At 44.0% G+C, this 108711-nt stretch overlaps 2 protein-coding genes across 2 annotated transcripts; both read right to left on the bottom strand.

The window, feature by feature from the left end:
- Positions 1 to 17660: 17660 nt before the first annotated feature.
- Positions 17661 to 45821, bottom strand: LOC130479569 (EF-hand calcium-binding domain-containing protein 4B-like). The gene is made up of 7 exons (XM_056851966.1): positions 45630 to 45821; positions 41911 to 42046; positions 39892 to 39973; positions 36248 to 36362; positions 33713 to 33820; positions 31787 to 31863; positions 17661 to 17868 (listed from the first exon to the last, which is right to left on the bottom strand). Exons 1-7 carry the CDS (start codon positions 45819 to 45821, stop codon positions 17661 to 17663), a joined length of 918 nt encoding a protein of 305 aa, XP_056707944.1.
- Positions 45822 to 49717: 3896 nt separating this feature from the next.
- Positions 49718 to 71982, bottom strand: CRACR2B (calcium release activated channel regulator 2B). Its single transcript, XM_056851580.1, has 9 exons — positions 71782 to 71982; positions 69338 to 69449; positions 64094 to 64253; positions 61834 to 61980; positions 60380 to 60470; positions 60108 to 60200; positions 53825 to 54012; positions 50861 to 50932; positions 49718 to 49889 (listed from the first exon to the last, which is right to left on the bottom strand). The coding sequence occupies exons 1-9, from the start codon at positions 71980 to 71982 to the stop codon at positions 49733 to 49735; spliced, it is 1221 nt and encodes a 406-aa protein (XP_056707558.1). The 3' UTR covers positions 49718 to 49732.
- Between the last annotated feature and the right edge of the window lie 36729 nt (positions 71983 to 108711).

Consider the following 108711-nt stretch of genomic DNA (forward strand, 5'->3'; position numbering starts at 1 on the left):
GCAAACCCCCTCTGTCAGTCTGTTGCCATGAAAACCCCAAAAAGGGGTCGCCATAAGTCGGCTGCGACTTGACGGCACTTTACACACACACCCCTAAAGAATAAGAAGGCACCTGAGAATCTAAAATTATCCTGCAAGGGAAGAAAAAGAGCAATTTGCACTTCAAATGCTTTGGGAAGTGATAAGCAAATATCAGAGGAGGACAGGGGATTCCAATCCTAAAAGTGAAGTACATAAGGAAAATGTGCATGTAGAGATAAAGGCAGAAATATTATACACATATGCAGGCACAGGAGGCCATGGAGGTAACAAAGAAATGAAGGTAGGAACAAATGAGATGGAGATATTTAAAGGCAAGCAGGAGACATTTTGCTTGACCATAACTCTGATGCCCTTTCTTGTTGGAATAGAAAACTTTTGACAGGGATTGAGGAGTATCTGCCAGACTTTTTGAAGATATAAAATAGATTAAGTCTTGCCCAAAGACATGAAGCAGAGCAGTCTTGCTTTGTCTATAACATAAACTACCGAAAATGAATTACCTGGACCTACCAAGCCAACTCCCATAGTCGGAGTTCCATCATTAAGCTAACTACAAAGAGTGGAGAAGAAAATTAGACTATAAGCATCAAATCCAATGTATATCCACACAAGCTGCTACTCCTTCACATATCCAGGTGGTCAGGGTCAGAAACACAGACTAGTGATTGTATTCAGCACTGTGCCGGTTTTTTCAGTCAAACTCTGACCCTGCTCTGTTGCTACAACAGTAGCCACCATCACCAAGTAAACCCAATCCTAAAATAAATCTTTCAGAGAACCAAATCTAACAGCTCTTACGGGAGTGGGGTGTGTTTTATGTTTAGCAACCTGTCCAGCATAATGTAGCTTTGAAAGGGCCCACCGAAATAATTTGCACTGATGTTTCCAAGAGCTGTTTCTAAATATAAGAGGGAGATATCAAAAGGCAGCCTAGCAAAAGCAAGGCTTTGGAAGTCAGAACCAGCATGAAGTGGAGGGAAGCACACCTGAACCCCACAACACATATATGCAGCCAAGTGAGAAAAGCACATTGGTCGGAAACACCACACACCTGCCACAAGCCCAGTTCACACAGCAAATCTCTTACAGTAAGCCAACGGGATGCGGACATGTGAAGGGAACAACACAGGTTTATTGAACTACTCAGAGAGGCTACCAAAGTTGTTGAAGTTAGACAAAGCTATTGCCGCTTGACATCTCTTATTTCCCCAGTATTAGGATTCTAAGAAAGTTTAGAAAATGTATGTACTACCTCTCCAGAAACCTGACTTTTATGGTTCACAAGTTCCTTGCTCCCCAGCATACATTGGTGGACTCCACAAAGAGCTTGGTTGTCTGGCTGGAAACTTCACTTACGTTGGACAAACAAGTGTCCTCGATTGTGAAACTGGCATTTTTCTTTCTCTGCCAGGCTCGTCAGCTGTCCGCCTATTTGTCCCAGTTGGACCTGGCCACTGTGATCCATGTGATGGTCACCTCCAGACTGGACTATTGCAGTGCGTTCTCCTCAGGGCTGCCCCTGAAGATGCTTCAGGGACATATTCATGGAGGAGAGGGGTATTCATGGCTATTAGTTAGAATGGATACTAGTTATGCTGCATACCTATTCTCTCTAGTATCAGAGGAGCATGCCTATTATTTTGGGTGCGGTGGAACACAGGCAGGGTGGTGCTGCTGCAGTTGTCTTGTTTGGGGGCTTCCTAGAGGCACCTGGTTGGCCACCGTGTGAACAGACTGCTGGACTTGATGGGCCTTGGTCTGATCCAGCAAGGCCTTTATGTTCTTATGTTCGGAAACTTCAGGTTGACCAGAATGCGGCTGCCAGGCTGTTGACTGATACATCATAGTTTGCGCATATTCAGCCTATTTTGAAGCAGCTGCACTTGCTTCCAATTGGTTTCCAGGTCAAATTCAAGGTGCTAGTTCTGACCTTTAAGGCTCTAAATGGTTTGGGACTGTCATACCTTAAGGATATCCTGTCTAGGTCCCACAGGGCCTGTAAAATGGAATTATTCATCCAGGAATTCCATTGAGGCAATCTTACTTGGCCTACTATCAGCTTTCCTTCCACTAAGGGGTGCCACAAAGTCACGGGGGGCCAAAGACTAGCATCAGAGCAAGGCACTGCTCCCCACAAAATGGATGCCTCTCAGAGGGTTTTGGGATCCATCTTGTGTGCCAAGCCTGGGCAGGAAGACCATTGGCCGCTGAATTTTTCTCCTGGCCCTAAGATATATGGGGTCAGCCCTGGTTAGTATTTGGATGGGAGACCACCAAGGAATACCAGGGTTGCTGTGCAGAGGAAGGCACTGGCAAACCACCTCTGTTAGTCTCTTGCCATGAAAACGGCAAAAAGGGTCGCCATAAGTAGGCTGCGACTTGACGGCACTTTACACACACACAAGGTGTATGGGGCTAGCTAATCCCCATTGTGTCACCCTAAGGTAATTTAATCAGTGCTCTGAGCAGACCATTACTTACCCTATCTGCACCCATCCCAGCAATCAATCAGTATTCAAAAGGCCCAGGCATTCTCTTGGGTCCTGATGACTCATCAAGCTTTTCCTACTATTTTGTAGGAACCTCAATAAAGCAACCAATTCTTTGTCTCTGGCTTTCCTGCCAGCTTACCTCATAACGACTCAGGACCCATTTTGGGGTATAAATATTGGTCCTTTGGCCATTCAGGGTGTGTGTGTGTTCTGGATCTATGCACGCACCCCCACTTGTGTGGGCTCTTCCTTTTGCTCCTGGAAACGCTGGTAGTTTTCCTCTTCAGCGCTGCTTTCCCTGGACGTCCCTTCAAGACTGGTAACTATAACCCATCCCTGAAACTCTACCAACTTCTTCTCATCTTCTCTTAGCCAGCTCTTATATGCTTTGCTCATTGCTTAAATATACATTCCTTGTTTTCATTATTTTATTATTAACAAAACTCCGTTGTTAACTGTACAACGGCCTATTCATTTGAGAGTTTTCACCCAGGACTATCTTGGTATACATAGGTTATTGATCCCGGTTACCCGCCCCCCAGTCTCCAGCTAATTCCCCCAAATTAAGTGGAAACCACCTGTTTAGGGTAATACTGTCCCCAGGCCAGAAGCAAACCATTTTAAAAAGCTTTTAAAATCTGGGTAAAGAAATGTTTGGCTTGATGCCTAAAGGGCAATAAAGCAGGTGCCAAGCAAACTTATAGGGGGAGAGCAATCCAAAGCAGAGGAGTCACCACTGGAAAAGTCCTGTCTCTAGATATAATCTGTTTCATCTCCGCAGGTAGGGGCACAGAGAATAGGGCTTGGGAAGAAGATCTTCTGGTAAACAGGACAGTACTGTTGCACTCAGAGGCAGACCCGTGTCAAGGTACACACTCATGCAACTGTCCCCAAACATTGAAGTCGCACACCTTGCCTGCAAGGACCATTAAGTCTTTATGTGGCTTAGGTTTTATTTCACCCAACAAAAAGGGAAAAAGAGAGAAGCTTAACCAGTTTTACCTTTACTGACCTAACCAAAATACAGAATAGAAACAGGGAAAGGATAGTCAGTTCTAGACAGATAGCCTCGGAGCAATTCTAAATATGCAAGCAGTTCTCAAGAGGACAAATTCATGCGATTCAGCAGTAGTAATTTGCTCAAGGTTGTTCCAATAAGCAATCGCTAACCCCTAGAGTCCAGATTACTACAGAATTTATCTTAAGAAGTGGTCCACCCAGTCTAGGAAACCCCTCCAGGGAAGACGGAAATGGCTTGTATGCAAATACAGCTCTATACAGGCACCAAGCAAGGTACAACATAGGGCCTCTGATTATGAGAGGCCTCTAAATTAATAAAAAATCCCTAAAAGTTACTGAAGTACCACTTATTTGGTAATGCTATGGGGACTCTTAAATTTGACATAATTTAGGCCTCAGAGTATCTTAATCCGGTCCAGTGCTTGAGTGTCTAGGGAGGCCAGGCTCCCCACTTTGGAAGGAGACCTCCCATCCCTGCTGGCTCTCCTTGCTGCTGCTCAGCTGAGTGGGGAAAAATCTATGAGAAATGGGGGGGCAACTGGCATCAGCATGATGTCACTTCTGGTGCAACCTGGAAGTGACATCATTGCATCAGGGAGCGCCATCTCTGGGTTGAGAAATCCCTGGAGAATTCAGGGTGAAGCCTGGGGAGAGTAGGGACTAATAACAGGTATAATGCCATAGTCCACCCTCCAAAGCTGCCATTTTTTCCCAGAGGAACAGGCCACAGAATCATTGAGTTGGAAGGGACCACCAGGGTCATCTAGTCCAACTCGCTGCACAATGCAGGAAATTTACAACTGCCCTCCCCCCCACACCCCCAGCGACCCCCACTACAAGCCCAGAAGATGACCAAGATGCGTTCCCTCTCATCATCTGCTTACGGTTATAGAATCAGCATTGCAAGCTCAAGACCTTAGGTCAAAGGAGCTAGTAAATAAATGGAAAAAAAAATAAATGGATAGAATCAGCATAGCTGTGTAGTCGGTGTAGTCTAGAGATCAGATGTAATTCCAGGAGATCGCCAAGCCCATTGGGAGACTGGGAACAAGCAAAATGTTAGAGGCAGCAGCAAAAAGAATGTCAACAGTAAGGTTTTTTTTTAAAAAAAGCAACTGGAGGTCTTTCTTTAGTCTTTTGAGAGGCCGAGCTAAAAGATCTCTTGAAATCCAAGGCAGGACAAAAGGAGGTGCAGCCTCCCCCTCTACTGTCTGGTGAAAAACACAAATGAGGGGCTTGACCTGGAAGGACCATTGCCAACTGGGACAGACAGACCCTATGCCTCCATACAGCAGGCTATTTCTGCTCCAGGGAAAGTGAAATCAGACATGGGAGTCTCCACAGTGAAAACAGAGGAGTCTCTATATGCAAGTTAGTGTATGTGCTGACACACACACACACACACCCTGAAAAAAGAAAGCTTTCACCTGCAGGAAAACAGAAGCAGTTGCTAATTCCCTCTTTGTGCCACTTCTGCTTTCCCTGGGGGTGGTTATATTCGGTGGCGAGACAAATTGCTAGGAAAATCATTACGGGGAATGGTTCCTCCACTGTTCCTCCACAAGGTAGATCAATGGACACCCCCCTCCATACCTTCAGGTTACACATACCACACAATTCCGCAAGAGCCTGTTGTAAAATTTCCCTACAAAAGTCTCCGATAGCAGTGGGAGGACCCGTCTTTTTAGTTTTAGTTTGTTATTTTGGGAGAAAGGTCTCCCGGGAGGGCGGCACATCAGTTGCTCTCCCAGACTTAGTGAAAAACAGAAATGGGGGGGGGGAGAAGAAAGCAAGCAAACTAAAAGAGCAACTGAATGTATGGAAAGAAAAACTTCCTGGAGGAGAAGAGGGGGGGAAACTCCTGAAAAAAGAGTTCATATGTATGTGCACTTGGGTTGTCTTTTCAAGTTATGAGGAAGGGGCTGCGTGCCTCTAGGTTACACACAAAGCCAATTTCTCCCATGGTTGTACCTTTCTATTTTTAAAAAAAAAATTATTTCAAAAAAAGGGATACAAAAAGGGGAAAAAGGAAGGAATAGGGAGCCATCTACATTTCAGCATATAAAAAAAAGATTACAACATAATTACCACATCTATTTATTGAGTTATTTATATAACGTATCTTATTCTAATAGAAAATAGCTTCATTTTACTATAACCAATTATTGTACCTTTATTCTTGTTCTACTAGAAAAGAGCTTCACTATACTTTAGGCAGTGTTTATACCATTTAAACTGGCATTATTATAGAGTTTTAACTATTTGTTTCTATATATCTACAAAACAAACTCCATTTTTCATTAAATAGTTCAAGAGTTTCCTCATCAGTTGCGTTCATCATGTGGGTCATTTTAGCCATATTTTAGCATATTCCATCATTTTATCTTTCCAGTCGTCTATATCTGGCCAATTTGATTGTCTCCCCCTTTTTGCAAGGACTACTCTTGCCGCTGTTGTGGCATATTTGAATAAATCTTTTAGTTGCAAAGACAGTTCGACGGCATTATGCCAAGGTACCTTTCTATTTTGGCCCCCTTGTTATTGCATTGAGAGTAAAGGTGACATCCAGATCCCACATATACACCTAGCAGAATAATGGAGTGAATTTCCAATATTGCCTTCACAGATGGTTAGGACAAACAATCATACGCTGCAACTACCAAGGGCATAGGAGGCATTCAGGAATTTTCACAGGAGCTGGCATTCAATTTTACTGGGTCTTAGGGGATGTTTAAGCATCCGTCTGACTTTTTAGGGCTATGTCTCCTTGCATTGCTTCTCGCACAGTACTAATTACAATGTTTTAAATTTTTGTCTTGGTCTGTCTATAGATCAGGGGCATGTACACATTTCATGGTAGGGCCTGTACACTGGCAGTGATCAGCAGATCATTTGGCTTCCCCAATATTTGCCACTGGGGGGAAATATTGCTAATGCTATGCTGAGTGCCAGTCAATCTGTTCTTTTTAAGATATAGTGGCCAGAACTACAATATTTCAAATGAGGCAGCACCTTAGATCTACACAGGACCTTTCAATCCCTTCCCTAATATAGAATTTATCTGTTTCACTGCTGCGGCACATTGGGTTGACACTGTCATAGTGCTATCCGCTACGAATGCAAGGTCTCTTTCAGTCTCAGCAAGTTCAGACCCCATCCGCATACACTTGAAGTTGGGATTTTTTGTTCCAATTTGCATCACTTGACACTTTCCTACATGGAATTTCATTTGCCACATTGTTGCCCACTCACCCAATTTGTGGCGATCCTGCTGGAGCTCTTTACGGTTGTCCTTGTTTTTCACCATCCTGAATCATTTTGCGTCATCTGCAAACATGGCCACTACACTGCTTACCCCCGGTCCAAATCATTTACGAACAAATTAAATAGCACTGGCCCCAATACCAATCCTTGTGGGACCCCCACTGCTTACCTTCTTCTATTGCGAGAGCTATCCATTTATTCTTACACCGTGCTTCTTTTTGTTTAGCCAATTTTAAATCCAGAAAAAGGACCAGCCCGCTTATCCCGTGACTGCAAAGCTTACTCAAGAGTCATCGGTGAGGTACCTTGTCAAAAGCCTTTCGAAAACCCAAGTACATAATGTCTGGCTGGTCACTGTTAGCAACATGTTGGTTCACTTTCTCAAACTCCAAAAGGTTGGTGAGGCAGAAGCCCTTTGCAGAAGCCATGCTGATTTTCTCTCAGCGGGCTTTTTGCCTAATAATTCAGACTCTGATAACAGTTTCTACTAATTTCCCTGGGACAGACGTTTAAGCTAACTAGCCTGTAATTTCCTAGTTCCATCCATCATAGTAGGTGTCACCTTTTTAGAACCTAAAAGCATTCCCTTTTGTGTTTCTCTCATTTTTTGGTAGCCCTTAAGAGTACACTTGAGAGTAAGATTCATTGGGTTCAGTGGGACTTCTGGACCCCTTTTTTAAAAATCAGTGTAACATTTTTGCTATTCTCCAGTCCTCTGGTACAGTGGCTGATTTTAGTGACGCATTACATATACTGGTTAGTAGATCAATAATTTCATGTCGGAGTTCCCCAAGAACTCAAGCATCGTCAGGACCCAGAGACTTTGCTGTTGAACGTGGAAGCGACAGGACTGATCAGATGCTTACCATCAAGAGAATAGAGGTTTCAAAGTAGACGCTACGCATTTAGCCAACATCAGGCCCCAAGTCTTTTCCCACGGTTGCTTTTCCCACACAAACATACCTTTATTTTTTACCACTATCATAATGGAAGGAGACACTTTCCTTCAACACAGTGCTTCTATATGTCTGTGCGGGGATGGGGAGCATTTCTATTGCATTTATTATTATTCCATTGTAAGCATTTTATACTTGGGAGAAATGCAGCTCTTCTGCCACAAAGCACATTGTTAATATGTGGAATGCTATCTGTTGTTAAACTGGGACGGGACGGACAGGAGACTATTATGCACAAACTAAAATGTGACGGAGTCATGAATTTTCACTGACCAGCTGTCTCAACAGCCATAAACAAACTCCGGTTCCGGTTGACCATTGATCACTAGCACATCATATTCCCCAAAGTACTTTAAATACATAGTTAGCTTACAACCTGAGCCTGGTGTAGTTAGGGAAGGGGTATAAATTGAATAAAATAAATTTATAGACCACCTTTCCACTAAAAAGTCTCCAAAGCAAGTTACAATAAAAACCAGTATAACACAACAATAAAAGTCAGCTTTCTGGCAGCGCCACTATCCTGCTGCCACTCCTTTTCATATAAATATAATTCAAAGGACCCTTTAGGGGCAAGTCTCAACCCATCAGGAAGGCCCTCCACAAAGTTAGACAATCTGGGATGGGAACCTTTGTTCTCCAAAGTAGATGAAGTCCAGTCAAATGGAACCGGTTGAGGTGCCTAGTTGCATGCCATCAGCTGTCTCTCCAATGCTGTCTTTACATGGAAAGAACAGCCAGAGAGTCCGATACGCCAAATAAAACTGCAGTCCAACAGCAACTTCTGCCTCTTTTTAGTAAATGCTGTATTTCAATACAGAATCTAAAGATTCGGTCCCTTCAGGTTCAAAGTCATCACATTCATTTATTTTATTTTTCCTTTGAACTGAAAATGTTTTTAACTATTATTGCAAGCCTCCTTGAACCATCAAAAAAGGTGGGATATAAATGTTCTAAAGATAAAGGCCCCCTGTGGAAGCACCGGGTCATTCCTGATCCATAGAGTGACATCACATCCCGATGTTTACTAGGCAGATTGTGTTTACGGGGTGGTTTGCCAGTGCCTTCTGTATACACAGATTTGCAATGGAGCAATGGGATTAAGATCTTTTTCACAACTCTATGTTTATTTTATAACATGTATGCCATGAAGAAGAGGCATGTTATCTCTGGAGACACAAATTCACTGTTTGAGAACTGCAAAACCAAGCATCTGTGAGAATATCTTCTAGACAGAAAAGTTGCCCAAAATAATTTTACAGAAACCTCTGGAAGAGCATGACATTGTGATGGCCCAGAGATATTGGAAGCAAATTCACAAAGGGATCATGGCAATACTCCAGCTGGAATTCGACTTAAGCCCAAAATCTATGCTTCTAGGGATGACTCCAATTCAACTGCAAGCCATGCAGAAGGAATTCTTTCAGTATGTGGTCACAGCAGCGAGGTGTGCAGTATCTATATGCAAGATACTGGAAAAATAAAGAGACACCAGGACTAACGGAATGGATTACAAAAATGACGGAATTTGCCGCCATGGCAAAGCTCACTAATCAATTGCAGGGAAAACAGAACGAAGAACATCAGCAGAAATGGCAACTGTTTTATAACAAGTACGGATGACAATGTTTGTATTCTAGATTGGTTTATGAAATCATCATGAATAGCACTTTTATTTTATTTTTAAAAATCCAATTTAAATTTTAAAAATCCAATTTTATTAATATTTTTAATCACTGGTTTTTATCCACCCTACTTTCTTGACTGCGTTCCAGCTCACAACAAGGAGGATGCCCTCCCTATGGTCCCTGTGGCCATAACAACTGTAAGGGATGGTGCTACTCAGCAAACTGAGGTTAGCAGATTCAGATGTCACGCTAAACCACAATTAGCATAAACTGTGCTTAACAAACCAGCTACAACTGCTAGATGAAATCTCAATTTGTGGTTTGTCAGGATATCTGAATTCTGGTGTCTGCCAACCAGGGTTTGCTCAAATCACCTTTTATACCTGATTTATTATGCAATCAGGATACAGGTTTATGGTGTGAAGTCTGGTACACAGCAGAAACAAGTAGTGAAGAAACATTTGCTGTGTGCATGAAAGGAATGGACTGTGGATTCGGGATGTTAGGGCAGAATGTAGGTTTGGCATGCATGTAGCACCACAAACTGTGTGGGTTTTGTGTTTACATTGCACTGATTTTTAGGAGACCTATAAAACATATCCCTCCACATAACTAGCATCATGGTTCATTCCACCCACAGGAGCGGCTGCTCTCAAATGGCATTTAATACTTGTTGTTGCTCACAGTGTAGGAGGCCCAGTTGAGGTATGCTATTTTAAGGCAACTCCCAGTGCTGCCTTTGGGGGTTGTATTCAACAGTACTAAGGCAGCACGTTTCCTTTAGGAACACATGGAAACAAGGCCTAGACATTTTGCAGCTTGTAGATGGAAGCAATTCCTCCCATGCATACTTCACTGAGTAAGGCTAGCCTTAAAGGTGATGGGAAACAGACTGCAATGGTTAGCAGATTTTAGAGGGAATACTGTTACCTGGTTCCAGCGTAAATGTCTTCATTCCGTTAAAAAAAAATCTGTTCTTACCTAGAAGGGAGATTTCAGACATTTTCTTGTCTAAATTTTTTTTAAAAATTATACAGCTGGTACTGGGACAAAGTTGAAATATCAACCCGCTTCTGACTCCAAGGCTCCTAGCATCTCAACTATGAAGCTTGACAAATAATATGTTTAAAATGCTGCCATGAAGTACATGCTAGCTCCATTAAAAAGCCCAATTCTATACAGCCTCCAGATTTTTTTTTTAAAGTAATTTTCTGCTGCATTTCTTTTAAGCATGCAACTTCTTTGCCGAAAAGAAACAAACGATTCATAGATGAGGGCAACTGCAATTTTAAAACACCAGGAAGCCCTTTCTTATTAACAAACTCTTACGAATTTGTTCTAGGTGACATTTCAAAAAGAACAAACGCGCTCCCTAATTATTAATTCCTGCCCCATTGTTTTTTTCAATTCAGCGAGAACATCAACCATCACAAGCTATGAGCTACGGTACGAAAGACACATCAAATGAGCTCAGAATCACATGATGATCAGTACTTTTGTCCCATCCGCTGCAGCCTCAGCACTTCGCTGCCTCTCCCCCCAAAGAGCTGGTCAAGGGATCCCATTTGTAGTGTATGTTGGACTTGTACATTGTATATTGGCAACTATGAACTTTGCACTTTTTTGCTATCAATGATACATAGGAATTTACAACTTCTGCTATTTGCACATGTGTAACAATTTTTGGAATGCTTTGTTGTTACTTGGAATATATTCACTTGGCATATGTGTGCTAGTGTGAGTGTTTTTCTTGCCAGCAGTGCTTTGGTAATTGTATAACTTTTCTACAGCAAGCAAGAATCACTTGTAGGTACCCATATGTGGAACTATGGGAAGAGGGCTGACTCTTTCTTTCAGCCCATATGGGTAAAAGAGGTAATAAGAAATATTTGTGGCTCAGTAACTTTTGTTGTCTTATCTGCAAGATACTAGTACCAATACTGGCTTTCTGTCCTGTCTCTTGCTACAAAAGAAACTGAAAGCAGAGTGGATTGGGCCACAGGTGGCATACTTCAAACGGCTCCAAACTTCATCCCAGAGTTTCTACTTGAGGAAGGGGCTTCTGGCAAGCCTTGATTCAGCACCAGATACTCCTTGCCTAGGAAAATGCACTTAAATAAGGGTTTTAACCCACAGTTTACTGAAGTGGCATCAAGACAAAGGTTCAGTCAATCCTATTCAAAAGTAAGTACATTTAAACCATTGAAAAGAACGGGCTTAGAAGCCTCTAACTCTGCAGAGGGTCAGGCTGCACATAAAGCCCATTCCCACCCACCCCCCGACTCAGAGGAGGCTTCTGCCGTTCAAGACAGGTGAATGTACAGTTCCTTGTGTCGGTCTACCCTTTAAAAATATGAACCAGATTACACTGAGCAACCCATTTTATTATGATATTTATATCTACTCCTGAAATTATATTTGCACCTCATTGTTAACGTGGAGGCCACCCTCCGGGGCAGATATTTTCTTCAGGGGGGCTGATCTCTAAAGTCTGGAGATCAACTGTGGTTGCAGGAGATCTCCAGGCCCCACCTGGGGGCTGGAAACTCTACTCCTGCTTAACTTTGATTCCCAAAAAGCATAACAAAAGCTTTTTCTTCCAAGTCAGATTGGCCAAGAATCCTGGAGATTTTTTGCCATCTTCTGGGCATGCAGCAGGGGTTACTGGAGGTGTATTATAGGGGGAAGTAGTTGTGAATTTCTGTATTGTGCAGGGGGTTGGACTAGATGATCCTGGAGGTTCCTTCCAACTCTATGATTCTATGTTTTCCAATTATTTCCCACTCACCAGAACTTTGATATAATTGGATACTAGAATCTGATACAGTATTCCAAGCGACAGAGGTAAATGTTATTTCTTGTGCAGGGTTAAACATGGACTTTGTTCCTTTAACGTTCAGTTCCAGCCCTAGAGATAGATGGAAGTAAATGCCAGCAAATTCCACTACACCCTGTTTTTGGCTTTGCTAGTTCCTAAGATACTGTTTCCCAGAACTGCCTACAGGTCTGGCTGCCCTTTTTGTTCTGTACTTTCTTCCAAAAAAATTTCTTCTCACGCACTCCTAGCCCTTCCCTTCACTGGGATACCACACTTTCTTCTTCTCAATTCTGACATGCACATTCACACCCACAATACTTTTGTCAGCTCAACTACTGTAGGCAGGAACAATTATACATCAGCAAGAATCATACACCCCTTTGATATACCAATGTGATCTTTTACAATGCACTAGATAAAAGGACTATGGCCAAGAAATGTCATTTATTAGTGAGCCTGCCACTGTGGATGTAAATGGGCTACTGGAAATCAGGATAGGCTTGACAACCATAATGTGAAAGGAAGATTCCTTTTAGGCTTCACAACCCTAATGTAGAAGAAAAAGTCCTTTTATGTTAATGTACGTGTAAAGTGCCGTCAAGTCGCTTCCGACTCATGGCGACCCTATGAATGAAAGTCCTCCAAAATGTCCTGTCTTTGACAGCCTTGCTCAGATCTTGCAAATCGAAGGCCGTGGCTTCCTTTATTGAGTCCATCCATCTCTTGTTGGGTCTCTCTCTTTTCCTGCTGCCCTCCACTTTCCCTAGCATGACTGTCTTTTCCAGTGACTCGTCGTCTCATGACGTGACCAAAATACGATAGCCGCAGTTTAGTCATTTTAGTTTTTAGGGTCAGTTCAGGCTTGATTTGATCTATAACCCACTGATTTGTTTTTGGGGCAGTCCACGGAATCCGTCACACTCCCCTCCAACACCACATTTCAAAGGAATCTATTTTCTTCCTATCAGCTTTCTTCACTGTCCAGCTTTCACACCCATGCATAGTAATAGGGAATACGATGGCATGAATTAATCTAGTCTTGGTGGCCAGCGACACATCGACGCTATGTCGACGCTATGCCATTACTGAGGCTGTGTTCACAAAAGCAAAGCAAAACTGGCGAAGTACTTCTGTAAGTCAAAGACCAGAGGGAGCCATTTAAACCGCTCCCTGTGATTGGCTCCGGTTTTCTTCGTGTCACACTGCACAGAAGCTCCAACCCGCCCCCCCCCCAAAGAAACAACGCTAACCTTCCTGTTCATCCCTTTGTGACCCTGATCCAGCAGTGGAACCTTTTCGGGGGGAGGGGGGCTTCCCCCTTACACTGAAGCAGAAAGCAGGCTGGCGTGCAAAGATAAGCCGGGGGAAGAAGGGCCCGCGACACCTCTTGCATGCACGCGCGTTCAAAACAAATGCAAAACACGTCCTGTCGGCCTTGTGCCGCTAGGGTTGCAGCAATGGGGGGCCATTGACGCCAGGGAGGTTTTGGCTTGGATTTGCCACTCTCTAGATCACTGGTTCCCAACCAGGGGTCCGTGGACCCCCAGGGGTCCGCGAGAACTAAATTAAGGTCCGCGAAACAAAGTTATAAACCCATAATAAATTAATATTTTCAATTAAAAGTTCTCTATTATAAAAATATATATTCAAATATTATTCTAAGCTTAATGTTTAACTAACAGTTATGATTAAAGTTTATTTTCAAATTCTTGGAATTTTTATTTTGAACCTTGGGGTTCCTGCACTGAACAAAAAAGTCCTAGTGGTCCCTGGTCAAAAAAAGGTTGGGAACCACTGCTCTAGATCAGTGGTTCTCAACCTTTTTTGCTCCATCCCCCCACTTTTACCATTGTTCAGAATATAATTTTCCCCTTCCCAAGATAGTCTAACTCAGTGGTTCCCAACGTGGGGCACACGCCCCACAGGGGGGGTGGCAATTTGATTTTTAAGGGGGGGGGCAATTCGAGAATGAGTTAGTGATTTTTTTGCATTTCTTATGGGTCTAGGGGCCTCCTATACCAGTGATGGCGAACCTTTTAGAGACCGAGTGCCCAAACTGCAACCAAAAACCCACTTATTTATCGCCGAGTGCCAATGCGGCAATTTAACCTGAATACCACCCCCAGAGGGGGCCCAGAGGGAGAGGCTAGGGTTGCCAAGTTCCTCTTCGCCATGAGTGGGAGGTTTTTGGGGTGGCGCCTGAGGAGGGGCGGGGTTTGGGGAAGGACTTCAGTGCCATAGAGTCCAATTGCCAAAGTGGCAATTTTTTCCAGGGGAACTGATCTCTATTGGTTGGAGATCACCTGTAATAGCAGATCTCCAGCTAGTACCTGGAGATTGGCAACTAGTTCCTTAGTGTTTTCTCTCTACATATCAAGATAAATGGAAAGGTGTTTGGAGGATGGCTTGTGGGCACTTCAAAGGTGGAATAGGACTGCACGCCCCTCCGCCCGCACAGACCCAGAGGGTGCCGGAGAAGCCGCTGGAGGGAAAGAAGGAAGGAAGGAAGGAAAGAAGGGAAGGGAGGGGGAAAGGGAAGGAAGGGAGGGAGAGAAAGAAAGAAAAAGAGACAGAAAGGGAGAAAGAAATGGAGCAAGGGAGAGAAAGAAAAGGACAGAGGGAGACAGAAAAAGAAAGAGGCCATTTATGCATGGGAGGTTTTGCCTTGGATTTGCCACTCGGTGGGGCGCGGCGGCAGGCTTGTGAGAGGCAAGCAGGGTGGGGCAGAGGGCGCCTCCTTCGCACCCACCGACCAGCCATGCCCCTCCGCCCGCACAGGCCCAGAGGGTGCCGGAGAAGCCACCGGCCATGCCGAGTGTGAGCGCTCGGCTTCTGTTCCCCGCTCTCCCACCCGCCTGGCTGGCCGCGCACGCTCCAGCGGCGGCAATGGCGGCAGCTTCTGTGGGAGAGTCCGGGGGCCACCGCCAATCATGTCGGAGGTTCCCCACCCCTGGGCTACAGCCTCCCCCATCCGGGGTGGGGCAGAGCTGGAAAAGCCAGCGGCTTGGAGGAACCGTGCGTGCCGGCAGAAAGGGCTACGCGTGCCGGAAGTGGCACCCGTGCCATAGGTTCGCCAACACGGTCCTATACAGTACCTAAATACATATTGTGACATACACATTTTACAAATTAAAATCAGAATGTCCATGGTGGTCAGCTGGGGACAATGTCACGGGGGGGGGGGCATCAGGATTTTTGGGCATGGCCCAAAAAAAGGTTGAGAACCACTGCTTTAGATGCACACTTTCCAAACTCCCAAAACTCAACAAGAAGCCCCCCCCCGTGCAGATGCACACACACACACACAAACCCAGCCACAAAGCGCCCCTTTCCTTTGTTGCCCGCCCAGGTGGGCGCCTTCCCTTCCCCCCGGGCTCCAGCACATGATGGGCCGTTTACGCACGGGAAGTTTGGCCTTGGATCTGGCGCTCCCCAGATGCGCGTTTCCCCACCCGGATCCTCCAAACGCCCCCGTGCAGAGTTTGGAGAATTCGGAGGGGGGGAACGCGCATCTGTACAGCGGCAAACCCGATGCAAACCCTCCCACGAATAAATGGCCCAAAGGCCATTTTTTGCATCGGGTTTGCCACTTTATAGATGCACATTTCCGAGTTCTCAAAACTCTGCACGGGGGGGGGCTTATTGTTGAGTTCTGAGGATATCGATGGGGGGGGGAGTGCATCTAAAGCGTGGCAACCCCAAGGCAAAACCTCCCAGGCATCCATGGCAGACAAGAAGCCCCCCACCCCCACCCCGTGCAGAGCGTTGAGAATCCGGATGGGGGAAACGTGCATCGACAAAGCGGCAACCCCGATGCAAAACCTTCCACGAATAAATGCCCCAAAGGCCATTTTTTGCATCGGGTTTGCCGCTTTGTAGATGCACGCTTCCCCCATTCTCAAAACTCTGCACGGGGGGGGGGGGCTTATTGTTGAGTACTGAGGACATCGAGGGGGGGGGAGTGCATCTAAAGCGTGGCAAACCCAAGGCAAAACCTCCCAGGCATCCATGGCAAACAAGAAGCCCCCCCGTGCAGAGCGTTGAGAATCCGGATGGGGGAAATGCGAACCCAAGGCGAAACCTGCCGTGCGTAAGGGGCCCTTGCGCTCCGGCCACGCGCAACCCGGCCCCGAGAAACTCGCCCTTCCCTACCTTCTGCACGCGGCCGGGCTTCTCCGCGAGGCTGGCGGGGACGGGAGGCGAGGGGGGGGTCCCGGTGACCCAAACGGCGGAGGCGACTGGAGAGACCCCGCCCGCTTCCCCGGCTGCGCAGCTGCTGCGCTCTTTTTAACTCTTTGCAGAAGCTCCCCCGGCCTGGCTCTCGGGGACGCCTAGCGGCAGAGCGGCGTCGTGACGCCTCGGTGCGAGCAGAGGAAAGAGGGTTTCCTGCCCGGGGTGGAGGTGGCTGGGCGGGCTGCGGCCACGCCTCGCTCCCTCCCGCAGGAACAAAGGCTAGGGAAAGTTGCAAAGGAGTAAACGCTAGGAAAAGAGGAAGACCCAACAAGAGGTGGTTGGACTCCATAAAGGAAGCCGCGGCCCTCAATTTGCAAGATCTGCGCAAGGCTGTCAAAGATAGGACATTTTGGGGGGGCTTTCATTCATAGGGTCGCTGTTGCAAGATCTGAGCAAGGCTGTCAAAGACAGGGCATTTTGGGGGACTTTCATTCATAGGGTCGCTGTTGCAAGATCTGAGCAAGGCTGTCAAAGACAGGGCATTTTGGGGGACTTTCATTCATAGGGTCGCTGTTGCAAGATCTGAGCAAGGCTGTCAAAGACAGGGCATTTTGGGGGGGCTTTCATTCATAGGGTCGCTGTTGCAAGATCTGAGCAAGGCTGTCAAAGACAGGGCATTTTGGGGTACTTTCATTCATAGGGTCGCTGTTGCAAGATCTGAGCAAGGTTGTCAAAGACAGGACATTTTGGGGGACTTTCATTCATAGGGTCGCTGTTGCAAGATCTGAGCAAGGCTGTCAAAGACAGGGCATTTTGGGGTACTTTCATTCATAGGGTCGCTGTTGCAAGATTTGAGCAAGGCTGTCAAAGACAGGACATTTGGGGGGACTTTCATTCATAGGGTCGCTGTTGCAAGATCTGAGCAAGGCTGTCAAAGACAGGGCATTTTGGGGGACTTTCATTCATAGGGTCGCTGTTGCAAGATCTGAGCAAGGTGTCAAAGATAGGACATTTTGGGGGACTTTCATTCATAGGGTCGCTGTTGCAAGATCTGAGCAAGGCTGTCAAAGATAGGACATTTTGGGGGGACTTTCATTCATAGGGTCGCTGTTGCAAGATTTGAGCAAGGCTGTCAAAGACAGGGCATTTTGGGGGGCTTTCATTCATAGGGTCGCTGTTAAGCCCGCGTGGGAAGGAGTCACGAAATCAGAGGCGGAGTTCAGCAACACAGCTTTATTGGATTTCAGCCCAGAACTCACTGGGACGCCTAGCGGCAGAGCGGCGTCGTGACGCCTCGACTGCAAGCAGAGAAAGGCGACGGACTTCCTGCCTGGGATGGGGATTGCTGGGCAGGCTGCTGTCGGGCCATGCTCCCTCCTGCAGGAGCAAAGGCTCTTCGCATGAGTTCGTCCAGCCTTTGGCTACATGTCAGGCCCTGGTTCTCATGCCTGTAAGCGTCTGTGGACAGTTTCGCTCTGAAAAGTTCAAAGAGAAAGGGCCAAAGCAGGACTACAGCTGAACATCAAGAAAATAAGAGTAATGACTACAGGAGACTTACAGATTAGTTTCCTAGAAAATAAATGCAACTGACAATTTTTATATTTTATTTTAAGACAGCAGGCTTCTCATAGGGTTTTCAAGGTAAAGGTTAGTTAGTATTCCCTATTACTATGGATGGGTGTGAAAGCTGGACAATGAAGAAAGTAGGTTCCTTTGAAACGTGGTGTTGGAGGAGAGCGTTACGGATACCGTAGACAGGCCAAAAAAACAAATCAGTGGGTTATAGATCAAATCAAGCCTGAACTGACCCTAGAAGCGAAAATGACTCAACTGAGGCTATCGTATTTTGGTCACATTATGAGAAGGCAAGAGTCACCGGAGAAGACAGTCATGCTAGGAAAGGTTGAGGGCGGCAGGAAAAGAGGAAGACCCCACAAGAGATGGATGGGCTCAATGAAGGAAGCCACTGCCCTCAATTTGCAAGACCTGAGCAAGGCTGTCAAAGATAGGACACTTTGGAGGACTTTGATTCATAGGGTCGCCATGAATCGGAAGCAACTTGACTGCACATAAGACACACACACACCACAGCAGTGTTATGGAAAATAATTCATTATAACGTCTTCTAAAAAGATTTGTAGGAATGCATCAGGCTTTTATTTTTTCTACAACACATCTGTTTTTGAAAATTGGTTAGCAATGGGAGGGGCACAAGTAGTTAGCCTTGCCTAGGGCGCAAAAAAGACTGGCACCAGCTCTGCGGCCACAGCCAGTCAAGACTTCCTAAAGTAAACATGCAAGTGCTAATGGTATGCTGCGTGAGTCTTTCCCCAGCGGCTGAACTGCATTATTTTGTCACTTTGGGAAAATGTTACATTGACACACATACACATCCATCTTTTTCTTTAATATAATTTTATTCATTTATTCATTTTTTATAAAGGGTACTGAGAGCCCTGTGGTGCAGAGTGGTAAGCTGCAGTACTGCAGTCCAATCCCAATGGAAGTTGGTTTCCTTCCTTTTATCCCTTAGAAGCTCCTTGATCAATTGATCTTGAGCAGCATATATGTAGTGTTGGAGGGATATAAGGACTGAAACAAATCTTGCCACTGACAATGTAGCCTTGGGGTCCCTATCGCTTAGTAAAAAAGGCATTATGTCAGTCACAGAGGCATTGGATTTGTATGTTAAAAGGGGGGAAATATAGTGCAATCGAAGTTCCTCGTAAAAGTGGCATTCCAAAAGGGCGTGAGCTAATGAGTCAATAGAGCCAGAAGAGCAAGGGCAGATCCTGTCTGAGTATGGTATATTCAGAATTCTGCCCTGCATTACCATAGAAGGGTTAGCATTCAATCTAGCCAAGCAAAAAGCTCTACAAAGATGAGGAGGGAAGCTGGTTTCAGGTAGTCGGCTCAAGTTAGACTGAGCCTTCCATCCTTCTGAGGTCGGTAAAATGAGGACCCAGCTTGCTGGGGTAAAGGGAAGATGACTGGGGAAGGCACTGGCAAACCACCCCGTAAACAAAGTCTGCCTAGTAAATGTCAAGGTGTGATGTCACCCCCATGGGTCAGGAATGACCCGGTGCTTGCACTCGGGAGTCGGGACTACCTTTACAGAGTCACTGGAAAAGACAGTAATGCTAGGAAAGTTGAGGGCAGCAGGAAAAGAGGAAGACCCAACAAGAGATGGAGTGACACTATAAAGGAAGCCACGGCCCTCAATTTGCAAGACCTGAGCAAGGCTGTCAAAGATAGGACATTTTGAGGGCTTTGATTCATAGGGTCGCCATGAGTTGGAAGCAACACACACACATACACACACAGGAAAAAAAAGGGAAAGAGACAGGTAGGGGAAATTTTACAAATTGTACTTTGCCCGTGCCCAAGCTAGCTCATCTATCTTAACCCCCTAATAACTTCTCCGATGTTAATTCCAAATTTAACTATTATTCCAAGAACTATTGAAAATTATTAGCTAATCTGCTTGTGTTGGTCTTGACTGATAAGTTATTATAAGCATAAACCCTAAATAATAGCTGTATCGATGCTTCCGTTATAGAGTTATATCAATTATAAACAAACTATAATAAGCTCTATCATAAATTCTTCGAGGCTTAGTTGCATCTACTATCCCGTTTTGTAATTAGAATACCAATGACCCTTCTTGTAAACGTTAAATATCCATCTTTTTCTACGGCGATTCTGACCCTCTTTTTTATGTGCCAAGGGTGCTCATTGGATAGATACTCTCTGTATGCATAAGTTTCAGGGAGCTGCCTTGAGAAAAATCCAAAATCAAAGCCTTTAATTAAGACAAACCAAGTTGTTTGTTAGGCTGCAGTTATGAGAGTTAATCCTATAAATGAACCAAAACAAAACTTACTTAGGCCTTCAGAAGAAAGGCCTTTGGGCATGGATTTCTACCATTGCTGAGTTTCTGGCTCTTGAGATTTCATCACAAATTGTACTGTTTTCAATGATAGACAAGTGCTTTGAAAGTGAACATAAAATCTAAAAAGTTAATGCATGGGTACTTTCACTCATGTTCACCCCAGTCTGTCTTGGTTGTTCCTTGGAGTTATGCATGAGTTTTCCATCCATTAGAAATGACCTCGCTGCCAGCCCTCACAATATCCGGGTTCTCCCATTCCTCTGTTAACCCGACTCTTCCATCTTTCCCAAGAAAGTCAGGGTGAAACCCCCATGCATAAGGCAAAGTGCAGGGCATGCAAGCTTGGTTTCGCTCTCAGCCAAATGCAAAACAGCTTGTCCAGGGGTGGGGATTCAAATACTTTCTTCTTCCTCAGAGCTCTTTCTGAGCACAAGAAAGGTTTTTTAAAACCGAGTCTTGGATTTCCCCCTCCCCTTTCAGATTGCTCCAGGGAGGGGGGTTTGTTGTGGTTCTTAAAATGCTTTTTTATGCAGCAATTGGAGGGGGGATTTTCTCTCACAGTAAGCACTACAAGAAGGCCAGTTACAAAGCAGCATTTAAAGGGGTGGGACTTCATTTGAGTTTGGAGACTGCTGGTGCATAGATTCCCAACAAGAAAGTGTGGATCCAGCAAGCAAAGAACCTCAGGTGAAACTCCCATGCATAAATGACCTTACACAGCCAGTGTGGTATAGCGGTTAAGAGCAGTGGACTCTAATCTGGAGGACCGGGTTCGATTCCCCACTCCCCCACATGAAGCCTGCTGGGTGACCTTGGGCCAGTCACAGTTCTCTCAGAACTCTCTCAGCCCAAACAGAAGCAGGCAATGGCAAACAACCTCCGAATATGTCTTGCCTTGAAAACCCTGCGAGGTCACCACCATAAGTCAGTTGTGATTTGATGGCACACTCACAATTTACTACATAGTTAACGCACATAGGATTGGGCCCAGGGGTGAAAGTAAGTATGGGCTTCCACAGAACACTAGTAAGTGGCACCTCTCATCTTACACCTTGAGCTCTCCCTGTCCCCCAACTCAGATAAGAAATCTGAGTTAATTTCACACACACACAGGACTGTCTTAATCACCCACCAATAAGTACTATCTTAGCTGAAGTATGGCTTTCACCAAACTAGCTCATCTGCCTTTCAAATAGTAGTTAGCCAATTAATTGTGACCTAATTTATTCCACCTTACAGTGACATTTCCACTTGGAGCATCTATGCTGTGCTCATTTGCATGGAAAAATTATGCTTATTCTTGTTAAGGAGAGTTCTCTGGTGCATCTAAATCAAATTACCAGTCACAGGTTTCCTCATTACCTCATCTCCCATAAACTTTAACCTACATATCCACACTAGCACAATTCTAGAAACCGCCCTTCAGAAGAAAGGCCCTTGGGCATGGATTTCTACCATTGCCGGGTGTCTGACTCTTGAGATTTCATCACAAGTTGTACTGTTCTCAATGATAGACAAGTGCTTTCAAGGTGAACATAAAATCTAAAAAGTTTTAAATAGTGGTCTTTTAGCCTTCCAAACTGCTGCTGGGGGAAAAAACCATTCCCCTGCACTACTTCCCTGGCAGAAATCCACCACAGTTACTATTATCTGGTGGGGGAAAGTGCCATCAGGTTGCAGCTGAATTATGGTGAACCCCATAAGGTTTCAAGGCAAGAGACCTTTAGAGGTGGTTTGCCATTGCCTGCCTCTGTGTAGCAACCCTGGACTTCCTTGGTGGTCTCCCATCCAAATATTAACCAAGGCCAACCTTGCTTAGCTTCTGAGATCTAATGAACTCATGCCAGCATGCTTTTAAGGCAATGCCCACTGGTTGGCAGTGACTGGCCCTTTAACAGGCCACTCCTGAACAATCAGCTGAGAGGCAGCCTTGAGCCAGAGATGGGGAAACCAGGGGAAGGAATGAGTCACAGTTGAGAAGCGGGGGGGGGGGGGGTCCTCTTGGAAAAATGACTCAGGGGGAGGGTTAAAGCCCTTCTGGCCCAGCATCAAAACCCCAGTCCAAATTTCCACCATGGCTGCTTTTAAAGAAAATCAGAGTATCCATGAATGGATCTCAAACATCACATCTAGTTGCATCCTAAACCCCGAATCATCTTAATTTCAAAATAGCCTGGAATACCTTGCCACTAACATTGTGATGACACAAAAGCACCCATTACAGAGAATACTCTTGAGTTTTACTTTCTCTGATTCCTGCCTGAGACCTGAATGATATTGGAAATGCCAAGTGAGGGGGGATGTCTCATTCCTAAAAGTAACTTAAAAAAAAAAAGATCGCTTTTGGTTGCTTTTATAAACTGAACCTTGTACACAGGGCTTAACTATCAGTAATCTAACCAATAAACTGCTTCAAATACCTCAGTCTTGTGTAATTATTGTTCTTGGCATCTGCATTGATCAAGAGATTATCCAGCCAAGCACCACCACCACCCCCCGCCAATGTTTTTATCTGTGTTAGTGAATTATGATTCTGCTGGGGCTGTGAAAACCAGCAAAGTGACTAGTTGGCTAGAGAGCTCATGGAGGATATAGAGTTGGCATTCAGCATTGATGGATTAGTCCTTCAATGGATAAGTTTTATAACAGCCCTCCACCCTACAACTGAAGGATACAAGGCAGAAGATTTACCTAGTGAAAAGCTAAGTAGCAGGGGAAAGTCAGCCAATCCCACAGCATGCTTTTCAAATGAGAAAAGATTGCAAAAACCAAGAGCAACCTTGGTTTTAGCCCTTTCCTGTATTCAAAGGGGCAGCTGAGTTCAGTCTTGGACTGGTCCCTTGCTCCAACGAAGTTCAGCCCCTGAAAAGAAACTGCAGAGATTCACATAGAGACTTGGGGAAATGTTTATAGTTAGAGGACTGGTTAAGCTTTTGAATGTTGAGTTTGGTGGATTCTACATGATAATTAATTTGATCTCTAATCCAATGTCCTCATTTAGAATCCCAATTCAGTTTAGTCCCTATATTTTCCTTTTAATGGAGCCATGTGGCTACTGGGTTTTTCCAGTATTCTGCAGGCTCTGTGCGTCTACTCAGAACAGCTAAACTCAAGACAAAGCAAAGGTTAACTTTTTCTTTGGAGAGCTCCTGCAGCTCGCTCTCTGGGGTTTTGAAGCAGGGACATGTTCAGTCAGCAAGGTTAGAAGTGCCGACTATCCAATATTTAACTTATGAGGCCTTAGAAGGATCTATTTCTGGGAAGCACCCTAGCGATAGGTCAGTACCTTCCCCTAAGGGGCAGCTCAAAACTCATGGCTGGTAACCCGCAGTGCCCAGCTCTGATTTTCTTGTGCCACCATATTGGCAGTGTGGACCCAAGTAAGCTAAAGTCTTCACTGCTGGGCTTAGAAATCATGAATCATTCTTGCTCCTTGAAAGTAGAGCTACTTGAATGTGTTCCTAACCTTTCAGTAGTGTATGGCACAGTTTGTGTGACCTTTCCCCCCACCCCTTTAGCCAAGGTACATTCAGATACATCTAGTTCCTGGGCAACCTGACGTCAAACTACAGCAACAAAGGAACATTTTTTTTTTTAAGTAAAGGCTGGTGTGGCATTTAATTAACTGTAACCCACTGTGCATAGCAAATCTATAGCGGCGTGGTCTCACTTTTTCCCCACCCATTCCCGTCTCCAAGCAAGAAACAGAACAAATTGATTCTGTACTTGAAAGGTCAAGACACGCCTGGAATCCTGAAAGAATAACACCAGGATTGCTTTGCTTTATTCATCCTTGAACATATTACATTGCATAGGATCTGAGATGCAATTCTAGAACTAAATGCCAACTGGCTGCCCAGCCGTGATCACCAGAGATCTTCAAAATGAGCACCTGATGGTTTATAGGTAGCAAGTTCTTTCCAGAGATTATCTTGATAGAGGTAGTGACCTTTAGTCCTTCCATCGCAGCAAGAAACAAAGTCCAATAGGGAAATAGAAGTGATATGGAAAATACAGAATGAAGAGAGGAGAATAGGACCGTTGGAAAGAATGAAGAGAGCAGAAACAGCTGGTTCTACTTTGTAGAGAAAGAGCTGAAACGCAGCCACATCTGTGCTATCATGGGTGACTTCCTTTTCTTAGCTGACCCACCTTTACTTAAAAAGTCCAAGTTCATGGACTCAGGAAATAATATACCTTTCTAAAGCTATTATAGGAGCCCCATGGCGCAGAGTGCTAAGCTGCAGTACTGCAGTCCAAGCTCTGCTCACGACCTGAGTTTGATCCCGACGGAAGTTGGTTTCAGGTAGCCGGCTCAAGGTTGACTCAGCCTTCCATCCTCCCAAGGTTGGTAAAATGGGTACCCAGCTTGCTGGGGGTAAAGGGAAGATGACTGGGGAAAGCACTGGCAAACCACCCCGTAAACAAAGTCTGCCTAGGAATCGTCGGGATGTGACGTCACCCCATGGGTCAGGAATGACCTGGTGCTATTATAATGCATGCAACAGTCTATTTATGAAGTTTTAGACATATAGAATCGTTACTTACAATCTGATCAACGACTACAAACAATTACTTGCCTGAAAGGCAGGGTACAAATTCTACAAAAATATAAACAATTACTCTGTGCTCGAGATGGAACTGCAGGCTACATCTCCATCTAAGGTGCCTAACCATTATCTTTCTACCAGCTGGCAAACGGAGGGGGGGCGAAGGTGATCGAAACCACTGATATTATCGTACCCTGTAAAAGTAAATCAGCTGGCCCCCATGCTGATGATGATTGCAGTGCAAAGAAGCGAGCCAGAAAGAAGAAATAGGTTTCTCTCCAGGTCGGCAGAAAAATGTGAGCTTCCTCACTCACTCCAAAAGAGGTGGTACAACAGGAGTGCGAGACAATTAGCTGCATAGCTATAGCATTCCTAGTCTGAAAACAGTGGCTGTGGAGGTTAAAGAGCTGCGCTGTTGCAATATGGTTTCTTAAAGGCAATGGTATCAGTGAGGAGCCAACCTGCCCTCCAACCCTGGCACCTCAAGGTTAATCCTCGATGGAGCTGACTTTCAAAGCTGGGTGTAAAGAACCCCCCTCAGAATGCCTTTGGGGCACTTTAAACCCAGAAGCTCTGAAATACAGTCCTATAGAGAAATTGCCCTATGGAGATGGATCACGATGGGTAGCCATGTTAGTCTGTCTGTAGCAGTAGAAAAGAGCAAAAGTCCAGTAGCACCTTAAAGACTAAGGCCATTTTTGCATGGTAATTAGCAGTGCATTCCAGGCTGAATTGCACCGCATATTTTTTTTAATTTTGCATGCTAAACCGGGGCATACCTGCTTCGCATTACTAAAGAGCCCACTTAACACGACCTTAGGAGTTTGCCGCGAATCCCCCTCAAGGAACAATGCAAAACAACAGAGGTGCGTTAGCTATGCATATGCTAATGGCTATGCAAACAGGAACAAAGGAGCAGGCGAGTGGGGGGAGCGGAACTTCTCCTTTTGCGTCGGGACCATGAAAAGATATTTTTAAAGTCGCATTTTTAAAAAGAGCTTTGGACGAGCATCAAAATTGACCATACAAAAATAGCCTAACAACATTTCCGGCAGGTTATGAGCTTTCGTGAGTCACAGCTTTGTTATCTGAAGAAGCAAGCTGTGACTCACAAAAGCTCATACCCAGCCAGAAATTTTGTTAGTCTTTAAGGCGCTACTGGACTCTTGCTCTTTTCTACCGCCCTATGGAGTTGAGGCTGGATGCGTTCCTTACCTGCCCCCAGCTCCGCAGTTTTTCTGTGGGGCCCAGTTCGGTGTCTTGTGCAACAATACTATCCAACATACCACATATTGGGAGATAACAGTCATGGTCAATTTCATTTCCTGTGTCTTTGTAGACAGGAAAGTGACTCACCATTTTCCAAATTTGCTGTCTAGAGGGAATTTATTTTCACTGAGAAAAAATAGAAACTGACTATGAGAGAAATGCATGTATATAAAAATAACAGGAGCCTTGTAGCATCTTTAAAACTAACAAGTTTATATGCTAGCATGAGTTTTCATAAACTGGATCCCATGTGCATGTGACAAAGCAGACTCTCATAATCTAAAGCTTACGCTAGAATAGTATGATTCGTCTTTATTAGGTTCCACAAGACCCCTATTTTCTGCTGCCCTTTTTGGCTAGCACTTTTTGGGGGGAAATTTTACATTACAAGTCAGCTTCTGCTTTAGTTTCATAACCGTGAAGGGGGGTTATTTTACATTTCTAAATAGGTCAAACATTTATAATTGCATTTACAAATGGATATAGTGGGTGGATAACCTAATTTAAACAGGGAAAAAACATTATGTAGCCCTGTTTATCCATGGAAAAAAATTAAAAAGTATATGTTATATACATTTTAATACGTTATATGTTTTATTATGTTATATGTTTTATTAGGACCAACCAAAATTTCATAAAACCGCAAGGTGGCAGCCGTCACCATAAGCGGCCAGGTGCACGCAGGTGCATCTTCAAGTGAAGGGCCCAAGCCCAGAATGAGACAGGCACCCATAGTGTGGGTGCGAGCAGCCGCTGCTGTGTGCCAGCTGCCCCAGCCCCATAGGAGCCAGTTGTTCCTCCTTTTCCCCCTCTTCTGAAGGTGGCAGGGCCCCGTCCTAGGACATTTTTGCTTCCTAGTCTCCCCCCACTAGGTGTGGGGGTAGAGAAGCTTCAGGGCAGGGCCCAGCCACAATCATCTGTAGGACTGCAAGTTGAGGGTACTGCTGTATGTGACTGTGAAGAAAGAGTAGGGTTGCCAGGTCCCTCTTCGCCAGCGGCGGGAGGTTTTTGGGGCGGAGCCTGAGGAGGGCGGGGTTTGGGGAGGGGAGGGATTTCGATGCCGTAGAGGCCAGTTGCCAAAACAGCCTTTTTCTCCAGGTGAACTGATCGCTAACAGCTGGAGATCAGTTGTAATAGCAGGAGATCTCCAGCTAGTACCTGGAGGTTGGCAACCCTAGGGAAGAGCCCCTCCCTAAGGTGGAAGGGGAACAAATGCAGCTCCTATGACCAAATAGTTAAATTTGACTGAAAGGAGTACATGCCTAAATGATGAGGATACATGCCAGTAAAATGAATGGATGCCCTTTTAAGGCATTAAGCAGCCATACTTCTACATGTTCATCCTTATTTACATTTCAAAGATGAACTAAGGCTAGTACAGACTAGTTCCCCCCCTTTAAAGAGCTTTTGTATGGTGACTGTTGTGCATAAAACAGCACCATCTTGTGGCTACCTGCATTCACTAAGAAATTCAAGCAAAAAGGGCAGTGTCCTTGTATGCCTAGATGCACAGGGCCAGGGGAAACACTAACTGGGAGGCAAGGAAGAAGAGAAATCTTATACTACATACCCAGGCTGATGCAAAGCAGTGGGGGATGGAAGAGTAGGGCTGCCAGATCCAGGTTGGGAAACTCCTAGAGATTTGTAAAAGGAGCCTGGGGAGGACAGGGACCTCATAGAATCATAGAGTTGGAAGGAACCACCAGGGTCATCTAGTCCAACCCCCTGCATAATGCAGGAAATTCACAACTACCTTCCCCCGACTCCCCCAGCGACCCCTACTCCATGCCCAGAAGATGGCCAAGATGCCCTCCCTCTCATGAACTGCCTAAGGTCATAGAATCAGCATTGCTGACAGATGGCCATCTAACCTCTTCTTAAAAACCTCCAGGCAAGGAGAGCTTACCACCTCCCGAGGAAGCCTGTTCCACTGAGGAACCGCTCCAACTGTTAGAAAAGTCTTCCTAATGTCTAGATGGAAACTCTTTTGATTTAATTTTAACCCGTTGGTTCTGGTCCGACCTTCTGGGGCAACAGAAAACAACTCGGCACCATTGTCTATATGACAGCCCTTCAAGTACTTGTGGGGTACAATGCAATAGAGTCCATCCTCCAAAACATTCATTTTCTCCAGGGGAACCGATCTCTGTAGCCTGGAGATGAGATATAATTCCAGGGGATCCCCAGGTCCCACCTGGAGACAGGCATCCCTATGTTATACCCAGATATGTTTGCAACTTATGACTTGTTTATATGTTCATTGTGACACAAACGGAAAAACTGTGTCTGAAGTTTCTAATGTTGCTAAATCATTGGGTCCCATTTTTCTGAAAACATTGTTGGCATAACTGAAGACTCTTTTCAATTATGCTTTGAGTACTTAGTAAACCAAAATGATCTTACCAACAAATGACATTGCCACACGTCTTATGTATCCATTTCTCCCTTGCTGTTTTTCATTCCTCTGGATGAGTTGGCATGAGTCTGCATTACAGACTTAGCCTCCCCTTTATTCCAAAAGGGTGAGCAACTCAAAATAAATGCCACATCAGGGTAGTCAATCTGTCTGCAGATCCGTACTCAAGGTGTGGCCTTGCTACTTCTGGAGTATTCTTGATGAAGGCTCATAGGCTAGTGGTAAAGCATATTCTGCACATGCTCAAAGTCCCAGGTCCAATCTCTAGCGTCTCATTAAAAGGTAGCAAGGCTGTGAAAGGCTTCTGTCCAAGACACACAGGAACACACGTGAAGCTGCCTTATACCAAATCAGACCCTTGGTCCATCAAAGGCAGTATTGTCTACTCAGACTGGCAGCGGCTGTCCAGGGTCTCAGGCAGAGGTCTTTCACATCACCTACTTGCCTGGTCCCTTTAACTGGAGATGCTGGGGATTGAACCTGGGACCTTCTGCATGCCAAGCAGATGCTCTACCACTGAGCTATGGCCCTTCCTTGAGGAATGCTACAACTCAAAGTAACCAATGCTAAGCTTGGTAGACCAGTAGTATAATATAAGGCAACAATATATAAACAAACTGGTGCTTTTTGGTTCAAGTAACCTCTTTATTGTTAATCCAGCGCAGTTATTTATGTATTGTGTCTTGTTGCTTCAGAGTGTCATTTTTAGACCCTCTAAAATGGAAAGGGTTTTACAGCTTCTTAGAGAAAGTGACACTGCTACATCCCTGAGCTATTTACCTGAAGCAATGTAGAGAAAGTTTGGGTGATTTACAACTACAAATGACAATATGACATTTTAATGCAATGTTCTCTTCTGCTGCAGAGGAGGATCATCAGTCTCCTCCTTCCACTTCCAACGCAGCCAATGCCAGTTGTTCTTAACTTGCGTGGAACCCACTCTGACTGTCTTTTAGGCTCCCTTCCAATACGTTCATGAAGCTTGGCCGACATTCTGTTACCAACAGCATCCCTTTCTCATGTTGTACTCCTCCAGGTGCCAAGTCTGCTCTCTCTGCCTGTCTTTATGCACTGTCAGCAGCCTGGAACAAGCAGCACATCAGAGGACTAAGATTTTTTTTTGAACACACACAAACATAGGGGCAAATTGTGGTAAGTCAGTTAAGTGGGAAGGAAGTTATCCAGGTCGCACACAACAAAAGAGCAGCATTGTGCCAAGAAGTTGTTTACAGCCATGTCAGTCCAAAAGTAAAAAGCCCCCCCAAAAGAGCACAATCCACAATCCTTGTATTAGGATCAACAAATGGCACAACAGTGTGTGAGCTTTCTAGTGCTCCAGAGCTCGTCTTCAGATTGGTTGTTACCCAAAAAAAAGTTTAATAAAAGGGTCTGGGGGCAGAAAGAGACTTCAGGGCATGGTGTTAAGTCCTGCTAAAGTCTATATTGTGGACAGCTCGCACACTGCTCTGTGCCATCAGGTTGGTTCTAATAAAAGGTATTACATGGATCGTGTTCTTGGTGTTGTGCAGCACTAGTAATTCAGAAAACCAAACTGCTCTTCACTACAAAGTCTTCCAATATACAACAAGGCAAATTCAGGAGCAGACTAATCCAGAAGACTGAATTGCATTGAAGTTCTAGAGGCCATAGGTGCAACGTTTCCCCATTCTGGCTTCCATATAATCTTAAATCCAAGCGCTCTCAATAAATTTGGCTTATGAGTTATGTACATAGACCATGTTTCTTCCTCTCCCTAAATATTAAATGGAGTTGTCATAATTCTCTTATTTTATTGGGGGATATGTGGTAGAGGGGGGCAATGCTGTAGCGTCTGAGCTTTTCAAAGTCTTTAATATAACAGTACCAATTTACCAACTCCAAGAGCCAGAGTGCTGTAGTAGTTGGACTTGGATTGGGGAGATCTGGGTTCAAGTCTTTGCTTGGGCCAAAAACAGGGCTGCCAGCCTCCACATATTGAATGTAAGGAAGCAAACACAGGAGTGAAAATATATCACAAAGTGCAAAATGTTATATTATACAAACTACACAACATGGAAAACAAAATCAATGACAGTACAACTATATATTTATCCTAATAGCTATAAATAGCCAGGTAAGTAACATGAGATTACTAACACCATGTGTTATAAAAGTCCAATCCTAGTACAAAAGCCTGTAAGAATTCATATTGATGCATGTCTTCTTATTTTCAGATGTCCTTCAGCCAGGTACAAGAGAAAATGCACTTTGTGATACATTTTTGCTCCTGTGTTTGCTTCCTTACATTCTGTACTTACACAGTGGTGTCTTTTTTGAATAACCTCCAGGTACTAGCTGGAGATCTCCTGCTATTACAACTGATCTCCAGCCGATAGAGATCAGTTCACCTGGAGAAAATGGCCGCTTTGACAATTGGACTCTATGGCATTGAAGTTCCTCCCCTCCCAAATCCCGCCCTCCTCAGGCTCCGACCCAAAACCTCCCACCGGTTGCCAAGAGGGACCTGGCAACCCTATGGATTTTGCCATTTCATACAGTAAAATCTAGCTGCGAAGCGCACTGAAAGTGGATCGAAAGCGCATTTTTTACAAATGGCCAAATTAACTAATAGTATACAAGGAAATGATGTAACCTCCAGGTACTAGCTGGAGATCTCCTGCTATTACAACTGATCTCCAGCCGATAGAGATCAGTTCACCTGGAGAAAATGGCCGCTTTGACAATTGGACTCTATGGCATCGAAGTCCCTCCCCTCTCCAATCCTGGCCTCCTCAGGCTGTGCCCCAAAAACCTCCTGCCAGTGGCAAAGAGGGACCTGGAAACCCTAGCCAAAAACCCTACTAGGTGACTTTAGGCCAGCCATTTTCCCCCTCTGCCTAATCTACCTCATAGGGCTATTGTGAGGAAAAAAATGTTATCACTCCATCCATTTATATATTGCTGAGCTCCCTGGAGGAAAAGTGGGATATAAATGTGAGGAATTAGTGACATAATCTTACAGATGCTCTGTCAAATTCTCCTCTCTATAGGAAACACAGATTTGTTTCTCTTTACAGTGTGGCAGTTCTGAAAATGCAGCAGGTTATTGCCAAACACAAAGAAGATTATTCTCATTTTTTTAAAGCAATGGGGACCACCAAAATGCTTTCATTTCTCTTCGTCTGGCATCCAAATGTCAATTATCTAGCCTAGATCCATGCAGTTATAAGAGCAATAAAGAAAAGGTTCCTGTTCCCTTCCCATCCTTTGGAGGAGTCTGCACCAACCTGGCCATATGTAGCATCGGTTCCAGAATGTTATAGCCAGTCATTGCACTACACTCATAGAAGACAGCCTGGTATTCCTGCCAAAAAAAGAAGAGCAAAAGGTAACTTATATCAATATTGAAAGATCAGCTAACCTTACAGGGGAATGACACATCACCTACAAATGTAAAGCATGCAAGGGATTCTTGTCCCAATTATCCTTCGTAAATGCTGAAGATGCTTTTGCTTTACCAAATGCTGCTTACAGTATAATTCCTTGTAAGGTGCCAGTGACATCATCCGACAGTGCAGGAAAGATGACAAAGGAAACCTTACTATTAGGGCCACTTCACACGTTATTTTAGGTGCATGCCTAAGGAGTTTTGAGTATGCATTTCGCTTCTTTTAAAGGTATAAACGCAATAAATACTTAATACATGCATCATACAGGTTATACCTATCAGGGAGGTATACTTAGATGCAGCCCCATGTTGAGCATACATTCAGTGACGATGTGGATTTGGCACCCTGATATTAATGAAATATCTAAAGGCTGGGAGCCTAAACAGAAATGTTTGCCATACAGAGGAGAAACTGAGCGTGTTTCTCCTTTGTATGGCAAACAGCTCTATCTAGGCTTACAGCCTTTAGATATTTCATTAATTCTGGGTGGCAATTTCACATTGTCACTGACCATATGCTCAACATGGGGCAGCAGCTAACACTGACTCCCTGACAGGTACAACTGGTATTTGTGTGAGTTGAAAGTATGCGCGCGCACACAATACAAAAGACCTTGGTCATTTATGCAGGGGAAATTTGCATTTGGTTTGCAGCACAGTTTTCTCCTCCAAATTCTCAAACATCATATGCATGAGGGATTCCCCACCACCACCAATTCCAGGAGTACCTTGTGGCTAATTAGGCATCCCCAGTGAATCAAGGAGCTTCTGAGACCCTCCCCCTGAAAACACAGCCTTGTTGCACTTTACTTGGAGAGGGTGGGTCAACTCTTAAAGGGACTGCGTGTGCTTTTGCTGGGTATTCCTCCTCACCTTTCTTCAACAGCTCCCTGCTGGGAGCTACCTTCCAATCTTTGCAGCCTTCTTCAGTGTCTTCCTGCACATTTCATAAAGGTTTAATTCCCTCTTTTGTGCTTTGCTGTGAGGAAACAGACCCATGTGGGATGGAGAAGCCAAAATGGGCGTGGGGAGAGAAACCCGAAGTTAAGAAATATGCATGGAAATAGGGGGGATTTGCGTTGCTCTTGCCTCGAAGTAGTATTTAAATTCGTCCTAAAACAGGATCTTAGAACTGCGGGGGAACAACGAGGCCAGAGCAAAGTCATGCCTGAAGGTCGGTATAATCATGAATAATGCAAAAGAAGCCTCAAAGCAGTCCAGCAGGGACTGCAAAATAAATACCCTTGCATAAATGGCCACTGTGTGACTCCTCAACTTTGTGACCAATGTCGTCCATTGGATTTTGGCACAGCTCTGCAACCGAATATAGGGAGAAAACCTATTTGCAACTGTTACTGGAAGGAACACTGAGCTAATCCACACACCACCAAGCGCTCAGGGGAGCTGCGCTCTCACAGCTGATTTTCATGCTGTTCCTGTAAGCCATAGGAAGCAATCATACCAGTTTACGTTTATTTCCCACACACCACCAGCCAAGTCCTCCTACACGTTTACTCTGAAGTTCCCTTGATTGCAGCAGCACTGGCTTCTAAGGTACTCTTAGGATTGGGGCATTAGGATTGAACTTTCCAAGACAGATGTCGCATTACCAATTTCAATACACTCCAGTGGTTGCTGAAGCACTTGGAAGAACTTCCATACATAGAAAAGCTCTCTTGCTGTTTCCAAACACTGGTGCTAGCATGGGTGAGGCTACAAACTTCATTGGGGGAGGGGGTTTGTACCAGAAAATTAGGAGTCACACCTTCGCTAGCCTTTCCCCCTCAGTCCTGGACACATTTGGTGGCTTCTTGTCTGATGCATCCATTTTGTTTCCTAGCAGAAATACCACGGCACCATCTTCAATCCTATCCTGCAGAACAAAAGCAGTCATAACAATGTTTTTTTCAAAATGACATCCTCAGGCTTGAAGGGATAATTTCCTAGCCCTGCCACCAACTGTATGATACAGCACCAGTTCCCAGGAGCACATCTGGCAATGAAGGCCTCCACTGGAAAAAAAAGGACACTTCTCCAGCAGTCTATTTCTTCCCTTCTTCCCTGGCTCTCTCTTCAATCATGACAGGAGTCATCAAGGATTCCTCCTGTGTGTCACTCCAACAAGGCTACTATTAGTTGCACAGCCCAACATGTCCCATCCCCTCATTCCAAAAGCTTATGACAGGGGTCCCCAAATGTGGTACCCGAAACCTTTACTGCTGCCACCACAGCACAAGGATCTGCACCGTGTTATTGAAGTTAAGCTGTGGCAATCATTTTGTGGCTGGCGCCACCTCCTGTGGCAGCCATTTCGTTGCTGCGCCCACCATGCCATGTCAGAATTTGAAATGTGCCCGCAAGTTCAAGAAGGTTGGGGACCCCTGCCATGAAATATCCCACTCTCACCAGCATAGATAGATAGATTGTTTATTTGCGGCCCTTGGCCAGATAAAACAAGATACATGGACTAAAATGGTCTTGCCGACAAAGGTTTACAGACCAAGCCTTAAATCACTTAAATAAAATAAAAATAATAAAATAAATAACAGCCAAGTTACACCTGCCATTTGGACTAAGAGACTACTCTGTGGTCTCACCAGCATAGGTTTGCTGTCCTATTGCTAGGGAGAAAAGAAAATTAACTCTGCTTGTGCAATGGCATAACGACAGTGAGGACTGCCCTTCCTTCCCCTGGTTTGCCAAGGGGTAATTTGCCCTCCCCAAACAGACAGTATTTGGAAGCTCCACAATATAAAAGGACAAGTTGGGGGCCCACAAGTACTTGTGGGGAGGCATCCTTCTCCCCCACTATTTCCCCTTTCCCTGCCATGAAAGCCCCCATTACCTCTCCCCCTTTCCTCCTTCCTTATCTCCTTCCCACCCACCAGCCAACGTACCTTTATATTTGCACTTGTCTTCAGCTTTCTCCCCTTCCTTCCCCCTGGAAGCCTCTCCTTGGGAAAACTGTGGCTCAGTTTTGTGCTGCTGACAGGGTTGCCAGCTCTAGGTAGGGAAATACCTAAAGATTTTGGGGGTGGAACCTGAGGAAGGCGGGGTTTGGGGAGGGACCTCAGCAGGGTATAATGCCATAGAGTCCATCCTCCCAAGCAGCCATTTTCTCCAGGGGAACTGATCTTGGTCATCTGGAGATCAATTGTAATACTGGGAGATCTCCAGGTACCACCTGGAGGTTGGCAACCCTAGGTGCCGACCACCAGGCCAGGCCCAGTTTCATGGTAGGGAACCCATAAAGCAACTTACCTTTATCCGCCCCCATCTTCAGTAGGGTTGCCAACTTCTAAGTACTAGCTGGAGATCTCCTGCTATTACAACTGATTTCCAGCCAATGGAAATCAGTTCACCCGGAGAAAATGGCCGCTTTAGCAATTGGACTCTATGGTATTGAAGTCTCTCCCTTCCCCAAGTCTACTCCTCAGGCTCCGCCCCAAAAACCTCATGCCGGTAGCAAAGAGGAACCTGGCAACCTTAATCTTCAGTTTCCCTCCTCCCCTCTCCCAACAGCCTTTCCCTGGAAAAACTGTGTGGTGCTGGCTGTCAGCCCAAGTAGCACGATGGGGAACCCACAGAAACTTTTGATACTTTCCCCTGTATCCCCTCCCCACACTATTCCTTTTTTTCCCTCTTCCTGGCAACCCCCATATCCTCACCTTCCCATATTTCCTTTTCTCCTTCCCAACCACCTTTTATCTGCCCCCTCCATCTCCTCTATTTTATCCTCAAAACAGGAGATGGGATAGGTTGAGAATGTGTAACTGGTCGAAGGTCATCCAGTGAGCTTCCATGGCAGAATGGAGATTAGAACCTGGATCTCCCAGATCCGGGGTTGAAACTCTAGCCTCTACACCATGCTGGGGTTTCGTGGGGTGGCTACTGTTGAACAGCAGCAAGCAGCTAGGCCTGGGTGAGTCAAGCAGTTCAGGTAGTAGCAAGTTGCCCAGTGGTTGCTGCCATGCCTGGCGACATAAGTCTTGCTTCAGTGGCCACAATAGCCCCATAAAGAGCCCTGCCCCTTCCCCTGCCTTTTACTGACAGAAACCAAGGCTGGCAATGTTGTGTGGTTGCTTAGCATTGGCCACTGAGTACATTTGTTTCTTAAAGCTACAGGCTCTGCTTCTATTATTTTGGGATTTTAAAAAACGCTAATTATTTGTTTTGTTTTAAGATTTCAGATTTTTCTGAAAACCCTAGGCTTTTCTCTGGTTTGTAGAAAGATGGTCTGTTCTGTCCACACACATAGTGCTTTCAAAGACTAGCACGTGTACGTACAAGTTGTTCTAACCTGGACACATGTCATCCAGTTTCGGACTGCCACGAAAGAGCACTCTGCAGTAATGTCATACATGACCAGGATGCCATCCACCCTTCGGAAATACTGTTTGGTGACGCTCTGGAACCTAATGTCAAACCAAATTCAAGAACATTGATTGATTCACATATTTACAGCCTCCTTCGCCAGGTCCTTTGTATTGCTCACTTGCAGTTCTTAAAACAGGCAATTTCTCCACTCACAGATGTGAAGAGATTGCAGAAAGGTGCTTTGGAAGATTAACACAGCATTTCCTAAGAAGGAGCCTGGGAGAATATCAGATCGGTGGAACAACCGATTGTGGGGCATGCAGATAACCATTTCCCTAGTAATGCTATTCTGCACTTTTCTTGCTGTTCCATATGGATTACTAGTAATCATTAAAGGGAACAGCATGGTTTCAGCACATGTCCGATTGCTGCACCTGGGAGAATAACCCATAAAGAACCATTAAAACTGGCAAGAGGGGCAGAGGGGCACCTAAGATAAAAGGCCTCATTTATTTTACAGCAAGATTACAAGATTATTCTTTTTTAAAGAAAGTTAAGACATATTTTAAAGAGGGGTATTTTAAACAGAAGGAACACTTGAAATAATGCTCATGTATTTGACACCTGGTATGTTCTCATTCATAATATTATTGTTCTCTCTGGTTTATGCATATCATATGACCACTAGTGAGATTTGTACATTTGTGCATACATCTACTGTGTGTATGTTTTCTAGCAGGCACACCCCATCCCCTAGTTGTTCTACACACAATCTGGGGCTTCCCATTGTATTTTGGGCTATGTTGCCACCACTACTGCAAATACTCAGGGAGACCTGCTAGGATTGTGACACTTCAAAAAACAGATGGAAGAATACACATCCCCATCACATTTTTACCTTGCCCTTCTTCCAAAGAGCTCACAACAGTATACTTTATCTTCACAACAACCCTGTCAGCTAAGTTATTATCCCAAGATCGCATTAAATGAACTTCATGGCTGAGTGTGGATTTGTACCCAGATCCGAAACTAACACTTGAACCACTACAATGACTTCTGAATGGTCCCCAGAATACTTCAGACAGAAAGTGAGAGTGTCAATAGCTGTCTTCCCCCTGTCGCAGTACTTTCCTACTCCGGGAAAGCTTGTTTCCAGGGTTGTGTGACCTAGGTAGTGTGACAGCCCCCCTGTCCCAAAGTTCACCAAACTTCGGTGAGCGTCTAAGGAGAGTCCCTTGCAGCCATGCTGTAAATTTGGGGACTCTACCTCCAAAAATGCCCCCACAGGAGCTTCGGAAAAAATCCCCATAGACTATAATGGGCCCAAATTTTTCAGTAATCCCTGAAATAAGCCGAATACCAATATTTACCAGATGGGTATTCGGGTTATTCCTGGTTTACCCAAAAAAAAAAAAAAAAAAAAAAAATCAGGCCCAATAAACCCGAACCCAAAATTTAACTTTTTTTTTTATTTTATTTTTTTGCACAACCCTATCTGTGACCCTTGGGTGCTCCTCATACTGCCTCCAACCCAATGAGAAGGCAATATTCGATAGTTTTCCTTTTTAAAACAGAAAAGACAGAATAGTGGTGATATTAGAGAAGCAGCAAGGTACATGAGAGTGCTCATTTGTTTCTCCGACTATTGCTACGCCATTGCCAATCACCTTTATATCAGTTCCCCTCCACACACACACGTTTGTGGGTTTATTCTTCGAAACGCAGTTTCTGGAACTCCACAGCAGGAAAACCAACTTGTTAAGGCATTGGACCACATAGAAAAAACGAAGCAGAAACTGCTAATTTGAGACTGAATATCATCCTCTTGCAGTAGCTTTCCCCTCACTTGCTGGAAGCGATCCATCACCTGTTCCCTGAAATGCTACTGCTCTGAGGTTTCTTTTAGCAGGGGTGGATTTGAATATTACTTTGGCAGTTACCAAGTTTTCCCCCCAGTTGATTAAGATTAAAATTATTAATTTTGCACTGTTTATACAGATCTATTTTCCTTTTTTCCTTTAGTCTTAGTCGTAGTGTGACACTGCTCAGAATCGAATTGGATGTATGAGCAGTATCATTGAAGTAATTGCAACTGTTCTCAAAGCCCTGACCTGGATGGCCCAGGCTAGCCTGATCTCGTCAGATCTCAGAAGCTAAGCAGGGTCAGCCCTGGTTAGTATTTGGATGGGAGACCACCAAGGAATACCAGGGTTGCTGTGCAGAGGCAGGCACTGGCAAACCACCTCTGTTAGTCTCTTGCCATGAAAACCCCCCAAAGGGGTCCCCATAAGTCGGCTGCGACTTGACGGCACTTTACACACACACACACTGTTCTCAAGAGATTGTACCGCGTACTTTTGCAGAACATTTTAATTGGCTCAGCCAGAGAACTCTAGATCACTAAAGAACATATCATTCCAGCAGCAGAGAAAGCCCTGAATGGCCAAGGAGAGTCTGTACTGGGAGAGTGCTGGACAGAAAACAACAGCATTGTTAGTAGTACAATGCGGTGGAACAGAGAACTAGAACAGATGGAAACACACACTATCTAAAGCCATCTTTTTTTCCAGACAGAAGTTAGGTGGTATTAATGACAGCACAATGAGCAAAGAAAACCCCACCACCACAACCAGTTATTTGCAGCCAATCACAGCTCTGTGATTATTGTACCTGCAAGACATACAAAGTTGCATACACATGTGTCCCACATTCACGCTGTATGTTTTTAGGCGGATAGGTGTTTCACCTTGTATGCACATTTGGGAGGCTAATTTCACATCTGGAATCTTGTGCGGTTAAAAAACAACAACCCTGGGACTAGATTTAGAGCAGAAAAGCAGTGGTGAGAAAAGGGTTTGGAGTTCTTCTCTGAGGAGGAGGAGGAAGAGGGTTGGTTTTTATACCCCGCTTTTTCTCTACCTTTAAGGAGTCTCAAAGCGGCTTACAATCACCTTCCCTCCCCCTCCCCACAACAGAGACCTTGGGAGGTAGGTAAGGCTGAGAGAGTTCTGGGAGAACTGCGACTAGCCCAAGGTCACCCAGCAGGCTTCATGTGGAGAAATAGGGAATCAAATCTGGTTCTCCCAATTAGAGTCTGCCGCTCTTAACCCCTACACCACACTGGCTCTCAAATTGCCCATTGTTGAAGCAACTTTTAAAAAAAAAATCTTTAGCCACATGTATTTCCATGCAATTTATAGAGCTGCCATTAAGCGTACATCCAAAAATGTAATGTGTGAAGTGGCCAATGCTACAGTTAAGAATCTTCTGTGTGAAAAAGTACTGGGCATTTGCAGGGCTACCCTAGCCCCTTTGTAATCTCAGAGGCCACAAAATGCATCTGACATTTTGGACTATCATTCTTGTCAAAAAATTTTACCTTCAGGAGCATTAGAGTCTTTACAGGACGCATCAATATGTATTTATCTATTTGTATATAATATACAAATAGATGTATTTATCTATTTGTATATTTGTATATTTGTATATATATATTTTCTCTTTCTTATTCCCTTGCCCTTCTTTCCTTCTGTATCCCATTTATTATTATTATTATATATATATATATATATATATACACACACACACACACACACACACACACACACACACTGCACAAAATCTTACCTCTCCTGCCCAGCTGTATCCCACAGCTGTAAAAGCACCTGTGTGTTATCAACCATCAAACTCTTCACCTGGTAATCAATGCCTACGGAGGAAACAATAGACCCAATGAGTAAGTGGGGCCCATGCTGCCCAAGGGACCGTGAGCTGCCTTTTGAGATTTGGGAGCCCTAGGCCGATATCTTGCTTGGGTGCATACAAATGTACAAAAACAGAAGTCACTGCATCCCTTGTATTATGGATGGATACACTTATTCATCTTCAGGACTGAGCACAAGAGAGGAATGGTTCTATGGGGTTTGCAGCAAAATCAGTTTTCATAATATTGTCGAAGGCTTTCACGGTCAGAGTTCATTGGTTCTTGTAGGTTATCCGGGCTGTGTAACCGTGGTCTTGGTTACACAGACCACAGTTACACAGCCCGGATAACCTACAAGAACCAGTTTTCATAATGTTTTCCGCCCAACAGCTGCAATCCCTTCAGTCCCCTTCCCCAGAACAACATCACAATGTTTTACACTCGGGTTGTGCTTTCTTAAAAAAAAAAAAAAAAAAAAAGGTATTGTTTTTATATAGGTTGCCTAAATTGCCTATAGACTGCCAAAATCAGTACTTAACCACTGATTCATGAGTGCTTGAAGAGCTAAAAATACAAAACCAAAATGAAAATTGCAGGGAGGACATTTACTGAAAGGGACGATGCCTCCAGGGACAGATTTTTATGGGCAGTATAGCACTATATTAGAAAGAGCCCCGTGGCACAGAGTGCTAAGCTGCAGTACTGCAGTCCAAGCTCTGTTCATGACCTGAGTTCGATCCCGACGGGAGTCGGTTTCAGGTAGCTGGCTCAAGGTTGACTCAGCCTTCCACCCTTCCAAGGTCAGTAAAGTGAGTACCCAGCTTGCTGGGGGTAAAGGGAAGATGACTGGGGAAGGCACTGGCAAACCACCCTGTAAACAAAGTCTGCCTTGGAAACGTTGGGATGTGACATCACCCCATGGGTCAGGAAGGACCCGGTGCTTGCACAGGGGACCTTTACCTTTATATTACAGCTTGGAACCAGTCTTTCATTTTTATTTGCTGCTAAATATAGAAAAGGGTTCCTATAGCAATACCAAAAGATTGTAGCATGGAACCACCCATTTTCTTCTACCAAAGTCCTGACAGAGTTGTCAACTTGGCTTGCCCTCAATTGTGCCTACCTGTGAAGCATAACTTTTCCTTAACCTCAACATAAATCACCAATTTGCCTCCCTCAAATGCAAAAACAAAGCCATGTAATATTTTAAGACCAACCAAAGTAACTCAACACAGGAGCCCCGTGGTGCAGAGGTGGTAAGCTGCAGTACTGCAGTCCAAGCTCTGTTCACGACCTGAGTTCGATCCCAACAGAAGTTGGTTTCAGGTAGCCGGCTCAAGGTTGACTCAGCCTTCCATCCTTCCGAGGTCGGTAAAATGAGTACCCAGCTTGCTGGGGATAAAGGGAAGATGACTGGGGAAGGCACTGGCAAACCACCCCGTAAACAAAAGGCGAAAACTCATGGTCGCTTTAGCCTCCTTTATTCCCTGATTCAGCCAGGATTCAGCCAGGATCGAATGCAGTTCAGCAAAAACGCATGCATTTGATCCTGGCTGAAACAGGGAATAAAGGAGGCTAAAGTGACCATGCGTTTTCGCCCAAAGTCTGCCTAGCAAACATTGGGATGTGACGTCTCCCCATGGGTTAGGAATGACCCGGTGCTTGCACAGGGGACTACCTTTACCTTTAAAGTAACTCAACACAGCGCTACACTTTTCAACAGGTCATTAAAAAGCAAGCTAAAGGATATATAGATATCTCAGGTCATAATGGCTTTGTCCCCTTTCAATTATTTGTTATGGAAGTACATACAGTGCACCACACAATAATGAACGAAAGTTGGTAGTTTATAGATACTCCTGTTCTGAACATTCAACCATTTATACAAAGATCACTTTAAGCATCGTCCCTTTATGACCCTCACTTCTGGAAATTCTAGTTACCAACGGTCGCGTTGATCTTAGCCATAAATCTGTTGTAGCAGAAACGATGGATAAAGGAGCTCTTGCCAACTCCAGAGTTCCCAAGAAGCACGACTTTGAAGACACGATCAGGAGACAAACCAATCGTTTCATGAGTCTGCAAACAGTACCAGTCATCAGTGGAAGGAGAGAAAGAAAAATTTATAAAATCAAGATACTGTCAGGCCTTTGCTGCTAGCAGGGGTAAAGACTCTTGACATGAGCAGGCCAGCTTCTGGCTACAGACCGACCTTGATTCACATGCCTGTAAACTCTGTGTAGTTTCCTCCATCCTGTTCCCACAGCTGCGGGGATGTTTGGTCTTCCTGTCCTGAGATTCTTATCTCGGGGATGCTTAGCCGTGTTTACCTTCGTAGCCTATAACGCCTTTAAAACTGTAACCTGCCAATGTTTCTCATTACTAGCCTTACCTGTGTGTAAGCAGTCAGCTTCCTTAATCAGCCTTTTTGCTCCTAATAAAGTATTACTGCTTCAGGATCACATGCCTAAATGAGTTTGCTTATGGGATGCTAGGGACAGATGCCTGAGCCTGACAGATACGGGTTTCACTTTATGAGCTAGCTGGGGAAAGTCAACAGAAACATGGGTGTGAATAAATTTATGCCAATGCTTAATTTAGTAGAATCAGTGCCTTAGGCCAAGGTCACGTCCAGATGTTGTTATTCCTCCCCACTTTGGAATGCACCTGGGGAAAGATCGGGAGAGGGCCTTCAGGTAACATGATGGAGCTGGTGAAGAACCTGTGTTCAAACAAAGCCGGGATTACCTTTTTCAGGCAATCACTTCTTCCTATGGGGAAATGTTGGCTCTCCCTATGGTAAAATGTTGGCCATCTCCCATTTCTCCCTGGGCACAATCTGGGGAAGGGAAGAATCATCCAAACAGCATTCCACACCAAGCCAACAAAAAGAGGTTGCATGAAAGCTGCCTACGGCCAATTTTTAAAATAAAAATATATCACTGGGGTATGGCCACACCCCTCTGAAAAATTTGTTCCAGGGTCACATTTCTTGTAAAATGTTGCCATGAGATGTACTCTAGCTAACAATACTCACTAAGGCCTGATTTTAAAGCTCAAAATATCTTTCAAAAATATGCAGTATGCCAAATTGAGCAGAAATGCAGCAATAATTAATGGCCAAACATTTGTAGGAAGCTTCCAAATTTTCAGGAATTTCCACACCCATCATCACTTGTGTGCAATCAGATCCACTGCTGGTTTTTAATGCTGATTCTCCTACTAGTGATTAGTTCATCCAGCAGATTTCATCGTAATATTGTCATGCTCAGATGATGTTTTAGCCTGTAGAATTTTTGAAAATACAAAAGTTGCCCGCTCCCCTCTTCTGCCATCAATATGTTGCAAGGTACTGTTCAAAATGCACTTGGTTTGGTAGCTTAGGATGTATGTTTTCAAATATTTTAGAGACACTCAAGAAATATCCAATTGTTTTACAGCATTAACTAAGCGGGATCGGGATGTGTAAAAAACAACAACTTCGAACATTTTGCACGAGAGCTTCTTATTTTTATTAAAATTTCAGCGAAATAGCTCTTCAGTATTAGGGTGTGAAAACTCACATAGAGGGAAAAAATCATCCTTCCTCCAAAGCCAGTCTTCCTCTCTACGCTATCTCAAGCTTCCCTCTCCCTCATAGTCCCTGCAGCTTCTCCCCTATTACTATCTGCTTCTTTACCTCATAATCTCATCCCCCATCTTGCCTCATTTCTTTTTCCTTCCTCTCTCAACTCAAGCTTTGCTTACTCCTATTTTCCTCACCTTGCCTGCCAGCCCACTCCTTCCTCCCCTCCCACACTCACATCTGCTGCAACCATTTTGGGATGACCTAGGCAACACTAGACAACCAAATGCTTACTGTGAGGGTTTCTATCAACTATCCGGTTGTCCTCAACTAGACAACTATCCGGTTGTCCTCAAGCAGGGCCAGGGCCTTTTTGGCGCTGGCCCCAGCCTGCGCTCCCCTTCCCCGGGTCGAAGCAAGAGGAAGCCGGAGGCAAGTGGAGGCTGCGGCGGCTCCTTTCCCCGGGCGCCACAACCTGCACTTGCTGCCGGCTTCCCCTCGCCTCTACCCACTTCCAGCGGAGGTGGGGAGAGGCGCGAGGTGGGGGGGAGGAAAAGGTGCCACCGCTGCTGCCCCTGCCGGCCCGGAAGTCTCCCAGCAGGGACTCGACCCGGAGGAGCATGCACAGGTGGACTCCTTCCTTTGTTACGGTAAGTCGCAATAACAGAGGAATGGGTTCTCCCGGGGATATAGCTAAAGCGGGAGGACTGAACACGCATGTGGGCGAAGCCCGTGTGTGCAAACCTCCTCAATTCGCTGCATTCCCGGGGGGAAAGAGGGAGAAAGCGGCCATGCGTTAATGGCCTCTGTCTAATGAGACCCGTGCCCTGCAGGACTTAGTTCAGTTCTGCAGGGCCTGTAAGACAGCGATGCTCCACCAGGCATATGGTTGAGGCAGCAAAGTTTCAGTAGATCAGCTGGTCTCCCTCCCCTTCCTCTCTTCCCTCCATGCCCTCCTTCTTCTTCTCCTTCCTTCTCTTTTCCCTTCCTTTTGTTCCTTTTTTCTTTCCCATTGGTCTTTTTTTCCCTTGTCTCATCTCCTTGGAAGACCTGTGAATGTTTGGGTCATCGTTGGTCATGTGCTTACCATCGTTTATGAACCATCTCACCACTAGGTATAATTAGTATTGTATATAGTAGGTATGTAATTTAGAATGCCATCTTTTAAGTTAAATTAGTAATTATAGTTTTAAATGGTGTGTTTTTAACTTACGCATATACCTTACATTGTATGTATTGTTGGAAGCCGGCCTGAGTCTGATTTGGTTGGGAAAGGGCGGGGTATAAATTAAATAAAAACATTTTACAATAAAAATAAATTAATGGATTGGAAGGTATCCTTCTGTGGGTTGTGCTTTTTCCTGAGGTTGTGTTTGGCAGTAAAGTCCTCTAAAAGGTAGTCCCTCGATAATTTCTCTCTCGTTTTCCCACCTGGGATAACAGAGTACTTCAATATCCCATACAAGTATGACTTTCTTCACTGATGAAGAACGAAAACATTGGACTTATTGTGAGGATATCTTCTACTCAGTAGACTGAAAGGTATTCTTCTCCACCCTAGCTGGCAGAGGAGGAATTGGAGAGGAACTCCCTGGGTCCACATGGAGATTATGATTGTCATGCTAGAGATGGATCCATTTTCCTCAGAAGCTTGGCAAGACATGAATTGGGGTGGGTCAAGCACTTTCTCAGGATAGTGGAAGCCTTTGCAAAAAATCTGCATATGTCCTGCCCACGGAGCAAGGAAGAGGCACAATCCATACCAGGGTACCTTCCTCCAAATGATGCAGAACGTGGCACTTTAAAACTTTGCTTTATTTTATCAATTGTAATTTAAGAGTTTCCTGTGAGCCTGGGGGCTCCCCTCTGATTTGCAGAACTATCTCCCCTGTCTGTACGTAGTCACACTGAGTTAGTTCTCTCATTTGCACTCTGGGGCCCAGATTCATAATTAGATACAAGATGGTAATTGCTGCCAATTTGCATACAGTCCTATATGTTAATGCAGGAAGCCCGGAGAAGCATCAAATGATCTAAGATTCAATAATAAAAGTCAATGCATGAGGCTAGGAAATACTCTCCAGTTGCGAGACTCACCACAGTTTCATTGCCAATGGGCTGTCCCCTTGGATATAAACAAGTATCCACAGCATTGCGGGTAATTTCTTTCCAGCCTGTGTTGTCCTTCAGAGAACTTGGCTTCCCACCACCTCCTGCAGTTGCTTTCCTAGGGGCTGCATATTTCACCATGCATGGATTCCCTCTTCTTCCCTGCTTCAAATGGTTCATGTCGGTCAAGAAGAATACACAATTTTTCTTCTTAGGCTCTTCCAAAGTTGCATCTTCTGGCAGAACAAGAGGAAGATCTCCAAAGACAGGCTGCCTGTGATCAGGCCTGCCAGCAGTGGGAAGAAATGACCATATAGGATCAATTCAAACAACAAGAGCGATACAGAAGTTTTAATCAAACTTGCACATAATGTGAACATTGAGATGGAGGAAGGAAACCAACTATTTTTCATGTGATAAGGGAAGAGAATGCAGCAAACATATAGTGAGCTCCAGAGGCCTTCAAGCCTGGATACTCTACCAGTGTTAACTAGTTCGTAAGATAGTTTCTGCTATAATAGCTCCACCCCATCTTCTCAACAAGCACTGATGACCATTGGAGAGCTGCAAGAGTTCAAAACAGGCTAGCATCCAGATGAGGCTATGAACAAACACAACAAATGGTCTGGGCAAGTCTGGATAAGATCAGTAGAAGCTCCCATGATTTTTGGCCAACCACTTTTGATCACCCAGATTAGTTTTAGCTAGAATCTGATCACTCAGACCCCATATTACCTTTTATGCATACAGGTATTCCCAAGAAAAGCCATGTCTGCTTGCGTAAGTAAAAAATGTATTGGGTGAACTGGCTCCAAGTGTCACTACATTATTTCTGATGGCATTCCCTTCCCTCCTACCAGAATGCAAGATACTGTGGAAATTATACCAAATGTGAGTTTTGTGTCAAAATTCCTCATGGTGAACTCTCTCACCCTCAACACCATTTGACAACGAGTGCCTGTCTACCACAGTTGCCCGTTCATCTGTGAAAAATTCAGTACAGAATACACATTACACTGGCCTACTACAATGCCCAACATTAATCCACATGGGGAGGAGAAAAGGAGAAGACAGTTTGACCCAACAGCTTGACTGTAGTGACTGACAGCATGCAGAGAACAACACAACAGACTCTATTCTAACCGTTTAATTGGCTTCTCTACTAAGTAGCTGCCTACCACTGACCCCTTCTTCTTTAATAGGGGCCTTTCGTTCAGAGGCACCTGAAAATTAGAAAGATTAAGTTAAGATTCATCACTGAAATAATTAAACGAGAACAATTCAACAGATCTTTGACAGCTAAGCTCTGCTAGATGTAAACTGACCCAGCAGCTTCCATTTAGCCACTAGTAGACACTGCCTTTATAAAAGTTTTGGAACTAACTAAAGAACATTTCCATGCCCCATTGCATGTGTGTTTGTGTTATCTGGCATGCTTTTACCACAAGGACTCGCAAGAGATTACAATAAAACCATATATGTGTGTGCTCCAAGTTTATTCAGAACCCATGCTTAAACAACTTGTTGAGCCTCAAGGTGACCTGATAAACCACAGCCATATAAAAGAAAAACATTTTATGCAATGCAAAAATGACAATAATATTCTGGCTATTTCTTTAGTCCTAACCAACTTTTATTGTAACTTTGGCATTTACACAGATGGTAAAGAAACAACATTGATTTGAAATACCCGAACACACAAACATGAAGGGTTTGATAATGATGATGGCAAAACACACATTTTATCATGGCAGAAAACAAAGAGCTTCTCGGGCACAGGTACACATTTCAACAATGGAATGATTTCTGAAGTGTAGGCTGAGGTCACAGTATCGACAACAAACACACCGGATATATGTAATGGGACGCACAGACAGAATGCGGCTGCTGAAGACTGAATCCAGGGCTTCTGGATCTAAAGCATGACTCTTGGCTACCTTAGCTAGAAAACACTCTGGGCAAGAATCACGAGTCAATCTGTTAACCAGACTAGTAGCATGTCTCTGTGGGACTCATCACAGTAAACATGCACATTTCTCTGAAATCTACTCAAGTACATTCTTGTGAAAATCCAGCACTGAAGCGAGCAAGCACGGTTGATGAGGCATGGTATTAAATCACACATGGGTTCCAATCTTCATCAGCTCTAGGCCTGCTCCAGAGCGGGATGCTTCGAAGACACACCAGGCCAGTTTAATGAGGCCTGAAGGATGAATGATGCTCTGGGACGGGCATGTCCAGCTGTCTGCATTCACATGTGGAAACCTGCTCCCATGTGCAGATCTGCTGTGAGTCAGTATTGAGGTATTTTCCAGCCAAAGTGATTTTTTGAAGTGCAGCAGTTTGCAAATGCCCCAAAAGTAGGTTTGGAAGAACTTCCTATTATTAGTGCCGTTTTTGATAAATATTCAATACTAGACCCTACAAATGGAAGTAAAAGAACAGCAGTCTTGGCAAAAAGTGAAAGACATTATTTATCACTGAGAGGCTTCCAGAGAGAAGCTTTTGCAAATCGACATACTGCTGAATCGGCAAACCGTTTTCTTTTCACTTGGTGTTAGTTATTGTTGCTGGCAAAAGAAACTGTCTGAAAATGTATACAGGGAGGGGGGTTCAAGAGTGCTGCTGGTTATATTCAAAAACTGGCATTTTAAACACTTTCTCTTGATTCAAACCAACTCTTTCTAGAGAACAGAACAGGATATCATTTTCTATGTGTATTCATATTTGAAAGGCAGCATGGGGTAGTGGTTAGGATAAGCGGACTCTAATCTGTAGAACCGGATTCAGTTCCCCACTTCTCCACATGAAGTCTGCTGGGTGACCTTGAGCTAGTCACAGTTCTTTCAGAGCTCTCTCAGTCCAAGTGGAGGCAGGCAATGGCAAAATCACCTCTGAACGTCTCATGCCTTGAAAACCTTATGAGGTCGCTGTAAATCAGCTATGACTTGACAGCACTTTCTGTCACCACCGCTCATATTTGGGGTGATTTTCTTGGAGCTCCTGATCATGCAATTAACCTCATGTCCTCACATGCCCTGCCAAATAGGTCACAAGGATGTGGTATCAGCTTCGAATGATCGTTTGACTAATGCCCAAGAGGCATGCAATCGTATGACGGCAGGCAAATGCAAAAATTTTGCATTAAATGTGCGTAATATGGAAGACATATATGTATATATATATATACCCTCAACTTATCTGACAATGCAGCTACATGACAAGTAATAACAAAGATGGAGTGGAAGTACATTCAGGCATGCAAATGAGCTCAAAGATACAAGAAAACCAAGATGTTAAACTAGGAAAGTCCCTGTTTTCCATTTATATCAACCTGCTTAGCAGCTTTAGCATCCTTAGTCAAGTGTCATAAAAAAATTCTGATCTGTGCATGCACATCATAAAAACAAGATAATTATTTTATCAACAAACTTTTCCCTTTCCTTTATTTCATTCCTGACCTTCTTTCAAAAGTAGGCAAATCAGCAGCAAGAGGAATATTTCACAGTGGAACAAGAGATGCCTTCTTGGAGGTGAACTTCACATTTTGGTCATGACTTGCTAGTTTATACTGGAACTACTGAAGCAATTTTTCATGACCATCATCTCCCCTTTCATTATCCTCAAAAGGAAGGGGGAGAAAAGGACAAAAACATATCCTGGTGTTTCTCCTTCATAGTTGAGGAAGCACATTCAATAAGCCTACAAGGGGGAAGTGACAAGTTGACACAGCAGAAGAACCACCAGGCAGAACCGACGGCTTCAGCCTGAAGCAAGTTATGGCACCAGCAGAGAGAAGTTTCGGTCTATCCTCCAGAATGGTGACAGAAAGAAATGGAATACCTTGAGGTACTCTCTAAACCAGATTATGGTTTTTCAGCCGTAGTTCCTCTGCATCGAGTGCCCAAAGCTCAAATATGTACAACACACAGCATCTCCTTCCAGGTCCACTCAACTAGAGACCCTTTCCTTGTAGGTCATATTAGACGGCTTCTATTACAATTTACAGTTGCCTAGGTTTAAATATACAGCTCTCCCTATAACTTAGGGAGGCAAAGAAATGCCCCTCTATTAAAAACACAAGGCCTCGGTCAATGTCCCCCATGTAACTGGAATGACCCCATGGGATGGCAGCAACAGCAGCAGGCCAAGGGAAGATGACTGGAGGCTACAATTTTTGGTCTCAGACTAACCAGCTTCTTGGCTTCAAAGGCATCTCTCTCATCGCGCAGCTTCTTGTTCATCTCCCTGCTCCGAAGGAAAGAGACACAAGAAAAATTGCAGATGTTATTTTACACATGCTCATCCCTTCTTCACGATCCAGCCTGCGACAGAGCAAACTATGCACTCCGGGGGGTGCCCAGAGAGAGGCAAGAACAATTTGTAACTTCAGAGTCTCAGTTCACACATCACCCAGGATCCCGAGTCCCCTGTGGGGACTTGGCTGAAGGGAGGCATGGAAGTCAGGCCATCTTCAACCATTCAAGCCAAAGGCTTTATTTGGGCTGTTGAGCTCAGCCTGACTCATGCACATACTGCTCCTTGGAAGCAACCACCGTCCGCAGTGAGTGGCAACTGGGTGGCCTGGGTTCGGGCAGCAAGCATACCAAGATAATGCACAGTGGGTAGCCGTGTTAGTCTGTCTGCAGTAGCAGAAAAGGGCAAGAGTCCAGTAGCACCTTAAAGACTAACAAAAATATTTTCTGGTAGGGTATGAGCTTTCATGAGCCACAGATAACGCAGAAGCTGGGCTAAAGGGGATTTCCTTTTTGAGACCCTCATGAGCCTGAAGAAATCAACTCAATACCCTGTTAAAGTGGTACAGCCCTCCCTGTTCCCTCTTCCTGTCCTTATTCCTTGGAGAAACTGGGATGTTTTGGGTCAATGTTGGTCTCCTGAGTATCACCCCAGACCATCCTTACCATCGAGGATATTCTTGTTATTTCTAAGAAGCAGTTATGAAGTTAGGATGCCATCTTGTTAATCTAAACTGGACAATTGGTTCAAAATTGTATGTTTTAATCCTACATTTATTGTAATTCATTGTGAGTTGTTATTGTTATTAAGGAATTTAGAGAATTCTTTTGGACAGAGTTAATTAGAAATTTGCACATTTGCTGTGCATTGTGCTTAATAAAAACCCTTTAAAAAAAGTAGTACAGCCCTACGTGCAACTCCGTCTCCAAGAGATGGAGGTCCTTTCACAGCCGCCTCCTTACCTGAGCAGTTCTAGTTGTCGCAGGAGGCTTTGTTTCTCTTTCTGCATGTTCTTGGCAACTCGAATTACAGCCCTGGGTTAAGGGGAAGGAAAAACGAGTTAAAAGATGAAACCACAGCGTTACGGGTTTTGCCCTTTGTAAACATAGATAATGTGTCCAAAACACAAAGCCGCTGGCAGCAATAGTGTGTGGAAGCTTGGCTAAACAAATGAACCTTGGGGTTGAGGATTAATTTGCTAGTCCTACTCCTCACTGACCTGATGCATGTGAACCATTGATATACTATAGAGAGTCTTTTTTTAAATTAATTTCCCCCCAACATATTATAAAACATACAACAACGTACAACCAAAAACATACATACCATATGACATCACAATTCTGCCTATCAATACCTCTCTAGGACAAGTTAGAAGAAGAAGAAGAGTTGGTTTTTATATGCCGACTTTCTCTGCCACTTAAGGAAGAATCAAACCGGCTTACAATCACCTTCCCTTCCCCTCCCCACAACAGACACCCTGTGAGGTAGGTGAGGCTGAGAGAGCTCTAACAGAGCTGTAACTTGCCCAAGGTCACCCAGCTGGCTTTGTGTGTAGGAGTGGGGAAACGAATCCAGTTCACCAGATTAGCCTCCACAGCTCATGTGGAGGAGTAGGGAATCAAACCCGGTTCTCCAGATCAGACTCCACCGCTCCAAACCACCAGTCTTAACCTGGCTGTGTTTGTGAATTCACGCTGGCTCTGTTTGTGAATTCACTGTTTGTGAATAACTGCAATGGGTTTATAATCCTTCTAACCTGGACTAATATAAAACTATTAAGTGCTTACACAACATAATATTGATTAGTTAAAACTACATTGACCTGCTATATATTTATCTATATATTGTACTTTACTAAAAGATTACCCTTTCATATAAATGAATAGTTAATAGAATTAAACTCAATTTGCTGATATAAAAAAATAGCTTATATGGAATTTAAAAAGCAGGTTTTAAAAAAAATTGTATGCAATATATACTATATACTATAGAGAGTCTTGTGGCCCTCCCCTGTCCAGCAAATCTTTTGTGGCATAAGCTTTTGTGACCCATCCACATCCTGGCATCAGAATGACAGCGGAAGATTGCACCGGGGGTGGGGGGAGCCTCCTGGGGAAGGCTATTCCTCAGTCATGGTGCCACCACTGAGAAGGCGATTTCCTGGGTAACTAGCATTCAGCAAGTGGGGACACCAGGAGAGAGACCTCCAATGAAGATCTTAAAGCGTGGTCTGTTTGCATATAATGTGTACTTCAGCTAGAAAAAAACAAGACTCTGCATTCTATATCTTGAATTAAAATACCCACAGCAAATCCTAACGGCATTAAAGGCTTTGCACTGGTGTGGAATGAGCTATGGAAGATCTCCTCCAATGCCTATTGGACCATCATTTATTTAGACATTAGATCCAAATCCTTAACATGGTTATGACCAATGATATTTTTGGCCAGTTGAACAGAAAAGAAATTTAATATCTTACAAATCAAAAGACGTCAGTAACGGAGCTGACTGTTTTTTTCGCAGTAGCGACTTCCAAATGGTGTCATCCAATTGACTGCTATGGAGACAGATATTAGAGTTTACTGTACTGTTTTGTCGAGAGGCTGTTATGACCTCTGAGTGTGGACAACAGGAAGCTTCCAAGTGACCCTTAATTTAAGAACACACCCACCTTTGTATTTCTACCATGCTAGCTACCTATGCCGATTAACCATCACAATCTTCTGCTGATTGTAGATGGGAAAGGAACATCATCATTGCTTTATACACAGGAAATGAAACATGCTAGTGTAGAATCTCAACACAACATAGGAAAGCTTGTGGCAGAGCAAGGCCCAGAAAGCGCATTTTCAAATGCTTTAACTCAGGACTCCTGCGAATGGGTTTGTAGACGGTATCAATCTGCAGCAACAACAAAGCACTGCTAGTAACCTATACATTTCTGTGTCATATACAAATGCCCGACTGATAATGGCCGCGCCCATGAATCACCATGGGCGCCCTTTGCAGCAACGGGCAGGCTCTGGAGGAAAGGTGCGCTCCACTGGGGCAAGCGTTTCCTCCTTGCCCCCTGTGCGTGGCCAGGCATTCCCTGCCTGCCCCTTCTAACTTGCAGCCTATTGCTGCGTTCGGGGCGGGCGAAATAAGGTGCCAGCATCGGGGGCTGATGACGCAGGCGCCCCTGTATCGCTCTGCCCCCGTTCCCTAGATAGGGCCAGCCTGCCTCTAGTCATGGTTTGTTCCTGCTTTTCTTTTGCCACAGCTTGGGCGGTTTTGGGCATTGGGGCAGATCCAATTGGGGGGGAAGATGCGCCAGCATGCCTGCCTTCCCCCGACCCCCTTAAGGGGTCTTGGGATGGAGTACATCATCAATGCCCAGCTCGGGTGCTGTTATAGCTCCACTCCCCAGGCAGGTTGGGGTCAGTTTATCGGTGTATCGGATGACAGGGTGGTCAGCCGATGTGTGGATCTGCTCCCTATGCCTCGCCAGTGCTCCATCTGTTGTAATTAATAAAGCTGTGTCTTTTGTTAACCCAATAATTATTGGTTCTTGTAGGTTATCCGGGCTGTGTGACCGTGGTCTTGGTATTTTCTTTCCTGATGTTTCGCCAGCAGCTGTGGCCGGCATCTTCAGAGGAGTAACACTGAAGGACAGTGTCTTTCAGTGGTACCCCTCTGGAGATGCCTGCCACAGCTGCTGGCGAAACGTCAGGAAAGAAAATACCAAGACCACGGTTACACAGCCCGGATAACCTACAAGAACCAATGAACTCTGACCGTGAAAGCCTTCACCAATAATTATTGTCTGTGTATTTACTGACCTCCTTTCTGACGGGGCCGCTTTGGCCACGGGACCGCAATTAGCACTGCTGAGGTTAATTGGCAGCTTTCATCACATATTCTCTAACTCCACCCTGACACACCTGTCCTTCTGCTGCTGTTCTAGCTGAGCTTCTTTCTGCAACTGTTCCAGGTGGCCCCGGGCGACTTCCAGCTCCCATTTGCTTCTCTCCAGTTGTTCCAGGAGATTTTCATTTAGAAGCCGCAGTCTCTCATTTTGTACCCGCATCTCCAACTGTTCAGAATTGATAGACTGCAACTGATGTTCTAACTTAAGGGAGGGGGGAAAAGAAATTAAATGAATACGTTTTGAAAATCCATGCAAAACATCTCATCAGTTGCCACTGTCTGAAAGTTTACACTGTAGGAGAAGGACAAAATGTATTTTAAACAATAGATAATTTCAAGTTGTCCACCGCAAGTCAAAACAGCAAGCACATCAATGAAACCTAGGGTTGCCAGGTCCCTCTTCTCAACTGGCAGGAGATGTTTGGGGTGGAGCCTGAGGAGGGCGGGGTTTAGGAAGGGGTGGGACTTCAATGCCATAGAGTTCAATTGCCAAAGTGGTCATTTTTCTCCAGGTGATCTGATCTCTATCGGCTGGAGATCAGTTGAATTAGCAGGAGATCTCCTGCTACCACCTGACAGTTGGCAACCCTAATGAACCCGCTGCAATGCATTTAACTACACTGTGAATTGGGCCAGGGCCAGCGGTTGCTGTTGACCCTCACAAACAATTGTACCTGCGTTTTTCCTAAGGAGCTATTTGCAACTTCAAGCAGCGATTTCATCTGGGGGCAAGGCATGGAAGGAAAGGGTGTGTGTGTCCATTTCCAGTAACCTTTCCCTGATCTTAAAGCAACCATTTGGGGCTGGGAATCATTTTTTTTTTAAACCACAGGAGATCCTAACCACTGATCTCCGGAGTCAATTCACTCTCTCTCAGACATGTCTCCCAGTCTATTGGAACTGGAATTAACTTTCTTTAAAGGATTGTTGTGACCGAGCTCAAGAGTAAATATATATACAAATTAAAGAATAGCACTTCAAGCCAATGTGTTGTTGTTGTTTTGTTGGCACATGCTCATCAACCTGAAGCAGCCTTTCATAGTCCTAACACACACACACACACACCAATTGTGGCACTGAAACATTTCAGACTGGATTTTTAAAACTTTCCCTTTGGGACCCTCCTCCAGCTTCTGCCTAACTTTTAGCACCTGTAAGAGGCCAGGCAAATGCACTCCACCAAGAATTGCATACATGTATTTCTCACTAGCTGTATGCAGCATGTAGGAGCCCCATGGCGCTGAGTGGTAAGCTGCAGTACTACAGTCAAAGCTCTGCTCACGACTTGAGTTCTATCTCGATGGAAGTCAGTTTCAGGTAGACGGCTCAAGGTTGACTCAGCCTTCCATCCTTCCAAGGTTGGTAAATTGAGTACCCAGCTTGCTGGAGGTAAGGTGTAAATGAGTGGGGAAGGCAATGGCAAACCACCCTGTAAACACAGTCTGCCTAGTAAACGTCATGATGTGACGTCACCCCAACGGGTCAGTAATGACCCAGTGCTTGCACAGGGGACTACCTTTACCTTTATATGCAGCATGTATTATTTGTCTGTTTCATCCGACCTCTCAACCAATTTGTACCAGCAAGCCATAATCATAAAGGGCATGTGAACACATGAACACATGAAGCTGCCTTATACTGAATCAGACCCTTGGTCCATCAGAGTCAGTACTGTCTACTCAGACCGGCAGCGGCTCTCCAGGGTCTCAGGCAGGGGTCTTTCACATCACCTACTTGCCTAGTGCCTTTAACTGGAGATGCTGGGGATTGAACTTGGGACCTTCTGCATGCCAAGCAGATGCTCTACCACTGAGCTCTGGCTGCCTTCATACAGTTTAATTTAACCAGATCTTGGAATTCTAAAACAGTCCTCGAAGGCACTCTCAGAAGCCCAACACATGGCTGCCCAACACACTGTGACACAATAGCAGCCAGACACAACAGCGGCCAGAACAGGCCCTTTATAAGACTCTGAGAGATTCCAGAGAGTGGATGTTTACCCGAGGGCCCCCTTTCTCCTCTTTTTTTCAAAGTTGGAAAGAAAACAGAAATGCACACAATCCTTCAAAAACCACCTAAACTTGACATCACAATTTAATACAATAAATATGTATAGCTTTAAGTGAGCCCTCAGGAATCTGGTGTTCTCCTCTCAAAGCCTTTGTAGGAGAGGCCTCACTTTGGTCTTGTTTGGCCTTGATTGTAATCTCTCAGTGTGTACTAGTGTTTGCCATTAGTAAATATTCTCTCTCCCAGCTGCGAGCAATAAAGTGACATGTTGTTGAAGGTAACAGGAGTATCCTGTTTGTAGGCTACACAGCAGGACCGATGGGTGAACTAGAAGCAAGATTGGCAAATTCATCCCTACCCACTTCTCAGAAGATACTACAATAGCAACTGCCCCTTCTCAAATAACTAATAACACAGCTCCTAGAAAGGAATCCATGCTGCACATTTAATTTAGATAACATATTTAGCATGCATAACCTTACAACAGTCTTCAGAGGTACGGGATGGGGCCACAACTCAATGGTAGAGCATCTGAGTTGCACGTGGAAGGTCCCAGGCTCAACCCCCAGAATTGCTAGTCAAAACGGTTAGGTTGACCTGAAAGACCCCCACCTGAGTCTCTGGAGAGCCACTGCCAGCCAGGGTAGACAAGACTGCCCTTGACAGACCATTGGGATCTGACTCAGTATACAGCAGCTTCATGTACCCTCAAAAGGAAGAATGATAAGGGATGACCCAAGACCATTAACTAAGTCCACTGCAGAGGCAGAATTTGAACTCTGCTCTAATCCCTGCACTTTCTCCACTGGAACACACAAGCCCACTTCTCCTGCTCCTCAAAAAGAGGGCTAAGGTTTCCAGAAGAGCCCAGTTACTAGTCATGATAATATATGCATTACAGAATACTTAATCCCCTGCTGAGATACCCCAACATAACTGCTCTATAGCAAAGATAAATTTAAGGATAAGCTAGGTAAACTTTAGCTTGGGTCTTTATGTGTGTATATGAAGTGCTGTCAAGTCTCTTCCGACTTATGGAGACTTCTAAATTAATGTTCTCCAAAATGTCCTGTTGTTAACAGCCTTGCTCAGGCACATAAGAAAAAAGTTAGAAGAAGAAAAAGAGCTGGTTTTTATATGCTGACTTTCTCTACCACTTAAGAGAGAAAGCTATGGGAGCCTCAGTGGCAAATCTGAGTCTGCCTCTGCCCAATGTGCACACAGCCTGGGCCATGACACACACAACATGTTGCTCAGGAATGCTATATATTGGCCTCTGATAAACATGAAAAAGCCCTGACCTGGATGGCCCAGGCTAGCCTGATCTCGTCAGATCTCAGAAGCTAAGCAGGGTCAGCCCTGGTTAGTATTTGGATGGGAGACCACCAAGGAATACTAGGGTTGCTGGGCAGAGGAAGGCACCGGCAAACCACTTCTGCTAGTCTCTTGCCATGAAAACCCCAAAAGGGGTCGCCATAAGTCGGCTGCAACTTGACGGCACTTTACACACACACAAACATGAAAAACAGAATATAAACTGGATCAGTGTTAACTGATGCAAGAGTCCTGTGATTTTCATTGGGGAGGGGCAAAGTAGCATGGAGTTATTTTGCAAGAGGGTCTTAAGAATGGCAGTAAGTTTAGAAGAAGGTCCAAATTCAAACAGTTGCAGAATCACTGGCTGAGGGCCTCCTTAAAGGCTACAGCTAAGGGCCTCATCATGTCATAATACGGCCCTGCTCTTTAGGTTTTAAACAATTCAGGACAAACGGTAACACAATAATTACCCAAGCAGACATGATAAGGTAATGCAGGGTGCGTTAGCTCAGCACTACATTCCTAAGAGATGATGTAACTGCACGATAACAACCTGTGTCAACAAAGCTAATGGCCTTGGGTCAGGAGGAAAGGATTCACCTGGCTGAAGTCAATATGTCATACCAAGGCCCTGGAGGTCACAGAGGGACATGGTGCTCTTTGTAAGCGAGACAGCAGACAAAGCTCAAAAAAATAAAAAAAAAACACCAAAAAACATCACCTGAATGCTTGACACTAGAATGCTGCTGAATCCCATGAGGCTGTAAGGTTTGTGAGGCTGTTTTTGTCAAGACTCTATAAACAAAGCTCAAGTAGGATGCTAAAGAGGTTCCCAGGGCTGTTTAAGGCAGTCAAGCAGGTCAAGAGAGAAATAATCATAGCCAGTACAATGAACACACATGAACACATGAAGCTGCCTTATACCGAATCAGACCCTTGGTCCATCAAAGTCAGTATTGTCTACTCAGACCGGCAGCGGCTCTCCACGGTCTCGGGTAGAGGTCTTTCACATCACCTACTTGCCTAGTCCCTTTAACTGGAGATGCCGGGGATTGAACCTGGGACCTTCTGCATGCCAAGCAGATGCTCTACCACTGAGCCACAGCCCCTCCCTCCTCTACTATGGGAGGAAGGGAGGTGATGGGGCATCTGAAACATTACTTGCCCTCCCCCACACTGCAAGATGGAGTTTGCCATCTCAGAGCCCACAGGGCCCTCCTCCAATTATTTTTCTCTTTAGTGTCGGTGCTCGGCAAAGCAAGTGAGAAGGGTCTTTTATGCATGGCTGTCTCACTCTCCATCACCCCTCCGATGACTTTGGCAACCTCTGACCGTCAGAGGTTGCCTCGCTCTCCCCCTGAGTTTTGCCTGTGTATTCAGGGACCTGTTTTATCTTGAATTTGAAAATGTGAACAAAATGCGGGGGAATGCAGGGGGAGAGCGTGGCAGCCTCTTATGGTCGCAAATGGCATGCATAATCAAAACAAAGACTCCAAGTAATCGGAGGGGTGACCACAAGGAAAATAGCCACGCATAAAAGGCCAAGGTCTTCCTTTCATTGACTCTTATCTAATGGATGCGATGTAATGTCAGAGAGAATAAGCTGTGAACCAGGAAGGCCGGGCCTCAGGCAGGCTGCACGCCCTCTCTCTCTCTCTCTCTGCCTCCAATCCCCCCCAAATAATATGGGGATTATAATACTTGCTTACCTTTACAACAGGGTTGTTATTGAAAGGAATACGTGGTGCACTTCTGAATGCTTAAATATTTATTACAAACTAGAGTACAGCTTCATCACACAAGGACCTCAAGTTTCTGAGACAATTTACATCTGTTAAGAAGCCATTACAGGTCAAGCCGATTAAAATAGACAGCATAAGTCAGAAAAGTGCAATATATATGTCTATCAAATAGTACCCAAACCATAAAATATACACAATTATATATGTTCTCAGACAGAAAAAGGTAAGTGATGCATTTGTTTTTCAAATCTCCTGAAAGAGATAGAGAAAATACTACATGTTGGTCTGAAGACTTCAATATAATATAATATAATTGTATGTTTGTCTATTACTCTGTCTAAGAACCTATGTAATTGTTGTGTATATTTTATGTTTTTGGTACTATTTGATAGACAACTATATAGCACTTTTCTGTTTCATACTGTCTATTTTCGTTGACTTTAGCACAATAGCATAAAGGTATTCCTGTCTTGTAGCATTACAGGTCAAGCACCATAGACAAAGGTTTCATTTCATCTGTCATCATCTCAAACACTGGGGCTCCCCATCCAGCTCTAGCTAAATGCAGGTTGTCATGAGGAACAAGTTGCAGCATTCTCCATGTGCATCAAAAGACACATCTTGCCAATTCAGTGAAACTCAGATGAGCATCAGGGAGAGTCAGTAGGGTGAAGCCGTTAGAAGGAGGAAGAAGAGGAAGAAGAAGAGTTGGTTTTTATATGCCAACTTTCTCTACCAGTTAAGGAAGGATCAAACCAGCTTACAATCACCTTCCCTTTATCTCCCCACAACAGACACCCTGTGAGGTAGGTGCGGCTGAGACAGATCTAAGAGAGCTGTGACTAGCCCAAGGTCACCCAGCTGGCTTCATGTGTAGGAGTGGGGAAACCAACCCGGTTCACCAGATTAGTGCCCACAGCTCATGTGGAGGAGTGGGGAATCTAACCCAATTCTCCAGATTGGAGTCCACCACTCCAAACCAACGCTCTTAACAACTACACCACAAGTGGGGTTCAAATCCCCTCGGTCATGCCAGCTATGCTCTCTCTCGCTTTCAGCCAAACACGCCTGATGGGATTGTCATCAGGATTGAGAGGGAAAGGCGAGAGCCATGTTTGCTGCCCTTCGCTCCTAGGAGGAAGGGGCTTTCACCGATGATGGAATCCAGCAACAAGAGAGATGACATGTTACATGGTGAACTCGCACATGCAAAGCAACCCAAAATCACCTTTTTCTGCCGGTAGAGGATTTTCTCAAAGTCTTGCTCTTTGTTCTGCAGCTCTTTCTGCAGCAGGTTGCTCCTGTCATGCCTCATCGACTCCTGTAAAAGGCAGACAAATAGGTTTCCATTTCTCCCTCTAATGCCCCCCCCCAAAAAATACAACCTGACACTTGGGGGAGGGAGATGACTATAGGGCACAATCAAAGACATGGCTCACTGATCTAGCAATTGAGCTAAGGGCCCAACTCAGGAGCCTCGAGAGTGAAAGAAGAGTTTACCTGGCAGAGCAGCCGTTCCCTTTCTGCTTTAATTTGTTGCTCCATTTCTTCATAGAGACACCTGATTTCTCTGTCATGGTCTCCCTCCCTCCTATAAGACCAGATTAAGAGGGATGAGATGTGGAATGTAGGAGACAGTCGTCATGAGAAACCAGGGAGAGGGAGAAAGTAACTTCCTGTCTCTTCCAAAGACCAAATAAATAAATAGCAGCTAACATCAGATGTGCATCATCACACTTCTGGAATTGTAGAACACATGGAAATCCTTCTGCTCTTGGGGGCGCCACTGAGGTCATACAATTTATGCAGAGAGTGAGTTTTCTAAAACAGAAGTCGCCTTGCAACTAAGCTATTTATACTTCTTAGTTAGAGAATGTTTGCTACTGCTGGGGGAAAAAACAGTTACTCAGATAAGGTGAATCTTTCTTTCCTATTTAAAAAGCACTACATAAAAATACAATGTCCCTAAAGTAATAACATAAGAAAAGCCCTGCTGGATCAGACCAAGGCCCATCAAGTCCAGAAGTCTGTTCACACAGTGGCCAACCAGGTGCCTCTAGGAAGCACCCAAACAAGATGACTGCAGCAGCATTGTCCTGCCTGTGTTCCACAGCACCTAAAATAATAGGCACACTCCTCTAATCCTGGAGAGCATAGGTATGCATCATGACTAGTATCCATTTTAACTAGTAGCCATGAATACCCCTTTCCATGAACATGTCCACTCCCCTCTTACTGGTGGTGGTGGTGGTGGTAAGGAGGAGGAGGAGGAGAAGAAGGAGGAGAGTTGGTTTTTATACGTCGATTTTCTCTACCTTTTAAGGAGAACCAAACCAGTTTACAGTCTCCTTCCCTTCCCCTCCCCACAACAGACACCTTGTGAGGTAGGTGAGGATGAAAGAGCTCTAAGAGAACTGTGACTAGCCCAAGGTCTCCCAAATGGCTTCATGTGCAGAAGTGGAGAAACCAACTCAGTTCATCAAATTAAGAGTCCACCGCTCAGGCAGAGGAGTGGGGAATCAAACCCGGTTCTCCAGATTAGAGCCCACCACTCTTAACCTCTGCACCACGGTGGCTTAAAGGGAAAGAGGGGAGAGGGGGGCACAGTGCTTCCAATAAGCAGGTTCATCCTAAAAATGTACCCCCGCTTTCACTGCTGTCCACAAGAAATAGAGGAAATTGGGGAAGGGGACTCTCAAGTCCGTCCACCTGCCTTCTTCTCCTTTTGGTCTCAGATAAAGTACCTCCTTAAAGTTGGGGTGGTGGTGTCAATACAGGCTGACAAGGTCAGGCCCTAGACAAGCTTCTGGAAACAAGCTTTCTGTTCCAAAAAAACGAACGGACAATTTCCCCAAAGAAATGGTTAACTTTTCCTCTACCTTTTCCCAACTCATAAAAGCAATTCAACCGACTTCGCCCCACTTGTTTCTAATTATCACCAGAAAAACACGTACCGTTTCAGAGCCTGTTCCATGGATTCCTTCTCATGGTGCACTTCTTTGATATAAGAAGAGATGCGGAACAGGAACTCCTCAAAACTGGTCAGGAGCTCGGGCTGTTCTTTCTGGAGTCGAGCCCAAAGCTCCTGAACGTCACTCTGGCTAGAGCACAGAGAAGAAGAAAAACTTCAGTATTAGAACAACGTTGATTTTTTTTTTTTAAATCCCACCCTTCTTCCAATAAGGGTAACATCCATGGCTACCTCCCTCCCTACGTTTTGTCCTTATTATAATCCTGTGAGGTAAATTAGGTTGATCCAAGATCTTCTGTAATAATCTTCATGCCCAGGTAACAGACTTGAACAGGGTCTCCCAAGTTTGGTATTTTAACAACTGTACCACCCTTATAATAATAATAATAATAATTTTTAATATGGTCACTGACAAGCAAAAACAAACAAACAGCCACAACAGATAATAAGAAAACCACATCAACAGCTACTACTGCTACTACAAATAATCTGAGCCTAAAAATTACATATTACATGTATGAATAAAATTGATATAAACATTCACAGTGGGTAGCTGTGTTAGTCTGTCTGCAGTAGTAGAAAAGAGCAAGAGTCCAGTAGCACCTTAAAGACTAACAAAAATATTTTCTGGCAGGGTAGGAGCTTTCGTGAGCCACAGCTCACTTCTTCAAATACAGCTAGAATATTTTTGTTAGTCTTTAAGGTGCTACTGGACTCTTGCTCTTTTCTACTGATATAAACATTGTATAACTTGGTGTGACCCCCTTAATATTTTGTGTAATAAAGTATTTCTGTTACTCGTACCCTGTCAGGGTACAACGCATTTTAATAGCTGCAGCACAGAATTTAGCAGTCAAGAGTGTAAACTGTGATTTTCCATCTGTTAGGAGCTTCTTAGCCAGAAACTCATCTGGTTGGTCAGGGCAAGTGTTAAGCAAAGGGGAAAGAACCCTTGTGTGGACTTCTTGGTAGCGGATCAAGACATGTTCTGAAGTTTCTATATCCCCTGACCCACAAGGGCAAAGCCTTTCTGCTATAGGGACCTTCTTATATCTTTCCTCCAATACCGCCGAAGGTAAGACCTAGTACCTAGCGAGGGTGAAAGCTTTCCTATGATTAACTATACCACCCACACCAACTATCTGGTCAGGATCCCAAATTCATAAATTCACACATTCACACAAGGTTGGAAGAGACCACAAGGGCTATCCAGTCCAACCCCAACCCCAATTCGTTAAAGTGATTAAAAAGACAATACACTAGTTGTGTGTGTGTGTGTTAAGTGCCGTCAAGTCGCTTCCGACTCATGGCGACCCTATGAATGAAAGTCCTCCAGAATGTCCTATCTTTGACAGCCTTGCTCAGATCTTGCAAATTGAAGGCTGTGGCTTCCTTTATTGAGTCCATCCATCTCTTGTTGGGCCTTCCTCTTTTCCTGCTGCCCTCAACTTTTCCTAGCATGACTGTCTTTTCCACGGACTCTTGTCGTCTCATGACGTGACCAAAATACTATAGCCGCAGTTTAGTCATTTTAGCTTCTAGTTAGCCCTCCTCTTTGTGATAGAGATTATAGTCAGATGACTAATCCAATGACTCAAAGAAAGCTGTTTGCATCTTTAAAATCTTCCGAATGGGCACACTGCAGGAGGAAGCAGCCTGCCTGCCCCCACAATTGGTTTGAGCCTCATCACTTCCCTAACCCAGGTCTTCCCTTTTCTTCTGCCTCGTGCCAACAAGGTCACTTCACAGCACTAATTGACCTATGTGAACTGAAATACAGGTTTGGATGAAATAAAAGTAAAACAGTTGCTAGCCACACTCTAGAGAAGGGTCCCCAACCTGGTGCCTGTGGGCATCATGGCACCCACCAATACCTTTCCTTATGCCTGCCAAGTGTTTTTAGAGAATGGGTAGGGCTTCTGATTGGCTGTGCATGTGTTTTTTTAAACTGTCACCACAGCAAAAGATTCTTCACTGTGTGGCTAAAAGTAAGTTGTGCGTATGCAAGCAAATATTTTTAAATACGCTCATTTTTAAAAGACACCACGTTGGGTAGTGCCGCTGAAATGCTCAAGAGTTACTGTGAGAGTTATGCATAACCTCACTCCTTGACATTTTGCTCTATAGAGAATGCAGCACATGAATTTTAACAAAAAGACCATGACTCAAAACTTCAAAGCAATGGCAGATGATAATCAGGTTGGAAGTGGCAAAAGAGCATAATTTGGGCAGTTCCAACTTACTCTTCAAAAACCTGGGATGCTTCCAACTGCTCCATCATGGAACAAAACTGCTTCTCCTCCTCATCTGCCTGGTCCAAGTCATCAGACCAGCCTGATTCAAAGGTCTCCTCATGTCTAAGGCTTCTAGGGCTCTGGTACTGCTCAATTCCTACGAACTTCCCTGTGGGGGCAAAGGAAACACAATAATTTTTTTAAAAAATCAGCTTCTGGAGTAGAGATAGGAGGCAAAAGACCAAGACTGGGTTTTATGCACTGCTCCAGCCCCTTTTCGTGACTAATCTCTAAGAAGAGAGATGTGTCTGGGAGCTATGCTTCTGACACAGAAACAATGCTCGCTAATCCCAGCAATATGGTGGTGGGCTATGGGTATTCTGTGGATAGAAAAGTACACTCCACCTGAGCTTTGAGATATTCCTCACTTCCATTACTTCCAGAGTTTCAGGGCTACATCACAGTATTCAATATAGATAAGTAACAAAAACTCACTGAAAACTGCAAAAAAGCCACTGTATAAACTTGTCTCCTGTTTCAACACTTATGGTTGTCTTATTCAGGCAGATGGCAGAACATACACCTCACCTTCCCCCTTGAACATTCAACAGTATAACATAACTAGCTGGCTTCCTCACTTGTGACTATGTTCCACAATAGAGCACATGAACACATGAAGCTGCCTTCTACTGAATCAGACCCTCGGTCCCTCAAAGTCAGTATTATCTACTCAGAAGGGCAGTGGCTCCCCAGAGTCTCAGGCAGAGGTCCTTCACATCACCTACTTGCCTAGTCCCTTTAACTGGATGCTAGGGGTTGAACCTGGGACATTCTGCAAGCCAAGCAGATGCTCTACCACTGAGCCACAGCCCCTCCCCAGAGCAGAAATCACTTTCCAAGGGCTTTGAACATATTTCCTCCCCCACCCGCAAATACTCTAAGATTCTTCTGAATTTTCTAGACTTCTGTTTGCCTGCCCTTTTGTTTTCATTACACGGGTGAGGTTGGCTCAGAATGCCTTGTTATGACAAAATTTGAAAACTCCAAGCCCAGAGAATGGTCTAAAGGTGCGGATATAATTCCATCTCTGAAGCTATACAGAGCTGGCCCAGTGGGCCCCTGGAAGGGAGAATAACTAGAGACCTCCATCTGGTCTTTTCAGAGTTCCTGAAAGAGGCTGGAATGCAAATCTAACAGTAACTCTCAGTTCAAACTATGCTTATTTTTCTATTTGTAACATGGAAAAAATAGGAGTTTAGTGTATCTCAAGGTCTCTTTCCTCCTCTGTGTCCCACTGAGACTGGTCAGTCAAGAATTCCCTCTTCAGGTAAGGTCACGCATGCATAGTCATCACCAAACGCTTGGCAGTATCGAGCAATCATCATCACAGGTCAACAGCACAAGAGAGCTTTTCATTTTATTCAGTATCATGTCCAATATAGCTTTTAATAAAGGCTGCTTAAATGTCCAGCTGCAAGTCTCCCAGCCTTTCATGCCTACTTGATGGTTGTCTGCAGATGACTCACGCAAAATACAGATGCAGCAATAACTTTATCCCTAGCCCTCTTACTCTGCTAGTTGCCCAAAGTTCAGAAATACGGTAATAGTAGAAAGGTTTTTTTAAAATCTCCATTTGCCCTTTTCACTTCCTCTTCTAAAGTTTTGTCTTGTTGATCAATAAATCTTTGTGCTGAGGTTAAAAACAGGGTATATTTGATCTATTCATTAATATCTGCCTTATATGTGCTTCAATGCAATCCTTACCAAAGTCACCCCATTCTAAGCATACTGAAAACAATTGGCTTACACTAGAGTAACTCTCCATAGGGTTGCACTGTCATGCCTTTATCCAAATAATCCAGAGAATTATAATTCAGCAGGTTCTCAGAATTCAGTGACGGATCCCTACTTCCACCTGAGTTCCAGTTCCAGGATTCACTTGGGAGGTCAAATGACTAATAAAAAATAATAATAATACTGACCCATGGGGTGACATCACATCCCGACGTTTACTAGACAGACTATGTTTACGGGGTGGTTTGCCATTGCCTTCCCAAGTCATCTATACTTTACCCCCAGAAAGCTGGGAATTGAACACATGAACCTGCCTTATATTGAACCCATGGTCCATCAAAGTTAGTATTGTCTACTAAGACCAGCAGTGGCTCTCCACGGTCTCAGGCAGAGGTCTTTCACATCACCTACTTGCCTAGTCCCTTTAACTGGAGATGCCGGGGATTGAACCTGGGACCTACTGCATGCCAAGCAGATGCTCTACCACTCAGCCAAAGCCCCTGCCATTTTACCAACCTGGGAAGGATGGAAGGCTGAGTCAACGTTGAGCCGGCTACCTGAAACTGACTTCTGTCGGGATCAAACTCAGGTTGTGAGCAGAGATTTTGACTGCAGTACTGCAGTTTACCACTCTGCGCCACAGGGCTCAAAACCAGCTTAAATCCATACTGAGGAAGTGTCTACAAACTACGGAGGCTCAGAAGAGGATGTTCTTAAGGACAAACAATTCACTCTCTTTTAACAACCCAAGTACTAGTTCACATATTGAGACTGCCATACAGAAGCAACCATAGCTTCCTGTGATGCTTTTTATCCTGCAGTGAGCCTATTGCCTGCAGTGGCCGACATGCCAATAGGTCATAAAAAAGGTAAAGGTAAAGGTCCCCTGTGCAAGCACCGGGTCATTCCTGACCCATGGGGTGACGTCACATCCCGACGTTTCCAAGGCAGACTTTGTTTACGGGGTGGTTTGCCAGTGCCTTCCCCAGTCACCTTCCCTTTACCTCCAGCAAGCTGGGTCCTCATTTTACCGACCTCGGAAGGATAGATGGCTGAGTCAACCTTGAGCCGGCTACCTGACTTCCGTCGGGATCGAACTCAGGTCGTGAGCAGAGCTTTTGACTGCAGTACTGCAGCTTAACACTCTGCGCCACAGGGCAGCCATAACAGCCACTTAAACACCCTTTCTTTTGGAGATTTCTGCTAAGAGACTGAAACTCTTCCAGACTTCATAGTCAGCAGTTACAAATGACTACGTTATGCAGCTTCCATGCTGACAATGCTTTTGAGTTAACTGATGCTGCATTTAGTACCAGGTGCATTTAGTACCCGATGACCTGGTACCAGTAGCCACAGGCTTTAATGTAAAGCAGCATCACCCTAGTGACTATGGCATGTACAATGGCCCAGATAAGTGGAGAGGGGCAGCATTCAGTATCCTGCGCAAGCACACGCACAGGAAGGTTGAGCCCTCTCCGCTTTGATCCCAGGTGCGTCACTGATTTGATCTCTCGAGGGCAAGTCCTCTCGACAGTTTGCCACACAGGCCAAGCATTGTTCGACTTCGTCATTCCCGGCTTCCATACGTGCAGCTTTAGTCAAGCCCTTCCATTGTATGCCTAGCATTAGAATGCCAAGACACTCACAGTTTGTACCAGACATACTATAACACCACCTCCATGTTCCAGCAATAACAAGATCCTGTTATTGCCTCCCTGCCCAGCTCCCTCCCCTAATAGCTTTGAGCAGTGCTCTTCACGTCAGACTCCTAGAAGTGTTGACTTTAAACTGTTTTCTTAAGAAAAAAAGGAACTTGGCTGGCTGTAATCAGCAGCAGGCCACAGAAATGCCAGAGGAGCTTCTGCTCTCCTTCCAGGCGGCTCCCACTCAGCACACACAGCCTGGACTACACTTGGCTACAGGTGCACTTCTTCAGAGCAGGCCCTGCTGTAGAATGCCAGTGCAGGAGCAACAGGAGCGGGGAGTTTTAACATGAAACTGGAAGCATAAAAAGCAGCCTTTTCCACCACTGGAGGAACAGGGAAAAGCTTTCTTGGTTACATAGGCCATTTTTGCACGGTCAATTTTGATGCTTGCTCAAAGCTCTTTTTAAAAATGCGACTTTAAAAATGCCTTTTCACGGTCCCGACGCAAAAGGAGAAGTACCACTCCCCCTCTCGCCTGCTCCTTTGTTCCTGTTTGCATAGCCATTAGAATATGCACAGCTAACACGCCTCTGTGGTTTTGCATTGTTCCTTGAGGAGGATTCTTCGAGGCAAATCCCAAAGGTCGCGTTAAATGGGCTCTTTTGTAATCCGAAGCAGGTATGCGCCGGCTTTGCAGTCACTTCCAGAATGACGGTTCAGCGTGCACAATTCAAAAAAATATGCAGGGCAATTCAGCCTGGAACGCGCTGCTAATTACCATGCAAAAATCCCTATGGAGAGACAACTGGTAGTGTTGTGCTACTAGTAAAAGTGGCTACTAGTCATGATGCATACCTATTCTCTCTAGTATTGGAGGTGCATGCCGAATATATTAGGTGCTGTGGAACACAGGCAGGACAATGCTGCTGCAGTTGTCATGTTTCTGGGCTTCCTAGAGGCACCTGGTTGGCCACTGTGTGAACAGACTGCTGGACTTGATGGGCCTGGGTCTGATCCAGCAGGGCTTTTCTTATGTTCTTATGTTAACACAGGTCCACCTCTGCACCACCCACTGGCAGGGTGTGTGTACATTCCACACTCACAAGCTGTAAGCAGGAAATCTGGTATTGGGTACAGAATGTACCAAAATGAATACAGCACCTTGTAAAGATAAGCTGGGGTTGGGGGGAGAGACAACAGAAGGTGGACAAATCTCTCTCATTACCACAAGACCTCTCATTGTCGATTCCTGAGTGTTACCCCCACCCCCCGGAACTTCACTGTCTAATGTTTGCTGCAAGTGATCTGGGCAAAGCTGTACACTGTTGGACTCTGCACATGCTCAACTGGTCTGCCTGCCTATACATATTATCTGACAACTCCTCGTCTCTGTAGAGCTTTTTGCTTGGCTAGATTGAATGCTAACCCTTCTATGGTAATGCAGGGCAGAATTCTGAATATACCCTACTCAGACAGGATCTGCCCTTGCTCTTCTGGCTCTATTGACACATTAGCCCATGCCCTTTTGCAATGCCGCTTTTACGAGGAACTTCGATCGCACTATATTTCCCCCCTTTTAATATACAAATCCAATGCCTCTGTGACTGACACAATGCCTTTTTTACTAAGCGACAGGGACCCCAAGGCTACATTGTCAGTGGCAAGATTTGTTTCAGTCCTTATATCCCTCCAACACTAGATATATGCTGCTCAAGATCAATTGATCAAGGAGCTTCTAAGGGATAAAAGGAAAGGAAAGGATGTAGCAGACATCCTTGTGTCACATGTATTCCGCCTTCCTCACTCCTCTTACCTAGTCCCATACTGAATTCAACTGGTGTGAGATATCCATTATTGTCTTGCTCTAGGCTGTCAAAAACAGACTCCAGTTGTTCGGTAGTCAGGGGCAGTTCACTCTGCAGCCTCTGTGGGAGAAGGGGGGGAAAAAGATCCAAGATTTTGAAACATAAAACAGAACAGGTAGGGGGGGAAATCTCTTCATCCCCTTTCCTTCTGTCACTAAGGCCGTCAACTGAACAGATTCACATAGAGCAAGTTGTACTTTTTTTTTTAACTCAGCTGTTCTCGACTGCACGCCGACCAAGCCCGGGCAAGTCAACTTCAGGGAGGAAGAAACCTCTCCCAGATGAGCATCCAAAGAGGAGAGAGACCTCCCATGAGGAGGGAAAGTGCCTATGAAGTGCCTATCTGTTCATCTGACAAAACTCGCCCTCTTCTCAGCCTTCAAAATGTTATCCTCATAAGTAAAAGAAAGTTATAGTAGGTAAAAGATTTAAAGAAGGAGTATTAGAACGAAGAATTGATGCAGTATTAGAGAATCGTGTTAGATGTAGGAAATAAGGATATTAATAGACAAGAGAGACATCAAGTCCCTATTTCTATGTAGGGTGATGAAGTAGTCCGTGTGCCGGTGAAAAGTAGTGAATGTAATTCTATTTTCCTTTCCCTATTTTCCCTTTTTCCTTTGTATTTTGAAAAACCCAATAATATTTTTTAAAAATGTTATCCTGAGGATGTACTGCTTCTAAATACCAGGAATGATGGCAGGGTCAACCATTCAATTATCAGCTTTTTTTAATGTTAGATTTCTACAGGAATGGAGTTTTGAACAACATGAGGTGGGGAAACTTTTGTGGAATGCATAGCTTGACCCACAAATTCACTGCACACTTGGGCAATGTTCAAAACTCCAGGTTGCAGGACTCAAGGTAATGGAAAGGCTTTGAGAGACTCCAGTTACACAAAAATGGATTCTATACAGATGTAATTGGGGGGGGGGGAGAGAGAGATGTATCCCACCTTTGTGCTTTAAAAAAGTATATTTTATAAAGCACAGACTAAATATAGCAATTTTCATTTTATTTCATTATAATTTATTGCAGTCCTTGACCAGTATTACAAAGTTAAAACATCATTAAAACAACAATAGTTCAATGCAACAACAAAAATAGCTGCATGAACATTTGAGCTAGTCAAATGGGTTTAAAACTCTGCAAGAAACTAAATACAGCAAGAAAACTTGAAATCAGGCAAAATCGAAAGGAATTGAAATGCAACACGTATCAGGTGGTAACAGCAAAAAGCAATGAAAGCAGCCCTCTCTGCTAGAAAGCAACAGCTCAATTATGAGGAAGTAAAACAGTTCCCCAAGCCTGTCTTGATCCAGGTCCCCGGGCACAATTGTACTATAAGGCAATCTGTTCGTGATCATCGATCATTTGTGCCAACTGATTTTGATAAATTTAACAGAAACGTGTATGCGTGTGTATGCATGGCTGCACACAAAATCTGGCCCTGCATAATTTGTTATGTAACAGCTCGCCAGTTAGGACAGCTCTTGTTTAACAAATAATCTATTCTTACAATCAGCATTTTGCCAGCTACACATTTTTCATCTACAGAATTTTAATCACTTCTCCCCCCGCCCCCTTAGTATTCTAACACAGCTGCACAATATAGTGGTGGGGAATCAAAATTCCAAAACTTGCAAGTCACACAAAACCACTTCTATTCCCAACACAAGTTCTGCCTCCTTCTCTTCAAACTACTCCTTGGTATTGCATTTCCGTACATTGCCTTTCCTGCAGGGAGCCACCACAGGCCCCTGGATAACTATTTCCTCTGGGACCCTCTTACACTACCCAGATGCAACCAAAGCACCATATGGAAGCAAATCACATGATTCATCTGGGTTTATGACTCCACGTTACCAGAGGCCCCCCAAATTCTGTCTCCCTAGTCCGCTTAGCAGCACTGTCCCCAGAAGAAAAAAACATGCTAAGAGCTTTATAATACTAATGGCAGCTTTTGTTAAAATGTTTGACAGCTTCCCCACTCATATGTTAACAGAAGTGTATGGCACACTCATGAACTGTTAAGCGGTGAAGACTTCTGAGATGTGGTTTCTCTACCAGGATATTGCCCAAATTCACCTCTAAGGGCGAAAACGCCTGGTCGCTTTAGCCTCCTTTATTCCCTGTTTCAGCCAGGATTCAGCCAGGATCGAACGCAGGCGTTTTCGCCAAACGTGCGTTCAATCCTGGCTAAATCCTGGCTGAAACAAGGAATAAAGGAGGCTAAAGCGACCATGCGTTTTCGCCCTAGAACAATAGAAGGTACCTGAACTCTGCTCAGAGCAGAGTACATGGAATTCCAATGACTGTGGACTTGCAACTTAGGAGAACAAGAACATCCCCTCTGCACAGATTAGGAGGCACAGTCATCTCCTCTACTTACCTGCATGTCAAACTTGGTTATAAAGCCCTTCTCTTCTTTGTCACAGAGTCGGAAAAGCTCCCTGGCCTTCTCCAGCATGTCTTCCTGCATTTTTTCCACATTGTTCAAGCACAGATTCGAAGAGATACTGGAGGCTGCAACAACCTCTTCCTCGTCTTCCTGAAGGCAAGTCTTACGGTGTTCTTCAACAGGTCTTTCCATTACCCCACAGCTCTTTCCTTGCTGGGGCTGGAGTGCATCTAGCTACGAAAATGCAAGCAGTTATTTATTTTGAAACATTTTTGTACCACCTTTTCTTAAATAGGTTCAAGTTCTTTATTATTACAGTCCACTACCAGTATATAAATAAAGGAAACATTCTTAAATAGTTTATAGATAAGCCATAAAACACCCTTGGTACAAAACAACCCCTCTAATTTCAGATTTCTGAAACTTAACACCGTATAATTTAATTACTTGTCCTTCTCAACGAATTAAATTAAAGGTTATCATTATATGCCTTAGTAACATGCCTGTTTGATCATGAAGCAAAGTACCAGGGATGTCTTTTTTCCCTTACTAAAAGATAATAAAAAGGAAGGAAGGACCTTCAATTTTTTAAAAAAGGATTAAACATGCAATTCCTTCACGGACCCCTCTCTATCTCAAAGACAGCATTCTTCAACAAATGAGGACGAGGGGCACTGACTATGATGCACAGAGGGGATCTCTCAATCTCTCCTCTCAGTGTTTGCTTTGTTCTCAGCTGGCAGTTGCCAAATAAAGAACAATAATGAAGATGAGATCACGACAGGATCAAATTAGGAGAAGATGGGACAGGAGGGAGCCAGGCAATTGCTGAAACAGACATGGTGAACTGTAACATACGACAACATTTTACACTTAACGGCTCTGCTGCTTTAGATTCAGGGGAAAGGGAGTTCAGTTCCTAAGACTGCCTTACCTCCCTGGACAACCTGTTGGAAGCCACGCATGATTTACTTGCATGAAGCACTTACAGCATTGTTTGACTAGGGGCGAAAACGCATGGTTGCTTTTTCCTCCTTTAATCCCTGTTTTAGACAGGATCGAACGCACATTAAGTGAAACGCATGTGTTCGATCCTGGCTGAATCCTGGCTGAAACAGGGATTAAAGGAGGATAAAGCGACCATGCGTTTTTGCCCTAGGTTGATACTTGCACACAGCTTATATGGGAGTAGGGTTGCCAGGTCCCTCTTTGCCACCGGCGGGAGGTTTTTGGGGCAGAGCCTGAGGAGGGCGGGGTTTGGAGAGGGGAGGGACTTCAATGCCATAGAATCCAATTGCCCAAGCGGCCATTTTCTCAAGGTGAACCGATCTCTATCGGCTGGAGATAAATTGTAATAGCAGATCTCCAGCTAGTACCTGGAGGCTGGCAACCCTATATGGGAGAAATAGACAGCCCAGCATAAAATTTTTAAACAATCTTACCAGATGTTGGTGTAATTGGTAATATATACAACTTATTACATGCCTGGTCTGTTTTATATTGCCTGTATATGTAAATATATTTGTAATATGTGTGCTTGTTTTATATGGGTTTCAAATAGACCACTGAGGCAGGCCATATAGGCCGAAACGCATTTGGCATGTGGTGACAGATATCAACCTTAGGAAATGCCATTGTGCGGTTTTCACGTTTTAAAAATAATTTCAGTCTTGACATGGCGCTTCTAATAAATTATATATTTTCATTATTTATATTTTTTTCATCCCACCCAACCTTGGGTACCCAAGCACTTAACAGCATATCCATGAGACAGCCTTAAACTGTCTATCATTCCTTTTCACAAACAACCTGGGAAGAGAATTTCTGTGAAGAGAGCTTGGGATCTTTATCAGCAGCACTGGCTACAAGTATTTTGGGGATCCACAGGGAGGCCTACACTACAGCACACACACACACCCATTTTGTCGATCCTTTCCTCTATAACCCTACTGTGACTCCACTAGAGAGCGCAGAGCAGGATTGTGCCAGCTCTCCCTGGTTCCAGGGGAGCTAATGAACGCCTGGCACGGCTACTGCTCCACTCCTTCTAGTGCGCCAACCATTAAGAAACTGAATGCTGCAGGGGCCTCCGGGGCAATCTCCCATTTCCCGGAGTCACACACTATATTATCTGCAGTACTCCTTCCACCAGGAAGCGGAAGAGCACCCTAGAACCTCCCACGAAGCGGAAAGGTCCTCTGGGGTGATCTCCCATTATTTAATGGGTAGGAGTGCTTGGATTCCGTGGACTGCCCAAAAAAAATCAGTGGGTTATCGATCAAATCAAGCCTGAACTGACCCTAGAAGCTAAAATGACTAAACTGAGGCTGTCGTATTTTGGTCACGTCATGAGACGACAAGAGTCACTGGAAAAGACAGTCATGCTAGGAGAAGTTGAGGGCAGCAGGAAAAGAGGAAGACCCAGCAAGAGAGGGATGGACTCAATAAAGGAAGCCACAGCCTTCAACTTGCAAGATCTGAGCAAGGCTGTCAAAGACAGGACGTTTTGGAGGACTTTCATTCATAGGGTCGCCATGAGTCGGAAGCCACTTGACGGCACTTAACGCACACACACATAGGAGTGCTTGGAGGCAACACTAGAGCATGGTTTTGTTTTCTCCAATACTGGCAGGTATGCCTCCTACCAGGAGAAGGGGAACATGTTGGCAGTGGGTCCTGCTGGGCCTTGGCAAGTGCTGAGCTGTGCTGACCCTCAATACTGGTCCAGCTTCTCAATATCTGCCTACTACAATTCCCAGAACTTGGGGATGATAGTATTTAACTGGAGCATGACAGCAAAGCTAGTATAAAGCCTACATAACTCTGTAATTAGATAGGTTTGTAGCACAGCTAGTCTATCGCACAAATGACCACGTTTGTGCAAGTAGTCGTAATTCTCTCTCGCACACACATACAGGCTTGATTTTCCTGGATACTTACTCCGATGTGAGTGGAAATTAATACAACACCACTGATAGGAACCAAGTAGTGTTATTTTCCACTCACACCAGAATATTTATCCAACCATTTCCTCAGTACACTGTGGTGTAAGGGTTAGTTGTCAATGAGGACTAGGGAGACCTGGGTTCAAATCCTCACCCACCATATAACTTACTGGGCGACTGTGGGCCAGTCACTCTCCTCCAGCCTATTCTACCTCACAGGGTTGTCGTAAGGATAAAATGGATGTATGCTGTCCTGAGTTCCCTGGAGGAAAGGTGGGTAGAAAACGCACCAAATGCCAACAATTACATGCCAGCCCAGCCTAATTTCCATGTGCGTTGCCGATTGAAGCAGTACATTCTCTTCCTAGATCACTTACACAAACAACTGACAGTAGACAAAAAGGGTTAGGCATTCACTGCTGTTGCTAACAGAGTTGAGCGTATATGTAAAGTGCCGTCAAGTTGCAGCCAGCATATGGCAACTGAATAGGGTTTTCAAGGCAAGAGACTAACAGAGGTGGTCTGCCATTGCCTTTCTCTGCATAACCATCCTGGTATTCCTTACTGGTCTCCCATCCAAGTACTAACCAGGGCCGACCCTGCTTAGCTTCTGAGATCTGACAAGATCAGGCTAGCCTGGGCCATCCAGGTCAGGACATTAACAGAGTTACTGACCAATTAATGGTTTTCAAAACAAAAATGCAGAACATTAATTCATCTTCTGCAAAGGAAGATCTCCTTTAAAGAAACTAGGGTACAGAAGTATTTTATTTATTTAGAAAGTTTGTATTCCACATCTCCAGAGACCTACGCAAGGCGGCTTGCAATAAAAACCAAAATATAAAACTATGAGATTTTCATTACAATCTTATGCACGATTACTTCGACGAAGTCCCATTTTGTTCCATGGGGTTTACAGATAAATGTGCAAAGGATTGCCATCTCTCTCCCTTGCACCAAAAAAAAACACGTTCATGTTTGAAAGACTGTGCTCAAACCATCCAAAACTTTTCTATTACTGTGATCCCCGTGGCCTAGAACTTCCAATCAGAACTTGTATGTGGTTAAAGTTTGGAGAGAGCAACTGCAAGAAAGGTTTTGCCAGCGAACCACCACAATTTTATTTTATTTACAGAAATGGGAACAATTTCTTCATCTTTACTATTAAAAAAAGTCCCAGGATACATCGGTTAGTTCAAGAAGAATATGCATTATGCTAGAAAAGTAGAATAGTACCTACCTACCTGGAAGGCTGCTTCAGAACTGGCCAGAGGAGCGACGGGTGTTTTTCAATTCAGTGGGTTGTTTCTCCTTCAAGGAAAACAGGAAAGACCTGTGTGAAGCCTTAGAGGTGTACACGGCATGGAAGAGGATTAACAGGTAAGGTAGCAGGCTGTGCTCACACCACCACAATGTTTATCGATCATCAGTCACTGGAACCAGCCAGAAGGAGAATCTGGCAGGTTTCGCACAGAGGGAATATAAAGAGAGCTAACTGAAAGCCTCTGAATCTAACCGGTAAAACATCCCACCGCAGAGGCAAATGGGGGAATTATCATTACGTATTAAGTACCGTCAGCGTGTGTGGGATTTTATTGCATTGCATAAGCAAAACAGTGACAGAAGGGAAGGAGCTGAGCAAGGACTGGAAAGTCGATCAAGGCTTCACTTTGTCTGGGAATGAAGATTATTGAGTTAGACACAAAAGTTGGCACACTTTTAGGAGCAGAAAGGAAGAGTTTGGTGACCTGATAAGGAGTAATAAGGGGAAGCGAGGCAAAATGCCTGATTTATGTACATACTTCAGACCGAAACATGCCACGCCAGTAATTCAGAAAAGCGTCAGCCACCACTACATAGGCAAACTTCAACCACCAGACTACTATGTAGCATTAAGAAAACAGCAAGGCTGAAGAAGCCATCATTGGTGAAAGCGTCTATTACCTGGAAGACGTTTCCATTCTACTATAAGTGCCAGCACATAGCCAGTGGATATAAAAGTCTGATTTCCCACTTGGACTCTCGGAAAATCTGTAGGAATTCCCTCTACTTTCGGGACCAGCTCTTACAAAGACTGAAATTATACTGGGAAGTCTTTAAGACTCAAAGAGAAACATTAGACAAGACATAGATTTGTTGTATATATTGTTCTTTGACTTGTCTTTTGATATTTTTTGTATAATGTTCTCTTGTTTGACTGTCGCTCACCTATAGATATTGCTTGCACCACGTTTTGTATTGACTATCTCCTTTTGAATATATGTATAGAACTGAGCCTTGTGTGGATTGTTTTCGCAACGCCAGTAACCTCAGCACAATATTATTCCACCAGAACGTAAGAGCTGGTAAAGATATTCGTTTACCAGCAGTGACATAATTTTGGCAATTGCTAACAAAATAAAGTTTTCACCAAGCTGCGGTATCAGGGCTCAGGACACTGGCTCCTCCGCACTGGCTCTGAACAAGTAATACAGGTGGCTTTTGAGTACAAGCGTCATCTAACAGCAGCAAAGGAGTTAGTCGAAAGGGCAAGAAAGTCAGCATACACCTGGAGCAGTTTATAACAAATAATGACCAATTTGGATCCATATATTGCTCCTACCCAGTTTACCTAACTGCTGCTCCAGACAAGATAAAAATCAAATGGAACTAGCACTTGGCAGCTCGAAATGTCACCCGGAGGTGGGGGAGAGGAATCACCAGATGGGGACTCATCATATCCTTTGAAAAATGTATTCAACAGACATGCAGGAAAGCCCAAAAATATTGGAAAGGGATACCCCAAGGAATTCAAGACATGCTACACGTTAAATTCGAACTAATTGCTAAAAATATGTTGCTTGGGATGGAACCAGCACAGATTAAATCTTTCCATATAGACCTATTCCAGTATGCACCTGCTGCGGCCAGAACTGTATTCGCCAAACATTGGAAAGCCAAAACTCCACCAGAAAGAACTGAATGGATTATAAAGTTACAAGACTACGCAACAATGTCGAGACTAACATACCTTCTCAAAAACCAATTCATGGAAGATTATAAAAAGAAGTGGCAGCCATTGTTTGATAGACTTCCATGACTGAATTATGTATATAATGGAGCAGCAAATGGGCGCAGAAGATATATTAGCAATAGAGAATAGGTAAATGTATCTAGTTGTAAGGCTAGAATGATTATAGGTTAACAGACTGATTAGTATAGACAAGTATGATCTAACTACCAGGAAGAAAGGAGAGTGCAGGCTTGCTAACTAAAGTTTAACTATAATTATTAAGCATAGCAATTATAGTAAAGACATTAATGATAGAGATGAATGAATTAAATTAAGTAACAGAAAATTAAATTAAGATTAAATATGGGGTAAGACTAAAGTCACAACTGAGTTTGGGCTGGAGATAACAAATGTCTTGTTAAAATTCCCTATCTGTTTATCCCCCCCTATTTCTTTTCTGTACCCCTTTTATTATGAAAATAAAGAAATAAAATTTTTAAAAAGAAAAATGTGTTCAACACATGGAGGCAGAATTCAGTTTTCCCATGCCCTTTAACACAACACATACACATGATCACATGAAACTGCCTTATACTGAATCAGACCCTTGGTCCATCAAAGTCAGCATTGTCTACTCAGACTGGCAGCAGCTCTCCAGGGGCTCAGGCAGAGGTCTTTCACATCACCTACCTGCCTAGTCCTTTTAACTGGAGATGCCGGGGATTGAACCTGGGACCTTCTGCATGCCAAGAAGAGGCTCTACCACTGAGCGGTGGCCCCTCCCCAAACAACCTGCTTCCTTAGCAGAAAAGTTATAAAAAATGTCTACAGATGTTTAATTTCTTGAGAAGGAAAGATGACAGGGCTCAAAAGCCAACTGGAAACAGGACCCGTTGATGATCTCCTGATGAACAACCCATCCGTAGTTACTCCAACTTTTTGAGCCTGCGGGCACATTTGGGATTCTAACACAGCATGGTGGGAGCAGTAACAAAACGGTTGCCACAGGAGGTGGAGCCAGCCACAAAACGATTGCCACAACTTAACTTCAGTAACAGAGGGTAGATCCTTGTGTTATGGTAGCAGCTGCTGCCAAAGCAACATTTTAAAAAATCTGCAAAGCCAATCAAATATCCAAAAGTCAACCAAAAGCCTTGCTGGACGAAAGCCCTACCTGACCCCACCCACGTCCTAAAAACACTCGGTGGATGCCAGAAAAGGTCTCCGCGGGTGCCATGGCACCCACGGGCACCGTGTTGGGCGCCCCTGAGTTAGAGAAAGGCACTTTGAACCTATTTTTCATTTAATCTTATTTCACATGTTCTAAAGTTCAGCCCCAGCACTAGAAACCGATGGTAGGGCTGAGGCCTTTGGAGACCTGGCGCACATTTAACCCCCATTACAAAAGCACCTTTCCCAAGTCAGCAAAGTATTTAAATGCATTATCTTAGTAACCCTTACAACAACCCCCTTTAATGTGAGCCAACATTCTCACCTGAGTATTATAGCCAGGGGCTAACAGACCGAGCGCAAGGCTGATCAATGAGTACATGGCTGAAGTGAGATTTGAACCAGGGGCTTCCTGGCTCACAGGAATCACTAGCAACTTAATGTTAGGCTTAAAATTCATTTTTTTTTTTGCATTTTATAAGCCAACACGCTTAAGCATGTATTTAAAGCAATGCTGCTTTATTTACAGCACCAGACAGTTTACTGCATTTTACGCAATAAAGGTGCTAGTGATTTTAAAACAGCCAAGTTTACAAGTACATAGCTTACTAGGCAAAAAAAGGCTAAACAGTAAAGTCATTTTTAGCAAGAGGTTTTTAGGAGAGGGAGGGAAAGGAGTTATAACAACTGACAAAAGTAAAGCTGTACACGGAAGCAAACGCATAAAAGTCAAGGCCGTGGCGTGGCGCCAACTCCCCCTGGAAAAAACTCAAAATTCAAGCCAGCTGCAAGGTGTTAAAAACCAGAATAAGCCAAAGATCAAACCGACCTTCTGACAATACTACTCTATAGCACCATGTGAAAAATAGTCATCTAAGTCCAGCTCTTGCAGCAGCCTAAGCAAGTGTTCTGAACAGAGAGCTCAGTGGAAGAAGAAATAGGACCCTTCCAAGTATCAGAGCGTGGTAACAGAAAAGGGCAGCGTGCGTGGCATAGTTACTGCCTCTTCAGAGGCTATTCACCCAGTACTGTTCCCTTTGGAGAGGAGGCACATCTTGTACCGGCCACCTTTTATCAGCAGAATCAATCCGTTGGCTTTGCAGAGTTTTCCTGCCTAAAGCCCTGTAAACTGTCCGCAAGATCCATCGTGATCCCAAGAAGCCAGAGAAGCCGGCGGAGGGTTAAAATTAAGAACCATCGAGCAAGAGTCCCAACTCCGTATTTCAAAGTCCTTTCCGAAAAGGAGAGAGGAAGATCGTCACTTTAGTCGTGGTTTTCTCCCCCCCCCCCGGCCTTTGCAATGTGCAGCTAGCAGAGAGTAAGAAAGTAGAGATCGCAGCCCGAAGAACCCTTCACTTGCTGTTCATAAACTTCCAGAAGGGTGGATTGAAAAGGGCAACCACAGCTTGTTGAAATTAAAAGCAGAAGGGAAGGCTCCCAAATAAGACTGCTTCTCACGCTGTGCTCGGTGCTGTATCAGCGTCACCCTTTCTGGAGAGATTAACCTTTTAACATGTTCCATAACAAAACAGAGAGGAGGGTGCAGGTGAGCCCTGCTTGCTGTCCCCCTCCTTCCTGACTTCAGAGAATTAACCCCTTTCCCACTTACGGGAAATCGGATCCTCATGCGCATATATGAGACCCTGTCTTGAACATTCAGGCAAAGCAGCGGTTTTTCGGCTGAAGCTCTGCTCTGGCAACAGCGATCGCAAAGCAGAGGTTGTTCTTTGGCCAAAGAGAAAACGGAGCAAGAGACTCAGAGGGTTAACTTTAACAGTCAAGCCAGAACCTGGAGCACTCCAACTTCTAGAGGGATTAATTTCCTTAAGACAAAACTTGTTTTAGTTCCTAAAGCACAGATGTTGCACATTATCTCCACCCCCAGCTCTGCATGCTAAGTACAACACAATCCTTTCCTCTTGCTCTCCCCCTGGGAAGCTGTAGGGTGGGGCTGGGAAACATAACTGCGCCCCAGTTCGGTTGATGTTGTATCTGGGAATCCTTTTCATGGCCCCTAAAATATCTTCATTTGTTTCTTGGTTCTGTGTCTCGGGGATTTAGGGGGAAACGTACATATTTCTACCTTAACACATTTTAACGTTTTGTGCGCGCGCACACACTCCCCACAAAAAATAATAATCCCAATTTGGGATAAACAGGATTTACAGAACGCCACCCGACCTACAACATAAAGCTGAAGTTAGTTTCTACACACACACACACACACACACACACACACACACACACATATATATATATATATATATATATATATATATATATATATATATATATATGTAGAAACTAACTTCAGCTTTATGTTGTAGGTCGGGTATATATATATATATATATATACACAATAAAGAAAACATAACGAAATATAAATCACATAATCAAATGACTAAAAATAAAAAATAAACAAATAAAATACTAAAATACAAAAAAATACAAAAAGAGCACTTATACTACAATTGTACATCTTCTATTGTGAAATTATTAAGCTGAAGTTAGTTTCTGACTCCCCAGGTGCTTTGACTTGTGCCAGAACAAAGTCGTCAGGGACAGACTAGTGGATGGAAGGATGGAAGTGAGCAAGTGAGAATGGAAGAGGCGCAAGTATTGTGTTTCAGAGGTATGAACTGCACTGTTCCTTTTTCCTAAGCACTGGCCTAGAAAAGCTTATTGTTTAAAAACAAATGGAGCTTTGGACGGCAGACAACGCTAGAGCATCTCTAAGAAGACAGTTTGCCAGCCAAACCACGGAAGGCATTCCATCCGAATCCTCAATAGGTTTCAGCTTCCATTGTGTGTGTGTTAAGTGCCGTCAAGTCACTTCCGACTCATGGCGACCCTATGAATGAAAGTCCTCCAAAATGTCCTATCTTTGACAGCCCTGCTCAGATCCTGCAAACTGAAGGCCGTGGCTTCCTTTATTGAGTCCATCCATCTCTTGTTGGGTCTTCCTGCTGCCCTCAACTTTTCCTAGCATGACTGTCTTTTCCAGTGAATGTGCAGAGGGCAGAGAGTAAGGTTGTGTGTGTGTTAAGTGCCGTCAAGTCGCTTCCAACTCATGGTGACCCTATGAATGAAAGTCCTCCAAAATGTCCTATCTTTGACAGCCCTGCTCAGATCCTGCAAATTGAAGGCCGTGGCTTCCTTTATTGAGTCAATCCAGCTCTTATTGGGTCTTCCTCTTTTCCTGCTCTTTTCCATTACAGCTGAACAAACTGCTGCATTCACTTGGACTGGTAATGTGAGAAATAAGACACAAAACCCAGGTAATATCAGAGGGAAGCATAGAGAGAAAAACATTCTAATTTAGCTTATCGGTTCTTGTAGGTTATCCGGGCTGTGTGACCATGAACTTGTAGGTTATCCGGGCTGTGTGACCGTGGTCTTGGTGTTTTCATGGTCACACAGCCCGGATAACCTATAAGAACCGATGAACTCTGACCATGAAAGCCTTCGACAATATTCTAATTTAGCTTAGTTTAGTACATCCTTTTAACACATTTCGCCGAGGCAAAGCTGCCCTTGTCTGTCTCAGCAGCTATCAAGGAGCAGAGGTTTTCTCGCAGGGCCATGAGTAGGACCGCCACATGGGAGTCCTTTCACGGGATAACCCAGCGTCTCATGGGGCTTCTTAAGGCTCTTTATTTTCCCAGCTGGTCCCTGGTCAGTCTCCGAAGCAGCCCTCAAAGATAATATTTGCTCAGCGAAAACAAACATAACTTCGAGGTACAAATACCAGCACAAGTACAGTGCCTGGGTTATTCAGAGAGTCTACTTCCCTCTTTCATTATCCGTTGCTATAAGATGCTAACATGAATACGAACAGAATTTTTTTAAACAATAACATTGCAGGATCACATAGGTGACAAGGGATCATTTATGCAGGGAAAACTCTGCGTCACAACCAGAGATTATATACACTTTGCTTTCATTTAATGCTCTTCAATACAAAAATGAGGTTAATTAAATATAGAACTTTTTTTAAAAATCCAGGGGATAAGGGAGAAGAAAGCACTGGGTTACCCATCATGTGAAAAATGAGAGCTAGGAAGAGCTCAGACAGTCAGACACTTGAGTGGAAATCGGGACAGGAGACAGAAAGGAAACCAAGGGAGCAGGGGACCATCTGAGGCTAAGCCAGCCAAACCTTTGCTTAAGCATCACTGGAATACAGTACCTGTAGTGTTTCATCACTGCAACCTATGGGCAAGCCCTTCGTATGAAAATAGCGTGGGGAAAACACCGCACACACAGAAAAAGGCTGCCGGAGAACTTGATCCGAATTCATTTCCAAGTTCTGCTACCCAACGGCTGCATAACCTAGGCTAGGTACTTCAACCTTGCCAGCTCCGAGAACTACCTTTAAAGTTCAACAACAACATGGAGCAATCTTGGGTTTTTTTAATTGCATATGTCACCCCCTGGCCATCCTGTTCTTTCAAAAAAATTGACAGCGCCGTCACCAATGCAATTCAGTCAGGGAGGGCACAACCTTGATGCGGGGAAACGAATAGAGGCATGCTTATTTTTAACCTCTCTTATCACTTGAATTTGCTAAAAGTCCTTACTGTATAAGCACCTCAGCTGAGTTCCAAATATGCATGCTAAACACAGTTGTTTACTAGAACTGCAGATCCCATTCCTGCAATGGAAGAAGCTGAAGAAACTTACAAAGGGCACTCAATCAGGATCATAAGTGGGCAAAATGAAGATGGCACAGCTCTGATTTGCAAGAGGCCCTATAGATTATTGAAGCATTGCTGAAGGCGTTGCTTTCTATACGGGCCTCGTCGAGTGAGAGACTTCCTCCTAAAAACAAATACAGAAAAAATTAAGAGGAGCCAACATCCCTCAACTCCATTCCCACTGTATGCAGGCATACACATCTTCCAGCACAGTAAGATCCACGGACTTCCAGTGCTCACATAATATATATTTCAGTTTTAGAGTTGCAAATCACTTTTCATGGTGAAGTATCCAAAACAGGGTACTCAGCGTGTTAGTCCGACCAAAAGATCTGCATCCACAACAACGTATATTGGTGTGTTAGGTGTTTTAGAAGCAAATCTTCATCGTTCTACATCAAGGTGTAGTGGTTAAGAGCGGTGGTTTTGGGGCAGTGGACTCTGATCTGGAGAACTGGGTTTGATTCCCCACTCCTCCACATGAGTGGTGGAGGCTAATCTGGTGAACTGGATTGTTTCCCCCACTCCTACACATTAAGCCAGCTGGGTCACACTCTCAGCCCCACCTACCTCACAGGGTGTCTGTTGTGGGGAAGGGTTTGATTCTTCCTTAAGTGGTGGAGAAAGTTGGCATATAAAAACCAACTTTTCTTCTTCTACTTTCTCTCTTTCAGACATGTTTCGTCATTTCTTGTGGCTTTCTGCTCAATGCTTCACCTGAGAAAGAACTGACCCAAGATGCAAGAGTAGGGCATATGTGTGGGAGCAATTGGTATACAAGGCCCTGTACTTTGTTAATTAGATGGACTATTCAATAAAAAATCTTTCTGAATAGGTACAGGTTAATTGAGAAAGATCTAACACAATACAGTGCAGGAAATATGGGGATTAAAGAGATACATGCAAATATACAAATCTCAGTGACTCAAAATAGACCACACAGGCAAATACACTCTCTTCCACTCCACAAATGGATTTCAGCCAGATCTCCTTGAACTATTGGAGGAAAGAATGAATGCGCTTTGTTTCCCTCCTCTCTTCATCAAGAAACCCATTTGCTTCCATTTCATATTTAAAAGAGTGTGCCCCCTCACCCTTTTGTCAACTGCATTCATGTAACATGGCTAAAAATCTGCCAGTCACATCAAAAAGACCTCTGCCTAGAAAGTGAGTCATCTGCAATTTGAAGCTCCCTTTCAATTTCAGATTTTATATATAGTGAACAGGGGCCCTAAGAGATTCATTATTGATTTCTGTAGCGTTTTTAGATTGCTATGATCTGCCAGGGCTTTGAGAGCCAGTGTGATGTAGTGGCTAAGAGCGGTGGTTAGGAGAGGTGGACGCTAATCTGGAGAACCGGGTTTGATTCCCCTCCCTCCTCCACATGAGCAGCAGACGCTAATCTGGTGAACCGGGTTAGTTTCCCCACTCCTACACATGAAGCCAGCTGGGTGACCTTGGGCTAGTCACAGTTCTCTTGCAGGGAAGGCCTTACAATCATCACATCCCTGTAGCATTAAGGCAACAGGCAATACCAAAGCTACAGGATAGGATTTGAACAGGGATGTATTTCCATGACTACAGCAATTAATTCGAGATGTGCTCTATCAACGACTGCCCTGTAATTTTGCTTGTTATAAGCGCTTACATAGCTCTTTAATTTGTCCACACAAAGAAGTTCCTCCGTCCATCCTTATCCACATTTAACTCTCAATATATGGCATCATCTGAATACACTACACAGTGCAACTCCGAGAAATTTAAAATAGAAATGTCAAGCAACTGGATCTCCCTTTTTTTCACTCAGGAGGCCCACACCCTTCCACACATTATTGATTAAAATGCCCTATCACACAATCTTCCTCCACCCCATGATTCATGTTTAGAGTTTATGGTAAAACAGACTTTTATTATCAAGAATCATTAACTACTACTACAAATGGCAAAAGGAGAACAGCTGTTGGGAACACCCAGCATGAGGAGAGGCAAGGATGACCATCCTAACCAGGCTGAAGATCATAGTAAAATGATAGGGTTTCCACCTATTCATGCCCATAACCTAACAGAAGTAACACTGATTACACCTGTCCTGCACCTATTTGAGATTCTAATGTGTACAAAGAACTCCTGTTTGAGTTGGCTTTCCCATGCACACAAGCAAAGAATAGCTGCAGTGGGGTGCTGCCCTCTGAGAAGGGTTATTGCACAAGTTCAGGTGAAATCAATGGGGCCTAAATAGCAGCAGAAATTCGCACAGAGGACACCACACACACACAAAGGAGCTGTACGAACGTACGGGACCGAAGCACTGACAAGATAGTCAACGTTTAACGGGGCAGAAAGAAGAGTAGGAGCTCAGAATCTCAAATATTCATGTAGTTTCTTGACGCTTGTGTGTGTAAAGTGCCGTCAAGTCGCAGCCGACTTATGGCAACCCCTTTTTGGGGTTTTCTAGGCAAGAGACTAACAGAGGTGGTTTGCCAGTGCCTTCCTCTGCACAGCAACCCTGGACTTCCTTGGTGGTCTCCCATCCAAATACTAACCAGGGCTGACCCTGCTTAGCTTCTGAGATCTGTCGAGATCAGGCTAGCCCAGTGAGATATGTGAGGCTCACACATGAGTCATGCGGCCATGCCCGCAGTCATTTTACCCACATCCCTATATGCATCTAGAACTCAGTTCTGGCAAAATGGCTCATCTTGTGAGTTGAATCTGTTCGTGGGCTGTTCCAGCAATAGCGCCAGAGGGGGGGCTGTGGTTCAGCGGCAGGGTAACCTGTTCTGCATCCCAAAAGTCTCAGAGTCAGTCCCGGCATTTCCAGTTAAAAAGGTTCTCAAACAAGTGTTGAGAAAGCCCCCCACTCACCTTTGCCTGATGGCAGACAATGCAGAACAAAGTGGACCAATGGTCCGATTCAGTACGAGGCAGCTCGATAGGTTCAGCTGCATGTTGCATCTCTCAGCAGTTTTGGGAATGCATATTTGAATTTATTCATATATTTATACCCCAATGTAGAACCCAAACAGCTTATATAATTATCCTCACATCTTGTAAGGATATAGGTTGGACAGAGTGGCCTAACATCACACAGTGAGATACCATGGCAGAGCGAGGATGCAAATTTGGGTCTCCCAGATACTAGTCTGATAGGAGAACCATTCATAAAAAAAAAAACACAGTAGAAAGCTAGATGTCAATAAACAAATTTAAGTGTGAGGATGCGTTCAATCAGGCAGACCTTACATCTGCAGTTTGAGGCGGCATTGTCCAGGCTTACAATGCTATTCTGTCCACATGAGGCCATAAAGCACACAAATAAGGAAGACTGGCCCAAACATAAGCTCCCTTGCTCAGTCTTTGCCAGCCACATGCTGCCGCAATCCGGGGCAGGGGGGCAGATTGAAGAGAAATCGGCCAAAACGTTTACAGCTGCACTAACCGTCTTCTGCAAAATTCATTTTTCTAAATCTCATGGTTTTCGGTTGTTAAGAGCAAAACCAAAATTAGCAGTTCATGCAACTGGCAGATCAGGCCCATTTAAAGGAGCCAAGAAGACTATGCTCTCTAAATACATTCTGCACCAGGGGTGTCAAACGTAAGGCCTAAGGGCCGGATCCAGCCCCTGAGAGCTCTTATCTGGCCTGCGAGACAGCCGCCCCCTTCCTCAATCTGGGCTGGCAAGGCATGGCCCGGCTTGACCCAAGTGACATTTATGTCATATCCAGAACTCAAAACAATTGCGTTTGACACCCCTGATCTACACTCTTCGGGATGGAAGTGCTCTTTTGCCACACCGGAAGCAGGACACTGATAAACCACAGCTTTCTTAAATAGGGACCCAAACTAACATGGCCTCAACAGTATCTCCAAAGTACTGAAGGACCTCAAGTCATCCTAGCAACAGAACTGTCCGGTTGATCATTAATCTGCATATTATGCAATATCAAGTCCTTTTCAATTACTACCTCTAATCAGATTTTCCTTCTTCGCAGCTTGACACACCTATAAGCAATGACAGATACATCTCCATTATGTAGTCAGGAAAACAACTTGGTCTGATTCTATAGGGAACCAAGGGTGAGAGTTTACATAACTAATTTTTACAAAGAAATCTTCCCACAAGACAAGATCTCTGCCACTACTGGCTTGCCCATAAATGCATTCCCATGCAACAGGGGCACAGTGGTATGAAAAGGTATTTCTTTTCTTGAAGGAAGAAATTCCATGTTTCATTTTATCATATGAAGGTGCATTTATAAAAACACGTCAATACGAAACAATTACAGGGATTTATGATCTCATTATGACCCCTGCCCAAAAATGGATCACATAAATTCATAGTAATGTCGTCGCAATACCAATTATACTTCTATAGCAAAATAAACAATCCTTTTGGCATGAGCGCTGAAAAAAATACACATCTACTAGTGAAGGTGAACTGGCAAAAAAGGGGGGAGGAGAAAGGGTTGTACTTAGTCAGAAATACTGGGAGTAAGTTAAGCCTCATTGGTATTTGCCAGAACTTCAGGGACACACCTCAAGCCTGGATGAGGGCTGTAAAAGTCCAGAGACAATTGGGGTTACTGCATTATGTATTCCCAGCTATGTATTAAGAGTCTGAAAATGTTATAAAAAACATCGCTTTAAAAGGGGTTTTGGATGCCACGGCTAAAAAATGGTTGGAAGACGTCTCCACAGCTAAAGGGGCCAAACAAAGTGCGAACAGTATTTTTTATAACAGTTTCAAACTCCTAATACATCGGTGGGAATACACAGAAAGTGCGAACAGTATTTTTTATAACATTTTCAAACTCTTAATACATTGCTGGGAATACATAATGCGGTAACCCCGCATAAGTCACACCTGTTACCTTAGGGTGGGGCCGTGGCTCAGTGGTAGATAATCTGCTTGGCATGCAGAAGGTCCCAGGTTCAATCCCTGGCATCTCCAGTTAAAGGGGCTAGGCAAGTAGGCGATGTGAAAGACCTCTGTCTGAGACCCTGGAGAGCCATCGCCGGTCTGAGTAGACAATACTGCCCTTGATGGACAAAGGGTCTGATTCAGTATAAGGCAGATTCATGTGTTTTCATGTGTTCCTGTGTTACCTGCTCCAGTGTCTCAGGGAACTTGCCTCAGCTGTTTGGGCAGAGAACCTTGGCCCTGAGCCCAAAGGCAATGGTTTGGCATGCCACTGTCTGACACATGTGCTAGGGGTTGCCCACTGCTGCTCTAGAGCCTCGGTTCTTCATTCATTTGCTCCCCAACAGCTGGTAGTGGGGTTGATTTTTTTTTAAAAAAACGTTGACATATTACATTAGCCGCCCTGAGCCCAACTTGGTTGGGAAAGGGCGGCGTACAAATAAAATAAAGAAAGGACTCTCTTTAGTTCTGGGAGGAAAACCAGCAAAGAAAGCCAAAAGCCCCCTCCCAAATGCATGATGTCTCAGATTCAAAGAAAAGGCATTGCAACAAGCTGTCCAACAGCTTAGGACTTCAGCCTCATCAGCTGGATCTTGTCTCACCATGAAGTGTCTTCTTCCTTTAGCTGTTTTGTTTATACTGCTTCCAGTATGGCCCAGGCTAGCCAGAAGCTAAGCAGGATCAGCCCTGGTTAGTACTTGGATGGGAGACCACCAAAGAGATCAAGGGTTGGTATGCAGAAGCAGGCAATGGCAAACTACCTCTGAACATCTCTTGCCTTGAAAACCCCATGAGGTGTTGCCGTAAGTCAGCTGGGACCTGACAGGGCTTTCCACCACCACCAGTTCAGAAACCTATTGCTAGAAGTTATCGTTCCACATGATGGAAACATCTTATCCTGAATCCGCACAACATTTAATCAAGCAAACACACTTTGCATTTTGATGCAAAGAACTGAACAAATATTCTCCAAAAGTCAAATCAATACACCTCTTTGGCAAGATGAGAAAAATTGTCTCTCATGGACAGTATTCAAGGTAACGGCTCCTCCATTGATCCTACTTTCAATAAATCATACAGCACAAGATGAAAGAAGAATTTTCTAGAGGTCTCAATTATTAGCACTAAACAACTAGTGCAGCCCTTTTTATGAAATAGTGCTTTTTTATTCATATGTATACCATGTCTTAATGCACATCACCTTTCAAGAACATTCTTCCGATATGTAAATACAGCAGACCATGGCACAGAATTAGAGCTAAAAAGGATCAAATGGCCAGCTTGACGAATTCTTTGCATAAAGGACCACTAGGCTTACAACATCACTCTTCCCTCCTCCTTTTCATCCTCAACTAGGGGAGGAAAGTTAGGCTAAGAGAGTGTGACTGGCCCAAGGTCATGAAGCAAGCTTTCATAGTAGAGGTTTAAACCACACTCTAACCACTATACCAGGAAGGCAAACATACCACCAGATGTCTCAAGCAAGGAAGCCAAGCCATACACTTTTTGGGATACCCCCCAACCTAATTAAATTGATTATTCCTGCTATTCCTGGACATTCAGTAACTTTTGATTCTGAAAGATTCCTGCCCACTCATTTCAAGAAGCTACTCAGGATAGAAGATTGTACATGCACAGCTCCCACCTTTAGACCCATTCATATTGTTTAATGCTGCCCTATCAAAAGATTTCTGCATGTACTGAACCAGCAATTCAGGGAGAGAGCTACGATTAATCTCTTGTTTACTACCTGCAGAGAGCTTCTGAGGTGCAGAATGGATTAAAAAAAATGAGCTCCCACCTGTAGTGGCACAGTTCAGAATTGTACTACCTCATTCTGCATGAAGTATCAAATTTCTGAAGAAGTCTGACTCACAAAAAGCTCATACCAGAAATTTTGTTGGTCTGTAAGGTGCTACTGGACTCTTTTCTACTATCAAATGACTGTTATACTCTGTTATACTGCTAAAAGAGAACCCCCAAAGGTTCAAACAAGCCCATGTTTCACAGATTTCCAGAAGAAGATCATATAAGCATCACAAGAGAGTTGTTATTGCACAAAGACTACATGCATATTCTCCTAGCAATGCTGTCCAGGTAAGTATGCAAAAAGATTTTTTAAAATGCCACTGTTACAAAAAAGAGCTTTCAAAAAGAATGGGGATAAGAAAAATATAGTAGCAAATAGTAGATCTCATCCTCCCAACGTGGGAACTGCAATCCCAAGTAAAGTTCAATGAAATGTACTTTACTGCAATCCCAAGTAAAGTTCAATGAAATTTACTTTACTACCACTAGGATACATTGGAAAACGAGTACTCCGCACCAATTAGACTGGCCCCAAACTTCTTGCTCCACCCATACAACTAACTTCACATCAAGGCCACAGCTCAATCACATGCTAAACACACTCAAATCAATGAGCATCAGCGTTCATCAAGCTTTGTACTGGATTGCAGCCTGAATGTTGCAGTTCAATTAAAGGGGCAATCTTTAACATACTTTCCAGAAAGTAGTAGAAAAGGGCAAGAGTCCAGTAGCACCTTCAAGACTAACAAAAATATTTTCTGGTAGGGTATGAGCTTTCGTGAGCCACAACTCACTTCTTCAGATACCAGCTGTGGCTCACGAAAGCTCATACCCTACCAGAAAATATGGACTCTTGCCCTTTTCTACTACTGCAGACAGACTAACACGGCTACCCACTGTGAATTATTTCCAGAAAGTAATCGCGAAAAGGGCACGGGAGGTTTTGCCTTGGATTTGCCGCTCTAAACGCACCGTTTCCCCCAGCCAAATTCTCAAAACTCAACAACCAGCCCCCAATGCAGAGTTCGGAGAATTCAGATGAGTGATGAGAAAGGCTTTCCCGGAGGTGTGCAAACTCTAACGAAAGGCGCAGGAGCACAGCCAGGGCAATGAAATGGACTTTACGACCACTCGGATTCATTGGCAAACGAGTACTCCGCCCCAGTTAGACTGGCCCCAAACGTCTTGCTCCATCCATACAACTAACCCTCCCCTGCGCCTTTAATTAGAGTTTGCATCACTCATCTCAAGGCCAGGAGAAGCTTCCGCGTGCAAGTTGTGTTGCCCACCCAGGGCTATTTATTCATGGCAGGTTTTGCATTGGATTTGCCACTCTCTAGATCAGTGGTTCCCAACCTTTTTTTGACCAGGGACCACTAGGACTTTTTTGTTCGGTGCAGGGACCCCAAGGTTCAAAATAAAAATTCCGAGAATTTGAAAATAAACTTTAATCATAACTGTGAGTTAAACATTAAACTTAGAATAATATTTGAATATATATTTTTATAACAGAGAGCTTTTAATTGAAAATATGAATTTATTATGGGTTTATAACTTAGTTCTCGCGGACCCCTGGGGGTCCACGGACCCCTGGTTGGGAACCAGTGCTCTAGATGCACATTTCCCCCATCTGAATTCTCAAAACTCTGCATGGCTTATTGTTGAGTTTTGAAAATATGGATGGGGGGAAAGTACAAAAGAGTACAAAGAGAGTTTAATACCGTCCAAGACCAGCATAAAAACATACCCGATATACATACATCACATAACACACATAAAAGTGCATCAGGTGCGAGAACCCTATAACATCTTACAATCTCTCACTCATAGAAGCCGTTAAGCGCTCAAATAAAAAAAATATCACGTTTGGAATTAGTATAAACATAAATATAAAATCGCTCAAGCATTAAGTTTGACCCATGCACGCCTGATCCTCATTGCTTAGGATGGGGGAAAAGTGCATCAGCAGTGGTTCCCAACCTTTTTTTGACCAGGGACCACTAGGACTTTTTTGTTCGGTGCAGGGACCCCAAGGCTCAAAATAAAAATTCAGAGAATTTGAAAATAAACTTTAATCATAACTGTTAGTTAAACATTAAACAGAATAATTTTTGAATATATATTTTTATAATAGAGAACTTTTAATTGAAAATATTAATTTATTATGGGTTTATAACTTTGTTTCGCGGACCTTCATTTAGTTCTCGCGGACCCCTGGGGGTCCACGGGCCCCTGGTTGGGAACCAGTCGCAAACCCAATGCAAAACCTTCCATGAATGAATGGCCTGGCCACAGACTGTTTTTGCAGCAGGTGCAACAACACCGGCAGCAACCCTAGTGAAACTGTAGCATTCCGGAGGGGGGGGGACACCCCCTGCTCGCCGGCAGCAGCTCAAGCCAAGCGGACCACGCCGGCTGCGAGTTCTGCCCCCGCCGGGCAGGGTCCACGAGGCAGCCGCCGGCAGATCGCATTACCTGATCCCAGAGGCCGGCTGGGAGCGAGAGGAGATCCCCCCAGCGGTCCGCGCCCGGGAGACGCACCCCGACCCGGATATGGCCGAAGCGCCGCTTTCCCACTCGCGCCTTGGGGCGGCCCGTTTGCAGTCCGAGCCGCGGGGGGGCGCGCGCGCGCAACCTTGGCCTGCCCCCCCCTTTTTTTTGCATTCACACGTGGCTCGGCTCGAACGTTCCGTGTTTGGCGTGCGAGGAACAGCCCCTGGAGGGGGACTTGCACGCACGCTGGGGGGGGGGAAAAATGCAATTTTTTTCTTTTTTGAAATCGAATTTTTGTGGGCAAGGAGAAACTTTTACAATAAAGAAATTACAAGGAAAAGAAAAAAAAGAATTTTTGTGGGCAAGGAAAAACTTTTACAATAAAGAAATTACAAGGAAAAGAAAAAAAAGAATGTTTATGGGCAAGGAAAAACGTTTACAATAAAGAAATTACAAGAAAAAGGAAAAAAAAGAATGTTTATGGGCAAGGAAAAACTTTTACAATAAAGAAATTACAAGAAAAAAAAGAATGTTTATGGGCAAGGAAAAACTTTTACAATAAAGAAATTACAAGAAAAAGGAAAAAAAGAATGTTTATGGGCAAGGAAAAACTTTTACAATAAAGAAATTACAAGAAAAAGAAGAAAAAAATGTTTATGGACAAGGAAAAACTTTTACAATAAAGAAATTACAAGAAAAAAAAAGAATGTTTATGGGCAAGGAAAAACGTTTACAATAAAGAAATTACAAGGAAAAGAAAAAAAAAGAATGTTTATGGGCAAGGAAAAACTTTTACAATAAAGAAATTACAAGAAAAAGAAAAAAAAGAATGTTTATGGGCAAGGAAAAACTTTTACAATAAAGAAATTACAAGAAAAAAAAAGAGAATGTTTATGGGCAAGGAAAAACTTTTACAATAAAGAAATCACAAGAAAAAGAAAAAAAAGAATGTTTATGGGCAAGGAAAAACTTTTACAATAAAGAAATTACAAGAAAAAGAAAAAAGAGAATATTTATGGGCAAGGAAAAACTTTTACAATAAAAAAATTACAAGACAAAGAAAACAAATATTTTAAACAGAATTAAAACCAAGTTCACAGAAAAAACGAAAGGTCATATAGAATTTTCCCTGACCTGGATGGCCCAGGCTAGCCTGATCTGGTCGGATCTCAGAAGCTAAGCAGGGTCGGCCCTGGTTAGTATTTGGATGGGAGACCACCAAGGAAGGCCAGGGTTGCTGTGCGGAGGAAGGCACTGGCAAACCACCTCTGTTAGTCTCTTGCCATGAAAACCCCCAAAAGGGGGTCGCCGTAAGTCAGCTGTGACTTAACGGCACTTTACACACAATATAGAATTTTGGTCATGCCATGAGACGACAGGAGTCACTGGAAAAGACAGTCATGCTAGGAAAAGTGGAGGGCAGCAGGAAAAGAGGGAGACCCAACAAGAGATGGATGGACTCAATGAAGGAAGCCACAGCCTTCAACGTGCAAGATCTGAGCAAGGCTGTCAAAGACAGGACATTTTGGAGGACAAACATTCATAGGGTCGCCATGAGTCGGAAGCGACTTGACGGCACTTAACACACACACAATATAGAATTGAAAGTGAGAGTCCCTTTCACTCCCTCGTGTTGTGTGCCCCCGCACCCACCCCGTTGGGACTTCCGGAGAAGTACCCCTTAGCTTTATATAATCCATTATTTATTTTGTTTCCCTTTACTACAATATTTTATTCACAACTCTTTCACAATCTTTGTACAATCAATCTTTGCCGTGTTAGCCCAGTGTACAAAGGCCTTATGCCAATCTCTTAAACTCTTCTACATCATCTGGCTAGCCTGATCTCGTCAGATCTCAGAAGCGAAGCAGGGTCAGCCCTGGTTAGTATTTGGATGGGAGACCACCAAGGAAGTCCAGGGCTGCTGCGTAGAGGAAGGCACTGGCAAACCACCTCTGTTAGTCTCTTGCCATGAAAACCCCAAAAGGGGTCGCCATAGGTTGGCTGCTACTTGAAGGCACTTTACACACACGCGCGCACACACACACACACACACACATCATTTCCATGTAGACTATTAGTTAATTTGGCCATTTGTAAAAAATGCGCTTTCGATCCACTTTCAGTGCGCTTCGCAGCTAGATTTTATTGTGTGAAATGGCAAAATCCATAGGGTTGCCAGGTCCCTCTTGGCAACCGGTGGGAGGTTTGGGGGGCGGATCCTGAGGAGGGCGGGATTTGGGAGGGGAGGAACTTCAATGCCATAGAATCCAATTGCCAAAGTGGCCATTTTTCTCCGGGTGAACTGATCGCTTCCAAGACCACGGTTACACAGCCCGGATAACCTACAAGAACCAATGAACACTGACCGTGAAAGCCTTCGACAATATTTTGATCTCTTATCGGCTGGAGATCAGTTGTAATAGCAGGAGATCTTCTGCTATTACCTGGAGGTTGGCAACCCTAAAAATCCACTTGTAAATGATTGTTAAAGTGCATTGAAAGTGGACTGAAAGTGCATTTTTCAGTATGTGTGAAAGAGACCCGAGAGAGAAAGGGAGGCTCGGAGAACTGAGGGAGTATCTGAAGCCATTTGAAAACCTACCTAGGCCCCATTTACGCATGGGAGGCTTTGTCTTGGATTTGCCCCTCTCTAGATGCACATTTCCCCCATCTGAATTCTCAAAACTCTGAGGCCATTTATGCATGGAAGGTTTTACCTTGGATTTGCCACTCTATAGATGCACATTTTCCCCATCCGAGTTCTCAAAACTCTACATGGCGGCTTATTTTTGAGTTTTAAGAATTTTGATGGGGAAAATGTGCATCTAGAAAGCAGCAATTCCAAGGCAAAACCTCCCAGGCATAAGTGGCCTCTGCTTGGGGGCTTATTGTTGAGTTTTGAGAATTCGGATGGGGAAAATGTGCATCTAGAGAGCGGCAAACCCAAGGCAAAACCTCCCGTGCAGAAATGGCCCTAGTTAACCTTGAATGCTTTTCCCACAACACAGCAGCAGCGGCCAGGAAATGCGTGGCGAATGGGAATAGGGCAACATCCCAGAAGGATGGGAGACAGCTCCTGGTGACTATTTGCAGGTGGGCACAGCCCCTACCCGCTTCAAAAGTCAGTTTATCTGGGTGTTTCAGGGGCACCTCCTATTGTCACGTTTTTCCTTGGCATCGACGTAGTCCTTTTTCGTTTCCAAAATGCATTCACCTTGATTGTTAGGGTTGCCAACCTCCAGGTACTAGCTGGAGATCTGCTATTATAACTGATCTCCAGCCGATAGAGATCAGTTCCCCTGGAGAAAATGGCCGTTTTGGCAATGGGACTCTATGGCATTGAAGACCCTCTCCTCCGCAAACCCCGCCTTCCTCAGGCTCCGCCCCAAAAACCTCCCACTGGTGGCAAAGAGGGACCTGGCAACCCTAATTATTGTTGTCCAAACCCAATTATCACCACTAATCATGAAACATGGCATCTGAGGTCTAATTTATACATGCAGGAAAATGAGGTGATAGAATGGACTGCAGCACTCAGACTTCAAGGTGGGGTTGCCAACCTCCAGGTACTCTGCAACGGAGTCTCCAGTACAAAAGTAGCAAAAAATTCTTATTGGTGCTTACACATGTAACATTAACAATACAAGAGTGAAAGATACATATAAGAACAATCAAAGTTATATACAGTATGTACAATCTAAGTAAGGTGCAGTCTCAATGCACCAATTGCCATGTTCTTTCAAGTAAATGTATTTTCTTCAAAAAGTCCAATAGTAGGTACTATCCCAAAAGCACACTTTTTGGGAAAAGGTGGGGGACGGCCGTTTCAAATCTTTTCTTCAGCCCCAAACTTAAATTAAATAAAGCATACAGTGTTGTATCTAGTATACATCTCACGAGTAAGCTGTTTATATATCAATACACTATGCAATACTTACAGTAAACATATCCAAATCGTACCCAATAGTAAAATCTTCCACTCTGTTCTTAGTTCCCCGAGGGATACTCTAAAGTGAAGCCGAGTACAAAGTTTCGCCACTAAGCATGCAGTTTAAAGCAGGTGTTGAGAAATCACCCCGTCAGCTCACCTCCGTCGAGGTTACCGTATAACATATAGTATAAGAGGCACTTTGGCAGTTGGACTCTATGGCACTGAAGTCCCCTCCCCTCCCCAAACCCCACCCTCCTCAGGCTCCGCCCCCAAAATCTCCAGGTATTTCCCAACCCGGAGCTGGCAACAATGCTTCAAGGGGAGGAATCAATTTTGGAATGCTAAAAACTTTCAAAGAAATTCCAACACAGCAGATATAAGATATAAAAGTTATAAGATATAAAAACATTCCCCCCCCTGCTGTGCTCAACTGTTATTTGCATGGAGTTTTTAAACAAAGGAGCATTCAAAATTTGAACGCACCCACTGCAGTCTATTTTATCCCCTCTTTCTGCTGAGAGTATAAATCAGGCCTCCGACGGACTTGTGAAAGGGTTGCTCACTCCATGTCGCGTGGAAATTCCTGAAGATTTGGGGGTAGAGGGTGAAGTCTGGGGAAAGAAGTCAGCTCAGCAGGCCTGTGATGCCATATAGCACACCCTCCAAAGCTGCCATTTTCTCCAGAAGACCTGATTTCTGTAATCTGGAGATCAGCCATAATTCTGGGGGAACATCGGAATTAATACTAATAATAATGAAAGGATCCCTCTGTCCATGGCACACAAAACTCCTCACAAATTTAAGCTAGGGGTCTCAAAACTGGCCACCAACTTCAGGTTGATTGTGGGAAGTGTAGTGGTAAACACAAAGAGAATTGCAACTCATAATCTTCATAAATCCTTCCCCCCCCCCCGCCCCGGGAAGCCTTGGCTGTCTCCAGCAACCATTACTCATCCAGAAATAAAGCTGGGGGACTCAATATTTGTCCCTAGTTTTGGAATTATAATTGGAATTATAGTGATCAAAATTAAGGGAACTGGAATATCCTTGCCTGCGTCATCGCAGGAAGTAGAGGTATTCTGCTTGTGGCAGACATAATCCCTCAGAAAATAAAGCTAGGATTCTAATAATTGGCCACCAACTTCAGGATGATGGTGGGAATTGTAGCTGGGAAAATGAAGGGAATCCAACCATCCTGGCACAGATTAACTCCACAACATCTCTCTATTATTTGCATAGAAGCAAAGGTTTAGCCAGGAAAGGACAGCCAGCACAGCTGGAAAAATCCCTTCTCCGACAAAACTATGGTGGTTTAACAACTTCCCAGACCCATCAAAGCCCGTGTTGTGTAGTGGTCAGAATGGCAGACTAGTATCAGGGAGACCAGGTTCAAATCACCACTCCACCATTTAAAGTTGCTTGCAGACCTTGGGCAACTCACACCAGGGCAACTCACACCGTCCGCCAGACCTGCTTCACGGGGTTGTTATGGAGGAGAGGAGACTATTATGTAAGCAGCTTTGGGTCCCCACTGGGGAGAAAGGAGAGATATAACATTTGTTGTAAAGCTCATTTAGGCTAGGATTCTCCAAAAAGGGGGGACCGGTATTGCTGTTGCTTCCCCTGCAACTCTTTTGGCAGGGGACAACCACTCGTTCAGTATTCAAACGACTGTTGTATAATGGGGAACGCAGGGAGCTGTGGGGCAGAGCCCCTAGTAAAAACGTAAGAAGAGCACTGCTCCGTCAGACCAGCTGCCCATCTACTCGAGTATCTTGTCTCACACAGTGGCCAACCAGTTACTCTGAAGGGTCAACAGCAGGGCATAGAGGATGAGGCTTCCCCTGATGTTGCCTCCTGGCACTGGTATTCAGAGTGTTACTGCCCCAGAATGTGGAGGTTCTCTTTAGTCATGATGGCTGCTGGTAGACTTATCCTCCATGGATCTGTCTACTCCCCTTATAAAGCCATCTGTGCCTGCATCCTCTGGCATCCTTTGAAAGCAGTCATAACTGCATCCTCTGGGAGCAAATTCCACATTTTAATCACTCATTGAGTAAATAAATATTTCCTTTTGTCCTCCTCCTTTTGTCCGTCTTTAATTTACTATCCTGAATCCCACCAACTTAATTGGATGCCCTCAAGTTCTAATATTTCAGAACAGGGAGAAAAAGTTATCTTTCCACTCTCCGTTTTTATAATGCCTTTTAATAATGCAAGCATCCTTTTAGACTTGGCAGTATCTTTCCTGTCATGGGGAATGCATTCTACGTGGGTTTCAGTTAGTGTCATTTTAAATAGCTTCCAAGCATCCTGTAGGGATTTGACACTCTTGGGTTTGCTTTTCAGCTTTCTTCTAACTAGTGCCCTCATTGTCGTGAAGTTCCCACTTTTTAAATCAAATTTTACTGTTTTGGACTTTAGGGGTAACTTTCCATCAACAAGAATTCTGAACTTAATCGCATTGTGGTCTCTGCTCCTAACTGGTGCAACATCATCTATGTCTCACGTCAGGCCTCGAGCCCAACTCAGAACCAAGTCCAAGATCACTCACTACCCCTCTGGTTGGCTGTGCGAGCAACGGTTCCAGTGCAGTCATTTACCATGTCTAGGAATGTCATTTCTACATCAAGATTTAAGCAAATGTATACCCAGTCCATGTGAGGGTAGTTGCACTGCAGGCCCCTCCTCAAGGCTGGCAACCCTAACTTGTGAAGATTAATTGGAGGCATCATTCATACATTTGCGTATTTTCAATTGACAGTAACACATCATGAGCTACTAAATTTATTGAGAATATTCGTATGCTGCCTTCTACTATACTACACCGAAAGTGGCTGACATAGCAATCAGCTAGAACTCTGGCAAGGATCTGATTCATGATTAGATATCTAAAAGTATTAAAGGCAGAAACTTGTTATAGCTGTAGGAATTCTAAGCTGCGCTCAGAGCGATGCATTTTTACCAGGTGCCGTTTTTTCCAGGTAGTAACATGTTCTAGCTGTGTCCATCTTGTATGCTTCAAACAATTTGTGAGGTTGGAAAACTGTTAGTAGCATGATCCTAAAATCATTGCATGAAATAAATAAATCTGATTTAGTAAGTACTTTGCTCTGTAATGTGGTAAAGTGACTGCAAAGTGATTTTTACTCATTTTTCAGAAAGCACTTGCCTTTTGGCCATTAAGACCTACAGAACTTTATCTTTCAGAAATACGATACAATGTGTGAATCTGCCATTTTGATGGTCAACATCAGGACAACTAATCTGCTTTTCAAAATTCTGAAGAAACTTGCCCAACCTTCCAGAGCAGATGCAAAGCTGAAGGGTTTGCGACAAAAGGGTTTGTCTGGTCTCAAAACAAGATTTTCCTCCATGAAATCTAGGTCAAAAATAATCTTTGGTTTTCCCTGATGCCATCCTTGTGTGTTTTATGGGAAAGCTGTCTTCACCCAACTATCTACTACTGAAATCGAGGTTATTTCCAACAATCTGGGGTGGAACAGTCTCCTTAAATTTATTTCCTTGCTTGGTTTATAGTCTGCCTTTCCCTCTGAAACTCAAGGCAGATTGCAGAGGTTTTTTTTTTTTTACATTTAATTAAAATAGTGATTTTTGTGTTATTGATTGCTAATTTATTCATGTATTCTTTCATGCCCTTCCCAATAGGTACCAAGGATGCTCTGCTTTCTTCCCTTAAGAGCTATGACACACACACACACACAAAAGCAGCAACTAGTAACAACTGTTTCTTTATTGGATCAGAGCCATATGATTCAGATAGCCACAGCCCTTCAGTCTCAGAGTCTTTTTTTGCATGAGCTGGCATTAGAGATGTAAAATTTCTGGATATTTTGAAGCCATGGAAAAGAGCTCCCCCTTTTCTTTCTTTCTTTTTTTTGGGGGGGGGAATCCAAAATTTTAGGAAAAACTGAAATACATGCAATACTTGCTGTCCTATCAAACCTAAACTGTACTGCTTTAACAACAGAAAATTAATCACTTATAACTTACTTAGACATATTTATGGAATTTAAAAATAATAAATGCCTTAGTTTTCTACAAGCAAAACTGCAAATGTACCAAATGCTTGAGGGAAAACCGCAATCCTATGCACCCTATGCTACCTTAGCCCATATACCTTAATTTTTGATATTTGAAAAGCAGAAAAGACAGGTAGAAAAATAGGAGTTAAACAGAAAGCACAAGCTTTGTATTAAATAACCTAAAATATATTATTTGGTCAGAAAAAAGGGACAATAAAAATATCTGTACGTCTAGATGTAGTTCCAGCAAGATGCTGTCTTCTTCCTTCTGTAGCTACTGGTTACAGAGAGCGCAGTTCTCAATGAAACTTTCAGAGTTTTCCTCTGAGGCTTTTGTGCAATTTCTGTCCTCTTTCTGATCTCCCCACCACACACACATACCAGCAATGTAGTGCAATAAGCTACTTGATATCCAATCTATGGGTATATGTGTCACAGTGGTTTGAGGGAGAGGTGTAAAGGTTAACCACAAGAGAACCATCAGGGCCATAGAAGCAATTAAAATCCTACATACTGCTCTTATAAAGATCAGGTATCTTTCTATGTGTAGAAATGTATCTTGTATTTAAGAGCTGTCTACGTCAACAGCATGCCAACTTTGTCTTTAAAAGCATTTCACTCATTCTAAAAGACAAACTATTTCATAGGAGTTTTTTTCAGTACTTGCTAATATGTCCAATTTTTCCATCAGGAAAACGGAAAAAAGGCCTCTGGGGGAAACAAAACAGAAAAAAGTGTACAAATGTTGTACAAATCTATGGTGAGACCACACTTGGAATACTGTGTACAGTTCTGGTCACCACACCTAAAAAAGGATATTGCAGAGCTTGAGAAGGTGAAGAGCAACCAAAATGATCAGGGGGCTAGAGCAACTGCCCTATGAGGAGCGGTTAAAATGCTTAGGGCTGTTCAGCTTGGAAAGGTGGTGGTTAAGGGGAGACTTTATAAGAGGTATATAAAATTATGCATGGTTTGGAGAGAGTGTACATAATACTAGAACGCGGGGTCATCTGCTGAAGCTGGAGGGTGATTCAAAACGGATAAAAGGAAGTCTTTCTTCACACACGCATAGTCAAATTGTGGAACTTCCTGCCCCAGGATGTGGTGATGGCTGCCAACTTGGAAGGCTTTAAGAGGGGAGTGGACATGTTCATGGAGGATGGGGCTATCCATGGCTACTAGTCAAAATGGATACTAGTCATGATGCATACCTATTCTCTCTAGTATCAGAGGAGCATGCCTATTATTTTGGGTGCGGTGGAACACAGGCAGGATGGTGCTGCTGCACTCGTCTTGTTTGTGGGCTTCCTAGAGGCACCTGGTTGGCCACTGTGCGAACAGACTGCTGGACTTGATGGGCCTTGGTCTGACCCAGCATGGCTGTTCTTATGTTCTTAACTTTTTTTCTGAATTTCTCTGATTTTTTCCAGGCCGTCACATCTGTGACGGCATGCCTTCAGATATCTTTGGGAGTCATCAGTTTTGCATAAGCGTTGGATTGAAGTGTGTCTAGTAATGAAATATGGAGGGCTGGTTCACACCTCTATAAACTGAAGCCAGAGCACACATCACTAGGGTACTTGTGAGCTCATGGAGATGTTACTTGGAATGGTAGCAGCTTCTGCCAACATAACTGCATCATTAAGGTGTGACACATATGGGAATGACTGCTGGATTGGTAATTAACTTTGTGACTGTCATTGAGAACTACTTGGAGTCTGAGGATCTTTTCCATCTTGTGAAAGAGAAGAGGTTTGTCTACGAAAAAGACTATACTAGAATCATAGAAGCTGAATGAATGAAAGCTCCATGGGATAGGGCCTGTAGTAAGGAGGAGAATTAGGCTAGATTTAGTGAGTCCAAACCAGGAAGCATTGTATGGAAATTCAACTATATTTATTACCCATTGAAGTCTACTGTGTTCTTTGGCTGCAACAGTGCCTGACACCTCAAAGTGGATGCAACATTTTTAGGTTAAGTTCAATGCCCAAATAGATTATTTTTAACAAAATACGTTTTTAATTCTGCTTGAAATTGGTTAGTTTGGCCTAAACAGTGAGTCTGGAAAGATCCTGTGTTACCCATGCCTGTCTCAGTTACCTGGTTAACACACACACGTGTTATCTACCTAGTTAACACAAGCATAGGAGTATTCGGTAGATAATATACCCTCTCTGATTTAACAGTCTATAGGGCGAAAACACACGGTCACTTTAGCATGCGTTTTGCCGAATGTGCGTTCGATCCTGGCTGAATCCTGGCTGAAACAGGGAATAAAGGAAGCTAAAGCGACCGTGCATTTTCGCCCACTCTGAACTGACAGTTACCCAGTACAAAAAGTGCAAACGTTTATTCCTCTGCTTGATGTTCAAGTCACATTGAGGCAGGATCTGAAAGAACGAAACATTGTGGTTCATCCGGATCATTCCCTGATTTCTTGGCAATTGATAATAAAAATCCACCACACCCATCTGATATTGTTTAGGAAGTATTTTATTAGAGGTATATTCTTTCAAAATAAATACTTTACACATTGCCAGCAACACATTAGAGGAACAAAACAAGGAACAGAAAACAAAGCATAAAAAATCAACAACTTTCAAGTGGCTATTAAAATGCTACCTAACAAAAGTGCCATGTAAATAAATCAATTGCTTGTTTCCCAACAAATCTTGTTGCCGCTTTCTGTTCAAAAAAAAAATTGCATAGCAGCAAGGGCTAAAAATTGGTCTACCACAAGCTGTTAACAGAAGTGTTCTCAGGGAAAAGAACCATTTTATTCAGAGAAAGATTTAACTTCTTTGGCATCTTCGATTTTGTGTCATTTGTAGGAAAGGCAGTTGTTTATCAGCAGAATTGGGAAGAGGACCCACAGATGGATGGTGACTAATCCAAATTTTGGCATGATCTTGCCTGTCCAGTAGCTACAACTGAATTCAAGAAGGCTCGACATAAACGATTATGAGAATAGGACAGAAATGGCTACCATAAGGATAGCAGCAGCAGCAGCAAATACTAGAATGATTGGTACTCCCGCTCAAAGGCGGAGTGGAAACTTGAGTACAGTGCTACACTGCCAGATGTACCTAACTCGTCAAGCCAAGCTGCCTTTCCACAGCTTTCTTATGAGAGCAAATGCCGTTCTTCAGTTTCAGCAAACTAAATGTATATATATATGCCAAAAACAAAGCTTCATATTCTCAACATCTTCAGTTTTTACCCAGGAGATTCTCAAAAGTTGACATAAAAAATCATTTCTGATTTCCCTCGCTCTCAACACAAAAGGGAGGATGGTTTCTTCCTGGTCACACTCTGCTCTCCTTAAAAGCTTCCATAATTTTTGCCTTTTAAAGAAACAGCTATGGACATTATTAAACCTGAAATTAATCTAGCCCAGAATTGCACCAAAACCTTAAATTTTAGATAAAGATCATTGCAAATTTTGCTTTTCATCAAAAGTGCAGTGCATGTTGCAGTATGAAGTTTTGGCGCCAGTGTTTGGATTTTAGTACAAATAAGTGTGTGTGTTTTTTAATTCCAATGCCTTTTTTAATTAGAAAGGCTATTTGGGATTAACTTTATAAACAAGCTTATTTTATAAATCTGGTTATTTTCCCAGCTGGTTCATGGGTAGCCTATAGAAATGGCCTCTCTAGATTAGCAGCAAAGAGAAAGCCAGAAGTACAATCATTGTGACTTACCGGTACGCAGCAGCTTACTAGAAAAACCTAAATTGCTGTGCAAGATGTTTAAAAATAGGATACAGTGTTGAATAAGTTAGTAATTGGTTATACATACACAAAAACACAAATTCACTGTTCGCCTCATTAGAAACACAAAAATGGCATTTACATGACAAGTATTTTAAATGGCGCTAACTTGTCACAACAGTGGGAAAAAATACTTGTTTTTCTGGATATTTAAAACTACACTTAAAAAGAGGTTACCTGTAGCAGATTAGGCAGACAACACTTAAACAGCAGCAAGTCTCTAGAGCCGTGTTGGCGAACCTATGGCACGGGTGCCACTTCCGGCACGCGTAGCCCTTTCTGCCGGCACGCACGGTTCCTCCAAGCCGCTGGCCTTTCCGGCTCTGCCCCGCCCCAGATGGGGGAGGCTGTAGCCCAGGGGTGGGGAACCTCCGACATCATTGGCGGTGGCCCCCGGACTCTCCCACAGAAGCTGCCGCCATTGCCGCCGCTGGAGCGTGCGCGGCCGGCCAGGCGGGTGGGAGAGCGGGGAACAGAAGCCGAGCGCTCACACTCGGCATGGCCGGCGGCTTCTCCGGCGCCCTCTGGGCCTGTGCGGGCGGAGGGGCATGGCTGGTCGGTGGGTGCGAAGGAGGCGCCCTCTGCCCCACCCTGCTCGCCTCTCACAAGCCTGCCACCGCGCCCCACCGAGTGGCAAATCCAAGGCAAAACCTCCCATGCATAAATGGCCTCTTTCTTTTTCTGTCTCCCTCTGTCCTTTTCTTTCTCTCCCTTGCTCCATTTCTTTCTCCCTTTCTCTCTCTTTTTCTTTCTTTCTTTCTCTCCCTCCCTTCCTTCCCTTTCCCCCTCCCTTCCCTTCTTTCCTTCCTTCCTTCCTTCCTTCCTTCCTTCTTTCCCTCCAGCGGCTTCTCCGGCACCCTCTGGGTCTGTGCGGGCAGAGGGGAGTGCAGTCCTATTCCACCTTTGAAGTGCCCACAAGCTATCCTCCAAACACCTTTCCATTTGTCTTGATATGTAGAGAGAAAACACTAAGGAACTAGTTGCCAATCTCCAGGTACTAGCTGGAGATCTGCTATTACAGGTGATCTCCAACCAATAGAGATCAGTTCCCCTGGAAAAAATTGCCACTTTGGCAATTGGACTCTATGGCACTGAAGTCCTTCCCCAAACCCCGCCCTCCTCAGGCGCCACCCCAAAACCTCCCACTCATGGTGAAGAGGAACTTGGCAACCCTAGCCTCTCCCTCTGGGCCCCCTCTGGGGGTGGCATTCAGGTTAAATTGCCGCATTGGCACTCGGCGATAAATAAGTGGGTTTTTGGTTGCAGTTTGGGCACTCGGTCTCTAAAAGGTTCGCCATCACTGCTCTAGAGATTCCAGGAATGAGGGACTTTGGGTATAAAACCTGTCCTCATATTTGCCAAACTACACTTTAAAAAGTCTCCACTAAGGTATTCTAATCACAGTCCTTCTGCTTAGTGATGCTCATTAATTTAAGGAACTTCATTAAAGTGTTTATTGCTACAAACAAGCATTCAGCTTCATGTGCATTTCTCCCCCACTACTGGGCCATAAGTCTTTACATGTGACAGAATAGCTAATACCATCTTCTAGTAAGTAATAATGTTTCTTCCTCCAAATAGAAGTTCTGGTGTTTGGTTAAGCTGTTCATGAAATAGCACCTCAGACCATAGTTAAATGCAATAGGTATCTATTTTTATAGTTCCACTGGGCAAACATTTGCTAGCTGGGTTTGTCTTGTTTGACAATGAAATCAAGCACCCAGCATGGAGAGAATTCCACAAAGCAAATTCCCATTGGTGAATGAGAACTATGACAGAGAACCAGATTTTTTTGGTGCTGTAGATCTTTCACAATTTGCCACAAGTGCTGTAACACAAATACTTGCAGAGACAGAAATGCCACCCACCGTGTTCACATAAACAATATGACAGCAGCTATTCAACTGGCCCCAGTGCCAAACCCTGACCACTCCCATCCTGCCTACTCAAAGATTTCACACTCTACGGGCTTGACTATTCCAAACTATGTAAAATAAGGCGGATGCAACAACAAAACAGGCAATTAAGCAACCTGAGTGGCCAATCAAGGATTGAAAGAGTTTTCTGTTATCACCAGCACTGCTTGTTCACAAAACACCGAGCTGTCCATCACAGCAAAAGTTCTGTAGGTGAAGATCTTGGTAGAAGAAACCTTATTAGCCAAACTCTTACGAGCCGGAAAGTTTGTGTGCTAATGGGACTTTAACCATTGGTAAGGATACTTCCCTTCAAAAGGAATTAAGAAACCCAACCCTAAGCAGACATACCTCATGGACCTCTGCTAATAAAGAGTCACATGCAGCTCCGCTTTGCAAAAAAGTGATACAAATTAAATCTATTACATTTTCTTCTCTGGTTTAATCACAGGTACAATGAAGTATACTACTTATAAAAATCCACATATTTGTTCTCTAACGGCACTTGAAAATTAACACTGCTTTGCTCATATGTATTAGAACCCTATATATACCCCCATCCCCTAGCTGTGTTTGTGGATATGGCAGATTGTTGGTGATATAAGAGAAACAGTGACAGACGTTTGGTTAGAAATAAGAGAGGAGAATTTCTTGTTATAAATATGCCAAACCCTTGTTTTGTTTCTGTAGCGTAAAACTCTCCTTGTGCTTCTACAATGCAAATCACAATTGTGTGTGTGTGTGTTGGGGGGGGGATAGAAATCCCCAGCCCTGATGGAAAACAGACCAGGTGAATAGTATTGCTACAAGAAGTATGAAAGGGAAATGCTCCCGCTTTGCTATCACAATAAATCTTTGCCATGTTACGCAGTAGTGGGCATAAGGCACAGACAGTGAAACATGTGACAAAAATTCAGTGCTGGTGGCAATTAGTAGTAGTGAGATCACACTTATAAGAGGTAATAAGAAAAGATTCTACACAACAATGGACAGCACTCGTTCTTGCTACCTGGAGTGCTTCATGTCTAATGCAGATACAGTGGGCGACTGAGGAATTTAGAAAAAGGCATCAGAGGCAGATTTCAGCGTTGGATAAGCAAATAAATGCCCTTCTAGACTATATGGGGAAAATATTTTTTTTAATTGGAAGAATGCCAGTTTAACCTAGAGGAAAGAATTCCTATTTATTGCATGTTTATTAGGATCTGCACTTTGTTATCTTAGCAGGAAAGGATAGGATCCAAGAGCCACTGATCTAACATGCAAAGAAGGAGATACATTCACATTTGGCACCTCACTACTTTCTGTGCCCCTCCAATTATCACTATACAGTCACAGCCAATTAGGAACTCCAACTCTAGTTTATCCATATTCACTAGATCACCTGTATTCACCAGAACCACCTACAGAGCAACAATAGCCACAGTCATGGCAGGGACTATAAGAACCATCATTTTCACAAGGGATCAAGCTCTCTATCGGTACAAGTGGATGCAAGTTCATACACTTCCAAGTTCAGCTCACTGGAACCATTGGTCTCCAGAGTACAAATACTTCATGTTCTCTTGCAAATGAGATCAAATCCCTTCCCTCACTTCGCCATCTCCAGCAAAACTTGCATTTGATCACAAGCCTTTTCAAAACATACATTAAACCATTTCACCTTCTTCCACCCTTTTTTTCATCCCTACCCCAGTAGTCAGGAACTAACATAGATTAAAAATTATTTGGGGGAAATACAGCACCAAACTGCATTGATTGGTTTAGAGAAGGAAAAACAGGCCTTATTATTGAGAAATAGTTCTAGCAACAAAATGTCTCCACAGCAAGAAGTCCCTTAGAAGGCACAAGCTTCAGAACTTCTAGGGGCACTCAGTCAAGTTTACAGTTTGCCTTCTTCAAATCCATATTAAGAGCAGTGGCACCATGAAAGATGTGCAAGAGAACGTGGAGAAGATTTCACAACATGCTTCCATTTACAGTTAGTTGATAAGAAGGAAAGACTCTGATACAAGACTTGGGTTTAGCTGGCAGCCAAGACTGCCTTGCTTCTAGTATCCCATAGTGTTGAAGGCCCTAGGGGACTCAAATCTTTTAAAAACACAAAATATAAAGTGACACATTTCACAATACTGATCTAAAAACAAAGAATGCCAGGGCATGATTGAAACACAATCTTCTTAACACACAAGTCTGAGATAACTTCTAGAGGTGTCCTAAAATCAAAC

The sequence above is a fragment of the Euleptes europaea genome, chromosome 6 (genome assembly GCF_029931775.1).
Source record: "Euleptes europaea isolate rEulEur1 chromosome 6, rEulEur1.hap1, whole genome shotgun sequence".
NCBI lineage: Eukaryota > Metazoa > Chordata > Lepidosauria > Squamata > Sphaerodactylidae > Euleptes > Euleptes europaea.

Bases quoted from the DNA above. Each gene is read 5' to 3' on its own strand.
- LOC130479569 (XM_056851966.1), bottom strand. From the start codon at position 45,821: ATGAACCATTTGAAGCAGGGAAGAAGAGGGAATCCATGCATGGTGAAA. The intron at 39,974-41,910 runs GTAACTAGAATT...TTTCCTCCGTAG, and splicing joins TAAGATCAACGCGACCGTTG to GCATTGATTACCAGGTGAAG. The intron at 33,821-36,247 runs GTTAGAACAACT...TTTGTTCTGCAG, and splicing joins ACTGGATGACATGTGTCCAG to GATAGGATTGAAGATGGTGC.
- CRACR2B (XM_056851580.1), bottom strand. From the start codon at position 71,982: ATGGAAAGACCTGTTGAAGAACACCGTAAGACTTGCCTTCAGGAAGAC. The intron at 64,254-69,337 runs GTAAGAGGAGTG...TTGCCCCCACAG, and splicing joins TGAATTCAGTATGGGACTAG to GGAAGTTCGTAGGAATTGAG. The intron at 49,890-50,860 runs GTAAGGAGGCGG...CCTTCGGAGCAG, and splicing joins CGACAACTAGAACTGCTCAG to GGAGATGAACAAGAAGCTGC.